This window comes from Squalius cephalus (assembly GCF_949319135.1).
Source record: "Squalius cephalus genome assembly, chromosome: 7".
Classification (NCBI taxonomy): domain Eukaryota; kingdom Metazoa; phylum Chordata; class Actinopteri; order Cypriniformes; family Leuciscidae; genus Squalius; species Squalius cephalus.
Window position 1 is genome coordinate 42,003,112 of NC_137128.1, and position 144,179 is coordinate 42,147,290.

The window sequence follows — 144,179 nt, forward strand, 5'->3', positions numbered from 1 at the left end:
CTCCAGTCTGCTGGTCATCTACATCAAACGGCTGTCTTCTTCTGTCCTCACTCTCTCCATCCATCGCATTGAAGTTCAGTCTTATTTGAAACATTCTGAGATGAGTGAGACACTGAATGCCTAAACAGACCAGAACAGAGATAAAGAACTGAGTTTGTTCAGAGCGTGTTTGAAATCACTGTTTGATGCTGCATGCTGGAGTTTGACAGAAGCCATATAGCCATATAGTTTATCCAACCATGAGCAGTGAGTTATTTTCTCTTTGTTTTGTCAATATTGCTGAAATATACTTATTTAGTGTATATACGGTATCCAACTTTTTAAGTTTTTTAGTTTGAAAATACAAGGTCCAATCCAGCCCTTGACCTAAAAATGAGTTTGACACCCTTGGACTAAGACAATTATAATATACTATAAATTCAAAGAAGAGAAAGGTATTAGAGAAAATGGTCTATGGTCAGGAGATGTCTGTCTCTCTCTTTGAAATGATTGCTACACTCCTGAGAACACACACATTACAAGCAATCTTGTAGAAGTATTTTAGTCTTTAAGAATGTTCAAAGGAATGAATGTTCAAGGAAACAAGATATTGAGAAAAGGGTTCAATTGTTGATGTGATGTGTGCAACAGACTCCTGCTGTTACAATGAACAAATGCGATGAGAGCTGAGATTCCCAGCTGAGAACATTCATAATGGCAGAAAACATAAAGGTAATGGGAGAGAGAGAGTACAAGAAGAGATCAGAAAATTGGGGTTTGTGTATGTATGCATGTGTGTTTATATGCCTTTGTGTAAGTGTCAGTATGCATGTGGGTGAATAGACATAGAAGAAATGTGCTCTGTCAAAGAGTGTATGTTGTGTATACTGTTGTGTTTTTGTGGTAATGCCATGTTTTGGTGGCGGTACCATAGTATTCATAGAAGGGTTGCACACAATATTTGTTAATAAACTGAACGAGTGAGCCACCAAACAATGAAAGGTTACAGTACCTCCCCTTCATGTCATTCCAAACATGTCCATCTTCTTTTGTGGCTTACAATAGAAAGGAAATATTTTGGACTGATATGAGGGTGTGTAAATGATTACAGGATTTTCCCATTTGGGTGAACTTTTCTTTTAAAATTCCTATTACTGTCAAGCCATTTACCAGTTTGGATACTGAGGTATAGACGCAGATTCTGACAGCTTTTCATTTCTGAGACAGCTAACAGCCCACACATAAACGGCACTGCTAGAAGAGAGATAGTCAGCGAGAAGAAAGCCAAGAAAGGAGATAATAGAGGAAGAGAGGTAGACTGAGAAAATAGAGGTTAAAACCAAGGACATCTTACAGGGAACAGCAGAATAAAGAGTACAAGAAATGCTGTTAAAAGAGAGGAGAAAGGCCAGTGCTATGCAAACGCCAATTCAAAGAGGAGCGATTAGATAGTAGGGTATTTAAAGCATGAGTCATCAACTCCAAAAATCGCTGTGTTCTTTGAATTTGCTGAACAATCTCTCTAGACCTATCTTGTTATAATATTTCTTACATCTACTCACGCTTTCAGAATAAAGCTGAAGTGCACAGGTTACTAATAGCCGGTGTTTGACATGCAGTGTTTACATGTTCACTACTCTGACTTTTAAGTGTAAGGTTCATAAGGTCGTATTCCATCTCTTGTACAGAGCGACCCTGTCTGTGTCTACCTAAAACACACACTATATCTAATCTACCGAAATAGGAGAGACTGTAGGCAACAGTCTCTTGTTTTCTGATCGATTGTTGGGGCTGTAATGTACAGAAACTCAATAGATCAATAGCACACAGCTTCATAAGTCAAGAGGAGCTACTTTGATGTTTTGTAAGCCATTCAAGTGACAATTTTTAAATGGTTGGCCCTCCTGAGCTTAATCATATCAATAGTTGTAGATGTTACAGTGGTTTTTTGAAGTCCTAAAGCTGATTTTTGCCTTTCAAGTTGCTAAAACGCATAAAACTTGTGCAAATAAATTGCAAGTTACTATTTTTGAATTGCAATGTATTTTTCTGTTTTTCATGCAGGTCTGTTACGTGAGAGTTTTATGGATGAGCCTGAAAGTCTTGTTACTTTGAACCTGCTGGTTGTTGCTGCAGTCTCTGCATTCTCCACCGGGGCGGCACTCTCGGGTCTGGCAGTGTGCTGGATTATGGGTCAGAAACACCGTCACCGTTCGCATAGCAACACTCCGTCGTCCAGTAGTCAGCGGAAGAGCGAGAAAGAGCGTTGCATGATGGGACAAAGCAGGAGCGGCTCCGTGATGAGTGTATCCCGGCACAGCGGCGCAGACCGGCCGCGCTCACAAGGTGAGACTCTCTTCGTCATGCCCAATGGTTGGGTCAAAGCGGGCGACTTGGACCCAGGTCTACTTCCCACACCCGAGCAAACTCCCCTGCAGCAAAAACGTGGGCTACGCCTGTCTGATTCTGGATCCAGCTGGGACCAAAGTCAGACCTTCTTGAGCTCGGTTGGTACCCAGTGCCCACCTCCACCATCCACCTTGTTTCTCAGCTCTAAACTCCTGCAAGGAAATGGCCGACGCCATGAGGAAGCCATCGAAACCGGTATCGACCGCCAACGCTACGTCTCCCTCTCCAAGTATCGGGATCAGGGAATACGCCCAGGCACTCTTCTTCGCAAGTCAGCAGGTGAATACAACTACCCCATGACTCCCCAAGACTCCCCCGACCGGCGGAGAGTGGTGTCAGCCCCCAGCACCCAGATAGAGTACAGCGGAGAGCCTCTTCGCTGGACCCACGAAGGCTACATCTTCAGCAGTCACGGCATACCTCCAGCGGGCCACCACCACTACACCACGTCCTCGCAGCATCCCGCGGGACTGACGCGCTCCGTGCTTCATGGGTCCCGGGGGCTTATCGACCTGGCGGACTTCAGCCACCTGCTCGGGAAGGGAGGGAGCGATCGGACGCCGACAGGCCAGTGAATGAAGAGAAGCAAGGATGCGAGTAGCAGGAAATTGTTGAAACGTAAGCGGCTGAAACCTCACGTGGACTGCAGAGTGCAACCTGGCCAACCACAGTAGCTCACTGTAACTCTCTCTCTCTCTCTCTCTCTCTGTCTTTCTTTCTTTTCTCACCTGCTTGTCATCCTTTTCCTCATTTGTCTGGAACGGCTTGCATGAGGACGAGCCAAAACGGACCTCACTGACTACAAGAAGAGTGGCCATTTCAACTGGAAAGACCTCTTTCTCTTCTTCTCTCTCTTTATCACTCACAATTACACAAATATGTAGGCAGAGACATGCTTTTCCCAGTAGCTCTCATTCTTGCTGACTGACTGTGAGTGTGACTTACCAAACCTTATTGCCCCTTTATCAGATGGAGGAAAGAACCATAGCCATCTTGAAGACTATCTATCTCTGAATATGTTCACACCTAGACTCTCTTTAACAGGTTACCCTTTCAGCAAATTTGTAAGTTTGATATAACAGCAGCATTTCATTTGGGAATTGGGATAATTGTTCAATACAAATACAAGAACCCAATAGTTCTTTGGAGTAATGACTCGGTAAACGGTGGTCAGTCTCGTCTGATTCTGGTCGATACCAAACTGAGGACATCTTATTTACATTAGTGTAAATTCTGTAGGAGCAGGTTTGGACAGATCAACTGGTCAGAAGGAAATATTTGGAACAGAACTTTCGCTTCGGAATCGCTTCTCTCCCTTTTACGTTACTGATTTATAAAAAAATATAACTTCTTGTAGCCCATCAAATTTACACTTTATAAATAACATAAATAGCAGTGTTGTAGTACTCGAGTCTGGACAAGAGCAGACTCAGACTCAAGTCTGAGCCCAAGACCATATATTTATGACTAGTCAAGACCAGTTCATTTGAGGCAGAGTCCAAATGCTCCTGAAAATATGGGCTTGGACTTGGATATGGTGATGGTCTTGGAAATATTTTTTGCATATTAAATGGGAAAGTAAGGAGAAGCAGATTATATAGAGGGCCACATTGCCCAAAATAACATCAACTGTCTGTCTCCATCTGCAATACTTTTTCCATTACAAACGCTTGTGTGTGACATCACTTCTTGTGGGCGGGGCCCCGTTCGCTTTGCAAGATTTGCGTTACGCCATTTGCTCTGATGCATCACTTTGACCAAAATGTATGGATGTATGGATAGAAAAGATTTTTCTTTTTGTATGCTTGGAAATTGTGTTCCTTTGTTGAGTGAGGCATTTACCTCAGTATTACCTCAGCCCTGAATTCAGACTTTACAAGAGAGAGAGACGGAAAGAGAGAAAGCTTTGGTCGGATGAGTTTCATGGCCTCAACCACATGAATTTCTGTGTAGCTCTGTGAGTTTCATCAGAGGACTCTCTGAGAATTTATGAACACGCTGGATTCCAAGTTTTTTGTCTTTTTGTTTGGTTTCTTCCTTTTTGTACAGTGAATTTTTTACACAATATGTAACACGTAACATGGAACACAGAACTGAGGTAAATACACCCGCTGTTTTCTAGAAAGACACGATTAGAGACAGAGAAAGAAAGACTCTGTCCTGAGGACTCTTGGACTTCTTCTTGAAGATGCTGTTTCACCTTTTATTTCTCCTGAAGTCTGAAGGAGAGCAAACGAAAATGCCAGAGAAGAGGAATCGCATTACGTGAACTAAACGGTCTACAAAGTCAAGAAATGTCATGTGATTTGAAGCCAGTTATGTTATTGGGTGTGTGCCTGTGAAATAACCAATCATTTTGTTTATCATATCCATCATAATATATTTCCCTTCCTTTTTGTATTTATTTGTTTTGTTTTTTAGTCATGGAAGTCCTTTCAAAAGTTCTAGATCATCAACATGGATAATGGATTGCGTGTTTTCAGTCATGTACCTGGGAACTGTCAGAGTGAAATCCCTGTGTCCCTAAGTCGTTGTGTCCCTATGTGAGAATACTAAAAGGGTAGCATAATCAAATCTACACCGAAAGACTCCCTGGCTCTGTTCCAAACCCTAGAGCTGCCTACCTAGACAGCAGTGAAGGTTGTTAAAACAGTAGGCTGAAAAACTATTCTGCCTTGCCAAATTCGGACAAAAAACAGTTTCATCCAAGATGACAGACAGAGTACATTGATGCATCTTGAAGACATTTTTACCTGAAGCGACTTAAGCCCTATTCAGACGGGATTAGTTTTACATGTAGAGTTGTGGTAAAGTAATTATTACCAGAGCTTCTCAGTGATTTTAGTCCCGTTCAAATGTGCCATCTCAGTTATAATTTCGGACAATGTTAGTAAAGATTGTTGCAACTTTTACCTTCTGTAAAATGGTAATCCCGTGCGAATAGACCAGCTATAAATATGAGCATAAATATTCTGTCATTTCTAGTTTAAATGTAGTTTTCCGCGTTTTTTCAAGTATGGAGGCGCTTAAAAAAGCATCCAGTTTCGTTTTAGGCGGTGGGGCAAGTCTGTGGCAAACTTCGTGTTTTCCGCATACCACTCAGATCAAACAGAAGGACTAAAGCACTTGTTAGAGAAACTTATTTTAGCTTTGGATAAGTGCCTATTACCAACAGAATCCAATCAGTTAATTAATGAATCGTTTGACTGGACCAAACGGTTATATCAGGAAGCAACGTTATACGCACATCACTACAGAGAGTTGACGTCAATGCGTAAATTACATTACTCCATCTACCCTTGTAAAACTAATCCTGTCCGAATAGGGCTTTATATTGCATATATACATTTATCAGTTCATGCATTCTGTGGGAATCAAACCCATGACCTTGGTATTGCTGGCTCCATGTTCTGCTGTTTGAGCCAGAAGAATGCTTTACATCAGTCCTAAATTCAGACTTTATAAGACAGATGTATGCATCTGGCAGATGCTTTTATCCGAAGCAACTTACATTGCATGTAAGGAATACATTTTATCAGTTCATGCATTCCCTGGGAATCTCTTAATGGCCCAATTAATGGAGTTTCTGTCCAAGAAGATTGTTTCAAAACAGTCATTTTGGTTAAGATTCTGCCTTTAAAAGACAGTAGGAGGCTCACTAGGGTTTGGAAAAGAGCCTCTTCCTCACCAACTTTCTGCATGACCCACGCACCCAAGTGTCCATCTCCACATAGGCTAGCTTTGTAATTAAATGTCTAATAGCATCAGTCTGCGAGATATTGAAAGCAGATGTCTGATTAGATGAGTTGCCACACACACTTGAGTTCACTGGAATGCATTTAATAATGGTGCTCATGCACCTGCAAGATGTCTCTTATTAAAAGCACGTGCTACACGCATCACTTAAGCATACTCCCCATCCTTGAAACCATACGCCTTTGCTGATGCTCTCAGAAAACACACTCCTGCAGTTGTGTGTTACGGTCGGTTGAACATTGATTAGCTCATAAATCCAGCTGAAAGGAGAGTCATGGTTGATTGCACTGTCTCTCTGTGTGTGTGTATGTGTGTTTATGTGTTTAAATTACCGTGTGTATGTATTTCTGTCTCCTCTCTTCAGCACTAAAGATACACCCGGCAGGAAATAGGATCCAGAACACAGGAAATATATCCCGGTAGGCAGGAAATGCAAGGATATAGCCGCTTACCTGTAGGTCAAGGACACAAAAGCAAGTAATCAAATGCAGGAAGTAGCAAATGCCGCTAATATTCTAATGTGAAAACCACATGTGGAGAAAGAAAGAAGATATCATATACTTTCAGCTAACATTTTCAACTAAGTTTCAACTAACTTCTCAATCTTCAAAGAAATTGTGCCATATCCATCTTCAAAAGTGTTTGCCAACAGAAAATGAAATCGCTAAGTTTGCTAATAAGCTACAAAGATGCCAAAACAAGTGTTTCTTCAGAGTGTGACTTGTCACACACCGTTCGTGCTACTAAATGAATTGATACCTCAAAATTTGCAGCTTATTGAGGTGTGCTTTTCCTTTTCGAAGTGCTCAAAGTTTAGTTTCTCGCCGTGTGGATACATAGCAACATGAAACCACATAGCTATCACATATTTTCTTTAAAAAAAAAAAAAAAAAAAAAGTATCATTCCTAATTATTCTTTTTTCACACACAAACTGCCTTCAATTAAAATATACAAGTGTCCACACATTAACTTGAAAGTTCAGTGCCTAAAGCTTATTTCCTTTGTAGCAGGAAGTCCCTCGGTGTAAATTAAAATGGTTTTCAATTTCCATGACTTTGTCCCTCATAATATTTTTCTTTTTGTTCGGATGTTTTCTGGTGTTTTTATGCCTTTATTGCTCTGAATGATATTGAGTGACATTGACTTTTTCACACAGTGCCATTTGTGTTAATTCTGGTCTATTATTCTCAAGGAAAGTGTTGAATGTGCTGTGAATGTATTCAAACGATTTTCCCCCGTACGCCTTCCTTTCATAATCTTTGATCATGCTGCAACAAGCACAATATTGTACAATAACCAAGGCCAATAATGTATGTTTGACTTTTTCCACAATGTTTAATTCACGTTTGTGTTCCACAAATGATCACATTTATTGGTTCTCACAGACTTTGCAAAGGATGAGGAAGGATCTGAAGGAACAGCATTTTGTATGGCGACGCAGATTTGCCTTCGCCGTGAAGGGCTGTGTGTAAGACTGAATCAGTGTTACGTTGAGTTGTTTATTTGACTCAGCTGCTCTGTACATAGCTCAAATCCTGAGTTTCACCCCTCCGCTGGCGATGATGTAATGTCCCTGTGTATAGAAGTCGAGGGGCGGTATACAGTGATAATTGTTTTGTTCGTTGGTTGGTTTTTAAATAACCTCACCTGTATAGAAGTACACACTTATACATCCAGTTTCACACATGAACACACACGACTCAGTACTGGAGCACACACTTATTTTCAAACGTCAATCAACACGGAGATTTTATCATTCTAATAAACACATTTGATTGTTTGACCTTTGTCTCTGTGAAATGTGTCATGATTCCTGTGTCTCATTTTGCAGTGAGGCTTAAAGGAATAGTTCACTTAAAAATGAAAATGACAGAATTTTCATTTTTAAGTGAACTATTCCTTTAAGTGGTTGCCGGTTGCCTAAGATACTATGTTGTCAATTATGACGGACTTTTACAAGCTACTGTATATCAGTATGAAACACCCATAGAGGCCAACTAGAGACTATTTATTCCAGCAGAAGGTTGGCATGCAATGAATTTTCTTTAAATAAAAAAAAATATATATTTTTGAAAATATTTAATGTTTTATAAAAGTAATAGGCTCACATCACTTTGCAAAATGAATTTTTTTCATTGACCTCATCATGTATGTCTTAATAAAAAAAAATATATATATATATATATATATATATATTAAATTCATCAAATTTTAAAAGATAGAAATCATATTCGTTTTAATCCACAATAATTCATTGAACATTGAATAATTTCACTGTTTGGTTTGAGCGGATGTTGCCATTTTTGTCATGTCTCAAGGTTCTAAATAAACACAGGCAATTTATTAAGCAATATTCAATTGTTTTCCAACAAAACATTTTTTAATTGGTAATATATTAATTATTCTATAGGATATTCCATATTATCACTTTCCATCCTGTTAGTCTTTAGTACAATCCCTTCAACAAAAGCAAGTTCCTCAGTGACATCATCCTTCAGGAAGTGGCATCATTTTGGAGGGAAAACAGCACAAACACTAGTAAGCATTAGCCATGGATTTGATTGCATTCAGTGATGCTTTGTGGTTTTAGTTGGATTGTCTTATTCCATTCAGTTGATAAAATTATAGAAATTGGTATCAACATTCAAAAAGATGATATCAAAATGAATGTACCGTAAGCTCACTCTCAGTCCCTCACTGGTAACGGCTACATTTAGCTGTTTAGTATGCGTCCTGTTAGTTTTAGTGTTTGTGCATAGTTCTGACTAATATATTCTGAGTAATGTTTACACGATCATCAAGTGGAAAGGTTGTTGTTGCCTTCACTTGCACGGTACCGCCCAGAAGATGGCGTTTCACAGAATTGAAATTTCACAGAGCATCTCTCTGTTGCTATGGAGAACCATGTTACCATAGCAACATCTGTGCATCTGAAAGACTAGAGTGATGTTGTTTTGAAGGATCATTACTTGGAAGTTAATTAGACGCATCAACATATCAATTACATCAGGCATTTAGCATCAATGCAGTTTAATTTGACTTATTCATGTTCTTTGCCTCATAATGGATAGGCCAATTAATAATAAAAATAAGTCAAATGTGTAATATATGCCTACTATTTGATGTGCAGTAGCCTTTTTTAATTTTAATAAATCAAATGATCATCATCCCCTAAAATCCCCTTGCAATTTAAAAAATAAAAAATAAAAGGGGGCAAAACAACAAATTGACAGGACTGGTCTAAAAAGATGTCTCAAAACCTACTGAGCTGCCTAAAATACTGTGATGGTACCATGGTACAGTGATGCTATCAGGTGGTAAAACCCAAATACTTTGATAGGCCTACTTTAATAAAGGTATACTATGGTTTTACTATGTTAGCCTACATGTTCAAAAATATTGTATTATCATGATAAGTCGTCCAAAAATCATGGTCATACGAATGATATGATTTTTTTTAGTAAGGCCTACTCTCTAGGGATGATGTGGAATTTAACACTGGGGCTCTTTTCAGTTCAGATGATAATATAGAGTCGCTCGCTGTACACATACTGCATGTGTACGAGACTGCAGAGGCAACGCATGTGAAATACACTAGATGACCACTAGAGTGCAGTTTAACCTCACATAACATCTCGTGCAAACCGTATCAGAGCTGAAGGCCTGTTGAATGAAGGACCAACCCTGCGAAAATTACAGAAGGGATGTTTTATATTTTTTTATTTTTTTTATTATTATTTATTTACAAACAACTAACATTAACAATGAGCAATACATGTTACAATATTTATTAAGCTTTGGTAACATTAGATTCTAGTAACGATACAATACCCTCATGTCATATTTCGAACATATCACAATACTGAGCTCATGATATGATATTATTAATATGATACTCCAAGACATGTGGTAAAAGTTAAACAAAATATGTACTGTTTTAAAATGCTAAATTTGGTACATTGTGGGTGTAAATGAATAGGCTTGGACTTTGTGAAATCCAAAGTAGGTCTACAGGACAATGGTGACACCAGAATAAAAATATTCATGATTCTGAAGCTGAAAATACAGAATTATTTTAGACGAATATGCTTGCACTCTGTCTCTGACTAGATATTTAAAATAATGTAGGCCACTTTTTACTGGTGACATATAAGACATGTGGCATTATCAGGACCCACAAATATTCACCCATTGCATTATTATACATTGTATTCAACATTATAAATAGTAGTTTAATGTAGGCTACTAATTACACTAAAACTCTGTAAACTTAGGTTTATTCTCACACAGTAAACTTTATTTTGGGTGAACTATACACAATACAGATTACTATGATTACTGTTACTATCCACGACACACATTTTTGCATTGCGATATATTGTGACATGATATGTTGTTACACTGCATCTGCAATACTGAGTCAGACTGTTATGATTGATAATGTCATAATTGCATAGAAAACAGTGGCTGCATCTGAAAAAAGTTGAAATGCATCTGTGAAAAAGCTGACTTATTGCCTGGCAGGCTGCCTTGATGCAATGATGCAGGCAGCGTTTTTGCACTCTTGAAGGGCAATTCGGGACGGGGACGCTATTTGTTGGGGCCTTCCAAACGAAAATGAACAAGTGAACAACTTACACAAGTCCGTTAGCGAAGTGAACACGCGATTGTCACTTAAAGGAAGTAATTTATTCGTTTATGGTCATGTGACCCAAGGTGGCGAATCCTAACATATAAATATGGCGGGAGAGATGGAGTTACCATATAAACAAAATAGATAGACACATTTTCGTCATGCATTTCATATTAAGTTTAAGAAAGTTTCATAGGTAAGAAATGTGTTTAACTTACGAAATTAGAACAGACCGGGAACACACACACATACACACACACAAAAAATGTTTTAAAAGCTCATAATAAATGTTGCCTACATTTATTTATCATATTAATAGCGTTGTTTAGCATTGTTTATGCTGCCTTCAAAAATCGCTCAGATAAAGGTATCCCAGGAGACAGGAAGTGAAGCTAACATTCGGATTTCAGACTGATGCCTTCCTACCTTGGAATGCATCCTCCGAAGGCAGCATTTATTGCACAAGAGTAAGTGCTTTGAAAACATTATCCATATATTAGGCCTAGCATCCTTTACAAAGTATTATTAAATCATTTACTTGTGGTTTGTGATGCAGCTGCTGTCTAATCCAATACAATTGGCTGATTCATCTTTCATTCCAAAAATCTCCATTACACTGTGTCTCGTTTAGAGGGGACCTATTATGCAAAATTCACTTTTACATGATGTTTGGACATAAATGTGTTTTTAAGCAGTGTCTCAGAACAAGGCCCCGCCCACGACTGCTGACGGACTCTGCCCTATTAGCATAGACCCACCCTGAATGAGCTGTACACAGTCTGCCATGTTTATCTCCTCGCCAGAGCATTTAACAGCAGCATTCAAGTAAGAAATGTATTCTTATTAAAGCTACTAAGCTATTCAGTCAAGAGCAGTGAGTGATTTTCTATTTTTCTTTTCTTGTTTGATTCATAATAACAGCATATTTAAGCTGCTTTGTTACACACAGATTTAATATACACATGTGATTTCTTTACTTGCTGTTTACATTCACAGACATAACCGACTGTTTATGTGAACTTTGTGTGTTTTTGACATAACCTTGTGTGTATCACGCAATAAGACGTGAAATACTGTATAACTTAGTTTAATACTCATGAGACGCACTGTCTGACAGAGTATCCGAGAAATTCTTGTTTCATTGTGATTAATCACTCCACACAACTTTCCATATTCTACCAAAAACTTAATTCTGCCTTTTCTGTGGCAGAAATTGCTTTTTAAGTAGCGCATTTGCTTAAATTCAGCAAATTTCCTGACCAATAATTTGTGGTTAAGACTGTTAAAAGCTTAGCCTAGTGTTTAGCCATTTTGGGCTTGGCCCATTTTTATTTAAATAACTCGATAGCTCATGTTAACTAATGTTAGCAAATGGAACACATATCCTTTATTACTTTTACACTTCATCATGTTAGAACAAATAAAGCTAGAACAAATGCAGAGGATAATCATTTAGACATTTTATTTAGCATTCATTTCATATTTTCACAAGAATGTAGGCTACTGTGGCTGTGCGACTATCTTCTAATTGCACCATATTGGTAGTTCCACTAATATAGTGGTAAATCAGTAACACTTTACAATAAGGTCAATTAGTTAACATTAGTTCACTACTATTGTTCACTACTATGAACAATACTTCTTCAGCATTTATTAATCTTAGTTAATATTAATTTCAAAATGTACTAATACAATATTAAAATCAAAGGTTGTATTTGTTAACATTAGTTAATGCACTGTGAACTAACATGAACAAACAATAATAATATAATAATAATTCATTACATTTAAATAGCGCTTTTCTCAGCACTCAAAGCGCTTTATGGAAGGGGGGAAAATCCTCAACCACCAACAATGTGCAGCATCGCCCTGGATGATGTGACGGCAGCCATATTGTGCCAGAACGCCCACCACACACCAGCTTATTGGTGGAGAGGAGACAATCAGTATATATATGGGGATTATTAGGAGGCCATGATGGACAGAGGCCAGTGTGTAAATTTAGCCAGGATGCCGGGGTTACACCCCTACTCTTTCGAAGAACACCCTGGGATTTAACATCTCATCCGAAGGACGGTGTTTAGACAGTATAGAGTCCCCATCGCTATACTGGGGCGTTGGGTCTCACACAAGACCACAGGGTGAGCGCCCCCTACTGGCCTCACTAACACCTCTTCCAGCAGAATCCTATAAGCTGCATTTACACTGCAAGTCTAATGCACAGATCCGATCTTTTGGCCAGATCCGATTTTTGGGATTTTTTAATTACAGTGAAGTTATCACCTCATTGCTGAGAAATATAATATAAATATAAACCAGCTCTTGAACGTTTCGGTGTTCGCGCAATTTCTTTTCTTTACAAAGATAAATATAAAGTTCCCACCTCAATGAAAAGCCGTGAACGAGCGCACACAGGCACGTCTGCCTCATAATACAACAAAGCTATCTTTGTAAATAAACGTGTCGTCCTCGCCTTGTGGTGGCTTGGAATTCAAAGGGGAATCGGATATGCGTGTTTAGACGTGGGTCGGATGTCCAGATATCGGATATGTATTGTATCTGATTTAAAACAACATTTGCAAGTGGCTCAGATGAGATCTGATGTGAAAAAAATCTGATTTTATGCTTTATGTTCACACGTGGGCAACCAATTCCAATCTGTGTCAGATGTGAGTAAAAGATCGGATTTGTTGTGCCAGTGTCAGGAGGTCTCCCATCCAGGTACTGACCAGGCTCAACCCTGCTTAGCTTCAGTGGGCAAGGGTGATATGGGTGCTGGCAAACAATGAACAGCTGTATTTTTATTAACTAAAATACTGGAACAAATGCATTGCTTATTGTTAGTTCATGTTAGTTAATACAATAACTCATTTTAACTGATGTACCTATTTGTAAAGTGTTACCGGTAAATCTTTTATCCGTTGTAGATAAACCTTTATTTTATTGGGTTTCTCACATAGGCATGTGACGGACCTGCTTCAATCTATCCATAGATTAAGCAGACTTTGCTTTGCTGACTTTTAACAATCAGTATGAACTGTGCTCTCTTTTATGAACTCTTTTTAGAAGAAAGTAAAAGCCAATAGAATCCAGACCACAATTGGTAGTAGCAATCCACTCTGCCACATCAAGAAACACATGCACAAACTTTTTGTTGGATTCATTAGATATATATACATATTGCAGCAAAAGACCAATGTGGACAGGTGTGAAGCAAACTATGAATGTGAACATGTTTGCGGTGATAATAGCAGCTATTTTTTTCCTTTCCACTCTATCTCTTCCCTCAACATGCCGAAGCGATCTGACCAGGATGTAGATGGTTTGTGTGGAGCAAAATATGACGATGACTACTGGTATAAGATACCCTAAAATCTCCAAAAGCAAGAAAAAACTTGTTTTGAGCTTTTCATCCAGCTTTCGGTCATAACAGCCCTCTAATTTTTCTGGGAGAAGGTCTTCATAGTTACAAGCGCAGATCACCGCTATGATCACCCAGATGATAATGCACTCTGTGGTGGCGATAATCCTACTTTTGGGGGCCAGTGCCTTGGTCAGAAACGGAAACCTGACGGCTATGAACCGGTGGATGCTGATGGCTGTAATGATGAAGATACTGCAGTACATGTTGGAGAATTGAGTGCACAGCAGGAACGTACACAATACACTCGGCTCTATTGGACAGAAGGCCTCCAGTATCCTGAAGGGAAGAAAAATAATGGCCAGGCAATCGGCAGCCAGCAGGTTGATCATGTAGATGTGCGTGTCCGTCCAGCACTTGATGTGACAGAACATGTATAGAGCCGTGATGTTGAAGGAAGAGGCCACTATGAAGATAGATATGTAGGCCACACGATCAAAGAGATGGAACGATGCATCTGGGTGGTACATCGGTGAACTGCAGTTGAAGTCAATCTAGAAGACAACCAGTAATATTGTATGAAGGGTTAGTTATTTCAGTGGGGAAGCAGCTTGCAGAGGTTACACACGTTAGATGTCACCTTACTGTCACAATGTTTGAGTAATCAAACCCCACATAAAATGATGAGAATGCCATTGCATTACACACCAAATATTTAAATACATAGAGCTCAAAGGCTGCTGATACTTCACTTTTCTTCATAATTCCTGCTCGTTCTTCCTTTGGAGAACATGTCAAACCTTCTCTGAGAAAACCTTCTCTGTTTCTGTGGTTTTCATTGAAAGTGTGAAATAAGTTCTTCTCAAGTTCACATTGCTGTAGTGGAATAGTTTATCACATTAAAGGGATAGTTCACCTAAAAAATGTAAATTCTTTCATCATTTACACAATGGAAGTCAATGTGGCCCATCAACCCATCAATTAAGTTTGATTACACATATTCTTTCAAATATCTTCTTTTCTGTTCAGCAGAAGAAAGAAATTCAGGTTTAAAAACTTGAGGGTGAGTAAATGATGACAGAATTTTCCTTTTGGGTGAACTATCCCTTTAACTATGAACATGTTCCACTAACATTTCACGTGTCCAAATACATTTTGATGAACACTTAATCTTGTTATATCATTTAAAGTCTAATAAACTTGTTTTTTTATGTAATATCTAACCTGAGAATGTGCTTTCTGCTAAATAAATACCACATGGTTTGATATTGATCTAATGCAATGATTTTCACAAATGTGGCTTAAGCATCTAAACATTTTTAGGGTCCCTGTACTTCAGAGTATAGAGAGCAAAGAGCAGATAAGCATGGTAAAACATTGAGCTTGCTGTAACAAACACTGTGGTTTGAAATCATCACGTATGCCTATCTTTTTACGTAGACGAGGACAGGAAGTGAAGAACAGTGTGGTTAGACAAAACTTATAGCTCTAGGTTTGTAATGAATAATAAGTTTATTTACAAAAAAAGTGCTTCAGTTGTTTATGATATGATGTTCAAAATCATAGCATGTACAAAGTTTTTAATGATCCCACATTTATAATAATATGTTTTGCTAGTATATTTCTGTTACAGTGTGTATGATTACATTCATAGATAATTGTTTTAAAATTTGATATATGATTTTAGTGTTTAATGTTATTTTTTATAGCTCTTTATTTTTATTGTTGTTGCTAAATATTAAAGGAATAAATAAGTATATAAATAAATTTGACATTGACATTGAAGATATCATAATCAAAATAATTCTGTAAACTACTCTTGATCACTAAAAAACTCTTCCAGGTAAAAATCGTCAGTTGTCATGTTAATGAAACAATTATAATTTTTTTTTTTTACTTCCAATTATTCCTTCATTTCCATGATTAACAACAAGATCAACTCACCATGGTTTACTGCTTGTTCTTCTCTCAGCACCGCTGCTCTCAATGGTGTGATAAGTGCTGTGTTTTAAAGAACTGAAATGCGAAAGTCGGCTGTGTGCTGCGTGACCTGTTGCGTATCCTCTGCTGATGCTGAATGATGTGGTGAGTTCTGATTGAACTTCAATGAACTGTAAAATGTCAGACTCTCACTGCTTGTTACATTTTTCCATCGGAAGTTTTGGTTACATGCAATTCTTATATGGTTTGCCACACTGTGAAATGCATGCATGCATGGAAAAAATTTGTGGTGTTTGCTCATTCAACCATGACGCTTAAAGGCAGGGTAGGCGATTTGTTTCAGAATTTTTTTTTGTTATTCTGGTTGAAAGTCTCTACAAACACTAAGTTAAGTGGTCTAAATGTATTTATATGTATATATCTCGTCTGTGGAAGGCATAGGACCATAAAACGTTCGTTCAATCATTGCATTCGGTCCTGTCTCCTACTTGCCTGTCAACATACTATATGTATTTCCATACCTCCGTGCACCTGCTCATGCAGACGTCACACATCATCACTGTTTCATGCTCTGCAGAGTTAGACAGACGTCAGTCACTGAGCACCACAACAGAAACAGCAGCACCAACTTTAGTTCCACCTTTAACCGTTCCGGAAAAAAGAGTCCACCCTCAAGTTTTGATTATATTCTGGTCTCTAGATAGTCCTAGATGTAAGTTTTTTAGCTTTTAATATGAATATGTGTCACAAATCAAGCCTCTGTGATTCCTCCCACTCGCCACCAGAGGGCATCATCTCCCGAATATTAACATTACACATTTTCACTCCATTTCCCATAACCCCGTGCCTGGTACTGATTATCTGCACACCTGCCTCTCATCACCCGGGCTATTTATACAGCCCTTCTCCACTGCTTCAGTGCTTGTTTCACTCTGGTTGACATTTCTGAGCGGTTTCCCTGTTTATACTGATTCCTCGTTTACTGATCCTGGACTGTTCTACTTGTTTCGACCCTCTGCTTCATGCCATTGTGACCCTGCTTTGTTTGACTGGATTTATGCTTTACTGTTTGCTGCCTGCCCTAATTATCTGCCTGCCCATCGACTACGATTGTGGATTGCCTAAGATAAATCCTTTGCTGGTGATTGACCCCTGCCTGATTGTGTTACGTTTACTATTACCAATAAAGATACTGCAAATGGATCTCAACGACACTGCCTCATCATTACAATATGTTAGCCTTAAAGCTACACTGTGTAGGATTTACTCCCATCTAGCGGTGAAATTGTATATGACTACCAACTGAATATTACTTTCTAACTCCTCCCATTCCGAAGGCGTTTTAACTCCTACAGTGGCCGTATTATTTCAAATCTGCCGCAAACGCAAGCAAATCTCCCTCTCGCATTTGTCACGGTGCTACTGCGTGTAAAAACGCGAAAGGCGAAGCTTGTATGTCCCTCTTTGTCTAATGTATTTTCAAGATGGATGCGCAACATGGCTGCCGCCATTCAAGCGACTCGTTCGTATGTATTCTAAATGGCAGATTATACACTTACGAGAATACTTAATTAGTTGGTTGAAGTGATTACACATTAATGAGAACGTATAATTTTGAAATAACAACGTGTTTTTTTGCTAAAAATCAACTTAAAATATTACACAGTGTAGCTTTAAGGGAATGAATAGTGTTCCAAAACAATGACAAAATTCACATTTAGGAGATATAAGCGTTCAAAACTTACAGTCTCTCACTTCCGCTAAAATGGATCACGGATTTTTATGACATCACCATGGACTTCAGCTTCTCACCACATATTCTGTCCAATCAAAAGCTCTCTAGAATCTAAAGCATCTCGCACCCTGTGCTATAAATACCACCTGGCCAAAGCGATCATTGACTCGTCATGGAGCAATATGGGTTGGAGATGTGTGTTCGGTTGCTCAAACGTTCAAGTTTTATTCTGTTTTCCAACTGTACGTTGGTTAAGAGTGAAATGGCTAAAATTAATTCACACCTCTACTATTGAATCTAACGTAAGTGCTCGGATTCGCTTAAATGGAGCTGTCAAGTACGACTTGCAGTCTGTGAGGTAAACTAAACGCTATTGGCTATTTGAAAAGGGGGAGGAGCCATTCAATATGTCCCGCCTTCTGTTTCAGTGAAAATTACGTCATATAAAGCTGTGCGTTCCAAGGCACTGCAGTGGGCCTTTAATATAAGTCTATTTTTTTGTTGTTGCTGTTTTATTTGCAAACCGCCCTAAAACCTTGTAGATTGTTAATAAAATGAGTTTATTTAGTGTCTAGTGAGTAAGTAATAGAGCCAGGAATACAATTATTTCTCAAAGTCGGCATGAAACTGAAGTTGCGATAGTCTTTACTTCCTTATTATGACGTATATCTGAGTGAAACGGCTTCTCGAACAAGAAAAAACATGTAGGGTGGGACTTGACTTTGTTCATGGGGAATTGATTGATTATTTTTGGTTTGCTATTGGTTGATCTCATGTGAGTGACAGGTTGCCCCGCCCTCATGCCAGTAAACACATCATCAGAGAAGAGATGTTGCTGCACAGATAAATCATTTATAATAAATACTGCAATATTGAATATTCCATAAATTTAATAAAAAAATAAAATAAAAAGCAGAAACAAAAACAATTGTCCAATTTGATTTCATGGTGACTTTAAAGATATTGTGAGAATCAGGACACTGGCGCCTGCCGGCATGACAGTCTGGTTTATTCATGTCAACCTCGTACACATGATTCAACATAATTTCTTTCTTTTCTCAGTCTCTCTCTTTCTCTCTCTCTCTCTGTTTTCTTTCTTTATTTGTTCGTGTACCATATTGTAGTTTGAATGTAGTGAATCAGAACAGTTTTTTTCCAGACCACTCTTTTTATTCTTTCTCAAAATTGCTTTTCTTCGCATCTTTAGAATCTCCAGGGGACGAAAAAAAGATAGATTGATGTGTATCTAAATACACATTCCAGGGTCATAGTCTGGGGTCTCTGTGATTGAAACAGCGGTTTCTCTCTTGCTGGAACGGTCTGGACGGCATCTTTTTTCCTTGATGGAACATCCAAAGTTGGTCAGCTGAACACTTCTGTTGGAGACCCAGGTACATAAACCTGCTTGTATCAAATCAATCAAAACTTTCAATGAAGCTTTACCAATTTTTGCAGACAAATTTATTATATTAACTTGAATTAATGTATGAATTAGAAATGTGAACAAATTTGATCAGCTGAAGCTGTTATAAAATAGGCGATATCCCCAAGAAATCCCCAACTTTGACCGTATATGTCAGAAAGGGTTGAATGAAAGACAGAAATAAAAGGCTGAATCTATTTGCAAGCATAGCAACATCTCATACTTCCTGCACTGTTCTGTTTACAACATCCTCTTGTCTCACTATTTTATTATTTATAATAGCATTTGTTTCTCTCTGTTGCTGTTGTTCTTGTGTTGACAACTGAATCAAATTCTTCTGTATCTCTACAGTGGTTCTTGGTTCCTTAGGGAAAGATCTATCTTGTATTCTTTTACTTTAATAAACACCGGAGCTCCATAGCGAAGGATTTTAGACATATAAAAAGGGTTGGTTAAAAGCATGCCTATTCTGTGAGATAAGCATTTATAGTAAGTTCTGTTCAGCAAACTTTTTTCAGACCCTCTCTTGCTCTAGAAAGTTTCCTTTTTACATGTGTGTGTGTGTGTGTGTGTGTCATTTAGTCTGTTTTTGGGTTTCCTTCTTTGCATCTGATCTGCTGGTAAGTCCCTGGTAAGATGTTATCTTTGAGCAACTTGCACATGTATTTTTAGTTTCTTTAGCTAGCATTTTGAAAAACATATTTTATCATGATTTCTCATAGCACTCTCACATAACATCCTAATGTAGCTGTGAATTTTAACTACTGTTTCATCAATGTTTACTCATCACCAAAAACAGACAAATTACTAGTTTTTGAAAATGAACCACATTTTTAACTGCCTGTTGATTCCCCTATTCTATCTATCTATCTATCTATCTATCTATCTATCTATCTATCTATCTATCTATCTATCTATCTATCTATCTATCTATCTATCTATCTATCTATCTATCTATCTATCTATCTATCTGTCTGTCTGTCTGTCTGTCTGTCTGTCTGTCTGTCTATCCATTCTTCTCACCCTCATATGTATGTGGTTTAATTTCCCGCTAATATGCTATAAATGTTTCTCTCTCTCTCTCTCTCTCTCTCTCTCTCTCTCTCTCTCTCTCTCTCTCTCTCTCTCTCTCTCTCTCTCTCTCTCTCTCTCTCTCTCTCTCTCCAGTGTGAAGTGCAGTGTGCTCACTGTCAGAAAGTGTTAGGAGATTACCATATATATGCTGTGGCTGCTGGTGTGTCCCTGCTGCATGTGCTGCTCGCTGTGAATACTGATTCTGAGTCTTACATCAGCTCAAGTGCTGTGTGAATATGCTAAGCAAGCACTAACGCTGCAGAGTTGTAATAGCCCTGACCATCGAGACTCATTAAAACTCTCTGTTTCTCACCAATGATTCTCTCTCTCTCTCTCTCTCTCTCTCTCTCTCTCTCTCTCTCTCTCTCTCTCTCTCTCTCTCTCTCTCTCTCTCTCTCTCTCTCTCTCTCTCTCTCTTATAGAATAGTGGGAGGAGAAAGAAATAAAACTGCGTAACCTCTGAACGACCTCCTGAAGTTTGAGAAACTTCAGGACGAGAGCGAACGAGAGAGAGAGGTAACGCTGAAAGTGAGAGTGTCTTGTTTAACTGAAAGTGAGAATGATGGTATTAAAATGAAGTAGAATAGCTGTAACCATGGACACCAGCTAAATGGAAAGATGATGTTTTTCTTTTTTTGAATGATGGGTTGGTATTGTGTGAACGAAGGACAGGAGTGAACAAACGTTGAGAGATAGAGAAAGAGAGAGAGAGAGAGCAGCAAAATTATAGAAAATAGTGTTTTCAGTAACTAGATGTTTAATTGAGTTAAACAGGAAGAGAATGTGAGGTGAATTAGAACCCATGGTGGTCTTTATGGGGTGAGACTGGGCCTGTGGGGGATTACAGTAAAATTAGGTCACCAAACAGAGAGTTCTGTCATCTTTCTATAGTTCATCTGTACATTGGTGTTGTTTTGCTTTGATTTCTAAGTATGTGGATGATATTAGATCCATCTGCTTTCCTGCTTTCTTTCTTTCCTTCTTTACAGAGACTCCAAGGGGACATGGTAATAAAAAAATAGGGTAATTGTAATTTTATGTTTCAGAAGGGTGCTCATGAGCGCCCCCTTTGCGGTTCATACCTCAATGCACACTTCAGCAGACTTCTTCTCGACAGTCAAAGTGGCGTTATGACTTGTAGGAAGACCGCGAGTGTTTAGGGTACCAAATTGGACACCCTACGGTCTTGTGGACTTAACTGACAACCATTGTAAGTCCACATGTAGTGTGCCATTTGGGACAGGGCCATGCTGGGTTTTGAGTAGGTCAGAGAAACATAAACACTATACGTAAGGAATAATTGATGATGGGCTGTTGAATTATTAGAAAAATAATGCACACACAGGTGGTAATGTGGCCACGATGCAAATATAATAAAAGCGAAACTGTAGGTTTATCTGCTTCAAGAACAGTGCCGTTATTACCTCGCTAGTGAGAAATGTCCTGTAGTTTTTAGGTTGCTAAACTATTTTACTGACAAAACCATCAGAGCAGCGCTGACAACACGTTTCTGTGCGAGTGTGTGTCCGTACTGTATGTGTGTGCGTTTGAGTGGGAGAAAGAGAGTATGTGCTTTTCCATAATAAATAATACATGCATAATACATAATAAAACTTAATTTTGTGGCAAAAAAACATGGAAATAATTTGTCGTTTTTATCCTATTGCTTACTATATTTATTTGCTTGGTCAGTGACATTACTGAAATCATTTGGCAAAGTGATATGGAACTGTAATGCGGTCAAGGCCTGCCTGGAATTACTTAGCTGTGCATTTAATAATTGCACACCTAGGAACGTTCGTCAACCAATCAGATTCAAGCATTCAACAGCTCCTAGAATAAAGAGAAAAACAAACAAAAAGAAAGTAAATCATAACAAAATATGAGGATTAACATACAGCTGTGGTTTTTCTTCAGTGGGGTTTATTTGTTAGTCAAATCTATCTGTCTCTTTGAGCTCTTTAGTGTGCACTAACATGAAGGTGACATGTTGTTGCTAATCAGCCAATCCCTGCCGTTATATGGGTCAGACTCACATGGCAAGGCATGCTGGCTGACTCAACGGCAGTAAACAGGCTCACTCGCTCACCCGTTTCCACAGCAACACCGTCCCTGCCCTTTCTACGTGTTCTCAATGGCTCCGCAAGCATCTGCTTCCTCTCACCAGCCGGAACATTTGCAGGGAAATTTGCCTCACAAATCAGAGACACATCACTCATGCGTGCTTTTGTCCATCTTGTTGGTGACGTGTGATTATGTTCTTTGCCAAATGGGTAAAAATTATATGATTCTACTTGTTTTTCTCTTTCAGATTCTCTAGATGGGTGTGACACATGTCCTTCTGTCATTTAGTATTTATACATCTGTCATTTAGTATTTATAAAGCAGGCGTATTGTTCACTTGGAAAGGTACAGGTAGAAGTAATGTTTTTGTTGACCAATGCCACACATGCCAGTCATACCACAGATATCCTACAACAGTACAATCTCATTTAAATACTCCTGGTTTCTATTTGCATTATAACAATTTCTGTTGAAGGTTGCAATAGCCAGGTGGTGATAGAAATGTGTTTTCCCCTCTTATATCACTTTAAAAGGTCTTGGTGTTTTCTCACTTTTATGTTCATGTGGTGAAGGACAGATCATTCTAGGACAGTCAAACTAGCTGTTGTGAGATGGGTTTGGCTATAGCTGGCAAATTGGTGCATGCCCGCAAATAACAATTACATAATGTTTCTGATATTGAACAAGAGTGAAGTAGGTGTAGTATTGTTTAAAGAGCTTTTGCCCAAAGGTGTGTCAAAGCTACTGTAAGAATTTAGAAATGCCGGGCAGTCTGGTTGAGGAACGACCACTCCCGAGAAGACAAAGGACCTTCCTGGAAATTAACATTTGACTCTCTCTTGAGAAACTAGCATCCCCGAGTCAATCACCTCCCCATGTTGTCTCTCTCTCATGCTGAGATCACCAGATATACACCCAAAAATTTATATGGTTTAGTGTGAATAATTATCATGCATGTTTGGTATCATTTGAAATGTCTCAGTGCGACTGGTACAGATGTCTCATTCCCAAAGAAGTAAAAATGAAAAATGAAAAAAAAAATGCAAATTCCCATTGTTAGCAAATGTTTCCATGTGAAAGAAGTTTCTGTCTATATAAGGAATGCAACAAGAGGCTCAGGGCGATTTGTAACTCAAATTAGCCCATGATGCAGAGTGTATGCAAAACACTTCGCATCATGTATTTTAAAATTGTCAGGTTCACATCTTCTCTCTTTATTCCAGAGCATTTGATGTTTTGTATTTATTATGTTTGAACTGATTATGAAATTGGCATGATACATTTACCTGACACAATAAATTGATACATTTGATTTTATTCCGACTGACTCTGAAATTGTTTTCCCAAGTAGATTAAACGGATTCGTATGTTACCGCAAGTTTTGCATCAGATTATTGACGACTAATATTTGGCACTAATTCAAGTGCATGTGTTTTGCAAAGATAAGAAGTGAATTTCCGTTTAGGGCAGCAAAAATTCTGCTTGACCAACCTAAATCTGGGTGTGTCTTACCTCTGTTTTAATTTAATGTTACTTTAGATAAGTGTACGTGGAAACCAAAGCTATTATAAGACAAGTAAAGTTGGTCAACTTATATCTGTAGTAGTGGCCATACCTCTAACATTACTTAGACCAAGTAAAGGTTACTTTAATTTCAAGTGCAATCACGGGGGCTATACCAAAGTATCTTTGATTGTGTAAGTGTGACTGTGTGAATGTGACCAATCTCAGGTATATAACAATTACCTCTGTTTAGTTAGGCTACCCGAGATTGTGATCGTGAGACCTATGTTAAACAAGGTGTGAGGACCTCTGAGCGACATAGCTTCCTAATATGAATGGGTAAAATATAAGTAAAGAGTTAAATAGAACAATCAAATGTATTGCTAAACTATTATATAATTGACCAATAACCAATTGGCAATCTAACTTAAATTCGAGGTTGTGATAAAATGGAGTCAGATATAAAATGGAGTCAGATAAAAGCTTAAATGGAATTAAATTACTTTGCCATGCAGAAAGACAGTAACACGCAGAGACCTTCACCCGTTCTGGCGGAAACCCCCGTTTGGACTGATAAACGGCCTTACACTACATTGCTATGGCTTTCTGTATGGACCAGTCTTGTTATTGTTGACTAAAACTAAAACTATTAAAATGGTTTTCATTAATTGAATAAATATAAATATTAGATAGCCCTTAAATATTAAAAGCCCTTAAACTTATAAAAACTTAAATGAAAATTAGAAATGTTGCTTTAGCAACAAAATGTAATAAAATAAGTTTAAGTTTAATATAAATATTTAAAGGGATGGTTGCTTATGATTTCACTTTTCTAACTTTAGTTAGTGTGTAATGTTGCTGCAACATCTGCAAAGTTACAACGCCCAAAGTTAAACTAAAACACTAAAATAACACTGGTATTGTTACAATCCTCAGTCACCAGACCAGCCACCTCAGCACACTATGTTTCCCATAATCCTCTCTGGCTACCATTGCACACTCACCAACCACCACACCTGTCTGCCATCAGCCTCATCAGTTCTTCCATAAAGGCCAGCACCAAACACACATGCTTGTCTGGTCTCGTCATTCAACCCTCAACGATACCTTCCAGTTACTCACCTGTTTACATCCCATGTGTGTCTCAAATAAACTCTGTTTGGATTTTACCTTTGTCTGCATTCTTCTGTTCCATGACAGAAGACCAGACCTAAGATGGATAATGCAACTCGATTTGCTGTTGTGGCTTGTGAGAGCCTGGACTTTTTTGTTTTTACAGAGAAAAAAAAGCTTTTTTGTTTTGCCTTTTTGTCGTTACCAGCCGCTTTGACGACGAGACCCTGAACTCATTGTTCTGGATCGGGGTGAATTACCATCACCCCGTAGACCTCCCAGACATCTATGGGCTGGACTGGAGGGACGCTATCATCTGGTGTCTGGAGAGTGTTTACCCCCAATCCAGAACACATCCATACGTAGAGTCTGTTCCACCACCATCGACCACAGAGGAAACATGTGAGCACAGACAGAGAGCTACCACCCACTGCGACACGGCAGCCAGTGCCCGAAGATAAGAGGTCAGCGCGGACCCTCGTCCCGTAAGAGGAGCCCCCCAGTGAGTCTAACCAGGGGTGTAAGCCCACGACATCAGTGGCTGAGGATATTTTGATGGATTCTGGGACTGAAGACTGGCTGATTGACTTCAGCGTGGGAGTATTTCTGATTTATCATCGCTGTTCCTAGACAGCACCATGGACTGTATGAACTTTTTTCTTGTTTCCTCTGAACCTTCCTCACTGTTTCTAGACTGCACAGACACCTGCATGGACAGTGTGTTGTTACCTTCAACCCTGTCTAGCCTTCATCTGCCTCCGTCACTGCCCTGCTCAGCCAGTCCTCCTGCCTCTGCTGGAGGTTGTCAGCCCTTTGCCATCTCCTGCAATGCCAAGCACTCACGTCAAGCCTCAGGTCCTGCAACCACCATCAGTGCCTGAGCGGATAGATCCAGTGGCTACGCCTCTGGCCTGAGATCGCTCCATCTCGGTCCGTCGACCTGTCGGCTCCACCAGACACCCTCGGCCTTTCGACTCTCCCGCGTTCCCTCATCCCACCGGCTCCCCCTTGCTCAGTTGTCACACCACCTCTGCCACGGACTTGCGGATCCACGCTCCAACCCTACGGCTGTAGAGGGCTCCTCCTTCCCTTCGGATACACCTCAGTCCTCCGTCACACTGGCATCGCCTCAGTCCTCGGACAGTCTGGCTCCTCCTCAGACGATCACCGCTGCGGCATTGTCTAGACCTCCTGTGCCAGCAATGTCTCTCTGCTCTATCGACTCTCTGTCTGCGACCTGGGATCCATCGGCTCCGCCTCGGTCGGTCGTACCCAAGTGGACGTCAGCCTCTACTCCACCTTGACAATCACCACACCTGTCACCTGTTTACATCATGTGTGTCTCATACTCTCTTTATCTGCGCTCTTCTGTTCCATAACAGGTATGGACAGAAATAGCCATTTTTGCTAGCAAAATAAAATTTCTTATGCCATTTTTCCTTTACATCTATAATAATTATAAGTAGTATTGTGGTTATTATAATTAATGTATTATTTTTTATTGGCCGGGATAGCTAAGATTTGATCATGTTGCTATGCATTTTGGTTGGTTTTAACATTGCTCAGGTGCTGAAACATTATAACGTTTTTAAAGAGCAAATTAGAAGAATTAAATGGGGAAATATACAGGGTCAATAGACGCCATTTGTAGGCAGCCAATGAAGATCATAGGCTAGCATATGCGAATGTGTTATATTGTTATATGTAACAGGAAGTGAAACTTGAATTGCTGCTGACTCTTTTCAGTGGTTCAGAATCGATTCTTTCTTTAAGGAGACAATAAATTTACTGGTCAATCACTTTGATCTTTAAAACTTTGCAGACGTTTCACATTCACAAACAAGCTATATTACAATGCATGAAAGGTAATATTTGAAAAAGCATAATAGGGTCACTTTAAAGGGGTGGTTGAATATGATTTCACTTTTCTAACTTTAGTTAGTGTGTAATGTTGCTGTTTGAGCATAAACATACACACTCTGGGGACTTCAGAGATTTATTTTACATCTTGTGAAAAGGGCAATATACCACCCCTTTAAATTAAAGAATAGATTCTGATAGTGATATCTAAAGGTGGCCCAAGAGACAAAGAGGGGGAGGGAAACAGGAATAAGGATGAGAGAGAGAATGGAAGGAGAGAACATAAGGTGAGAGAGTGTGTTTTCACTGACACACTGACCTGATAGTGTGTTGCCTGGATTCACATCAGATAACCAGGCTCAAGCCAGTGGAGATTAGAAAGCTTTTGAAATGGTGGAAAAGCAAGGGATTAGAGGGAGCGATGGAGGTAGCGGGATTAGAGCACCATGCAAACACAGGATCAAACATAATCCCTGTGAATGCTGAAACCTCCATCTTGGTTAGGGGATTTTTGACCCATGGACACCTCATCAGTCCACCATGATGAGTTTATGATCCACCCGTTTACTCTATTCATCAACGCCTCTGTTGCAATGTGTGTGTGTTTTTTTTAATGCATTAATATTATTTGTTTTAGGATTACATTATTAAACTATAGATTTAAATGTGAGTGGTTGTAAAACTCGATAGCAGCATGTTGCTCTATGGTTTTATGGGTCATTGTTAGTTCATTGCTATGGTTTTCTGGATGGTTACTAGGTGATTGTTTACAGGCCTAAGTCAAAAAAGCCCACCTCCATGGTATTCTGGTTCCTAAATGTTGGGTCCCTCCTTCAAAGTCCAGATTTATCTTCCATCAGGCAGAAATTGTAAGTATGAATGCCTCGAAAAGTAATGACACACATAAGCTACATGATGTAATGTATCATTCATGTCCACAGCACAAATGGTTCTTCTGTACTAGAACAAACAGATCATTCCCTTTACATTTCTCCTTCCATCAAGCACAACTGAAAGAGGTAGCATTGTCTTAAGAAAGAAAACAGCACGACTTTAATCAAAGAAGACAAATTGTTTTAGTGACTTTACAAGTCAATTACGTATCAAACTTGTTTTAACAGATTATTTTGGGGATAATTTTGCCGATGATGTTGTGGTTGGTAGATGTATTTTTAAAGTGATTTTTAAAATATTTTTATATTTATTTATCAATTTTGCATTGAAATTCTGTCTGATGTATTTACCTTGCCCTTGGATTGCAAGGCATACAAAAAAAATACTTAGAGTAAGGGGTTTGTTTAAATCAAAGCGTTAGCAAATAACTATTTATTATTCACACAGTACATTATATCTGTAAGGTGCCTAACTGTTCAAGAACAACCTGCTTTATTGACCTTTTGTAACCAAAATAGATTTTAATACATTGTTTGTTTGCAGCGTGACAGCCTGATTCATGTTTTAGCCTACTAAATGTTTTTTTTTAAATGTGTCATCCCCTAAACATTTTATTATTCTTAATATCCATCTGTCATGAATCATAACTACATTCTCTCTCACTGTTTCTACAGATAAAACCTGATTCGCTCAGCCCTGCCCCCAACGCTTTCGATAACTCTGCGTTTACGTAGGTTTAGGGTCAGAATGTCACGGCTGTTGCTATTAGTAACCGAACACGCATGAGGGAACACAGGAAAGGTTTCTATGTAGAGAATCGAACGAGCTCAACAACCAAACAAAAGATGTAACAGTGGCGTACACCTTTTAATCAGGAACAAAACTCTTGGATTTGTTCTGAAAGTATTCTGTTATGGCTGGATTATCTTCTACAACCATGATGTTTATTGAATGAAAGAGACAGACAGATGAGCAGATGAGTGGAGAGATGAAAGACAGAGAGTAGCAGGCGGCGCACCAGGCCAGTCTGGTGAACGAAGAGAAATAAACAGATCAGAAAAAAGGCATCAAAAAGAAAAGGAGAAGAGCAGGTCCTCCAGGGCAGCAAGCCTCGAGATGGACGGGAGAAGCAGACATGGATGAAACGGTCATAGAGCGACAACAGCGACGGATGGGGGAGGAGGAGGACAAACAGAGAGCCGCTTTGAGTGGTTGTTCCACTAACCTACTTACTGTAATCTTTGTGTGTTTCATAAGAGCCCCTGCCAGAGAATTGCATCATCAAGCTTTAACACTTGCACTCGCTGCTCGTTATTGTCATTTACGATTTTGAAAGGTGCATAAATCATATGCACATGGCACATGTATTTTTTTGTCTACATATTGGCTCATAATTTGGTGCCCAGATGCTTTAATTGTGTAGATGGAGCAAGGAACACAAAAACACGTTTGTTTGTTTTCCTGTCAGGAATGAGTCTGTGGTTGTCTGAAATATTCAAATGTGTTTAATATATTTTCTTTTGCAACTATAAGTGATTGATTTTATTTCTTAAGCTATAGGGTTAATGCCCCCTCCCCTCCTCTAAATAAATAAATTAATAATAAATAATTAGCCTGTTCAAGCCTCCGGCAGGCCTTCAAGGATTACATAACCATCTGTCATAACTATGGGACCAGCTTGTATTTTTATTCCTTATGACTGAGGGATTTATTTTGCCTGGTTTGATTAATATAAGAGCCATTTTGCAGAATAATCCTTCAAATGTCTCTTTAATGGGTGTTTGGGGGTGTGCACATAGGAAGGAACTGGCATTGATCATAGTTTTAAACACATCCAACATTTAAATGTGACATTTAGAATGTTTCCAGTTAGTTGTACACTGTAAAATGACTCTGTATAAAATACTTACTTCATTCACTGTAATTCACTGAAATATAAAGAAAACACATGCTGTCACATTTGTGTTCTGTTTAGTTTGTCTTTCTTATCCACCTGTCATTACGTCACGTATCGTCTTCACTGTCTTAAACAGTTCATCCGTATCACCTGTGTTTAGTTTATCATCATCCTCATCTGTATCACCGATGTTCTATTAATCAGTGTCATCTGTGTCTGTAAAGTTCCTTCTGTTCAGTCTGCCATTGTCCGTTCTCAGTCCTATTTAGTATGTGTACATTCCGCCTGTCTGTACCTGTTGGAATTATATTGTAAGTAAAAGTTTGTATTGGAGCTTTTGACTCTTCGTCTTCTTCTGCCTACACCACACCGTGACAGAAGAACGGACTGCCCAAAATGGACGATAGGGCCAGAATAATCATCCTGGCTCAGGACAGCCCTAAACTTTTTTCTTTTATAAAGAACTTAATGTGTCTTGCCGCCACCAGCGCCCTGGACGTCGAGACCCTAAGGACCTTGTTCTGGATTGGGGCAACTTTCCACCACCATAGCGACCTCCCAGACACTGCAGGATTGGACTGGAAAGAGACCGTTAATAGGTGTCTGGAGAGCGCCGCACCCCGATCCAGAACACTGCCTGACCAGCCTGATCTTCACGTCGCGCCTGACGAACTTGTTCTTCATGTCATGCCCGCCATGCCTGAGCCCTCGTCTTCAGTCAAGATGGCCGCCACCTCACCGCTTGAGCCCTCAGCCAAGAAGGCCGCCTCTCACCGCTTGAGCCCTCAGCCAAGAAGGCCGCCTCTCACCGCCTGAGCCCTCAGCCAGGATGGCTGCCGCCAGTCCAAGACCTGTTCCTGTTCCCCGTTGTGTGAATTGACCTCTTCCTGCCCCAAGGACTATCCAAATTCCACCAAAGACCGGCCGTCCAGAGTCTCGTCCCGCCGAGACCGCCCGTCCAGAGTCTCGTCCCGAGACCGCCCGTCCAGAGTCTCGTCCCGCCGAGACCGCCCGTCCAGAGTCTCGTCCTGCCGAGACCGCCCGTCCAGAGTCTCGTCCCACCGAGACCGCCCGTCCAGAGTCTCGTCCAGAGACCGCCCGTCCAGAGTCTCGTCCCGCCGAGACCGCCCGTCCAGAGTCTCGTCCCGCCGAGACCGCCCGTCCAGAGTCTCATCCCGCCGAGACCGCCCGTCCAGAGTCTCATCCCGCCGAGACCGCCCGTCCAGAGTCTCGTCCCGCTGAGACCGCCCATCAAGAGTCTCATCCCGCCGAGACCGCCCGTCCAGAGTCTCGTCCCGCCGAGACCGCCCTGCCTAAGTCTTCTGTCCCCAAGCCTGAGTCTTCTGTCCCCGAGCCTGAGTCTTCTGTCCCCGAGCCTGAGTCTTCTGTCCCCGAGCCTGAGTCTTCTGTCCCCGAGCCTGAGTCTTCTGTCCCCGAGCCTAAGTCTTCTGTCCCCGAGCCTGAGTTCCCACAGCTCACCCACATGCCACCTTAAGTGAGGTGAGCTCGCGGGTCTACCAGTGTTCAGCTCCAGCATGGTCGGTGGATCCCTGGTCTCCACCTCCATCCTCCGCGACCAGGACCCCACCTCAACCCGTCAGTCCATCAGCTCAACCGTGGCTCCTACCTCCCTCAGCTCCACCATGGCCCATCAGTCCACCAGCTTCACCGGGCTCCCTCGTCCCCCTGGTTTCGCCTTGGTCATTCCTCGCCCTGCCCTCGCCTCGGGACTACACTCCTCTAGCTTCACCTCGTCCCTTCGTCCCTCTGGCTCCGTTGGGCTCCTCACTCCCTCCAGCTCCACCTTGGTCCACCATGGACACATGCTGTTGGATAGAATTTAAATATTTTATGTTACCAACTTAATTATTTGTTGATCAGCCAACATATTTTTAAATCTCTTTATTTCCTGTTTAAAATTGACTTTGTCATAAGTTATTTGGCTAAAGTTTGACTAACATGCAACATGCAGAGCTTTGCATTAAGCACAGACCCTAAACCTTTATATTCAGTAATGTTTTTGAATAAAACTAGTTCATTTAGATGTAACCACATAATGCATATTTTTAGACAAGTGTAACCAGATCACACTGCATAACAATGGAGAAATACCCATAAGCCCTTAAGCCCAGCTTGTACTTTAATTAATGAGTTATATGCTTGGACAATGTATTGAGGATTTGTGTGGAGACGTGTATGAAAGTGATTAATCTGTAAAGATATTTTTTAAAGCTCTATTTACTACTGGATACCATGATTTTTCAGAGTTTTAAAGGGATGGTTCACCCAAAACTGAAAATTATGTCATTAAGTTCCAAACCTGTCAGACTTTTGTTCAACCAAAGAGGTTTGGAGGTCAAGTAGGTTCGGCAGAGCTTCTGTTTATGTTTGCTGATCAATGTTTAAATGTGAATACAAGCCTAAATTAAATCTGTTCATCATATAAAGCGGTCGAGTATCTTTTTGGACTAAACCTTTCTTTGGACTAAGAAAATTTGGACTAAACCACTCGATTCATATGGATCGGTTTTATAATTTCTTTATAAACTTTTTGAAGCATCAAAATGGAATTTGCGTAACTGTCAATGGTGAGAACAGAAAACTCTCAGATTTCATTCTTCTCAATGACACACTCAAAAGATCTTCATTTGTGTTTCGAAGATGAACGAAAGTCTTACAGGTTTGGAATGCCATGAGGGTGAGTAGCTAATTGATGACAGATTTTTTTGGGTGAACTATCCCTATAACTGGATTAAATAAATAAAAAAATTACAGTCCAGATGTCATTTGTCCTCAGGGACCTTCTTTACTTTAAATTAATGCAATTAATTAGTATGTAGATCCGAATTCAATGTGAATTCTAGTCCTACCTTAAGAGCGGACTTGATGCGCGTCCCCGTGAGTAGTACGCGCCGCTAGTGAGATCATGTGAGAGTCCACGCTTCTGAACGTCTCAGTTACGTACTGTATGTAACCCTAGTTCCCTGAAGAGGGAACGAGACGCTGCGTCGATACGCTGCGGGAATGCCCCTGCGTGATTGTGTCATGAAGCCATATGAAATCAGTCCAATAGCGAGACAGAACATCATAGGCGGGTGACTTCATCGACCAGGAAACTATAAAGCACCCCTGAATCACAACAGCGCTAGCTTCTGATAGGCTGAAGCAAGTTGATCACGGGCATACCGGGAGTGTGGCAGGGTGATACAGTATGTTACATATGTAACCCATTCCATTTCAAGGGAACTCGAGCTGTGTCGAAACGCTGCGGGAACGCTAATACCCACGTCGCCATAAGAGCAAATGTCCGTCCATGTGAAGTCAAAGCGCACATTTGGACGAAAGCGCCTGCGCCCCTGGAGTGAAGCTGAAGTCAGGATCATAGATCCTAAAGAATGTGTGCGGTGAGAACCACCCTGCCGCATCACAAACATCATGTAGGGAAACTCCTGACAATAAAGCTTTAGAAGCAGCCATACCCCTAGTCGAGTGAGCTCGTACAGCCAAAGGTGAAGGTTAACCAGCCGACTCGTAAGCAAGTGAGATAGTCTCAACCACCCACTTGCACATCCTCTGCTTAGATGCAGGACACCCCTTTCTGGGTGACCCAAAACAAACAAACAGCTGTTCAGATTTTCTCCACAGGGCAGCTCTGTGGACATAAGAATCTAGGGCCCTCACAATAACGAAACAATAACGGTCCTCAGATCCATCTTGCCCTTAGAAGACTTCGCCTGAGAGCGCCGCATCCCATTCTTTTTGTGGGGGAGCGCAAGAAGTGACACTCTGCTTTTGTTGTGCCCACTGTGAGGAGCTAGTCGACGGCTGGGGCTGCTCCCGCCCAGCAGACCCTGAAACATGAGTGCGGAGTGGCAGGAATTTCTGGAACGCCGCTGCCTGCTTTTTTTCTTCTTGGAACCTCTCGATGACAGTGTTTACGGAGTCACCAAAGAGGCCCGCAGGGGAAAGCGGGGCATCCAGAAGGAACGTTTTTTCTCTCTCCTTCATTCCTGAGAGGTTCAGCCATAGGTGTCTCTCCATGGCCACCAGGGCTGCCATAGAACGGCCCACTGACTTGGCCGTCTCCTTGGTGGCACGGAGAGACAAACCTCCTTACTCTCACTCATATCTTTTAGTAGGTCAGCCTGGTATGCCTGCAGAATGGAAATTGTGTACAGGCATGCCACGGCCTGACCTGCCACTGAATAAGCCTTACCCACCAAAACCGATGTATTTTTAGTGGCTTGGAGGGTAATGCCGGTGCTTTAAAGGACAATGCAGACTCAGGGGAGAGATGGCTCACAAGCATCTCTTCAGCCCTGGGCATCGCCCCATAACCGTGTTGTTTGGACCCATGTACATTTGAATAAGTAGATAGCTGGGGACTATATACACGGTACAAAACCAGTCTTTTCCACGACTTCGGCACCTCAGTGTGGAGGTCGGGAAAAAACAGCAAGCACCGGCGTGGAGGCTGCATGCGGGAAGGCAGAAAACGTTCAACGAGCTTACTTTTCTGCCTAGATTCTTGTTTGTACATTCAATGCTTAATTTTTTCTACTGCACGAGTGAGCACCTCCACAAGCTCCTCACATGCAGGAGACTGAAGTGACGAGTCTTCAGTATCTCCTGTTCTGATACGAACAACATCCAATTCCTCAGAACTAGATAGTTGCAGTACCGGGGCCTCAGCCTGGGCGGAAGTAAGCGCAGAGCGTGCTTCCGAACCCTGAACTGAGGCTCTGGATCTGACAGGTGAAGGCTGAGATAAGGCTGGGCCCGTCTCAAACCCCTCTGTCAGATCCATTTGCGAACCCCACGTCTGAAGTCGACACTCTGCCACGGCAGAAGCGGGACCCAAGCCGCAAAGGTGGTCGAACCGAACCACCTTCCTCGAAGAGCGATCGGCGGGAGTGCAGCGTTCTTAATGGAACGCTGGTCGAGTGGTCGAGATGGTCAAGAGCTGCCTGGGTGTGCTGCACTCCCAAACAAACAACACATAGTTGGTGTGTATCCCCACCTGTGATATATTGAGTGCAGGGATGTATACACTTCCTATAATGTTGTTCGCTCGCCATGTTATAGTTTATATATATATATATATATATATATATATATATATATATATATATGTGTGTGTGTGTGTGTGTGTGTGTGTGTGTGTGTGTGTGATAAAACTCCTGCCTAGTTTCAACTAAGACAGACAAAAACAATGATTCAAACATAGCGCTTGCTGAAGGCACAGAATCTAGCGCTGTTGTGATTCAGGGGTGCTTTATAGTTTCCTGGTCGATGACGTCACCCGCCCATGCCGTTCCGTCTTGCCATTGGACTGATTCCATGCGTGCTTCATGTCGCAATCACGCAGCTCGAGCTCCCTTGAAAGGGAAAGTAGGTTAGCAGGGTAGAGTGAGAGGAGAGGGAGGACAACGTTTCATACCGCGCCATAACACACGTCGAATGCGACTTGAATTTGTTGCTGAAAGTGAAGACCTTTAGACACGCGCATTTACTTCTATTTTCTTTTCTTAATAATGCTCACAGTAGGAGTTGAAAAGTTTAATTCGGGTAGCTGTCTCAAGTTAGCTAAGTTACTTAGTTCGAATATATTTCTTCGCCAGTGAACTTTGGAGAATCAAGAAACTGCAATCAAAATGAGAGGTAAGATGTTTGTAGCACTGTATGGCATATAACTATTACATTGACATTGCATATTACTTTTAAATGGTCTCTAAACATTTAGCCATATAGTAATGCAGGAATGTTTTCATGCAGAGATTTGTGTGCTGCTTCCCTGTGACATTTGCCACGCGGACACTTGTTACTTTGTAACGCGTTTAAATGTTCGTTGGCATTCCATTCTATGTCAAATGTTACAATGAATCATAGGCAGATGTCAAACATTTGTTTGAAATTCTGACGCAGATGGATGAAGCTTTCAGCGGCAGGTCGTGATGCTGGCTTGTGTGACAGGTTTTATTACGTAATGAGTGTAAAATTATTAAAAAAAAATTCCTGTATGAAGATAAGCTGTAATATATCCTCTAAAAAATATTGATACAACTTGCATTCGGTGAATAAAATGTCTCACACTATCGTGACGCATACAGTCTCTTAAAACAAAATATTTCTGCTGAACACGCTTTGTTTTTGTAATGTCAGTTAAATCCTCGCCTTATTTGGTTCTCGTGATACTGTTGAGTGTAAATGTTGAGTTGCGTGTTGTTGTTTTCGCAGGGCAGCATGGCCGGCTGCCGGCTGTGTGAGCAGCGCTCAAACCTGCTGTTCCACTGACCTAGTTATGTCACTGAACATTACACAGCATTCACAGGAGGGAAAGAGGGAATGAGGGAGAGATAGAGAGAGGGGAGGGGCTTTGCTGGAGTCGTGTAGACCCATGTGGTCTGTTAAGTGATATATGGCCACCACAGCGCCTTCATGAACTTGAGTTTGAACTTGAACTCCGTTTCAGACAATAACCATTTATTAGAGCAATCTCACCAATTTATGTAACATGCATACTATGAGGATGAAATGCTGTTATTACTTATCGATCAACATCAGTTTATATACGGTAATAAAATTGTATATGGAAATATGGGCACACTTTATTTAAGGTGTCTGTGGTACAGTGTAATTATACATTTACGTACCTAGTAATAAGGTTTGGGTTAGGGTGAGGGTTTGGTTTAGTATACTATAATTTTTAGTTTTACTATAATTCATAGTTATTACTAGAGTACTACATGTAACACATGTAACAAGGACACTGTAAAATAAAGTGTTACTGGAAATATTTACATTATTATATATATTGTTTTGTAATACAAAAATTATGGTTAGTGAGAGTGCCAAAACTGGTCAAATATCTCTATTTTATTTATTTATTTAGTTATAATTAAGTGAAATATATTATAATATTAAATTATTATAAGCACTATTTTTTACAATGACAAAGTTTCCAGCTTAATATCATTAAATTAATTAACGTTACCACTCTCATCTAAATTAGATGAGTAAATAGTCAAAATTCTCTTCTCTATTTGTGCTTATAGGTGAAAGTGCAAAAATTCTGATGAAATGTAAAAATAAATTTCTCAAATGACAACAATCATGAGCGGTAATCAAGATTACAGCAATTTGTTATTTCCTTCAAACAGTGTTTTTTTTTTTTACAATATGTCTGTTTGAAAAGTCTGAACAAAAAGAGTGGGTAACACTTTATTTTTACTGTGTCCTTGACATATGTAAATATGTTACATGTACTTACCATAGTAATAACAGTAAAGTATGCATAATTACATGCATCTAACCGTCAACCAAATCCTAATCCTACCCTAACCCTATACAGTAGTTAGTACATGTAGTTAATTTTTATTACTCAGTAAATAATTACACTGTAACACAGACACCTTAAAATAAAGTGTAACCAAAGAGTGTTCTTTAGCTTGGCTTCTTAAAAAGAACGGTTTACCTTTTACCTGGAGTTGAGTAAATATTAAATCATTTCATTTACCTAGTGCCCCAACCTCCTTGTCTGTAAGTACAAAGTGAGGATTTTGTCTCAACCATTTTGTTTGCTCTCTGGACAAATGTTAAAGCCAGTTGCAGGCGTACATGTCCGGACATACTGTCGTGAGGTGGGGCTGTGTTTAAATATACACACCGTGGCTCATGTTCACAGGGTAGCGGAGGATAGATACTGAAAAAGAGCAGATCTGCACTCTGTCAGGAATATCTTTTTAATGTAAATCCTGGAAGTTTTGTGTGGTCTGTCTTGTGTCATCGGTCTTAACGTACCTCTAATCCCCTCTGTTCTGATTCAAGTCTTTCACTAAAATTATGATAATCGATTCACATCAAAGAAAACGCACACAAACAAATGCATGCATAAATGAAGCTGTTTTCCCATTGAGAGCCATTTGAAAACCCATTGAGTGGGTTTAAATTTTAAGAGCGTGGCCATTTGCCAATTGCCTCTCCTACTGTTTGGTTTGGCATAAGTGCAGTCTTTAAATACAGACCTTTGCATGTATGACCTTTATTTTTATGATGACCAGACAGCAGGAACATTTGGCAGGAGTCTCAAGAAAAGTGACTCACTGACACACTGACCGTTTCACACACTCATCAGTCTTATCAGAAACTACTGTGTAATTCTGTTCTGTCTGCGTGAAGCCGTCTGGATTTCACATCGCTTGGGTGAAACTCAGAAGTTATTATGTAAAATAGGTGGGGTGTTAAATCATTGTTCTTTACTCTGGCCTACATATGCCAACCATTGCGGAAACATTGTGATTAAAAACATGTCTACACCTCATTACATGAGTTTGTAAAAATAAAAATGACACGTTTGACTAAATTTTAAATTTTATCTTTTACTTTTTCCAAGGGTCAGTGGCTTGTATTATCCTTAACGCTTACGGTAAAAATCAGTTACGTACTCCTGCTTTATCTAATCTGCCGTCTTGTGTTATGTCACCACAATAGACTTTACTGCTTAACACAATGTTCTGTACTCAAAGATAATTGCATTATAGCACCTGTCCGCAAACAGAGATAACAGAGGCTGCTGCTCAAAGTAGATTTGAACCATTTTCCTTAATTGCTCTGCACGTAAATAATCTTCATCTGTCTTTATTTTTTTATTTTTTTGTCTATGCTATCACACACTTTTAGAGTATAAGGGACTGTGGAAAATTAAAGCATTATGATCCCTCAGTGATGCTAATATGAAACAGATGAGTAGGCCTATATTAGGTATTTTGGGGTCATATTATACATCTGCAAATCTTCGGTACACAGGACTTGTTCTTGCTTTTGAAAACTGCTAAAAGAAGTGCAGAAGATCAGAATGGAACAAAATGCAGGTCTCTTGAGAAATTATGCTATTTTAAAGGTTCCTCATTTTGTTTAAGAGTCTCCTACAACAGATTTACATGCATCTAAGGTAAAAAAACTAAATATACTTTGCACATCACCTAATTTTTCCAAAGAGTCTGAAAACAGTTTGTCAGACGATTCAGTTTCTCTAAAACCCTCTATTCCGAGAGCCTGCTCTGCTCTAATTGGTCAATGGCCTAGTTTTCGGAAATGAAACGACCATTACCATATCTGAATTTCAGCTTCGGAGGCTTCCTTGGCACTTGAAACACAGTGATACGAACAGTAACGATGGCGTCGGTTTTACCGTATCAATTCTAGCGCGAGTCCTCGTCCTTTTGAAGAGCTGCAAAGTGGATTCACAGCGACAACATGAACCAAACTCTTCCAGGCCTCAGCTACAACCACAGTGTAGTCCTCCCTCCATTGACAGGCTATGCAACTAACACTTTGTCACTTCAAAAAGTTAATAAAGAGCGTAAATCTTCAAATCCATATGAATAGAGCGATTTAGTCCAAATTTTCTGAAGAGACACGATCGCTTTATATGATGAACAGATTTAGGTTAGGCATTTATTCACATATAAACATTGTCAGCAAACATACACAGAAGCTCATTTACCTTATGGAAATGAAAACAGCTTCTGTTGGACTGATCTCAGTCTTCTTCCCTGAAGCACTTCTTCACCACTAGAGCATCTTGGACAATCTGAGTAAACATGACAACAATACAAGTGACAACTTAAGACTAGTAAAATGATGGAAGGGAATTATTATTACATTGACAAGAAGTTAATCATGAAGAAAAACACATGCATGCAAACATACCTGTTTTGCCTTATCAGCATCTATGCTGAATCTGGCACTCACCCTTTCTGATTGGTTTTGCACTGCTCTCTCTGTCTCTTTATGGTCAGTTTCAGTGTGTGTGTGCTTGGGGTTGAAATCTTGTGGGAGACTCTAAGAGAGAAAAGCAAAACATTATTTTCACGTTGTCTTGTCTGTAAAGGCATTAAGGGCTACATATAAACATTTACACTACCATATTAAAAGTATGGAGGCCTTGAAAGAATGACTGAAGTGTTATATGTTTTTCCCGTAGGCATGCCAGCAGAAATAATTTCTCCCGGACATCTTACAGTTAAGCATAAATGTGTTCTGGAAAATGTTCTCTTCCACATTGGTGTCTGTGTCAAAGGCTTGAAGAGCTGCAGTTCTTGCAAACCTGAATTTGCTTTTAACAGAAAAGTCTTTTAACAATAGCATGAATATAGACATTTCAGGTTTTTTCATATTCAAGTAGAACCTATATGACTATTTGCAAACAGCAAAGCTTTTAAAACTTAATGTCAGCATATGGCTTAAAGGGTTCACCCAAAAATGAAAATTCTGTCATTAATTACTCACCCTCAAGTTCATCTTCAGAACACAAATACAAATATTTTCGATGAAATCCAAGAGCTTTCTGACCCCACATAGGCTGCAACGTAACCACCACTTTCAAGCCCCAGAAAGGCATTGTAAAAAATAGTCCATGTGACTACAGTGCTTCAACCTTAATGTTATGAAGCAACGAAAATACTTTTTGTGAGGAATGAATCTTAAAAGCAAGGAAAGTGAAGCAAAAGAATAGCAGTACTAGTGGGTTAATTTGTATTTACTTTAAAGTAAACAAACAAGTGCAGATGAAGCGCACGTCAGACACGTCTCATGAGTGAACATCAACTGTTCTTTTCATACGTGACTAGAAAATATCCATCCATCCAATGTATAGCATATTATATATACTTTGTCTCTATGTAAAAAAAAATCATTAATATCAAGATTTTAATTTAAACATGTATTATTAAATATATAAATAAAATAATTTAAAAATAATAGTAATGATAATGTAAATATTGATATAAAATTGTATTTATTACAGAGTATTATCTGCCAAAAAAAAAAATCAATTTAGTTTGTCCCTAAGTGTCAATTCTTATGTGTTCCTGTTGAGACCACCTTAACAGAGAGAAGGGAAAGGGCTATTCAAATTACATGCACTGGGGATCCGCCCACAGCCGCCCTCCCCTTTTCACTGAGAAAGTATGTCAGTAGGACAGCGAGTCCACATGGGCTTACAGCCAAGCCGAATTGAGCGACATTTAGAGCCGGCCAATCGCAGACACATCTGCCCGAGCATCAACCAATAGGCAGTCAGAAGTGCCAGGGAGGCGGAGCATCTGCATTATTAGACTGAGCAGCTCTGAATGGCGTGTTTGTGGAATGTTTGCAGACGAAGGTTATATAACACCACACAGAGAGCGGTGCGGGAGGGGCACCCGAGGGCTTACAGATTTTTCCATTGCATGCCACAGTGTATCTTGGTCATTGCTTTCAGCTGACAGAGCTAGAAAGACAAAATGGAGGATGTTTTTTTTCCTGCTTGTAGTTGCAAGCTTAGTTTTTTTCCATGCCACCACTACATGCAACATATGCTAGAAAATATAATTTTTTATTGCATAATTATTGTGTAACTGTACCACAAAGCATATTCATTCATTCATTCATTCATTCATTTATTCAATATGCCCTTCATTCGTTAATTATTTATTTATTTATTTATTTAATGTAATTAAATGGATATATATGGGTAGTTGTCTATAATAAGATTTTAAGTTAAACCGCTATTATTAAAAATGTACATGAATATAATACATTTTATTGCATAATAATTGTGTAACTGTTATCACACATTTATTTATTTATTTGGTTTATTCTTTCTATTAATGAATTCAGTTTTTGTCAATAATTAAATATTTGTTTACATACTGTTCACCTTTAATTAGGAGGGATCTAGTTTCTAAAAGTCCCTACACTGTGTTGATCATATGAGTTGCATCAGAACCTCTTGTAAAAGCCGAGACATAATACACCCTTCAGTCGGAAAATCAATCCTCTGGCTATTTCTGTCCTTCATGCCATGCAGAGTGAGAGATATCTCTCTAACTGTATTGGTTGATATTATTTGTGGTGTATTTCAAAAATGTATTTGAGCATATGTACTTTTCTATGTGTTCAGGTCACGTTTTTGCTTTTAATTCTTAAAATGATGTTGTTTTTATTCCAGCTCAAATTGAGGTTATACCGTGCAAGATCTGTGGCGACAAATCCTCCGGGATTCACTATGGTGTTATTACGTGTGAAGGGTGCAAGGTGAGAATTCAGCTTTAATTCCCTAATGATAGTAAGACAATACAATAAGTCATATTGTCTTCTTTTCTAACCGTAGATGTGCAATTTGCTGTTATTAAACTCACAGTAACAAAATGATCCTTTTGTGCTCTGTCCCTTTTGTGCTCTATCCCTCCTTTATGTTTGTCATTCGATGCCAGGTCACACCCATGCAAAGCCACACCACACCTGACCTGATATTATCTGTCCTGTACACCGAGGTAACGATGTTTCTTTTTTGCAGGGTTTTTTCCGACGCAGCCAGCAGAACAATGCCATGTACTCATGTTCACGGCAGAGGAACTGCCTGATCGACCGAACCAATCGGAACCGCTGCCAACACTGTCGTCTGCAGAAGTGCCTGGCGCTTGGCATGAGCCGTGATGGTGAGCGCGAGTCTTAACGTCAAACTACCCCACCAGCTGAATTTTAGGGATAGGGACACAAATATAAGTACTGGACAAGGAGGGCAGGGTCAAAGGGCAGATGTTATTATTTTTGTGACTACGACTATTTTTTGTACCCTTTGTTCGGTTTTAATGGATCCTTGCTACGGAAGCTTGTTTCTGCCACAGAATACATTTTAAAAAAGCTAAATGCGACTTTTTATCTCACAACTCGGACTATTTTTCTCGCAATTGCGAGTTTACATCTCGCAATTTTGTCTTTTTATCTCAGAATTGTGTGTTAAAGTTATAAACTTTTTTTGCAACGCAATTGTGTGTTATAAAGGCAGAATTGCCAGATATAAACTCGCAATTGAGAAAAATAAAGTCAGAATGGCGAGATATAAACTCAATTCTGACTTTATAACTCTAAACTGCTAATTTATATCTCTCCATTCTGACTTTATTTTTCTCAATTGCGAGTTTATATCGGGCAATTCTGACTTTATAACACGCAATTGCAAGTTTATATCACTCAATTCTGAGAAGAAATGTCCGAATTGCAAGATGTAAACTGTAAAAAGTCACAATTATATTTTAAAATGTTTTATTCTGTGGCGGAAACAACCTTCCATGCCTTGCTGAATGAGTAAAAAAAAAAAATTTGGACCCCAAAATTTTGTATATAAATATAAATTAATCATATAAATGCTATTTAAATAATTAGTAATGATAAGTGAAGTAAAAGTAACCGTCTCACTTTCGCTTTCTGTAGCGGTGAAGTTTGGCCGAATGTCAAAGAAACAGCGGGACAGCCTGTATGCAGAGGTGCAGCGGCACCAGCAGCTGTCTCGAGACTGCCTGGCGGGTTTAGGTGGCGGTCTGGCATCACGTGACTGTGAGGATACGGGCGAAGACAGCGCACACAGCCGACCGTACAGCAGTGGAGGATCCAGCTCCAACCTCAGCGACCTGGACGACATCGCCACGCTGCCCGACGGCTTGCTATTCGACCTGCCGCTCACCCCAGAGGAGGCGGGCGAGTACTGTGCTTTGGAGATGCTCGGCGGGTCTGGGAGCGCAGGAAGTGGAAGTTCATCCAATCAGAGCTCTCCGGGACCCAGCTCTGTAGATTTTGCAGAATCTGTGAGAGTCAAGCATGAGTACATCCTGCCTGAAAACAGCCTATTTACACACTCTCTCCTGAGCTCTTTACCAGACAACTGCTCTCTACACGACATAGGTGAGCTGCCATTATAGATTCACATTTTATGATCATAATGTTAATCATTATACTAATGTAAGTTTAGATTGAGATTCTGACATTATTTTAATAACAATTTTCCCTTAAATTCTCATTACTGAAAATCCTCCTGTTCGGACACAATAAAAATTTGTATTGCAATAAAATTTATTTAGTTTAGGGTCCAATTCTCACTATTAACTATGACTTTTGCCTTAAAAAACTCATAATTACTGTTTATTAATAGTTAGTAAGGTAGTTGTTACGTTTATGTATTGGGTTGGAATTGGATTAAGGGATGTAGAATATGGTCATGTAGAATAAGGCATTAATATGTGCTTTATAAGTGCTAATAAACAGTAAAAATCCTAGTAATATGCATGCAAATAGGCAATTTTATTGCTTTGGACCCTAAACTAGTGTTACCATTAGATTTAGTAAAAAAAAAAAAAAAGTATACTGACAATTTTACTTTACAGCTCATGATATCTATTATTTTTGCATGAATTTATGGCACATCATATATCAGTGCATATACCTATTTATTTATAACATTATGTATTTTATAATCTATATCAATAAATAGGTAACACTTTATACTAAGGTCTTATTTGTTAACCTTAATTAATGCATTAACTAACAATGAGCAATACAGTTGTTACAATATTTATTCATCTTTGCTAATGTTCGTTAATACACACTTTTGATTTTAAGTATTAGTAAATGTTGAAATGAACTAACTAAGAACAAAAATTCTTTAGAAGTAATGTTATGTTTAACAAATTAAACATTATTGTAAAGTGTTACTGATATATCTATATAATATATGGTTTGGTTCTACAAATATGCTTAAATTTGATATACATTTGTATTTATGTAGGCTATTTTTATAGATTATATAATCTGTCTGTATTATATATGTCTATAGATGTTTAATTATAATATCTATTTTATAATCTATATTTGCATCTATAGATGGATATATCTATATAATATATTCCTTATTTAGATATGTACATTATTTCTGATTCTGCTTATGTCTGTTTATATCTAGATAGACAGATACTAAAGGAAAATGTGCTAATGTGTTGAAATTATGTTCAGAGCGGATCACTCAAAACGTGGTGAAGTCTCACCTGGAGACGTGTCAGTACAGCCCAGAAGAGCTGAAGAAACTCACCTGGAACCTCTACACACCTGAAGAAACCTGCAGCTTTCAGCTCAAGGTAGAGCATCATCATACTACATCTCTTGATTGTGCTTGCTGATTTGTCTCTTTGTTAACGGCTGTATTATCAATCTCTGTGCTTTCAGTCTGCAGAATGGATGTGGCAGCAGTGCGCCCTGCACATTACAAACGCCATCCAGTACGTTGTGGAGTTCGCCAAGCGCATCTCTGGATTCATGGACCTCTGCCAGAATGACCAGATCATCCTGCTCAAAGCAGGTCAGTGCTGCCTTAGTCCCACACGGATTACAGATTACTAATCCCTGATTATACAACAGATTTCTCATCCGCATCACCTTATCCATTTACTGCCATGATGTGGCATTTCTGATGTGGCCCTAAGCGGCCGTTAAATCTCATTATTAGTTTCATCACTATTACTATTGTTACGATAACACCATTAGATCGTTCCAGTTTCTTGAGCATTGTCTTTCATACTACATTTAGAATACTCTGAGGCCAGGTATTGACATGCGATTCAGGTAATGCCAAACGCTCAGTAAATTAGTCTCATTTGCACAGCACAGTTTTCAGTCTAGCAGAGTGCTTGGATGTGGATGATGCATTGTGATCCAAACACCTGAAAGGACTCTTTAAAATGCGCAATTTGTGCTTGACTGCATTGTGTTTGGATATATGCCTGGATAAAATGCCATTCTCCATTATTATACCGTCAATTGGTAATTTTCTGCTGCTGATAAAAAAAAATACAGACACAGTACAAGAAGAACTATTTCAGTGTATTTAGTGGCTGGTGAAACTGGATTGTGGGTGGTTAGAGAATAAAACACTATTTTTTTCTTGGAATAACGACGTGGGGCAACTGTTTTGTGAATTCGCCCCACGGGATTCTGTTCTGTCCACGTTCTGCTTAAACTTGAAACTTGCATTAACGTTTGTCTCCTCTTGTGTTTGTTTCTCCAACATTCTACCTACTTTTACACTTTGTGCTTACCGTATGAAAAAAACCCTTCAATAAACAAAACTCAAACTTTCTAAATGTCATTTTAAACAACCACAAACACAATGACATTTCATTTTGATGGTGTTTATTGTTCCCATATTTGGTTAAAAAAAAAAAATCTGTGTGTATTTTTGCACGGTGGAGCATATTCCCGCTTTTCCTTCCCTCTCTCTTGCATTTTTTTTATCTGTTTTTTTTCTATCTTTCTATTTCTGTCTGTCTATCTTTTTGTCTCTGTCTCTGTCTCCGTCTCTCTCTCTCTCTCTCTCTCTCTCTCTCTCTCTCTCTCTCTCTCTCTCTCTCTCTCTCTCTCTTTCTGCTTTTTCCCCATCCCATTTTTTTTTGCCGCTCTCTTTCTCTCTATTACTATTCCAGGATGTCTGGAAGTCTTGCTGATCCGAATGTGTCGTGCTTACAACTCTTCCAACAACACAATGTTTTTTGATGGCAAGTTTGCCAGCCCTCAGCTCTTCAAAGCTCTCGGTGAGTGTCTGGAAATGTTCAGAATAGCATGCTACCATCTTAAGCATACTATTTCAGCAGTATACTCTGAAGAGAGTACCTACGGTTGACCTGCTATATATGAGAAAATGTGGAATAAACAACACATTCATACTAGGTTCTGCATCCTACATTTTAATGGACTCAATTTGAATTTCCATTTCCTATTTGATGAATAAACTAGATGCAATCACTGAATTCAGAATAGCATGTTAGGATACTATTTAATCTATATAGTAGTATGTTTTTCCATGTTCAGCCAATGTGAGCAACAGTTATTAACATATGTTTCTTCACCCTTTATTTAATCAGACTGTCAAGACGATTTTAGACTAATTGGATTGCAAATGCAAAATAAAATTTTCAGTAGAATAACTGGATACCCTTGCGGAATTAAACATACATATAAGATTGCGTTGAGATTGTGACAAATGTAATCAGGTCATGTGATTACAATGTAGCAGAAAACTGCTGTTTGAAATGTGTATCTTTTCATAAGGTGAAACTATATAAACAATATTCAGTGTATACTATGCAGTAAGCAGAACCCAATTATTCAATTTCAATTCAAACGCATCCTCTTTTACTTTATAACACACAACACCAGCAGCCTTTTAAGAGCAAGAATGGAGGCGTCATGAATCAATAAGGCACAAGAGCTAATGGGTTTTTAACCCAGTTAGTAAATACAAGTGATGCTTGGGTGAGTAATAGCTCATCAACGTTAAATGGAAGCATTGCAGAAAGCACTCAGTGCAAAACATATTACATAAAGACTTGTATTCTTGGAATAAGTTATTAGAATGATTTGTAGATAATACCATTTCTTTTTTTTATTAGCTTTTTTTCAAATTGGGTATGTTTAAAGTCAGCATGAATTGAAAATTCACCCTATTTATTTTTTAAATGCATGTTATAGATTTTATCTTGATTAACTGGTGCATAGAGCCAAGTCAATAAGGAAGAACATTTCTGTCGCTACTCTACTTCCGTTTTTTTTTTTTACACGACTTTAAATGCACAATACAGACACTACAAACTATTATATTCACGATAAAGACTGTTCTAAGTTATTGCTTAAGTCTGCATTATTCTCACAAATTACCTGAAGCTTTGTGCCCAGAACATCTAATAATTTCCTCTTTCTAACATTAATGGAACCCAACAGATCCATTAAATCATTTCATGTTAAACAAAAAGAGATTGGTTCTGGGCAAATTATGGACCTCAATGGAAATGTAATTTATTTCTTCATCTTCAACATGGTAACTAGCATGTGTATGTGTTTGTAGGGTGTGATGACCTGGTGAACACTGTCTTTGAATTGGCTAGAAGTCTGAGTCGTCTTCAGCTGAGCGAGGAGGAAATGGCTTTATTCAGCGCCGCGGTTCTGCTGGCTCCAGGTGAGACACTCACACCCATGTCTGCTACCAATTTAGCGACTTATTCCCTGAAGAAAAGGATTTTAAAGCTGGGTTTATGTGCTCTCAAGAAAAAGTAACATGTGCCATGGTCAGACTTGCATACTTGCATAAAATGAGACACATTCTCACAGTTTGAAACCCCTGCTCTGTGTTTGTGTGCTGCTCAGATCGGCCATGGTTGACGGAGTCTCAGCAGGTTCAGAAGCTCCAAGAGAAGGTTTACGTGGCCCTTCAACACAGCATGCACATGAACGGAGCCACTACTGAGAAACTGGACAAGGTGAGGAACAAGACACACACACACACGGCACTTTACAGAGAACTTTGAGAATATTTAAGAAAACAAATTAAATTATAAAAATACTAATATTATGAATCATCCAAAGAGAGTAATGCCAGGTACACATTGCACTGTCAAGTTTGACATCAGCTATGGTTCAGTGAGTGATTTATCAGACCCAATGAATTCACAACTTTGTGAATCTGCTTGACTGATTCTTTAAAAAGAAGTTCTGCACCCATTCTGACCCAGAAAACACACAAATTAAAGTATGTATATATATATATATATGAACAATATTACACAAGTATGAGTGCGATATGGCTCTATATCAGTAGCATGGCTGTGAGTAGGCCATAGGCACGAGGCTGTAGGTAATCACAGCCGTGCTGCTGATATAGAGTCATATCGCACGACAAGTGGGATATTGCTTTTACACAACAGTTTGACGGCACAAGTGTGTAAATAAATGGAGTGGAGACGATGGAGTATCTTCCTCTTTTGTGCAGAACTACTTCCTTCCGCCACATATTAAAAAAAAAATTATGAGAGAGACATATCGACAAAGCGAGTGTAATTTCTGCATCTGATATAGCATTTAAAGTTAGTAAGTTGGTATGAAAATTAACAAAATGACAGAAACAACAGTTAACATGCTAAATGCACAATACTAACATGAACTGTTAAAGAAACATATGGAAGCTGCTCCTGATGAATAGAATAAACATCATATGCTTGCATGCAAATCCTTCCCAACTAACAGACGTACCAGTTACGGAATTTATTGGTACTTTTTGGTAATTTCCTGACTTACTAATTGACAACGTATTGTCTAGGTTACTAATGTAACACCCGTTCACTGAAGGAGGGCACGGAGACGTCAGGTCCCCATGACGTCAGTTGAACGTGACTGACTGAATGAGGACTATGACGTTGCATGCACGTAATTTCTTTTGCTCTTTATATATAGTGAAGTGGTACACAGCACGTGCTGACAGGAAATGAAAGTTCTTTTTTCTGAGGTGAGATTTTTATTTCGTATCAAGTTACAAAAATAACGTTAAAATAATGACACTGACATATATAGCCTGACAACATCTCATCTGACAGCAGATACTGAATCAGGAGAACACAAACTCTTTACTTAAACTGCATCTAACAGAAGAGTAAACAGCTTTCCCACACATCTTTCCAAATAAAAGCCTCGCATTAGAGAAACATTTCGAATCATGTTTTTTTTATTGTTGTTTCTTTGACTACATACTCCGCGACCCACTCAGAATGGTCTTGCAACCCACATTTGGGTCACGACCCACCAGTTGAGAAAGACTTATCTAATCCGCGCCTAAAAACTCTTAAAACTACATTCCGTGACACGATAACAGAAGTATTTGTAAAATTGCTCCTCCACCATTGACGCTCGCTGTGAGAAATGCTGCCAGTATAGATACGGCAGAAACAAGCAGAGTGATACAAATTGTGAAACGGTTTCAATGTGATATTAGTAGAATATTGCATGGCTGGAAAAGGCTCTCAGCCAATTAGATTTGAAAACCAGAACTAAATGTTGTATATATATATATATATATATATATATATATATATATATATATATATATATATATATATATATATATATATATATATATATATATATATATAAAAAAAACAATATAAAACCAAACAATCATGTTTGGATCAAAGGGGTTTAGCAAAATTCTTTTTGAGCCATATGTTTTTTGACAAAAAAAAACAAACATGCCATGTCAGCTCTTACATGAGAGTTATATTTGTAAATTTTTTTATATAAAATTATACACATTTTGTCCATTCAGTTTGCAACTGCAAACTGTCACAATTTATCAAATATACACCTGCTTTCAAAAGATTGGGGTCAGTATATATATATATATATATATATATATATATATATATATATATATATATATATATGTATATATTAGGGCTGTCAAACGATTAATCGCGATTAATCGCATCCAAAATAGAAGTTTGTGTTTACATAATATATGTGTGTGTACGCTGTATAATTATTTTCTATATATAAATACACACACATTCATATATATTTAAGAAAAATGTGTTATTTATATATAAAATATTTATATATAATATAAATTATATATAATATAAATATATATACACAGTATATACATGCCAATATTTCTTAAATATATACATGCATGTGTGTGTATTTATATATAGAAAATAATTATACACCGTACACACACATATATTATGTAAACACAAACTTTTATTTTGGATGCGATTAATTGCGATTAATCGTTTGACAGCCCTAGTATATATATATATATATATATATATATATATATATATATATATATATATATATATATATATATATATATATATATATATATTTATATTTATTTATTTATTTATTCATTCATTCACTCATTCTGTTCCGCAAGGGTGGATTAAATTGCCAAGGGTGGATTAAATCTATTAAAGTGACAGTAAAGACTTTTTATCATCACAAGATTATAATCATCATTATCAGATTATTGCTTACATTGATGATAATTATAAGAAATGTTTCTTGAGCAGCAAATCAGCATATTAGAATGATTTCTGAAGGAGAGTGTGACTGATAACTAGGAATAAATTATTTCATAATATAATATTTCACAATATTGCTGTTTTTACTGTATTCTTGATAGAATAAATGCAACCTTGGTGAGCATAAGAGACTTCTTTCAAAAAAATCTTACCAACGCCAAACTTTTGAATGGTAGTGTAGTTTCTGTTCCATGGGTTGGTTGATTTATGTACTGCTAAATATCCATGCAAAAAAAACATGTTTGTGCACTAATCCAAAGGTCAGACTTAAATCATCCAGTAGGTTTAGTTCTTGATTTTGGAATATCTGATCTAGACACTCTCGTTGTCTTGTGTTCGCAGATGGTGTCCAAACTACCGCAGATGAAGTCGATCAGTAACCTGCATATTGACAAGCTGGATTTCTTCCGCCTGGTTCACCCGGAAACAGCCTACAGCTTCCCGCCTCTGTACAGGGAAGTGTTCGGCAGCGAGATCAACTTCCCTGACTCCACCAACAGTTAGAGAGAGGGAGATAGTGAGGGAGAGAATGAGAGAGAGTGTGAAGGGGAAATTATAGGCTTGTGTTGAAGAGAGGCCATTACCTGTTAAATGTAATTTTGTTTTAAAAACCTCCAGGGAGAATCCTCAGTCTATTGCAGCACTGTTAGCATACACACACAATACACTACAAACCATGCAAAGTATTTCAGATTCGACAACACATATATGTATTATTCCTGGAATTGTGCTCTCACGTCTGTTATTATTTTACGGAAACACTCCTAAATGATCTTTAATGTACAGATGTATGCTTGCAAGGGCCCTTTGTCCCAACATGTTGATGTCTAAGCATGCTACTATTCCTTCTGCATCTGCACACAAAGAGATTTAAATGGAGGTTTTATAAATATGATTTTAAGAATTTTACAGGATCAAACTCTCTTCCACATGAACATTCAGGAGAGCACAACAACTTTTTTAACGAAGTGCATCCTACGTACTAGGCGACGGTCACACGTCCTTCCCCACCGTAACACTCTTTAAGCACTAACATCGCTTTTTTCCTCCCTCTCCCCCCTCGTTTTTCATCCTCAGACGAATCATGAATGTATCCCACGAAGCGAAGGCACTTATTCTGATTTGAGACCGAATGTACACAATGCACTTTTGGTCTTGCGTTACGCTTTATAAGACTTTGACAATCCACTTAAAGAAAAAAAAAGCCCTAATGTGCCCAGATTGTTCATTTAAAATGAAGGGACCAATATTACCAGTGCAACTTTAAATGACCATTCCATGTTAAATACAAATTTTTAATAATAATAATAATAATAATAATAAATAAAAGTTTAAAATAATACATTTAGAAAAATAATTTCAAAAGCTTTAGAATACAAACACATGCATTGACAGAAATGCACTTATAGTGGAAGTCTATGGGGCAACTGTACAAAACAACTTGCCCTTCTAGTGCTTAACTTTATCTGTTAGCATCTGAGTTTAACTTGTATTTAACCTGGAATATTCCTTTAATGAACCAGAAAACATAAGTGTGCTAAACTCTTTTCTAATGTGCAATAAAACACCCTGATAATCACTACAAACGTTCAGTCATGACCAAACGTTTGTGAATGCCTTGTTTTGTTACAATAAAGTAAAGAAAACCACACAATCCTCACTTTAACAGTTATTTACATAATCTCATACCTCATATTCAGCTGAACTTGACACATTCAGCACAGTATTAGACTCTAGCAAACAACTTCTGACTGCAACAGGACACATTATGAAATGCAGAACTGTTACTCAATAGAATAGAGATAGATAAGGAGTTTGCAAACTTGGGCATGACTGTAAAGGATTGGCGAACACAACTTTCGAAGCAGTGATTCCATCCACACATGCTCTTATTTGCTCAGGCACATTTTGACAGTGTTTGGTGCTGCACCTTATTTTTTTGTTGTCATTTTAAAGCAATGAGAAACCTCAGTCCAATGTCCCCTTCCCTTGTAAATGCCACTTTAGAATGAGAAACCATTAAATGTTCATTTCATTTATATGGACATTTCAAAAAGATTCTTTTGAATAGGAATGTAAATAAATTAGTCTTTTTAGTCAAGAGAGTGAATGAGAGAGAGAGAGAGAAAGGTGGAGTAGGTTAAGGAAGAGAGATGGTGGGAATGTTAACGAAAAGCATGAGCCAGGACTTTCATCAGCCGGCTGTTGAATTCTTCCAGCGTGTGCATGGAAGTACCGGACCAGAGAAATTGAACTGGGTTTGAACTGACTTTTGCCCATTTTGTTCTGGAGCCGCTCCGGACAGGAGAGCCGAGCTGGATGGGATGCCGACATTGACATTGTTCTGTTGATACGTACAGATCTGGGAAAATCCTGATGTTGGGAGACCCTTCCTCCTGTCTAGTGGGTTTCAGATGCTTTCACAAACCAAAAGAAAAGGAGATTCCATCAATGCTTTCGGGTACAGATTCACCACATGCATCGCATTTGCTTGTGGCCAGTGAGCATGGCTGTGGTTTCTGTTGTATTATTTTGTAAATTGTTGATCACCTCTCCTTTTGTCCATTTCTGTGGCCCGGATCGCGTCCTTCCATCCTGTTTTTACTACTCCTGCACCACAGTACGACAAAAACAGTTTCAAAAGAGGTCTCAGCTACTCCTTTGATTTAAGGTTCACGGTATTGTTTATAGCCCTGCTATATAAACTACACAACTGGTGTTCAGTGATTCAGATGAATGAATGATATTGTATTCTGTATGAAAGAGAAATGATATGGTTTTGTATCTCAGTTTTTAATGAACAAAAGGAAATCTGTATTCTTTTTGTGTGCCCGACATTACAAACCTCTCACGTCAAGGACCTGTAGCCTGCCCTTGGATTAAGAAAGAGAAGTATGGGAATTCTGTCAGTGTAATGTATTTTTAAATGTGTTGTTTTGACAATCCCCACCTCTAGGCCTTCGATGCATGCCTTCCTGTCAAGACAAGATTGTGTTTGTCTCATTCAGTCACCCTGTAAAGCAAATTCAATGTTTATTTTGTTTTTGTAGAAGAAATGTTTCTGCTCTGTGTGTTTCACACACAAAAAAGATTTATTCTCAGGGAGATAGCTGGTGTCTGTCTCACCAGTATCCTCTGCCGACTACACACACACACACTTTGCACCGAATAGGAGACCCGTATTCTTGATCACTGTGTCCTGTAGCTATATTTAAATATATATATATATTTTTGTGAATGTCAATCACAAAGTGTCAAAAACCTTTCCTCTTTCTGCTGATGTACTATTACAGGTTCTTTCAGTCTGAATTATTAGACACAGAATATGACTAAATGAAAAAAAGCAAATAAAAACTAAAGATGGATCTTATTCTTTAAAAAGAATTGTTGTCCCTTGTAATTTGTCTACTTCACTGAGTTATCAATTCATATATATATATATATATATATATATGCAATAGTTAAGATATTAAATACAGGGTGATATATAAATAGGGTGAATTCAGGTTGATTGGGACAATTTTCCCAAGTCTTCAAAAAGTGTATAAATATATAAACATTTTGTTTCAGGTTGTTACAGGTTTTTTTTTTTAAAAATGTGTAAATGTATGGATTTTTGTGAATTCATGCTGACTGCTGCTTTTAGTAAACACATGTAGGCCTATAACAAACTTATGGCCGGTTTCACAGACGAGGCTTAATTAAGTTCCAGATTAAAATGGATGTTTGAGCTGTTTTAAATGAAAGCAACTTGTCAATGTTTTGTCTCAAAAGATGTAGCCTACACCAGTATGTTTTTTTTTCTCTTCTAAGAAACGTTCATAAAAGCTACTTAAATGTCCTAATTGAATGAAGGCCTACTCATGGCTTAATCTGAGCCTTGTCTGTGAAACCGGTCCATAATGTATTAAGTGTGGTAAACATAAACATAAACTTTTCACAGACGAAAGTTAAACCCGGAAGTTGGAGAGTTTCTATTTCTGGCTCTGAGGTAGTTGTGCTTCCATAATAATTAATTTCTATTGCCAGAGATACAACAAAGTACATGTGCAGTAATATAAAACACGTAATAGTAATACATCACAAAATGAACTTAGAAGAAAGTCACATGTTTTTGTTTTGTTATTGTTTTTATGTTTCAGAAACGGTGCAATGCGAGCGATGGGAATCCTGACGTCGGCAACCAGTTGACAAATCAGAACTCTCTTATTATACGCGACGCGTGTATGGGATCGTTCTAGTTGCGTGCGTCGCGTCGCAGTGTGACGTGCACTCACTATAGGTTCAAACTCTGGCCGAGCAGGAAGAAGAAGTTGTGATTCGGTGAAAGTTTTTTTCACAGCTCCATACGCCTACAGTTTCATTTTTAAATATTGGGGGAATTAAATAACATCTATATTTGTCAAAGCGAAAGGATCCGACGCAAAGATGTCTGTTGCCGGACTGAAGAAACAGTTTTATAAAGCGAGTCAGGTGAGTGTTTCCACGTCAACTGGTGCACGAGCATACACTTACAGATACAACAGTAAACAAACAATAACGTTATACCGTAAGTTATAAAGAAACATTTGTGGTGTCTGTTCAACTTGTTTGAATTATTTCATTCGGGGTCTTCTCTGCTGTGGTGAAGTAAAAGTTAAAGCCTGGCTATAGTGAGCCCCCTACATAGACAGCATATTTGGCGATCACAAGTGCGTTTTGAACGCGTCTGGGTAGGCAGTAGCCTACATTTTGAGAGACACTTCGTGGGAATTTAGTTGTATGCGTGTGTGTGTGTGTGTGTGTGTGTGTGTGTGTGTGTGTGTATTCAGGTTGATTGGGACACTTTTCTCAAGTCATCAACAAGTGTATAATATATAAACATTTTGTTTCAGGTTGTTAATATATATAAAAATTATATATATATATATATATATATATATATATATATATATATATATATATATATATATATATATGAAGAGTTCAGATGCAAAAGCCTCTAAGTGCCATCTGAAATTTTCTTCTAGAATGGTAATTTCTATCAAGCTTGTATATTTAAGTTCAGTAATTTCACTTAAATGGCAATGAAAATTAATTATTAATTGTCATTTAAGTGAAATTACTGAACTTATATATACGAGCTTGATAAAAATGATCATTCTAGAAGAAAATTTCAGATGGCACTTAGAGGCTTTTGCATCTGAACTCTTCATATATATATATATATTTTTTTTTTTTTTATACGTTTTTTTTTATAAGTTTGTATTAGATTTCTGTATAAAATTTGAAACTTTTTGAAGTAGCCTAAATAGATTTGTCACCCAGTAGAAATGTTATAGCCATAGAAGCACTTTATGAATAAACCAAGCTCATATAATTCCAAATCAAGTTTATAAAGTTAGACCTTTAAATATTTTACTATATCTAGATTTTATAGTTAAGTATTCATATGACACAATCAAAGAGTTAACAGGTTGCTGACTGTTAATGCACAGGAAGGATCATAAAACATTGCAACACATGTTTTTTTGCATGGCCATGATAACATGTGGTTAACAGTTCAGATGAAACGAATATGCTGTGTATTTTGAGTTGGAAGCACGTGTAGGCTACTTTATTTAGCTGATGTGCACTAAGGAGCTGTCTGCAGGTGATGCATACAATGTTTATCAGTAATGTGTGGAGAAAACATATTTATCCTTTATACTGTATGAAAAAATGTCCAGGTCACAGTCAAGAGGAAAAGTATAAGAAGTTCTATTTTGCATAAACAAAATTAAGGGTTTTTACGACTATTGCAATGTTTTCAATGTGATTCGCATGATGATTATGCATATTTTACCCTCTAATTCTCTTTACTGTATAATGCAAAAAAAAAAAAAAAAAAAAAAACCTAATCATCATTACCATGATGCACCTTTTACTTTTTTTGTGTTTTACTGTATTACACTAAAAAAATACTGCAATATGATGATTTATACGGTATTCAAGAATAAATAATAGGCAGTAACAAATACTGCTATAATGTTTAAATGATTTTCAATATATCATTATATAATATCATAGATCCTTGTTTCTTTGCATTCCTGTTTCATTCCATTATTTCTTTGCCCACCATTTTCCCAAACATTTGCAATGTAAGTACCTCGTAGAAAGTTATGACTAAAGATGCAGTTGAATCAAATCACCTCAGTTATTTTCTATTCTGTGTTAATAATGCTGCTTTATTTCATTGTGTGATTGATAAAAAACCTTTTTCAGATACTTGTGAATCTAGTGGTTTAAGTCCACGCCAGGCAGATAAAGAAAGTGATTTTGAATGAGATTCTCAGATGATATCTCTTTTTTTTTGGCTGGATTAGTTTTTAATCCATGTACTCCAACACAGTCATGCATTTAATCAGAATGAAGCCTGTTTATAAAACACTTGCAATTTCAGACATTCGCTTGAAGTTTTTGGCCTCAGCCAGTCTAACATTCCTTCACCCTTTTTGTTCTAGCAAAACAAGTCTAGCGTGCACCTACATGTTGCAAATCAGGTGAAAGCATCTTAATGTCAGATGGGATGTCTTACAGTCACTGAGCCTTATTATTACAATAAACACTGAAAATGCTGAATTTCTTGATGTTCATACTTACTAAAGACTAAGTCATTAGTTAACTTTTTCCTTACTGGCTTGTGTCTGTCTTTACAGAAAGCACATTCCATCTTGATGTTATGTCACCGTTTGAAATTGATAAGAATGTAGTCTCAAAAGTTGAACAGATTTAACTTGACATGTTGTCTTAAAAGTAAAACTGCAAGATATGATGCACTGTAAACCCGAATAAGTAATGCAATTGAGGTAATCAATTACATAAAAAATTTGAGTTAAGAAATTCAAGGTTTAGGCAGAACTGGCAGATTTCTATTTTGTACTTAAACATTTTAATTGCTCTTAACTTGAAATATTTTAATTTAAATAATTAGCTTAAACTATAAGATAATTCATACATTTAACAAATTTATCATGTAATCTCAATTTAAATATTTTTAGAAGTGGAAACATATCTAGACATAACTAGCTAATTCAGTAAATGCTGATATATCTTGCTAATTGTTAAACACAGTGCTTTGATAGCGTTAACATAGCATGACAATATCTGAATGAGAATGGCAATATAGAACATTTAATACTTATCTGTTCCCAAACTAAGCTCATGCTCCACTCATTTTACCCCCCCCCCCCCCCCCCCCAACAGAAACTCTTCTAAATTAGCATAGCTAAACAAACATTAAACGCTATAAATCTTCCACTTAACATAATCTTGCACAAAACAACATTATATAACAATAACACTTAATTTTAGCATTTACTCTCCCTTTCGAGTGTCATGGCAAAGCATGCTGCGAATAGAAATCCCAGCCCATTTTCAGATAAATTTAAGTTTGTCTAAATTAAATGAAACAAGTTCATGAAACTCATAACGATGAATCAATTCTGATTACTTAAAACGTGTCAGTTTTGTGAACTCAAATGAAAAAGAAATTTCTAAATACTCATAAAATTTAATTTGATTGAACTAATTTGTTTAAGTTTACCTTACTCAAACCAATTAATTTTTAACCATTAGGGTTTACAGCTAGATGTCCATCAGTAGACAATTAAAAATATTGCAGACTGAATGCTAGTATGCTGTCCTTTGTTTGCAGATACCAATATTGCCAGTTGTCCCACTGTTAACGATTTATTCTAGCGGCAAAGACGTTATCACATCCTCCGCAGACAGCGATTTTAAACTGGTGGATTGAATAATCAATCTCAGATGTAAAAAATGAGCATTTTGGTGTGCAATAGAGATCACTGCACACAAACTATATTTGTGTGAAAGATTTATAAGAGGTGTGTGAACTGATGAATTCAGTGTTTAGTTTAGTTGTCAGACTGGATTCTTGTTCACAGTAAGTACAGAACCTGCCCACCAAGAGCAGGTGTTTTCTTTCAGTCTTTTCCCTCCCTCTCTCTTTACTTTCTTTATCACCTGCTCTTTTTTGTTCTAGGTGGCATTTACAGGGTTACAAGAGAAGTGTTTATTGCACCGACATCTCTTGTATTGTTATACTGGAGAGTTTTTAACTAAATTGTGTTTCCATGTGGGCTAAGTTGTGTAGGCCATTTCCTATTGTATTGTCTTGTGTAAAGCTGATGCCTGATGTTCCACGCTAGAAACCAAGTTGTCAGATTTGCTTTAGGGAAGAGATAATTATGCAAACCATATGACTTCCCTTTCATATCTAAGCATGCAGCATTATGAAAATGTTTTTAAACCTAAACCTTACAGTGGATTGAATATTGGCGTGTAAATTTAGGGTGTTTATTTTAAATTGTCAGTATCAATCTGATAAAGATGATGTGAGGAGAAGTACATTTTCCTGTTTAGATTTCGATCTAAACCTCTTTCGAAACCTTAAATGCTTGAAGTTAGTTTTACTGACAAATATAAATTGTGCTTGTATGTATGATTTTCTTCACAGAAGTATTTAATCTTTTTAAATGGATTAGTTGCACCAGATAAAGTGAAGGATAATCAATCAGCAATATTATCAGCAGTCATATATGTGTAACAGTATATGTTGATAACGTTGATTTATCATATCAGTTTATCAAGATTTGTCAAAAATGTTAGTATTGGTGCATAACTATGAAACCATATTGATGTGTATCACAAGTGTATCACCTCAGATTTGATTTCTTGACATGAATACAAGCACTTTAAGATGAGATTCATATGAAATGGATAGCTTTGTGCAACTGTATTTCACTCGTCATATTCTAGAAAAGTGATCTGTGTGATCAGTGTCTGTGTCCACACCTACATCTGAATTATATTAGGCCACTAGCGGATCAGAGCCAAACAATAGAGCCACTGTATGAAGGGCTGTCAATAAAACACGCATGCACACGTGTTCCTTCTCTCTGAAGACTGGGTGTGTGTTTTACAAACTGATATGCGCAATATTTGATCAGTATGAGAATGAGATTCAAAGAGCTGTGAACATTTGTACAGCAGAAGGGAGAGAAGTTTTGAATGTTTTACTGTAATGTTTCTAAACTAATTAACTCCCAGGGATGTGCGCAACAATTTAATTTAATATACGTTTGAATGGAAATGAACGGATAATCAAGCACTAAACAGTGACAATAATTCACAAATTAATGGTGATGACTAAAAGCTGGAATACACTACAAAACTTCTGGTGCTGTTCGGTCATTTTTAACAGAATGATTTTACGTGTTTTTAAATTTTTTTTTTTTATGTTCCATCGGAATGTCATGAAATTTGGTAAAAGTTTTGGCACTTGGTATGTGAAAAAAAAATGGAAATGAATGGGAGATGATTTTCCTGATTTTGATTTTGTGGAAACGTTTGGTACTGCGCCCAAACAAAATCTTACTGAAAGCTCATGTTTTGAGATCTCAACCTCAAATTTGGAGCACAACTTGTTTTGATTCCCGGCCGCTCCTCCCCGGACATGCACGTGCCCCACACTTTGGAAACCCCTGATCTAGACATATCTAGACTGACAGTCAGGCAAAAAATATGCACAGAAGGAATGTAATGTATTCCAGCCTTAAGACTTTTTTTTTAGGGTAGGCCTAACTCTTAGCTTGGATTGCCACCCAGGCTGTGCTGTTTGGTTTTGTTTGAATTTTTTTTTCCTTTGGGATGATGTCAGTTCACAAAACGCTTCCTGTTTACTGGAATACAATACACCACACATACTTTCTGTGTTTGTGTTTGGAGAGTTCAGCTCATTGAGGAGGAGTGCTTTTGTGTGAAACAAGCGTTTGTGCCGCCCATGCAGGAAGTATCATCGACGAACAACAGGAATGGCTCAGATGGGGAACTCCACAGGGGCCCTTAGAGTCCATTCCTGAAGTTCTTTCCTTCCCTTTTCTTTTCTCTCTTCCACACACAAGTGTTATTAGAAGTGTTTGCTAAGGCTGAGGAGGGTGTGCTATTACTATGTCTTTAAATGATTGGACTTTCACCTTGTGGTCACTAAAACTGAGCCACTTTATTTGAGCTTTTACTTAGATGGATATTATTAGATGGATATACTATACATTAGATGATTATAATAATTCGATGGATATACAATATAGTGCAGAGGGATGAGAAATTAATTGGAAAAGAGCAGGAATGGAATTGGGAAACATTGCACAGACTCAAACCTGTAATGCCCGCATGAGCACCAAAGCACATGAGCATGTGCTTTAAAGACATTTTATAGAGTTTGTGACAAAGTTCACAAACAAGGTTCTTATGTGAACACGCAAAGGCAACCATTTAAGTTCCTTACATGCCAAACATCATTGCTCTTTCTTGCTCGTTCTGTAACGTGAACTGAATGTGCAGCAGGTATTTAGATGTAAGATCTAAGAGCTGATCTCTTTGTCTTTATATTTGCACACCAATGAATGCTTCTTGTATTAGAATACTTTATCATACAATCTCATAAATGTGTTTTGTTGCTCATGCATGTTTTCTGAAGGATCATATTCTCTATTAGCCCAATACCAAAATAAAGTTTTTATCAAAAATGCTAAATGTTTTCTGTAATTGTTAGGGCTAGGGGATATAAAATATCATTAGTTTGGTAAAAAAAAATGTAAAGTCCTTGTACCGATGTGTTTTAGATGGTGAGTGAGAAGGTGGGAGGTGCAGAAGGAACCAAACTGGATGAGGACTTCAAAGACCTTGAGAAGGTAACACATTTTTAACATTCACATTGTGATAGCAATGTTCAAGTTCTCTTAAATATGATCAAGACTTCCTTCTTCCTACTTACTGAACACTATTGTAATAAATTCAACAATAAAATTGGCCAGAAACACCCTCTACACAAATAATCAGGTGCAATTCGCTGGCACACAAAACTTCTGGGGCCTCATGTATAAAACTTTCTGTAGATTTCATCCTAAAAGTATGCATACACACAAAAATTGTACATGCATCTCCACTCCATATCCTTGAAATAAGCATATATGGAGCTTACAATGCCTAGATTTACTATGCATAACGTCATCTGCATATCATTTCCATATGCATATTCCCATCCACGTGATACCATTTTTAACAGTACAAGACATTAGGAAAATATGAGATATGGACTCTAAATGCCATTTGTGTAGACATAATATCAGAGTCAAGTCTGATCATTGTTCTCGCAAGAAATATTTTATCAGAACATGAGTTCTGCGATTTAGTTTAAAGAGGAATTATGATGCGCCTAGACATTAAACGTTTAGGGGCAGAATTACTAAACAGCAAATTAGCATGAGAGGTCAATTTAAATAAAAAAAGCAACAAGGGGAGTGGAAAGTTAAAGCAGTGCAAATTAGCATCTGGTTTAAAATGGGCTTTTTTGGCTGGAAAATAAGGGCGCAAACACCTGTAAATTGACGAGTGCAGACCTTAGTAAATTACCTTGCATGATTCATTTAAATATTCTCCTCCCATAAATGTTGCGTCTGAAAGGGAAACTCCTACAAATGCATATGCAATAAAGTCAGCCCTGTCCACACATTTTCTGTGCTAATTTTTCACTGTGTTTCTTTATTAAATCCTGACCCTAACCCTAACCCTACACAACATTTATACATCAGGACCTGGAACTAAATTTTTTTTTACATTTGTAACTATCTATGTTATCTTCCTATCTATGATAAATAAAACACAGAGGTTTTATCATTTTATGTTTTATGATGGTGGCTTTCAAATATAATGTTAAATTCACATTATTATTGCCCATTTTATCCTCAGAAATTGTGAGTTTTTTGTTAAATGTTGACAGTACTGGCTTTAATAGTACTTGGCATTAGACTGAAACGAAAAAAGTGGTTAATGCCATTTCCGCCCACAGGAATGTGTAACGTCTTCATCATTTCCGTCAGTAATGAATAACCAAAAGATCCTTCACCTAGAGACGTGGCCCCATCTCAAAATGCCAAATTTACAGCTCATAACTCAAATTTTTACTGAGGAATTCCTGTAAGAGCTTTAACAAAAACACAAGCTTCACATTTCTGCTTTGAAGTGCGTCATTTGCATGATTTTTTGTGGTAAACCACAGCAGACCACAAATGCAGTCTGTCAAGCTCACACTGTAAAGTACACGGAATGCCTCGGTATCAGTCAGCTTTCTGAATGTTTCAGTAGGTGTGACCGCTGCTGATTGTTTCAAGTCCGTCTCACTTCTTTGTCCGTGAGTGCTGTCGGTGTGTGGTCTCTGTTGACAGTGTGACGTAAAGACACACACCTGTACTCTGACTTTTGTGCTTCACAGAGGGCTGACATCACCAGTAAAGCCATATCAGAAGTGCTCTGCAAAACTACTGAATACCTGCAGCCCAACCCAGGTGAGAAATGGACAAAATATTCCCCATGTGCTGAATTCAAAGTCAAATACAATATACAGTTTTCACATGTTAAGTGTTTTTGTCATGTTTTTGACATGTTTTTGCACATTCTGTATCTAAACATTCTTAAAGTGCCCCTATTATGCTATTTTAAAGGTTCTTCATTTTGTTTTGGAGGTCTCCTACAATAGGTTTACATGCATTCAAGGCCAAAATACTATGCGGAAGTCTTTCTTGTCGAGAAACCTGACGCACATACAAATTCTCCTCCCCCCCTTCACATCGGTCACAATCATTTTAATTTATGCTTTTCCTTTGCAGTTTAAATGAATCATAAATCATGCATATTTCAATGGGGCATCTTGCTTTATTATTATTATTTATGAATTTCGTAAATAATCAAACTTCACCAGCATAAGGGGCGCAGCTGATGAGGCTGTGAAGTGGCTCTCGAGTGATCAAGAATATTCCGATGTACAAATAAGATTTCCTTCGATTCCTCTGCCCTCATTTTCTTTCCTTGGAGCTGAGACGCGAGGAAAGGAAGTGAGGGAAGGAAACAAGGATGCACAAATAAGAAATGAGAAGCACCCAATGACACGAAAAGTAACGATGGCATCGGTTTTAGCGTATCAATTCCAGCGTGAATCCTCATCCTGTTGAAGTGCAACAAAGTGGATTTGCAGTGCTATAAACAGTGTCTTTTTGACATGTCGACAACAAACTCTTCAAACTCCAAACTCTTCCAGTCTCAACTACAGTGTTTTAGGCCAGGTCAAAGTAGACTTTGTTCACTGGCAGCCAATGAAGACCATAGGCTGGCATTATGCAAATGTGTTACATTGTTACAATGGAATTGCTGATGACTCGTTTTTTTGAGTCGATTCTTTCTTTTAGGAGACAATAACTTTATCGTACACTTTGCAGACCTTTTACATTCACAAATAGCTATATTATATGCTGCATGAAAGGTAATGTTCAAAAAAAGCATAATAGTGGCACTCTCATTTTACATTTACTTGAGAAGCAAAACGACAAAATATATAAAGACTTAAGTGACTTAAAAATTAAACTTGTTTTCCCTTTGAATTAAGTATATATTTTTTTACCCCACTGACAGATGTTTTTTCTTGTTTTAAGTATAAATTAAGTATATTTTTTTGAAAAAACAAGACATATAGTATCTTGTGTCATTTGGTCAAGTACACTTCATCAACCCTTTTCAAACTATAATTGTCAACGACCTGAAAGACATACAGGAGGAAAACTGCAATCAATTGCTCTTTAAAATCAAATCAAAGTTTATTGATTTAATTAAGGTACATTTACTTGAGAAACAAAATGTCTGAAAAAACAGGTATTTCTGATATTCGGAAAAAGTTTATTCTTAAAACAAGAAAAAAAAATCTGCCATTAGTAGGGTAAGGAAAATATATTTCACAAGCTTTTTTTTTATCACTCAAGTTTTTTTTTTTTTTTTTTTAATAAGACTTTATATCTGGTCATTTTACTTCTCATGTAAATTTAAGAATATTTAAATATTATTTGTGGAAAAAGACAAAAAGACAAAGTTAAATTTTTTATTTATTTTTTGCAGTGTATGCTTCTTTGTATTCATAAGCCTGCTTGTCTCTCTGTCTTGTACCTCAGCATCGAGAGCGAGACTGACCATGGTGAACACCGTGTCTAAGATGCGTGGACAGGTGAAGAGCCCAGGTTATCCACAGGCAGAGGGCCTTCTGGGAGAGTGTATGCTCAAATACGGCCGAGACTTGGGAGAGGACACCAACTTTGGTAAGAGGAATGTTCTTTCTCAAAAGCATTTACAAAAAAAACTGTAATGGGAAACTGTACAGCATGTTTCATTCGTATTATTTGCCCCAGGTATGAATTATTATTTTTACAGTAAAATGTACCATCAGACAAAAAAATAATAATCACACAGCGAAACATGAAACAAAAATCTATTTAGATTCTCAGCATCTCATTATTAGAGACCTCGTGAGTGTCTGTGTTTAAGCATATTGTATTGCTCTTTGTTTATTCAGTTGTTTTTGTTCATGTTCTACACCCGATCTATAGGTGGTGCTTTAGTGGAGATGGGAGAGGCCATGAAGAGACTGGCAGAAGTGAAAGACTCTCTAGACATTGACGTCAAACAGAACTTCATCGACCCTTTCCAAACTATAGTCGACAAGGACCTTAAAGACATACAGGTGGAAAACTGCAATCAATTTGCTCTCTGAAATCAAATCAGAGTTTATTGATTAAATCTATAATTCATAAGTCATTGGCTAAAGGGCTTGTGTCGGATTGTAATTAATCTTTTTATTAAAAATGCATATTATTATGAAAAATAACTGACAATTTTATAAAAAGTTCATAACAATAATAATAATTGAATGTATTATTTATTCATATGTAGAATTTTGGGATAAGAAAGACAATAATATGATTCAAAGGGCACTTTTTATCATTTATAATTTTTTCCCTATATGTTAAGTCTTAGTTAGTTAAGGATAAGGTTTCTTCAGTTCAAAAAGCCTTACTTTAGTTTTCATGGTCATTTTCCACCCTTGTTGACCCATTGTTTTTACTCTACATTTAAGACATGTAAATTACCTCTGTTATGATTGGCTAACCTCTGCATACTTTTGTATCACTAGCATTTTTCAGAAATGATCAGTGTAAATTTAGCTTTTAAAACCTGTAGTTCTGTTAATAATAATAATATGCTCTGGTTTTACTTCAGCATCACCTGAAGAAACTGGAGGGCCGTCGACTGGATTATGACTACAAGAAGAAGCGTCAGGGGAAGATTCCGGATGAGGAGCTTAGGGCGGCGGTGGAGAAGTTCGAAGAGTCCAAAGATATAGCTGGAACCAGCATGCAGAACCTTCTGGATACTGACGTAAGCTCACTTCACCCTATTAGAGTCTCTGAACTCTTCGTTTTAAGGTGCAGAATGGTATATATGGACCTTGCACTGTGATGACAATCTTGACACTTAGTAATGTATGTGGTTTATTTTTAGCTGTCTTTAAAGGTGCTGTATGTAATTTTGCCTGTACTAAAGCATAAAAATACCATCATATGTTTGCTGAGATTTAGGAAACATGCTAAGTTCAAATACTCGTTTCTCTAAAAAACAATACTACAGCCAGCCCAGTTATTCTACTTTGACATGTGCGTTCTGTGTCAAAATGTCTGTTTTTGTTTTGATCTGTTTGATCCCGTCTACTGCCAATTTACCCAATAGTATTTCAACACCCTGGGTTGCCAGTTGGTGGAAAAAGCACAGCATTGCCATGGAAAGCAATAAAAACATAGCAAACGTATACATTAGCTGATTAACTTATAGTGTACGGCTTGTTGCTTTCCATTGTCAATTGTCCTCAATCTGGCAACCCACAACGTCCTCAGATATTTTGAATTTGGACTGCAGTAGCCATTTCAGCTGCTAGCTGTCAATATTACATACTGTGTATTTTATGGTGATCAGTCACAAATCAGTTTAGTAAAATGTGCCTGCCATAACAAAACAGCAATGTAAATATTGAGGTACTAATGTGTTGGAATTTGAAATGTTATCTTTCCGTTTTGGAAAACCTTAAAAATGTTCAAAAATAAAATAAAAAAAAAGGAAGACAGTAGTTTCAGTTTTACCATCCAAAAACATAAGGGTAGCACTTTATTTTACAGTCCTGTTCCCTATGTACATACTATGTACATATAATAGTAATTGCAATAACTGTGTAATAACTAGGTATTAACCCTGAACCTACCCTTAACCCATGTAGTTACCTTATATTACCCAGTACTTTCTTAGGTAAGTACACTGTAAGTACATGTAAGTGCACGTACTGTAAAATAAAGTGCAACCAACATAAGTTTTAAAGTAATGGCACATCTCTCCTAATAAGCCGCACGATTTGAGGAATCATTCATAGCAGTGCAGGACGGGTTTCATGCTGAAATAAAATTTCACTAATCCCGAGTGATGCTTGCCTTAGAAAATACTACTAAAAATCAAATGATCCCCTATTGGAAAGCTTTTATAGTCCAGTACCATCCAGTGTCATATCGTTGTAATGTTGCTACAGTGATCCACATCAATGAGTGCTGGATATTTTCCACACAGTCTGCTGAGCCAACACATTTATCAGTCTGTTTTTATCGACACTGGACTGCAGCCCAGAGAAAACTTCGGGATATTTCTGATTCTTTGCCACATCGATCTTAAGCACGGGCCTGTAATTAAACAGTTATTGATGTCAGCTAACAAAAAGTTTCTCAGTGTGCCATGCGAGTGCCATCCAAATACAATAGTACATGAATATACAGTCATGCAGTCCAATGATATTTGACATTTTAATATGATATTTTTTTCTTTAAGACTGGTCATAAATTTAAGTCAGTTACAAAAAAAGTTGATCAGACAAGTCCTCAAGACACAGTCTTAACTTAACGGCTATGATTATTCAACTGGCCCAGATGTATGACATTAAACTGATGTATGAGTCAATTAGGTCATCATAGGATTGTTCACCGTCACATCTTCATTTCATAACACTCAATTCTATGATTTGATTTGCATATAAAGCTCTTTCCAGGTGTTTCCATGTGCATATTATGATTTTATTTCTTGTATCACAATACTTAATTGAGTGACGCAAGTTTAGTTTTAACATTAATTTTAATTGAGTGAAGCACGCTGTGAAATGCCACAGGAATGTAGTGTCCCGATTGTTTTTTCATAAAAAATCCATGCTAAAAACAAGAAAAAAAAATTTGTTTACCAATGCTGTAAAGAAAAATAAACTTGGTAATTGAGATACATTACCTGAAAACCTCTTTATCACATGTAATTTTGCTTCTGAAGAAATTTAATTTAGTTTCAAGGATGTTTAGATATTTATAGAAGACAAAAATACTGATTGTTTTTTTATTTAGCTTACAGATTGCAGCTCTTTTTTCTAAAGCAATAACATCTTTTCATGCTTTGAATGTGTGTCTGTGTGTTTGTAGGTGGAGCAGGTGAGTCAGCTCGCAGCTCTGGTCGAGTCTCAGCTGCAGTTTCACAAACAGTCTATGGAGGTCCTGGAGGAGCTGGCAGGGAGGATGAGAGAAAGGTTAGAGATGAACATCCATCATTCCACCGGAGTATCTTTCTTCATGACATAAATTAAAATTCCTTCCAAACCCATTTGATATGTACCATGTACCCATTTGACCCAAGTGTTTCAGTCCCTGGCCCTGATACATGGTCTACCTGGTTGCAACCTGTGTGTGTTTGTGTTTGCATGAATTTATGTTCATGTTTGCTTGTGTTCTGTAGAGTAAACAAGGCCCAGTCTCAGCCGCGCCAGAAACGGATGCCTGTGTCCAGACCCAGTTTTGATTATCCAGAAGACTCTAACGGAGGCTGGAATTCGTCCGCTGCGTCGTCCTCGTACCCATCCTCAGGTGAGCTTGTCCTGTTCATTTACATAAGGCTTCATAAAAACATGATTCAACACACAGCCAATGTGCTTTCACACATGCAGCCTTTACTGTAAATTTAACTGCATTTTTGAGGTGGACTAGATTTGATTTAAACTTGATTTCTTCAGGGAGTCACAATCTGAATGATAATAATGGTTGAAATGAAACACGGAAAGCCATTATGTGAGAAAAAGAAAGACCTACCTTCAGGAAAAGTTAATCATGCAATTTCCTATATCAAAGTGGCTTTTGCTCACACATAGAGCTTTTGAAAAATCTTCCGAAAATCATTTTAACCAAGACCGATGGCTCATTGAAATCAGTCTAATTGATTAAATTCATCCATTCATGTAACCAAAAGCTCCACATACTGCACAAGATGGAACACTACATGCTGTACAGAGGCCGCGTAATACTTCGTATTTAAAAATGTTGGCTGTCCAAAACCTACACCAGCCTGGCTGCCCAGACAGTCAATAACTAGCTTTTGTGTATAATGGAACCTTCTAAGGAAACAGACTGTCTGAGGTTTCAAGCTGCCTACCAAGGCACTATAAAGTCATGTCTCAAGAAAACATTTAAATGAGATTTAGTCATAGCCAAGCAAATATTTATTGACTACAATGCTTATTTCTCATAGAAATTGAGTCATATGCTGAAAAAAATAATGAAAACTACTTTAAATTGCTCAATCAGACACCTCATTATAGTATTTATTAATATTTTGAATGATATTTTCTGCTTTAATTTTAATTTGAGTTTTAGTAATTTTGTTATGTGCTTTTGTAATTTTTTTGTTTTGTTTTAATATTTCTATTTAGATTTAATTTATTTGTATTTCAGTTTTAGTAATTGTAGTACTTCAACTTATTTATTTCAGTTAGTTGCCAAATCGACATTTCTATTGTTTGAGTATTTTAAGTTTAGGATTTTATTTTGTATTTATTTTTATTTCAGTTTTAGTAATTGTAGTACTTCAACTTATTCATTTCTAATAATTATAATATAATTTTTAGATTTTCATCATATATTTTTTATTTTAATTCGGCTTTATTTCAATAACTAAAAACGATTTTTGTTTTGGCTAACAACAACACTGGAATTGTGGGATACAGTATTTCTCTCAGTGCTCTGTTGTATACAGCATATTTTAGCAAATGTCACAATGTGCAGAAGGTCATCTAGGAATAAAATCACAGTCATCATGCTTTGTGTTCGTGTGGATGGATGTGAGCATTTGATGCCTGTGCCAGTTGGTTTTCTGTGTGTGTGTGTGTGTGTGTAGCCACGCAGAGACTGACTATTGTTTTTCTTTTACGTCAGCGGCCCCCTCCTTTAACAGGACATCTTCACGCCAAAAACGTAATTGTGAGTCACACGCAAGCACACACTTGACATGGTGAAGGGCTTTTATTCTATGCCAGACTTTTCCCAGCCTCAATTCCTATTGAAAACGAGCGGTGTGTCACCCTCCTGCTAAATACACTCCCACATATAACAAACCCGTGATGAGCACAGACAGTTCACTCATGTAAATGAGATTTGTGACACATTTTTTTTCCCTTCATCAAAAGCGTGATCAATCTGCCACATGTTGAATTATCCAACGGGGAGCTTTTTAGCTCAAGAATGAGTTATTTCTTAAAACTTGCATCAACAGTTTTTGAACATCTCACACATACACAAACAAGCTGTTTAAACATAGTGATCTGCCTCACTGTCTGCTGTCTACATAGGGTTTCTTCTAAAGCAGCATCCAAACCTAAATGGAACTTATAAGTGATTGATTTGTAATGCACTACATAGGCAGCACACGCGCCTCAATTCGCTGTGATTCCAACAGAGTTTGGCATAATGTGTAATGAGTGTATTCTTGCGTGCGGTGGGTTTGGATTGCTTGAGAACTACTATTGATCCTTTTGTGGCCTGGAGGTGGCAGAACTGTCCTTTTTCTTTGATAAATCTATCTATTTATTTCACTTTCTTGAGGCACACCTTCACATGAAAGTTGTTGTGCATGTGCCTAAAATGCTAAATATGTTGGTGTATGTCAGTTTTCATTAAAAAGTTTTTATTTCTTTTTTATTAGCACTTTCCACAAGTTGTGTACAAATTGCTGTCTCTCTCTATTTTCTTCTTTGATAAAGATCCAATCCCTGGTTTGTTGAAGAGAGAACTATTATTTATGTTAGATAACCTTTTAACTAACATAACATTACCAGTTTGGAAAGAAGCTAGTTTAAAACAAGCCATTTTTACAGACATTTTAGTGTTGACTGCATTAGTCAAGCATTCAACTCTAATGCCTAGATTAGTGTAAGAAAAATCAAGCAAAAACATTCTATAATTAATAGGAAATATAGGTTTATTAATAATTACAAACCAAGAATTCAACCTTGATACCATTTTAGTTTTTTTATTATATTTATTAGCATTTATAATTTATATATAATTATTATATATTTATAAATATTATTAATGTTGTGTATGTATATATACACTGTGTGTGCAGATAGATGGATAGATAGATAGATAGATAGATAGATAGATAGATAGATAGATAGATAGATAGATAGATAGATAGATAGATAGATAGACAGACTTTTTTATTAATTGTATTATTTTTATAAATGATTCATATTTTATTACAATCTTTTATTATTATTATTATTATTATTATTAACCTAGAATTTCATTATTATGGATATTCTGTTGTTAAGATTACATGATGTTTACTGCTTGAATTAAGAAAATGATTAATTTATTGTTTATTATTTATTTATATTTATCTATTATTTAACCTTTTATTTAACGTAGAATTAAGATTACTTAATGTTTATTGCTAGAATTGTTAGATTTAACAATGCACAAAGCTGTGTTTTAAAAATATTATGTAACGGGTGCAAAACTTAATAAAATAAAGAGTTTTGCTAATAATTTATTTTAAAAAATAGCATTCATTTTATTTATTTTAATTTTTTTTAAATCCCTAATTTGTACCGTACACTCTCATAAATAGCAGTTCTTACCACTACATCTGTTCTTACAAAAATCAGTCCACTGTTTGTTTTTTCTCTGTAAATGTTTTAATCTTTCCATTGACTTTTCCTCTTTTTTTTTTTTTTTCCCTCTCTGTGTATCTCCACCTTTTATCCTCTCTGTGGTCTCCATAGCGACAGATCAGCCGTGCTGCAAGGCTCTGTACGACTTTGATCCTGAGAACGAAGGAGAGCTTGGCTTCAACGAGGGCGACGTCATCACGCTGACCAATCAGATCGACGAGAACTGGTACGAGGGAAGCCTGCGCGGACAGGCGGGACTGTTCCCCTGTAACTACGTGGAGGTGATGGTGCCCCTGCGGCACTGATCACACACACTCACACACACACACATACAACAGCACGAGAAAGTGCAATATCAGGTACAGACAGACAGGGAAAAAAAGGGGAAATTTTGTGACTTGTATTTCACTGTGAGCACTTTGACCTCCTGAAAGAGTTACTGTATGTGTCTGGGTATTTGTTACTTAGGGTTGAGGTCCAGCTTTGTAATTCATCTTAGTATAACACTACCATTCCCTAAAGTACAATAAACATCATTGAGAAGTATGTTAAAGATAAATCCGTTTTGGGAGTGTTCATTCTAGAGTCAAATGGATATTATTTTCATATCAGTTTCCTATAATGATGTTACTTGCTTACAAATGCACTCAGCTGCATCTTTACTGTATAAGAAATGTCTCTTGTTGGTAATCACTGACCTCTAGTGGCCACGAATGAGCTGCCGGTCAATCAGGGAACAGCTCTTTCTGACCGGTGAAAAGCTCAGCTATAAGAATAGAACTTATTTTATACTTCATAATGCAATTGTTATGGTCATGGTAATTTGTTTGATTCACATGAAAGATGAACTAACCCTTTCCCATTGGCTTTAGTTGTACTGGGTTTATTTTATTTATCTTAAAGGGATAGTACACCCAAAAAATTAAAAGTTGTTCCAAACCTGTGAATTTCTTTCATCTGCTATGATACAAAATACTATGGAATCAATGAGGCCCATCAAATTATGGGTTTCCGACATTCTTCAAAATATCTTATTTTGTGTTCAGCAGGAGAAAGAAACTCATACAGGTTTGAAACAACATGAGGGTGAGCAAATGATGATAGAATTTTCAATTTTGGGTGAACTATCCCTTTAAATACGGAGTTCATTTGAGATGTGCATTAATGAGTTTAATGTTATGTTATGTTCATGCTAAACAAAAAGAGGTCATTAGTAAATTCAGAAAAACCAAACTGTCTATGCATGAGCATTAACAGAGGTAGATTCAGCTAAAAATAGAAATGAAGTTTCACCCTCACCCTCCAAACACATTCAGTTTCATTATATTGAAAAGTCATGAGGTTTTGGAAGGACATGAGGGTGAGTAATTAATTATAGAAAACTTTTCCTATAAATCCTCACTTCCTGCTTCCAAATTCTATTTTTAAACGAGTATGTAAATGAGGTAAATCCAGCTGTTTGATGAACCAGAAGTACTGGTTTGTGCTTATGTAGACAACAATCACTTTTTGCTTTTTATTGCTTTTCTTTTCTTCTTTTTACACATGATTCCACCTCCTAATCTTTTCTATGGAAAAAGGAACCTTTACAAATCATCTTCCGCACTGTACTGGTGTTACCGCACAACTAAACCTCGTAGCGTTAGTGCTGTGGTTTATGAAATCCCTCTGATTACAGATATTACAGCTCCACGGGGATGACGGGTTCTTGAAAAAGGAAATGAATTGTGTGAAGCACTTTTTGTGATTCTGTTTTTAAGCCCAGATTGTTTGTCTTCTGGGTTTATACAGCTTTAATTTCATTTCCCTTTCTCGAAGAGGGAATTCAGAAGTTCCCTCTAGCTAACCCTGGTTCAGTTTCTGTCTCTCAGGGAAAGGTATGTTTGCTTTAGGCCTACCGTACAGCTGAACTCATAAGGGACTTGTTCATATTATTCTACATGCACAGAGCAAATTTCTCGGTAAAAACATTCTTGCACAAAGTGTTGACTTAAGAATGGATTTATAAACAGTTTTGCTCGCGAGTGTTAATGTCGGCGTGGATAAACTGTACCAAGCAAATGTTTACATAACGTATCTTTGTATTTAAAGTCTTTGTGGATTTTATGTTAGTCTTTTCATTACAATAATGATATTATTAAACCGTTTGTAGAATACTTTATGATTTTGAAGATATAGTCTATAATCACTGCAAATGTCAAGTCGTAGTTAGACGGCTACGGAGGCCTTAAAGGGACATGGTGGTGGAAAAAATAGATTTCCCTCGCAAAACTTGTGCATTCCCCCAAGACACAGCGATCACAGTCTCTCTGAGGAATGCAAAACCTTCGCGAGAGAGCGCAAAAGCATTGACGTATGATCTTTCCTCCCATCTCGTATCATTTTCCATCACCATGTCCCTTCAGGGCCTCTGTAGAACAAATGCAATTAAATACCTCCACTTTATGTAAAGGACATTCTTAGGATGACAATGATGCTCAGTAGAGTTTTAGATTGTATCTTTCAACAACATGCCAAATGGAGAGACTGGACCGGTTTAGATTATCCAGCATTTTCAGGGCATATTCTTATTGATCATATTTTAGATTTCTTTTTAACCCCAAACGGTCGCTGGAATCACGACGAGAGGGCCTGTAAACTGGAGTCTGTGTCCATTGAAAACTGATTCCAGATCTGTCCAGAGTTACTGTAGTAAATCAGAACTGATTCAGAGCATTGTTTTGCATCATAATGCAGTAATATGTCAATGCGTGAACGTACCACCGTGTGTTCAGAAAGAAATAGAAGGCAAAAAAAATGATTTGAGCTGCTAAAGATCCCGTCAGCACCTCTTTCTCTTTTACATGTGTGATTACATTTGAATTAGTCAGCGAATCTGATTTCATGCAAGTCAGGTAACCCCGAAACAATTATTGTGACCATCTTTTGTAAAGTCCTGAATAAACACATTACTTTGCGTCTTTGTGTCTGGGGTGAGAGATTCTAGATTTGTATCAGGTTCAGTCTTGCTCTTAGTTAACCCTATATTAGCTTGCACGTTTCTCAACGCTGCTTCCTACTCAGCATATTACATGCTTTCTGATGTTGCTCACACTACATTTAAAAGTAATATTGTATTATGGGTAGCATGTATTATATGTAATGGAAAACCTTGCTTGTGCCTCTTATTGTCCCTGGTAAACATCGTTAGGCCTCAAGTTTTGCGAGAGTCATGTGTTTGAGAAAGTGTTTCAGAAAGAATGCTTCTTTGAATCAGTATTTCCTGCGTAATCCATTTGTGATTTTATGTTTTGTTGTAAAAATGTGCAGGGAACATTGTATATTTTTCATTTTAAATAAAGGTGGAAACTATAGCTGTCTGTGTTTTCTTTAGGTCAGTAAAAACAGTAATATTGTCTAATGTTATTACATTTTAAAATAACCATTTTCTATTTGAATATATTTATAAATGTAATTTATTCCTGTGATTAAAGCTGAATATTCAGCATCATTACTCCAGTCTTCAGTGTGACATGATCCTTCAGAAATCATTCTAATATGATGATTTGCTGCTTAAGAAACATGTCTTATCGTTATCAATGTTGAAAACAGCTGTGTGGTTTTTTTTTTCAGGATTCTTTGATGAATAGAAAGTTAAAAAAGAACAGCATTTATCTGAAATATAGAAAGCTTTTGTAACATTATACACTACCATTCAAAAGTTTGGGGTCAGCAAGAATTTATCTGGGAAAAACAAATATTTTTTACTATTAAAAGCAAGGATGTATTAAATTGATCAAAAGTGACAGTTAAGACATTTATAATTTTACAAAAAAAGAAATTATATTTCAAATAGATGCTGTTCCTTTGAACTTTCTATTTATCAAAGAATTCTGAAAATTAGAATGATTTCTGAAGGATCATGTCACACTGAAGACTGGAGTAATGATGCTGAAAATCAGCTTTGATTACAGGAATAAATCACATTTTAAAATATATCCAAATAGAAAAGTTATTTTTTAATTGTAATAATATTTCACAATATTCCTGTTTTTACTGTATTTTTGATCAAATAAATGCAGCCTTGGTGAGCAGAAGAGATTTCTGTTCTAAAAACATACAAATTTTACATATCCCAAACTTTTGAACTCGTATTCGTATTAAAAATGCAGTTAAAATATAATGAATTAAATTAAATATGAAATAATTTAGGCTTTAAAATGAAAATGGTAATAATAATAATAATAAATATGGTTTATTAAATAATTTGGTATTCATTTGTTAACTGGGTAGAGCAAAGAACTTATTTGCTAGAAGCCACTACTTTATTTCATACTGTTTTAATAGTAATGTATAGCCTATATTTTTGAATTTTGTGTATCATAAAATATAACACCTGAAAAAAATATTGAAAAATGTTTTCATTAATACAATGTTATTCATAATATAGGTTGTTTATTCAATGTTTATATTATAAATATTTTTAGAATTATATTTGTAATATGTATATTGATCATATTTATTCTTTTCATAATATAATATAGGCTACTAGCCTACTACAGGCTACAGCACCAACTGAATCACAGTAGAAGATAACTCTTCTCTTCGACATAAACATCAATAAATGAACAGTAGGCTATTATATCCTCACATACTTTCCATAAAATAGGATAGTCCAGCCTACGGGTGCCTGCGGGTCATAATGTAATCCCAGATGCCATATTGACTCTCTCGGGTCTGTGTGCGTGTGTGTGTGTGTTGAGCCCCTGAATGCGTGTCAGTGACGAGATTAATCACGCATATCCAGTGTGCCATCCATCTCTCACCCAAAGAAGGCGTGTCGTTTCCCAGGCAGTAACATCATCCAGCGGCTCTTTGTCCCTCTTCAGTGTGTGTGTGGCGTGCGTGTGTGTGTGTGTGTGTGTGTGTCAGTACCGGGCTGAGCTGCTCGAGTCATGGCGGCTGCGCCCGCGAACCCGCGCACCGGGAGCCCGAAAGCGCAGCTGCCGCCCTGCTATTACGAGGGATTCCTGGAGAAAAGAGGAGCGAAAGAGAAGGTGAGCGGTCATCATGACATGTCAAATACTTTATTTGATCATATCATCACGCGCAGCGGCATATGAGACGCATGGCACAGGCGTTATTACGCGCGTATTGTGTGGATATGGGCGAGGTTTGCCTGGATCAGCTGTCTAAATATTATCAGTTTGCCATGTCACCACTCAAATATTGATTCTGCATTTTAATTTAACATAAATAGATGAATGAGCTGACGTTGCTGCTGTGTGCCATGCGTTATGCCGCTGTCTGACAGCTCTATAAATCTCATAACTCATATTTGAGCTCTTATTTTTCCTGTTGGGTGCTTTAAATTCTCGGCAGCTGCTCTGGTAGTGGTAGTGGACACACCTTAATGCGGACCACATGCAGTCTAAAGTGTGGGATTAATATGATACAGCGTCATTTTCATATGAATCATCTAGCCTTCGTTCCCAGACACTAGCATCTCTTCGAATCACGTTATTATAATGGAGTTCAGTGTTTAACGATGTCAGTTGTCATTCAATACCACAGATTATTGAACATTCCAGTCTTTTGAGAGTCTTCATCAGTGGTGCATGACTCTTGCAGTGCACAGTTGTGGATTCTGTTTTCATGCAACTTTGACACACTAAAGTTACTAATCTGGTTAATAACTAGGCCTACTGCAGATTAGAAATGATTTACAAGCCAACCTTATTGTCAGTGCATAATGCACGTTTTAGTAAAGCAAGTAAATACTTTACAGAACAAGTGTTTGTTTAATTTCAGTGATTTACAAAATATGCTTTCTAGATGTAATTATTTTCCATTGGTCGATATTTTAATATAAGTATGTTTCATTTATTATATTTTGATGTCTCTAAAAAAAGTTTTTCAGAATATAAAAATGAAGGGATAACACTTTATTATAAGGTTCATTAGTTAACATTAGTTATATTTATATGTGTGTGTGTATATATATATATATATATATATATATATATACACATGTGCGTGCATATGTGTATATGTGTACACACAAATAAAATATTTGTTAAACTAAAATATAATATATTAGCGCTAAACTAAAATATTAAAAGTAAAAAAAAAAAATTAAAAAAGGTGACAAAGAGGGCCACATACACCATGCGTATATTCAGGAGGGAATATTCAGTGGGGTTCAGGTGCACAGTGTATGACGGGGGTGTGGAGGGGGGTGGGTCTCAGATTTAGGACAGCTGTGCTCCGGGTCGGCGTGTGTGCGTGTGTGTGTGTGTGTGTGAAACCCGTGCCCTGGGGAGCCATGAGCTGCCACTGAGATCAGGATTGAGCCAGACAGAGCAGAGAATTACAGACAGAAGAGTGGTAATCTATGCAGACATGACTGCCATTTGCTCCCCTGCCAGAGCATTACCACGTCAAAATTGTGTGTCAGAGCTCTGAATTGACATTTAACCATCCTGAGTCCAGAGAGAGATGATTTACTGTCACTTTTGTGTCTTTATATATATTGCAATAAAGTCAAATTGCTTTTGTTTTCTCTCTGTGCAGGTGGCTCGTCGTTTATGGACCTGTTTATGTGGAAACACGTTATACTTCTTCAACAACTCTAAGGACACACATGTGAGTGACACATTCAGGGGTTTGCTACCCATACAGATGTATACAATCCTCTATCAATCTGTGGCGCATTAGGAGAGATCTAGCAGGACATTTTCTGTAAATCCCCTTCGAGTCTAAAGTCCACGGTAACCTTATCATCTCCATAAGCGCTCTCAGCCGTGAGAGAGCAGATGGCAAGGAGGCAGACGAGTTTGATCAGACTCGACTTAATTGTGGTTTCAGTATTGATTTTCGCTCTGAACCCATCAGGATAGCAGTTTCAACCTCTATAACCTCAGTCAGGGATGGGAAGGTTAATCTAGAGGGAAAAAAGAGAAAGTGACATCCAAAGTATGCTGAAGAATCACCCTGTGTGGGAACTTAGGCTCATTGAATGTGATCATGAACTCGTGTGTTTATTCTTTGTGTGAAGAACAGACCCAAATTTAAGCCTTCATCTGCTGATCATACTTTAGGCAGACTCTTTTATCCAAAGTGTTGCATTGAAGGTTCACATTTGATCAGTTCTTGCTTTCCTTGGGATTCTGTTGTGTTATTCTGAGTTGTGTTTTTAATTTTAAAGGGATAGTTCACCTCAAAACGAAATGTTATTATTATTTCCTTGTTACCCTGAATGTTACTACCTTCATGCCATTCCAGACATGTATATCATTCTTCTTTGAAACACAAAATGAGATGTTAGGCAGAATTTCCGAGCTGGTGTTTTCCAGTAAACAATGACTAAAATTTGGGTCTGTTCTTCTCAGATGGATTCATACACCACTCTCTTATGGCTTCAGAAGCAGGGATGTGATTTTTACGTATTTTTATCATTTTTTTTATTTTTTTTATTTATAGTTCCATTTTTTCAACCTGAAAAGTGTTTGGGGAAACCCATATGGGGAAAGAAATTGCAGCATTTTTTAAAAATATTTCTTTAAAATAATTGACTCTATAATTAAAGCGCTATAGTTTAACATTTAAAAGCAAATAAATAAAGACAGCAATAAATATTAGTATTACAATTTACTGTTGTTCTGTATATATATATATGTATATTGATATATTTCTTTTTTAATTTTATAATTTAAATGATGTTGGAATATTCAACATAAAAATATTTTATTATTGTTTAAAAAGACAATTAAATCATTGACGTTAGGCATTCTGCCAAAAATCATCTTTTTGTGTTTCACAGAAGTCAAGTCTGGTTTGAAAAGGCATTTCTGGTTGAATTGTTCCTTTTAAATGTCGCTCTGTATGTGTGTGTTTTCTAAATAGTATGTAGAGAAGTTGGATCTGAGTGGGTTTGTGTCTCTGATCGATGACCCAAGTCGTGATAGGAATCTCGAAGCAGCCAGATTGAACCTCCGCATGAAGGATGGAGAAATCAAGCTCACTGTGAGTATCAAATGTCTGTCAGTACACACACATCTCGCTCCCCTCATGCTCTTAATCTCGGCTCACACCCACAGATCGCTCACAGATCTCTCACAGACCGCCTGATGTATTGGGGTGTAACGCATTATAAGAAATGCAAGTTATGTAATCAGATTACTTTTTTAAGTAACTAGAAAAGTAACGGATTACTTTTTTTTTAAATTTACAACAAAATATCTGAGTTACTTTTTCAAATAAGTAATGCATGACTTTGTTTTCACATTTATTGACTGACAGCTCTTCTGTCCCCATGTTGAGAGAAATCTGGAGTAAGTGCAGAGGCGTTGTGTGCGCTGTGTAAACATGATGGATATTGTAGTTCTAGACTAAATGTGAGCAGGCTTTCACTCATCTCACTTGCACAAATACAGATTCAGTATTCCTCAAAATGAATAAAAACAATGAAATGCAAAGAATATAATGCAAGCCTGCAATAATTTAATGTTAAATTACACATATACTTTGTATTTAATATCACTTTATTAACCAATGTCTTTGAAGCTGACCTCCAAGGATCCAATTCAACCATACTAAGCAAAAATGACTTCAGATAAACATTTTTAATTGCGGAAGTAAGAGTGTTGAACTTTTTCTCTTGTTTTTTCTCTTTTTTTTCTCTTTTCTTCTGCAATTCAGAATGGCAGCAGGCATGAATTTGCATTTCCTTCAGCCTGAGGCTTATTCATTTTTACTTTTGGTACTTTACATTTTCCAAAAATAGAACCTTTATTGTTGTTGTTGTTTTTTATTAAAAAACAAATATGCAAACCAAGGCCAGATGAGAAAATGTAACGCAAAAGTAACATAAAACATTACTTTCCATAAAAGGTAACTAATTAGTTGCTTTTTAGTTAACTACTGTTAACTAATTAGTTACTTTTTAGGGAGTAACCCAATATTGTAATGCATTACTTTTAAAAGTATCTTTCCCCAACACTGATTATACGCTAAGGGTGTGTTCACACTTGTAGTTTGGTTCTCTTGATTGTGGCCTATTGGTCCGGACCAAAAAATGAAATGATATATTTATTCCTGATTAGCTTAGCGAAATCTACATGAATCTTAACGAACCTAAAGATACAAAACAAAAAACACCCGGCTTTTATAACATATTTTGCGTCTGAACTTACCGAACATCCAAAACAATGCTGTGTGATGCGTATGATGGTATTTTTACCAGTTGAGAACTCATGAAGAGCTTATAAAATGTGTGGAGTCAAAACAGTGCCAGGAATTTTTTAGTTACACACACACACACACACACTGAGACGTGTTTCCGACACCTTTACTGAACTGTAATAGGCACCGTATCCTGATGATGAGATGAACCAGGTATGTTGTTTGAGCATTCTTTCCATTTTAAGGTCTTGTGACACCACGTCCTGTTTTTGGTTTGTTTAGGTGCTTTTGGTCCGTGTTGCTATCATATTTCAGTCGGGTCTCTGTCCACTTGTTCGGTGTGCACCAGGGATCGGATGGACACACTTATTCACATGAACCACACTAACAGAGCAATCGTTCCAGGGTTCGTTTTAATCCAACCAAAACCTGTCAAGTGTGAACACACTCTAAAATGACAAGCGCTTTCTTGAAACAATAAGCTTGGACTCTCTATGAGACAGTCATGCACGTCTCAATCCCATCACACTCTCCTAAATGAGCAAATGTGGGGTTTTCACTCTTTACAAACTTCTCCATACAGAATTTACATTTCGACAAGCTATAGAGAGTTTTGGTTTCATGGACCATTATTGTATTCTTGTTTATGCTCAGCACATCTGATGCCAGTAATAACACTTCCAGGCAGATCCGGGTCATATTATGGTCAGGTCAAGACTGAACAGCACTTACTGTACAGCGTAGGATCACTATCAGACGTTGAATGTACTGTAGTCTTTGCTCAGGAAACTGTTGGTTTACTTTGCGTTGGGAATGAGGGTTGATCAGAGGTCTGCTAGAGAGATTGTTAAGAGATTACCAACAGAAAGAGGCTGAAAAACACTTTCCCCGACATTGACTATCACTGTACTTTGATACTTCCTCTTACAAAGCCAATACGCAGCCCTTCCACACCTCAAAGAAATGCATAAATAAAAGTTCTGTGAAAATGTAATTCACAAATACTAATGTGTTGTAGTTTTCCTCATTTGTAAGTCATCTTGGATAATCAATATAATGGAGATCTAATTGGTTGTGAGATACTATATGACTGTAATGCAATGCGATAGTGTAAGGAAATATTTGCATTGATTTATAGTTAATAATATAATTAATGCCAGTATGTCTCTCTCTTTCCTCTTAGGCACCAAATCTCGAGGCGCGTGAGCTGTGGAAAGGATTTCTCTACTCTGTCGTAGATGTGAGTTCAATCAAATTTTTTTTATAACAGATGTTAACATGTATTCTTTAGTGGGAATGCTGGCTTAACGCTAGTGGATTTTGTAGTGCTATTGTGTGCATGTCAATAAACACTTACAGCTCCTCCTGCAGAACAATGAATTTTGATCAGACTTTTTTTTTGCACGCAGTCTTGAATAATATTGCTGTTCTGAGCTGGTTAAGATCTGAGACCTTTGAACTGCAGGAGGCTTTGAGATTTATGACCAGTTTCCAAGAATACAGCTGATACTGTTGCTTCTTTCAGTTTGGGAAGAATTTGGTCGACCATTATGTATTTTTTAATGGCTGAATATCTGATATCTAGATCGTTTATTACGTGTTTGGGGTGGTGAGATTATTTTATTTTTTCAGAAAGAAAGAAAGAAATTAATACTTTTATTCAGAATCAGCAGGGATGCATTCAGTTGGACAAAAGTGACAATAAAGACATTTTTAATGTTACAAAATTTAAGAAAATGTATCAAGGTTTTCACCAAAATATTAAGCAGCACAAATGCACGTGTCAACATTGATAATAATAATAATAATAATAATAATACATGTTTCTTGAGCATTAAATCAGCATTTTAGAATGATTTCTGAAAGATAATGTAACAATTGACACTTGACAAAATGTTCTGTTAATCAGATAGTTGGACACTGTTATCAGCTAATAGCGATAATCTCCAAATGACCAAATATGAATTGTCTTGATGTAGTGTTCTTTCATCATTGTGATGTGTGTTTAATAATTAAACCACTTTATTTGGACTTCAGACAATCAATAGAGTTGATGTAACAAAAGCCTTTCAGGAAAATAAAAAGTAGGATTATGGGCTATTCTAGATATTAGATTATTTTAGACTATCGAGACTTCAAATTAATATTGTTGAAAGATTGTCTTAATAACTTAAATGTTTATCAGAATTTCATTTAATATAATCTGCTTTATAATTAAGGGTGTGTTCACACTTGGCCGGTTTGGTTCGATAGAAATAAACTCTGGTGTGATAACTCTGTTAGTGGTTCATTTGAATTGAACAAGCAGACTGAGACCTCTGAAAAGGCACACAGCATTCTTTTGGATGTTCGGTAAGAATTGTGGCAAAATATACATCATACACACTGTTTTTTTTGGGGGGGTGGGGGGTGGGTGGGTTTGTATCTTTAGGTTCGGTGTTAAAAATGACCGAGTGACTGAGTGAACCAGAATGTATCACTTTCTTTTTTGGACCAAAATAACCAAGAGAATCGAATTACTAGTGTGAACACACCCTCGAACAGTTTTAGTTGGATGTTAGTCATGCAATAAAGTAAATGTGCCATGATCAGGTCTTATAAAAAGTATGTATCACCGTCAAATCCACTGGCTTTACATCAGTCCCGTCTAATACAACACCCTGAAACACCTCCCACTTGTTTCTTGAGTGATTCTGTTCACATGTTTTCATAGATAAAGGGATCAGAGTCCCCGTGCACTATGGCCGGTGTATTTAACCGTGCAAATTAGAGTGACACATGCTGTGCGTTTGATTCCAGCTGGCCGTGCCCACGACTCTCACCCTCCTGCCCGGGCAGCTGCACATGCTGAAGGAAGTCGTGGAGAAAGAAAAAATGCGCCGAAAGGCACGTGCGTCTTCCAGAGCCCCCTCATCCCCCCTCTCGCTCCCGCTGGTGGGGGAAATACCTGCGTGAGTCTCTGTTTATCTGAGCGAGTGTGTTTGTGGAGAGGGTCTGAGATGACATTCTTGAACGTCTCTGTGTTTATCCATTGCTAAAACATCAGTTACTATTGCCCTTATAGTGTTACTTTTCTTAACGATTTTTGCCTACGTGATAAAAACCGGCAAAAATATTTCATAGATTTAACACTGTGACCTAGCCAGCGATAAAAATAAACAATAAAAACGATCTCTTCCGTGTGATTCTTATTTTACATGGCATTTCTCAGAACTACAAAATGCAGCCAAACTAGACGTTTTAGTGTTTATACAGTGTTTTATATCAGTATGTTTTATGAGGTATATATGCGGTGTGGTTGATGTGTTATTCATAACTTCTCATCAATTGCCATTCTGTATTTGCTATTGCCGTTAACATGTTCTTGTTAGAAGTGACACTAAGGTTACTAAGGTTTCAGTTCTTATTACGCATTACAAAAATCTTTCTTATTTTTGTACTTTATTTTTAGCCTTTCTAGGCATTTTTAGACTTGATATTGTTGACAGGAATTGGATTAAAAGCACAAACCTTTAGCAAAATCTACTTATTTAACCGATGTGAATAATGTCATTCTTAGTGGATACTTGAGACAAATATGTTCTTGTGTGTGTTATTTGTCAGGTGTTTCAGGCCTGTGTCTCGAACTGAAGCTGAGGTGCTGTTAGAAAGACATCCGGACTGTGGGAACATGCTTCTCAGACCGGGCCGGGATGGATCTTCGCTCGCTGTCACCACACGACAAGACCTGAACGGGTAAAAACACTGAAACTCTCTCTCTTATTATTTATTACTGACCTTAACCTACAAAAATGCACTTGTTCTAAGCGCTGTTCTAAACTTAGTAAGCCTCCTTGCTGTCTACTGTTTACATTGGCCTGTGACTTATAAAGCAGCATCCTAAACCAGATGGAACATCATAAGTGAATTATTAGAGATATTTATAAACAGCAGTTCTGCACACTACACAAATAGTGCTCGTGAAGTGTAGCGCACAGGAGACGGGACGCTTAATTCCAATGGAGCATAAAATATACAAAGCATTTCCACATATCAGTGGAAAAACATTCACTACTGAATGAATTATAGTTGACATTATTTGACCTAATATGGCATCTTGAATTTGTTCTCGAAAATCCTGTAGTGCAATGTTTTCTTGAGACCGTTTCATTATAAGTGGCCATTGTGACATAATCACTGGATTTCATGACGTCCTAAATAGACATTTTCCCTGTTTGTTCATTATGACATCATTAATTTCACTGGATTCATTTATGTCATCATAAAGGGCCATCATGGCGACCACTGAATTTCATTATGAACTCATAAATGGACATTATTACTGAATTTTCCCTTGGTTTGTTTATTTTGATGTCATCACTGGATTTTATGATGTCCTCATACTCATAGGACTGCACGTACTTTATACGTCAATGTGTGCTTGTCATTTAGTGAATGCATTTATCCAGATCAATATACAGTACAACCGGTCTATTTTCACTCCAGTTTCACTAGACTAAGTAAGTGTGTGTGTGTGTATGTGTGTGTGACAATCACTGGAATTGCACTTAAATTCAATGGATTCATTCACTATGACAATGGATCAGTGTTACTTTAGTATCATTTATTTAATAATATTGTGTTTAATAATATTTAGATTTAGCTTTTATTTTTTTATTTTCAGTTTTCATTTTAAATTTAGTTTGTTTTAGTAATTTTGTTATGGGCTTTTTGAATTATGTTACAGTTTTAGTCATTTTAGTACTACAACTTATTTTAGATTTTGCCAAGACAACATTTCTAAGTTTTTCATTTAATTATCTATATTTTATTTTATTTCAGCTTTTTTTTTTCAATTAACAAAAATGTTATTTATTTGCAGTGTCAGACTCAGTTAACAAACACACTGTCATTATAAACGGCCTAATAGGATTGAAGTCGGCTCACTAGCGTTTCCAACAGAGCCGTTGTGTTGTTTTCTTTTTCAGATCAGTGTTCAGGCATTACAGAGTGACACAGAAGCAGCAGGGGGGTTACATCATCGACGTGGAAAACCCAGTATGTGCAAATGACTTTCTTAATTAAGGGAAAACATCCACCTTGGGGAAATCTCACTCCTCTTATTTTTTGGCCTCTTCCTCCAGATCCCCTGTCCCACACTGCATGATGTCATCAATGCACTCGTGGAAAAAACGGCCGGGACTCTTCAGCCCTTCATATTAGAGGAGCCCTATGAGGAGAACATCAGTATGTCACAAACACGATGTTAAACTGGGCCATAAAATGACACTTAGTTTGCTTGGCACTGAACTCATCATGTGAATTTCCTTTCCCTGTAGCGTTTGTGTCATCCAACGATGAGAATGGAGAGCGAACCCTGCACTGTGCTCCCGCTGGACCTCTCTCTCGAGCTCCGTCACTGCCCCGTAAACAAGGTACCACACATCTCGTGCTTCACACAACGACATCTGCTGCTGTTTAGGTCATAAGCCACGGGTTCAAACCCAACGTGTTATTATCCAGATATTTTTGGGCACTTTTATGATAAATAATTTGTTATATCAGCTTCAATGCTCCTGCCAAACAACATGCAGGAACAGTTGCACTTGGATGCTGTGGTGACTCTTGCTGTGCAAGTATGAAACAAGTCTCAATCTGTGTGTCTGAGCAATTTGTGGCTTGTAGGAATTGCATTACACTGTGAAAAGATTAAGAAAATGCTGGCTATGTTTGAACACTAGATCTAGGACTGCACATACTTTATATGTCAATGTGTGCTTGTCATTTAGTGAATGCTTTTATCCAGATCAATATACAGTACAACCGGTCTATTTTCACTCCATATTCTCTTGACTAAGTGAGAGTACATTTACGCATTTGGCAGATGCTTTTATCCAAAGCAACTTACATTGCATTTCAAGGTACACATTTACATTCTTATCAGTTCTTGCTTTCCCTGGGAATCAAACCCATGACCTTGGCGTTGCAAGCACCAACACTCTACTGTTTGAGCTACAGGAAAGCTGATGTGAGAATGTGTGTTCGTTCAGTAGGTACAGACAGATGGACGCTGCGGTCACAGACGAGATCTCCCAGTCCCTCACAACGATCCTTTTCCCCTTCTGGCTCTCCGTCCAACTCCATGAGAAGGCTGGTTCTGTCTCCCTCACCTCTCTCTCAGAGTAAGAGCCCAAGGCACTTTTAACCCCTCCAATGAACTTGTTTTGGGTTCTGAATTGTATTGTATTTTTTTTATAAATTGACTTAGTAAGAAACAATATCAATAATATGAAATAATCTCAATAATATAATTATTATAACAATTAGTATTAGTATTATTATTTAGTTTTTTTTTTTATTATATTTGTATGTGTGTATATATATATATATATATATATATATATATATATATATATATATATATATATATATATATATAATTTATTTAATTACACGCTACAGTTCAAAGGTTTGAGGATATGATTTATTTTATTTTATTCAACAAGGATACATTAAATTGATCAGAAATGACAGTAAAGAGATTTATTAACACAACATTTCTATTTCAAATAAATGTCGTCTTTTGAACTTTCTGTTCATCAAAGAATTGTAATATATTTGATGGCTTCCAAAAGACGGTTTTCAACATAATAACAAGAAATGTTTCTTTAGAAAGAAATTGACACTGAAGACTGGAGTAATGATGCTGAACATTCAGCTTTGATCACTAAATTATATTTGAAAACATATTGAAACAGAAAACAGTTCTTTTAAATTGTAATATTTTTTCACAATATTACTGTTTTACTGTATTTTGATCAATAAAAATGCAGCCTCTGTGAGCTTAAGAGACTTCCTACCTAAAGCATTTAAAAAAAAAATCTTCATCAGCATTTAAAAAAAAAAAAAAACAGACATCAAACTTTTGAACAGTAGTGTATATTTTTTCCCCTATGTGCGTTAGATTCTCTGGGACCCCAAACATACAGAAAGTAAAATCAGTCTTAACAGAACATGATGGTTAAAATATGACTGGATATTTAATATATGACTAGGAAATTCTCTTCCCTTCAGGCCTCACAGACGAGCTTAAACAGAAGCTGGAGAAGAGACGGACTAGTCAAGATTGATTTCCTCCCCGTTTCTGCCCACCCTTCGCCGTCTCAATCTTCCAGTGCCTTCCAATAAAGACTGATGTCCTGTTGAAGGAACAAGGACTCCCTGTAATCAACATTCTTCCCTCAGCGTGACTTAAACAATGCCACTTTATTTGACTTTATTAATAACACGAGAGCCGAAGTCCACCAGCTTGTCCTGCCTCATGATAAGGCCGTCACACAATGTCGCGTGTTCCTTTGAGATTACAGAAAATTAAAAAGGGAAAATCTGAGCCAATATTCTTTATATCTTTCTCTCTCTCTCTCTCTCTCTCTGTTTAATTAATAAGACCTTTACACTCAGGTTTGTAATGACAAAACCATGAGTCAAGAGGACATTGCCACACATTTAGGAAAGAAGCACATCAAACTGGTCTTACTAAAGGACTTAATATATCTGGTTTCAATCAAGCACTAACTGTGAACTGGATCTATATGCTCAGATGAATGTGAAAATGGTGTTGTTCGGGGCAGGGTCCAAAATTAACACGTCCCATTACCAAATGCACATATAAAATGGGCAAATATACATTTATGCTTTTGGCTGAGGCTTTTATCCAAAGCGACTTGCATTAAAGATATAGGCCTAAATTGAATCAGTTCATGCATTCCCTGGGAATCAAACTCATGACATTGGCATTGCTAGCACTGTTTGATCTTCAGTAATGGAAATAAAAACAGAAATATGAACATAATACATTTTTTAAATCGAATTGTAAAACTGACCCACACTGACTTGACATGCAGTGCTGAAAATAATACAAAAAAAAAAAGATATGGACAGTAAGAAATATGGCCTTAAATTTTGAGAGGAGTGGCAAAAGTTAATGTTTGACCCTGCTTCCCGGTGTCTCTGTAGTGTCTCTGTATAGTGTCATGTTTTGAAATTTGAATGACGCTTTTTTTGGACACATTTGCAGGAGAAGCACCCCGTAGGCCTATGAGGCAGGGTTTTGCTAAAAAAAAATGGTATTTGAATATAAAGGACAATTCAGCCTTCTAGAAGTGAGTATGGTTTGTAAGCGTTTAGGGATAGGTTGTGAAATGGTTGCATTTGTGTTCCTGATTAACTTACTGTCATTATCGGTTTTATGAACATGCATGGTGCTACTGTGACTTTGTAGATATCTGTTTTCATGTGATGTTAAAATCATTTCTTGTTATTTATAACTGTGATATTTATGGGAATTAAAGGGACGGTTTTATAGAATTCATCCGCTGTTATAGTTTTACATTCGACTAACATTACATTGACTGGGTGTTCTTTGTGCGCGGCATTATTTAATTTCAACGCCGGTTAGAAGCAGCTCATTGCCGCCATCTTGCCACTGAAAACGGTACTAACAGTTCTGACAAAAAGGAGGACTTCAGCGTTCATTGGTGAGGATAAACCTTTCGATGCATTACTAGAATTTCAAGAGCGTCTAGTTAAGCATGAGTAAAGACATTTGCAAAAGAACTTGATCAAACGAAAGCGTTGTTCCTGGGATAAATGTTTCTAATGGATTACTTTTAGAGGACACTTAACTAACTTACTAACGTTATACAAGTAACAGTTAAATGATAAAACACCTCAAACCCAGATTAATATCTCATGTCCGTGTATTTATTTGATATAGCCGGTTATTTACGAAATCGCCCAGTTAGGGTTTATGACTGACCACCAGGAGGCGTCATTAACTAACTTCTATCTCATCAATTTCGTTCCCTTCAAAGTTTCTAACTCATAGTCACAAATGTTATTGTATTGATTCAACTGTTAGTTGTAGTTGGAAAAATAAAGTTATTCTGATTCAAGATTACCATGGAACATGATTGAAAATAATAATAATAATGATGATGTGCACAGCCACAGATAAATCATTTAGAATAAACACCTACGGTTATATTTAACACTGAACAAGGGATTCAGATAATGTCAGTTGTTAAAAGGTTAACAAAATACTTATAAAAACGATATTGCAATATCAGTGTTGATTCGATTTGCAAAATGGACACAACATATGATTCAGCTTTGATGTTGATTCACCCGCGAGTAAACGCTGAAATGACTGCTGGATAAGATTTCGTGTAGCCACAGGTTTTACTTGTGAGGGCCAGATTTTAACATTTCCTCATAAGTAAAACTGCTTTTAGTTTTAGTTGTTTGAAATGCTTAATAAGTTTGCATTAAGTTTTATGAAATTATGCATGACACCCCTAAAACTGACATCACCAGGTTGCAGTATGGTTTAGTAGGTATAATGACCTCTATATTAAAATAATTTTGTCTGTGAGATGTTAGTGAGATAATGAATATATGCAAGCTAAAAAACCTGATCCAACATACAGTGCCAACAGAACAAGTTCATCCGGATTATGTCAAGTTATTGTGAACATTCAAATTGAAACAAGTTGTCATTACGAACATTAAAAACAGTTTGGATTAAAGCACAAGTTCCGATGACTCTTACAAAGATGCTGAGGTGAGATCATACGTCTTGTTTTTTCTTCAGTATATGAATGAAAAAATGTGTTTTGAAACTGTTGTATATCTGAGAAAATCAAAACATTGGTTTCCCTTTTATTTTCTACAGCAGCAAACTTGGTTTTCTTGAAAATCATATCTTTGAAAGCACAATACAGGCTCTCCTACAATCCTCTTTTTTTTAACACACTCACACACACACACTCACGCTGACACTTGTAGTGACTTGTTGAGATTGAAGAGCTTCTAAAAGCATGTTTTTCTCGCTCTTTTCTCTCCAGCAGAAGAATGCCTTTGACTCCACACTGCAGGATCTGAGCAGTTTAATGCTCTTTCACACAGAGCAGCAGACACCATGAGCTCCATTCACTGCAGAACTACGACTCGCAACACACTTTCTGCTGTCTCTGACACTTAGACCACATTGATTTGTGTTCTATGGGAGGACTGGAGCAGTGTTTGTGTGTGTGTGAAGAGGAGCCACTCATGAGAGCACAGGAGGAGAACTGAGAGACTAACTGAGAATTTGGTTGCATGGTGAGTTGATGCTTATACACATTTCTCAGTAATTGCCACAAAACTTATTTTGAGAGGAACTGAGACCAAAACTGTTATGTACGGGAAATTGCTGATTTGTTTACACTTGTGTAAGAGGGAACTATATAGGCTATAGCTTTATTTAAAGTTTTATTTAAGTTTTAGTTCTAGTTAACAACAATAATATGAATAGCTCTGTACAGTACTTAAAAGAATACCATGATATTACCATCATGGTATTGTCCAAAAATGGTATTTGAATGGAAATACTATGATGCAATTTGATAGGTTTGTCTACATTCTGTTCATAAAGAAGCTTTATATAATTGTAAAGTATACAAATTTTTTAATATGCAGATTCAAATCAACTGCATTTATAGGCCAATTCCCAAAAGGTGTAAACACTGTGGGTCTGTCATGCTATCAAAGCATTGCAGTGTTGTCTCAACCATTGGTGTGAGTTTTGGGGCGGGGCGACCTTTGTTTGTCTGAACAATGGCAGAGACGGGGAAATACTTGGGGAAACCTGTTTGAAACGGGTTAAGGTTAAAAGTCCATAGATATCGCCGTCATGTTGTTAACACTAGCGGATACGATGAGGCCTTTTTCTCTGTTTGTTCATGTGACATTCGACAAAGCCTATAGGATTTTTCCATTGGCATATTTGGAACAGAATGAAAATCTTTTTGATGAAATCTGAGAGATTTCTGTCCCTCCCTATACAGCTACACAACTACCACTTTGACGCTTCAAAAAGTTAAAAAAGAGATCATAAAACGTATCCATAAGAATTGAGCGGTTTAGTCCAAATTTTCTCAAGGGACAATCACTTTATATGATGATCAGATTTAATTTAGGCTTTTATTCACATATGAACAATCATCAACACACACATCAGTTGTGGTAAACAGAAGCTCAAGCATGTTCGCTTGATGTGCAAGAACCATTGAGGTTCATTCTCGTGTTACGCGCATCGGTTGAGCTTCTGTTTATGTTCACTGATCAATGTTTAAATGTGAATAAAAGTCTAAGTTAAATCTGATCATCATATAAAGTGACCGAGTCTCTTCAGAAAATTTGGACTAAACCGTTCGATTAATCTGGATTAGTTTTTCAATCTCTTTTTGAAGCGTCGAAATGGTAGTCTCGTAGCTGTCAATGGAGGAACAGAAAGCCCTCGAATTTCATTAAAAAGATCTTCATTTGTGTTCCGAAGACGAACGGAAATCTGTTACACTTTACAATAAGGTTCATTAGTTAACATTAGTTAATGTATAAACTAACATGAACTAACAAGGAGCAATCCATTTGTTACAGTATTTATTAATGTTAGTTAATAAAAATACAGCTGTTCATTCTTAGTTCATGTTAACTAATGAACCTTATTGTAAAGTGTTATCCGAAAATCTTACGGGTTTGGAACGACATGAGGGTGAGTAATTAATGACAGAATTAACATTTTTGGGTGAACTATCCCTCTAATGTCACCAACAACCTCTTTTTAGACTTTTAAGTCAATTATGGTTCAGACTGATTTTGCTGCTCAAGAAACATTTCTTATTACTAATGTTTTAAACAGTTGTGCTGATCAATTTAATGCATCCTTGATGAATAAAAGTTGTTTCTTAAAAAAAAAAAAAAAACTATACATACCCATAATGCCTCTCCTGTTCCTCTTCATGATGTTTTGATTTAAGAAGCAACACTGTTTGGGGTCAGGTTGAGCTAACCTGCACACTTTCTGAGAATGTTAAGTAGCTCTTCCTTATGTGGGTGTTCTTAGACAAAAAAAAGAGATTAATTTAAGGGATTAAATAATGTTTGACTCATACTTTATCTAAAATTCCCCAAAAGGTGTAATTTCGGGCTTGTAGTCTGTTAGGCGGTGGTAACTATGATTAGCCTTTTTTAGAAGCTAGTAGGGTAGGAAGTCCCCACAATGGTTTAGAAGTAAGCATGTGTTTACATGTACATGTCGTGGTGAAATAGGAGTGCTATCTGATCAGATCTGCATCAGATAGTACATGCTACAGCTCATCACCTCTGAAATGCCATAATCATGCTCACAGTCAGTGATGTAGTAAACATATGCTGTTGTAACCATATAGTAAAATGCACCAATGAGCTCTTGTGTTTCCAGATGTTGGAGGCTTCCAAAGGCTGTGTTTTGAGGGTGCATTCATACATGTGCAGTCATTTCCCCATGGTTTCACAGACAAGCCTTGTCTCAGACTAAAATAGATGTTTGATCTGTCTTAACTGAAAGCAACTTGCACTGAGATATCTTAAAATATACCGGGACCATTAGTTTGTCTCAAGATGTACAACTGTAATGTTTTTTTTTTTTTTTCAAAGGCATGTTTATAAAAGCTACTTAAATGCCCTAATTGATCTAAGGACTAATCCTGTCTTAATCTAAGCCTTGTCTGTGAAACTGGGCCTTTGTGGTTGGTTTCACTGGGACAGGATATGGTTTTGTTGACAGGCCTGGTTGAAACCCAAAACTTGTCACGCATTTACATTTTCTCTAGCACATAACTTTCTCTAGCACAACCTAGAAAATGAGATTTCTAGTAAATTTTACAAATATTTATAAAGAAACGTCACGTAACATGTAATGTGAAATTCTAAAGTAGAAAGACGCAGTTGTAAAATGTACCCCAATATACTTTGAAATATATATATATATTTACAGTGTAGTTAGTAGTTAACAACTAACTAACATGGGTTACAAAATGGTTTCTGTTTTTTTTATTCTTCCTGTTTCTTCATATGTCTTTTAGGTAATGTCTTGTTATGTCTTGAGGCTTTTTATCAGCGTATTGCCTTGAACAAGACTTTTTAACTTTTCAGATCGTGCATTCGTGAGCGTGTCACTTATGAATCTAGATCTTGGGGTTTTTATTGGGGGGGGGTTTGTAAGACATATATCAGGATGTGGGTGTCTTTTGGTGAGCTGTTCTGGCTTTGTGTCATTCGGTTGCACGAAAAGCAGAACCGTGTGTCTCTGTCAAGGTCTTAAAGAAAAAGCTTTCATCCTCCTCATTAGCATCACTATAGCAGTGACAGAAATACTGCTGCCAGCACCCCTGCCTGTTCACACTTTCCCTCTCTCTCTCTCTCTCTCTCTCTCTCTCTCTCTCTCTCTCTCTCTCTCTCTCTCTCTCTCTCTCTCTCTCTGTCTCTCTCTCTGTCTCTTTCAGATGGCCTCACAGCGTTCTTTGCTGCTTCTCTGAAGATCCTTCTTTGCAGCTAAAGTCATATATCTCAGTATGGAAGAGCTCTGGACTGAAGCAGGGGAGAAGCAAGGATGAGAAGACTCTGACAGACAGAAGACAGAGGAATCTAGCATTCGCACAGTCTTTTAGACTAAAATCACAGACTATTTTTTCATTTTTACTGGAATGCTGAAAGATGTTTCTGCTGGCTGTTCTGTGCGTGTTGTACATCTGGAGTCCAGCAACGCTGATCGGTGGACAGGGACCGACATCGAATATCATACCTCGGAAAACAGTGCCAATTAATAGTAAGTGTAATTTATGACAATTATGTTTGGACATCAAAATACCATGTACTTTGATGTAAGGTAGTCTCAGAAAATATTTGTGCATGTAAAATGTTTGAATTATGTGCATTAGATACAAAATATCAAATCAAAATCTGCAAGCAAATTATGTTAAAGCCATTGTATGCCATGCATGGTGCTTGATGTCCACATTCATATATCAAGACTCTTAAAGGTAGTTTTTCCAATATATATTTTCATGGTAAAAGATGGGTATATAAATTGAAAGTCAGCGTTTCTCTAAACATTTTTTATTGATTTATTTATTAAAAACTGTTGTAATTATAAGTCGTCACATTTATTTATATAGCGCTTTATACAAAACATACTTTTCAAAGCTGCTTCACATTAATAAACAAAAAAATAACAGTGTTAAATTAATCAATTATGAAATTAACTCAATTGCAGCTGTAAAGAAGCTCTACAGAAGAGAATAGTGTAATTATTCAGCTCAAATCAATTCAATTCGATAACACATAACAGTGTCGATGTTGCAGAGTTAGTGGCATTATCCAGCTTAATTCAGTTTAAAAAAATTCTAAAAATTCTCATTGGATAGTGTCAGTGCAGTAAAATGTAGGTACAATAATACAGTCAATATTCTAAGCACTTTTTTTTTCTTTTCTTTTTTTGCCCAAGCACATTTTACCAATTTTAAACCACATCAATCTTAATAATTAGTGATTTTGTATTTAATCATTTACAAGTGATATATGATTGTTAACGAGGGCAAGAAGTTCAGATGTGGATAATCATTAAGCAGATTTTCTTTTACATGTAAAATGGGCCAAAAAAGAGATTTAACTCACAATGAAGATTCAATATTAAATGCCAATGAGATGGATGCAATACTATGGAAACTGTAAAATTAAGGTGTGACCTTTGGTCAAGCATTGCTCATTAGTGCAGCAGGGTCACCAAAAACAGGTTTAGAAGAAAAGACGCATGTTAACTGTAAAAGAGTTTCTGTTGGTTTCACGCTTAATTCTTCACCTTAATTCTCAGTCTCCAGAGCCACCATTTTCCAGAACTGCAAACTACCTGGAGTCTCCAGAAGTACAAGGTGTCAGGTTCTCATGACTTTGCCAAGGCAAGGAATCCTGAAACATGACCCACACTTGATAAAAATTACAAGGGTTGTGAAATAGTTTTATGGACAGATTGGTTAACTCATGAGGTACCAGCACAAGTCTTTCAGGGAAGGAGATCAACTCCCAAATCATAGTGCCAGATTCTGGAAGATAAATTCTTCAAACTGTGGTGCAAGAGGAAGAGGTTCTGCTCCATCAAGAGTCACTCTCAAACTATCTGTCTATAAAGCCATTCAGTCTTCATGTATTTCACAACTCTTCAGCTAGTGATTCTTATTAAGTGTGGGTCATGTTTCAGGATTCTTTACCTTAGCAAAGTCTCTAAGAACCTGGTACCGGTACCTTGTGCTTCTGGAGACTCTTAAGTAAGTTGCAGTTCTGGAAAATGGTGGCACTGGAGACTAAAGGGTTTCTGATGGTTTCGCACCTAATTATTAGTCTTTTGCAGTTAATATATTTTCTTCACAACCTGTTTTTTTTTTTTTGTGACCCTGCTGTCCAAAGGAGCGTTTCTTGTCCAATGGTCACATCTTAATTTTGCATTTCTGTAGTATCACATCAGTTCTCATTGGCTTTTAATAATTTCTCTTTAGTGTGAGTTAAAGGGATACACCACTTTTTTTTGGAAATATGCTCATTTTACAACTCCCACAGGGTTAAAAAGTTGAGTTTTACCGTTTTCGAATCCATTCAGCCGATCTCCGGGTCTGGCACTTTTAGCATAGCTTAGCATAGATCATTGAATCGGACAGGACCATTAGCATCTCTCTCAAAAAAATGACCAAAGAGTTTCGATATTTTTCCTATTTAAAACTTGACTCTTCTGTAGTTACATCGTGTACTAAGACCGACTAAATGTAAAGTTGCGATTTTCTAGGCTGATATGACTAGGAACTATACTCTCATTCCTGCGTAATAATCAAGAAACTTTGCTGCCGTACCATGAGTCCAGCAGGCGTAATGATATGACACAGCGCCTGAAAATAGTCCCCAGCTTTGTAACTTCCAACGTGACCGGGACTAAGTTTGTGTAGTTTCAGCCAGCAAATTAGGTAAAGTTAGTGGATTTTCCTGTGCGATTAGCCATGGTTCTGTGCGTAGTAAAGGGCTGTGATAGTAAGTCGAGGGGATACTCTACCGGCGTCATGTTTCACAGAATAGCCTATTTTCAGGCGCTGCGTCATATCATTACGCCTGCTGGACTCATGGTACGGCAGCAAAGTTTCTTGATTATTACGCAGGAATGAGAGTATAGTTCCTAGCCATATCAGCCTAGAAAATCGCAACTTTACATTTTCCGTCGGTCTTAGTACACAATGTAACTACAGAAGAGTCAAGTTTTAAATAGGAAAACAAGAGGTTAAACATTTCTTTGAGAGAGATGCTAATGGTCTTGTCCGGTTCAATTCATTATGCTAAGCTATGCTAAAAGTGGTACCGCCAGACCCGGAGTTCGGCTGAATGGATTCGAAAACGGTAAAACTCAACTGATTAACTCTGGGGGAGTTGTAAAATGAGCCTATTTCCAAAAAAAAGTGGAGTATCCCTTTAAATCTCTCTTTTTTTTGTTTTTTTTGGTCCATTCTACCTGTGAAAGAAAACCTGCTTAATAATTATACACATCTGAATATAAGGTGTTGTTCACTTCTATTATACTGAATAACTTCTATATATTATATAAAAGTAACAACATGATCAGGAATATCGACTTGCATAATAATTATGCACGCACCGTATTTCTGTATATTTAAATTCCAACTGAGCAAGCCAAAGGTGACAGATGAGATACAGGACTACGTTTCTTTGTTTTCAAACAACATTTAGTTGTTCTGTGTGACATTTCCATTTTTGGCAAACGTTTGCAACTCCTACCCTTGACTGTGGCTTTCATTTGTTGCTAGGTAATGGAGTACGTTTGTTTCGCGAGGAGGGTTTTTGGAACTACACCACTATGCTTCTGCGGGAAGACCTCCACATGCTCATCCTGGGTGCCAGGGATGCCATTTTTGCCCTCGATCTAGATGACATTACAGTCAAGAAGGCCATGGTGAGGTCTTAAATGCATAGTTACAAAAGCTTCTTATGCTGTGATAAAGTTGTTCACCAAGTCATTAAATATCATTCTGCAGTGAATTTTTATTTTTTTTGCAGTATACAGGGATGATGATAAGTTGTGTTGTTTTTCCTCAGGTGAATTGGTCAGTCACAGAACAGCAGCATAAAGAATGTGTCAGTAAAGGAAAAGATGCTACGGTGAGTTTTCACATTTGAAATTCAATAAAACGGGTGCATTTTGGGCTCACATTTAATGATATATACGTGTGTAAAAAAAATTTTTGGACAAGTAATACCTTGCACCAGCTTTTATTGTGTCTTATTATCTGTCTTGCTATATATTAGCAGATACAGTATGTATGCTTTCATCTCCTGAAGTGTATTCATTTATTGTGAATGCAGAGTATTCAGTTTATTAAAGTTTTAAGACATTCTTTGTCTGATAAAATGTTTAAAATGTACTTAAATTATATTTTCAAAATGTATTTTATGGAATGACCTTTATTTTTTATAAATACAAAATGTGTCATTGCATAGATGCTGCATGAATTTGATATTTTATGCAAATATCAAGGTGACAAGATGTTTAAGGAAGTTTTAAGACTAACCAAAGCAACATGCAAGAAAGTACAACCTGCATGTATTGATAAAGCAGACATCGACAGATATAAATCAAGTACTAAGTAAAAGCCAAAAACACCCGCATGAACGTATATATTCTAAGAACACACAGGAAAGGGAAGCGTTTGGTTCTGCTTGGTTAGACATCGTGGTTAGAATTGAGAATAGGTCTTTACTTACACAAAGATCACATCATTTATTTGTTTCCCATGGCCACATTGTTGTTTTTTTCTTTAGAATGAGTGCAAAAACTATATCAGAATTCTTCATAAAAATAAAGATGGCAGTATGTATGTTTGTGGAACCAAAGCATTCAACCCATCCTGTGACAATATGGTGAGTCTCATCTGTTGTACTCAGTGTTAGAGATAGACACTACAAACATAGAATGTGCAGTATACAGTGTTTAAGGTTTTTTGATTTTTTTTGCATGTTATTCTTAGTCCTATGCAAGTGGTCAGCTGAATTTACAGAACAAGCCAGAAGAAGGGAAGGGGAAATGTCCGTTTGATCCTTTTAAACGATACACGTCTGAGATGGTTGGTACGTACTGACTCTGTTTATTCATAATTTTGCCAGTTAAAAACAGATTAAGCACAATTGACAGTTCTTCTGACAAGATCATATGGACTCATATGCAACTATCAACAAGAGTTGATTTAGTGCCAATAGTTTCCACATCATCTTTTTCTTGTTTTTTGTCTCTTGCAGATGGAGCGTTATACACCGCGACTGCAACAAACTTCCGGGGCTTAGAGCCAGTTATGATGCGCAGCACAGATGAAATCATACGGACTGAGTCTACAAGCACCTGGCTTAATGGTGAGATAATGGGGATGTCTAAACAAACCTTCAACCGCAGTGTGCTAATGACAGTTAGAACACATTAGGAGTCTCGTTGCAATACCTTGCAACACCCTGGCAAACACCACTCGCATTCATATTTTTTCATGTGGCTTTTTCAGCCAAAACTTTTCAATCACGAAGAATTGGAGTGCAAAACATCCATAAAACTGCAGCATAGGCCTGTCAGTTTTTCCGTCTGTTTCAAGCCATTAATATTTAATCACCTCTTAAGAGAAGAAAAACAACGATATATGAACAAACTGCAAGTTTCGGGAACTTGCAATCAATTTACAGAACCTGTTGCAGTATTTCAATCAGTATAAACAGCGGAACCTTCAAAAACACTTCATGTGAAAATGAAAAACACTTAGCCCTAAGACACTAAGGCATGTTTATAAAAGGTACTTAAATGTCCTCTAATTGAACTAAGGCCTACTCCTGGCTTAATCTAAACCCTGTCTGTGAAACCAGGCCTTAAAGTGGCTAATGTAGTAAAACTGTGATATTAATACATCAAATTAACTATACACCTTATTGATTATGCATACTATATAAAAGCAAGCAAGTACGTAAGCCGAGTATATGAGTGTAGTGTAAAAGCTTGACATGAAACTTCAAATTCTGGGTTTAGCGGTTTGTGAATAGTATGTTTTATTAATAATGTGCACTGAACAGCAACCCAATGTATAAAAGTATGCAGACATGGTTAGTGGTTCAGTTGTCATTAAAAATAAGCATAATCTAAGGTGGCTTTCACCATGATTGTTGTAATTATTGGTGCCAGAGAGGTAGTCATAGAGGTAGAGAGGAGTGTGCTGATCAGTCATTTACAGAGAATGATTCGAAAACACAAAAAACAGCAGTTCTGCGGGTAAAAACACATTAAAGGTGACAGGAAGTTCATAGTGACTGAAATATGCTATTTATTTGTCATTTAAGAACCAAATTTTGTCTACATGGCCCACATCCCGGAGGGAGAATCGAACCCAGAGGGGGACGATGACAAGATCTATCTGTTCTTCAGTGAGACCGCAGTGGAATATGATTCATACACCAAGGTGGACGTCTCTCGGGTGGCTCGTGTCTGCAAGGTAAACTCCCTTGGAGTCATTTCTATATGAAAACCCATGTCAAGAAACATTACAGCATTTCCTGTCTATACCACATATGACATCTATGCAAAATGATATCATTTTTTCTATGCAGGGAGACTTGGGTGGGCAGAGGACGTTGCAAAAGAAATGGACATCATTTCTAAAAGCGAGGCTTGACTGTCCCGTTCAAAACATTAACCTGCCTCTTCTGGTCCAGGACATGTTCCACTTGTGCCAAGGTGACTGGACCACCTGCGTCTTTTATGGTGTTTTTACTCTACAATTGTAAGTTTGAGCTCTTTGATTTTGTTTAAAGCATATCTCAATTACTTGCACTCTCAAACCAAACTTTGAAAGATTCGATGCTACAAACCATTGAAACTGATGTGTCGTGTCTGATCGACAGAGACTCCTCTGAATACTCTGCCGTATGTGCATACAAAATTGAAGACATCAAGACGGTGTTCTCAGAGAGCAAGTTTAAGGCTCCTTTTACCGTCGAGACGTCGTTTGTGAAGTGGGCGATGTACTCGACCGAACTACCTGACCCTCGACCTGGAGCAGTGAGTCTTCTGTCCAATAATTCTGTTCGGCACTCGTTCAATAATACTGGATGCCAAAGTTCAGTAACTTTCTCTTTGCTTCTCACTAAAGTGCATTGATAATCATGCCAGAGAAAAGGGCTTCACCAAAACCCTGGATCTGCCGGACAAAACGCTGCAGTTCATTAAAGAAAAGCCTCTGCTGGACCAGGCCGTCTCGGCCATTGGAAAGCGAGCCCTGCTGGTGAAGAGCGGCACTGCTTTCACTCGAATCGTGGTGGCCACAGCGACTGCCTTGAACGGGATCAGCCATCACGTCATGCTCATTGGCACAAGTAAAGATGCCCTTGTGTTAATCTATAGAAGTTGTTTTTTTAATTAGTAAACCCTCAAAAATAAATGTAACAAAATGTATACAAAATGTGTTTAATTGTCCGAAAAATGAATTCACAAATGTTTTCTTTATGCAAAATTATTCTTAATTAATCATTTATTTTTTTGTGATGTTCACCCAATGATTTTTCTATCTACACCATTACTAATACAGATAATATAATTAATATGATATGATTAATAATATATTCAAGCCATTTAAAGGCATCTTCAGCTGTGTGTTTAACTGAGATTGTTGTCTTGTCTTCCACGTTGTGTTCTGTTCTGTTATGTATCAGAGAGCGGTTCAGTGCTGAAAGCTGTGAATTATGAGGGAGAGATGGTTATTATGGAAGAGATTCAGGTCTTTGAGCCCTCAGAGCCCATCAAGATACTGCGACTTTACAACACCACGGTAAAAAGCAGATCGATGTGTTTATTTCTCACTTAGCAACGTCATGAGCTGTGTTTATTACTCACTTAGCAACGTCTTGAGCTGTGTTTGTTGTGCAATTTTCTACTCTCTCTGTTTCTGTCAGCAAAGCTCATTTTAATCCTGTAACTCATTTGGTAAAACAACAATGCCAAAGTCATGGTTTGAATGGCATTCTAAGTCAAATCTTAAATACCAGTTAACAATTATTTTCTGTATACACATGTTCAAAAGTTTAAGGACTGTAAAATATTTTATTTTAAAAGAGGTCACTAATGTTCACCAAGGCTGCATTTTTTTTGATTAGAAATACAGTAAAATTATAATACAGGTATATAATAATATTATATAACAGTAATATTATGAAATATTATTACAAACAAAAATAACTGTTTTCTATTTGAATATATTGTAAAAGAATTCCTGTGATCAAAGCTGAATTTTCAGCATTATTACTCCAGTCTTCAGTGTCACATGATCCTTCAGAAATCATACTAATATGCTGATTTGCTGCTCAAATGACATTTATTATTATTATCAATGTTGAAAACAGTGGTGCTTCAAAATAAAACAAAATAACAATATCAATTTAATGCATCCTTTTTGAATAAAAGTTAATTTCTTTAAAAATATATATTACTGACCTTAAACTTTTAAATGGTGCTGTGTCGGCTATGTGTTGTTCTAAAGGATTATTTTGGGTTATGTACAGTGCTATGCATAAGTTTAGACAACCAAACTAAAGTTGACTAAAAAGAGGAATAAAAAATCATCTTTTGGAAACTGAACTTAATGCCTTAATTTAAAAAATTAGGAAAAATCCAACCTTTAAGGACACCAATTTTCTTTGTGAATGAATAATGTATCGTAAATAAATAAATGTTCTTCCTTAAAATACAGGGTGCATAAGTTTTGACACCCCTATGTTAAATTCCCATAGAGCCAGGCAGATTTTTATTTTTAAAGGTCAGTTACTTCATGGATCCAGGATACTATGCATCCTGATAAAGTTCCCTTGGCCTTTGGAATTAAAATAGCCCCATCATCACATAGCCTTCACCATACCTAGAGATTGGCATGGTTTTATTTCAGTTAGCCTAATAGCTAGTTTGATTTGCATTGAGAGATGATCTTATGGGAAGTACCCCATGCCAATCTCTAGGTATGGTGAAGGCTATGTGATGATGTGGTGCTATTTTAATTCCAAAGGCCAAGGGAACTTTATCAGGATGCATAGTATCCTGGATCCATGAAGTAACTGGCCTTTAAAAATAAAAATCTGCCTGCCTCTATGGGAATTTAACATAGGGGTGTCCAAACTTATGCACCCTGTATTTTAAGGAAGAACATTTATTTATTTACGATACATTATTCATTCACAAAGAAAATTGGTGTCCTTAAAGGTTGGATTTTTCCTAATTTTTTAAATTAAGGCATTAAGTTCAATTTCCAAAAGATGATTTTTTATTCCTCTTTTTAGTCAACTTTAGCATGGGTGTCTAAACTTATGCATAGCACTGTATGTTCATCTGGGACAAATCTAAATAATTGTAATCTCTATTATTGTTTATAGAGATGTTAAGTTATGTGTGATGTCATCCCAACAACAGCTGTACGTGGGTTCGGAGGTGGGCGTGGCGCAGCTGTCCATTAGTGAATGCGGGCGGTACCACGCGTGTCTGGACTGCGTTCTGGCTAGAGATCCGTACTGTGGCTGGGACCTCAACACCAGCCGCTGCTCTACCATAGACAGCACACACAGAAACAGGTCAAAAGACAAATATAATAAATATAATATATGCAATATGGTGATGGAAATTTCACAGGAAAATGTTTAAATGTCAGAAAAATGTATGTAAAAATTTGTTCCTTATGCAAAATGTATGTATATATTTTTAAGTGATATTTTCGCACACCATTGTCTACACCATTACAAATATTGATATTGGAATATTACTGATTGCTGTAATATTTTTTCATCCACAGCACCATGATTCAGAGTTTGAGTGACGGTGACGCCAGTCAATGTCCACCAATAGGTAATTGTAATACAGTTTATCCCAAAATCTTTATACTGTATGTTTTGGTAGAATCTACATCTAGACCTTGTATTACAGGTGGCAGTAAGCCAGAAAACATCTCGTTTTTCCACGGCAATACCGTGAAGCTGTCGTGCCAGCCTTATTCCAACCTGGCAAAGGTTCACTGGCAGCTGAACGGACAACCGATCAGACCGTCAGACACCTTCCATATCCTCTCGGACAGCCTAATGATCATCAACGCCTCCGCAGAAGCCAGCGGCCACTACACCTGCAGTTCTGTCGAGGGGAAATACAAGCCCCAGCACAAAGCATATGATCTAAAAATGTGGTCAGGACCCGGGACTACAGCATCCCTCAGTGACGTTAAGGAAAAAGAGAACACCCTAGTGGCTATGGTGGTGATACTGTCTTTAATTCTAGCTATGCTAGTAATCTGGAACCTGTACAAAGGGCATTTACCTTTGCCGTGTTGCCACAGTAAGGTAAAGGACACGACGAACAGGTGCGGAGACGAGAGGTTCTCTGCAAACCAGGCTCAACAACATCATAATCAAGTAGCATCATCAACAGTGAACATGAACAGCAACAACAACTATGCAAACATCCAGAGGTGTCCCACAGAAACAGACAGACTCTCAACCACGGTTGGTTCCTCAGGTCAGCTCTCATTGAGATATATAGATGATGAATCAGAGATCTGAGATTGTTTTTATGCACGGACTTGCTAATGCGGCTAATGTGACGGTTCATCATTTAAATGCAGAACAAGCCCACGGATGCTGGTTCCTCTTTTGCACCTGCTAACTCTTGACTAAACTGCTGTTTTGACCCACTTTGTGTCCTTGATGAATTGCCTTTCATTCTAAATGCCAAATGTCCAATGGACAAAAAAGACACTGAACCAGACTTTTTAGCATAAACCTGTCCACATTGCAGCTTATACTGGCAAAGAACTGCCAAAGTCCCTTCAAAGTCAAATCACTTGGTGGCCATTTTTGTAACGCCACTAGGCAGCTATTTCAGTCATGCACAACGAGCTTTAGTGTATGTCAATCTGCTGGGCTATATTTCAAATCATATTTGTCAAGCTGCCTCATGAATGTTGTTGCTTGCGTTTAAAATAGCATTTAAAAAGCTAACTGTTTTTGGTTTAATAGCTTAAAAGTATTCCGTTTTTGAGAAATCGTGCCAATCATTGATGCTTATATGGTCATGGCTTGCATCATGTAAGAGGAATTACAAGCTGAGCCAAGTATCTTACAAGCACCTCCCGAGCTGTGGAGTCGGTGTATAGGCTCTCCCCTATTCCCAAATCATACACAACTACATCACATAGGCTACTAGCAGCCATACAGCATGCACATATACTCATACACACAAATACACTCTCTAGTGGTTTTTGTTGAACCGAATGGCCCTGCTGTTTCCTCACTATACACCAAATTATTTGCACAGCCGACTTTTTTTTTATCTGAAACTATAGCAGTAAATACCCTGTACCCACACTTGTGATCTTAATCACTTGAGAGCGCATATACGTGATGGGAAATAAGTGTGCAAGACTGACCTCAAAGCACACTAAATCCATCTCTAATACTGCTTCAGAACGGTATTTAAAGCTAAGTGTATCCCATCATTTTCAAGAACTCATGTGCCCTAAAAATTGTGAAGAAAACTATCCAGTGCAAGTTAAATTAATTAGATACAACATTTCATTCTTGCAGTCTTCATGCCGCTTGAACACTTACAGGAAATATGTCATCGTAGTAGACAAGTCATCAAGTGCAAAGACCACAAGTGTGGGTATTTGGACAGGCCCATTATAATACTTTTGGTACGACCCACTTAGACAGGAAATGATCATCTTATCATGTACCTACACAAGCGACCAACCACATGTGTGTTTTATAAAATAGATTATACCACAATATGAGAAATTATACCACAAACTGTTTCTCAGAAATCAGTAAAGCCATGTAAAGAGTTAGGGGTTGTTCACACAGAACGCGTTATGCATTACACTGCACTTTTTTATTGTTTTTTTTGTTTTTCTCTGTTGCACTATGCACTAGAAGGATGTCTTTGAACGTAGCACTAACATCTTTTGCTGTGTCTTGCGCATGACAAATGCAGTACTCGAGATAAAAGAAGACATTCTGTGTGAATGGCCTCTCAGTGATAAGAATTGCATCCTGTCCAAAATGAATACTGATTATTTCACTGGCCTAAAGGGCCATTCACACAGAACGCATTTTTGCAAGGGCAGTGCATGGAATAAAAAAAAGCAAGCACAATGGTCAAACACATCAGTCTAGCATAAGTTTAAATAGAAAAACAATGGAAAAGGAGTGCAGTGGAATAAAAAGTATTTTGTGTGAACGGCCCCTATCAAGGCCAAAAATACTGTTCTGCTAATAAATATGTACTTTACTTGCTAGTAAGAGCCGCAAACAAACTGAATCAAATCCAGTGATTAGTTCTCCCTCAGAAGTGATCATTTATTAACTAAGAATCTTGTGAACATGATTTTTTTCCCAGGTCGGCTGATAAAAAACATGAGCCCTGAAGTCTGAGGCAAGAGACTATTTTGATTCTATTTCTGGACAATTGTATTGGTTGTTTTCCTGTTTTAGGGGAACCCTTCAGGGTTAAAATTAATGATGTCTTGTTAAAACCTGCGGTGGGTGTTGCAACAAACCCATGTATGTTGCCTTTAAAGGAAATTTCACATGGACAAGAATGAACTTCCTGTCTGTTCAGGATGCCAAGACAAGTGTCAAATGACTGCATCTTAGTCAAAGTTTAATGTAGCTCATGTTACATGTTTTTAATGAATGTATAATGAATGTACAGCAGAAACTTGTTTTTATATATGATAAATAAAATTAAAATTTATATATTATAAAAAAAGATTAATATATATATGAGTTTCTGCTGTACATTCATTAATATATATATAAATAATGAATGTACAGCAGAAACTTGTTTTAGATGCTAACAATATTTTTAACTTTAATACAATTTTTGTACCTTAAATGCTGTAAAAAGCCTTTTGTCAATGAAAAACGAATAAAAAATGAGCACAAAAAAAAGTTAGCATTCAACCTTTAATGTATCATCTCAAAGACAAATAGAAAAAAAAAAAACAATTTTAAAGTACAAACAATTAACATGTTTTAAAAAGGAATCAAATTCAAGCAAAGTGCCTGCAAAACAGAAAATGTCAAGGTCAAGTACACGTATTTAGGTCCTATCCCATTGAAAACCAGTTTTTCCACTAACGGGGGATGTGTATGGCAGAGTTTGTACTTGTATTTTAAGATTTACACCAATTTTACAGCATTTGAAAATAAACGTTCAGTGTTCTCTATAATCAACACTCGGCTTATATAAATCAAACGCTAGCAGATCCTCCTCTTCACCGCCTGTAGCGGTACCGCTTAAAGTGGAACCACAGCTGAAAGATCCCATTGGCGAACTGGCACCGGAAGCCATGCCGATGGGAATACTCCCATTCACGGTTCACGATCTTGAAGGCGATGTCCTCGTACGGCGGTCCGGCGTGGAAGCGCAGAATTCCAAAGTCTTTGTTGTCGCTTGAGGGCTCGAGGAAGTACTGTGGAGTTGAGCGTTTGTCGATGAGATCGGGGTAGAAGATGTTGAACTTGTAGCCCTGGACGATCTTGGGCGGCGGGTTGTCGAAGTCGTAATGCGTCTGGTTGTATTTGTTCCACTCGAAGCCGGTGTGAACGCGGTTGAAGAAGCGGGGCTTGCGCGGCCGGTATTTGTCGGCCCACAGGTACATTTTTCCAGTCAAAGGCATTTCCACACTGAACTGGGCCTCGTCGCCGCTCATTCCCTCTTTAGCGCGACGCACAAATGCATCCTCCGCACTTTCATTTGCATCACCTGTTCAAGAAAAAGACAAACGTTTTAGCATGAGTAAATCTTAACAGAAGGGAAATGTGAACTCTTAATGAGCTAGTTTAATGCTCCTATCAGGTAAAGATCTTTATGGTCCCTTATACTACAAGAATTCTTAATTTCAATTGGCTGACACATGGTGATTCATTTTCTGTAATTACAGGTCTACAAAATAACTCAAGGGTTCATTTTTCAGATTGAATTTATGCTTTTGTTCACATTTAAACACTGATCAGCGAACATAAACAGAAGCTCAACCGAACCTGCTTGACGAGTGAGAGCCATGCATGATACTTCAGGATGACAACCTGAAGATATCAAGTAAAACATGTTCTGTTCAGCTCATTAATGAAGCTCATTAAGTGCCTCCCTGAGTCTATTTCCTGCTTTTCTGCGGTTTGTAACACCCAAATAAAATGTAAACAATTTTTAAAAAAAAATCTTTATACATATTTTTTACCACCCTCACAAATTCAAAGTGGCCTGTACAGGGGCGGGGGTGGGATGGGACATAATGCGCCTCCCAGTGGCAGAAGTTGAAATTACGTGCAGGAAACCAAAAAAAAAAACTTTTTTGTTGGAAAAAGCAACAACAAAAAAAAAACAGTGGGGAGAAAGAATAGGAAGCCAATTAAAAAAAAAAAAATGTTCTATACACTGCCCATAAATTCTTTCAAACACTGTAAGTGCATGCCTATTTTCAACTTTAAACGTTCACATTTGACTTTTTTTTCCTGATACAATTCTGGTAGTGAACCGTTAAAGCATGTGGTGTGTGTAATGTCACTACGGTCTATGATGCGATACGCACCTGTCACCTGCAGCTGTCTCCGGGCCAGCAGGAGTCTCTGCAGGTCCTCCTCCACCTTCATGATGTGTGTGTCCAGCGGTAACTCGGAGGGCTGAAGGAGCGTGGGACTGTAGCGGCCGGAGTCGTACTCAGCCTGACTCTGCTGGATCAGATCCTCCTCTGTTAACACAGACTCCGCTGCTTCATCTTTCTCTCCCTCCTCTCCATCTCCTTTCTTCTCCTCAGGACTGCTTCTTCCAGACCGCTCACCCTCTTCTCCATCCTTCCTCTTGGTCTGTCTCCCCTCCTCTTTCTCCAAGTTGGCACCTTGCTGAGAGCTGCCCGCTTCTTCATCTGCAGACTCCGCCTCTCTGGGGCTACTGGGTAACAGAATGGACAAATCAAACGTTGGGGGTATGTATAGAATGCAAATATATATTAAAACATTTTATAGTGCAATTTCAGGTTTTGACATATTTTAGAGCTATTTTAGAACTATAATTTTCAGTTATTTAGAGCTGAGTAACTCGATAATTTTATCCATGATATTTTCAGGCCCAAATTTGATCATTATAATACAAATTCCCTGATATTTCCAGGTTTTCTATCATCATGGAAACCCAGGAATATTAGCATACTGCTAGTAAGAAGTACATAATGTATAATGCATACTATTTAAAAAATAATAATAAATGAAATAGAATTCAGAATGCAATAATAATCATTTAAAACTGTGGTAAACTACTTAGTTGTGACCTCACAAAGTTGCATGTTTAATTCAGAAGATTGAGTCCAGTTTATTTCCATCTTAAAAAATACAGTTATATAATATAGTATTTTTCTCCAGTTCAAATCAGTCAAAAAATAACATTCAGATTCAGAAGTCTAAGCATTCAGGTCATTTTATTGAATTTTCCAGTCGGTTGTGATTAGATTGAAACTATCATTATTATTTTAAGTCACTTGTCGCCACCTACTGGTGTAACGGTTATTTTAAATGCTAGATTCACTATCATAGACATAATTGTTTATATGTGAAATATAAACTTTAATCCCAGCACTTCTGTTATAATACGAATATTTGTAACACAGAAACAATGATACTGTGTGGTTGAAAAGACTGAGTGAAGCTGTTTCATATCTGTACATGACAACTGCTCTCTCTGGATCAGAACCCAGATCTGAATGTTCGCTGTGATCGTACTTGTCAAAGGTTTATCATTGTCATTTAGGAATAAGAGATTGTGACCTTTTCACAATTAATCATGCAGCTCTAGTATATACTGTATAATGCATATTATGTTTTCTAATTATATGTGAAACAGTGTGCAGAATGACAACATAGCGTACTACACAGTCACATGGCCTTTGTTGCATTTTTAATTCAGCAGGTTCCAATTTATTTAATTTTTCCATCTTGGAAACATAGCTATTTTGAATTTTCAACCCAAATGTCTCTTTAAAAAAATAGCACTTGTAAGTCTGAACGTTCAGGTAGAAATGAAACCACTCACATGGGCCGCTCATTCTCCGGCTCCTCTTTGATGATGGGGAAAAGCGGTTCACTCTCCACACCCTGTTCCTGCTTGAGTTTATACAGCTTCTGCCGCAGGACGTCCTGATGGCGCTCTCTCAGCCTTCACAAACACACACAGGCCCTTATTATAAGACATTGCTGAATGCTAAAAACTGCCAAAATCCCCAGGACAGTTCTGCTGGGATACGCACCTGGCCCGTGCCATGTAGACCCGCACCTGCTGCAGGAGACTCTCCCAGTAGCCGATGTCCAGGTTGGAGCCTCCGGCCTGGATCTTACTCTCGATGTTCATATAAAGAGCCTGAAGCTGACTGTAAGTCTTCCCTTTAAACACGCTCTGCACATCTGTGCTGACAGATGTGTTTATGCCCTCACGCCGGTCACCTGAATCAAAAACCAAAATCAGAGATGGATGACTTTCATTACTAAATGTACTAAATGATGAGAAGTGTTGTAGAAATCTGTATAACCTCACAGGTTTCATTTAACATATTTCATTTGCACTGTTACGTGAATTTGTAGATTTGAAATGAGTTCACTGCAGTTATTTAGAGAGAACTGTAGCTAGAGGCCAAAAGTGACGTCTGGACTAGGAAAACTGACATCTTCACACTTTATTCAAATATTATTCAAAAAGTGTTCAAGATTTTGTAAGCATATTTCTTAGTTGTGCTTGGAGTCAATAATTTTATTTGTAATATGAAACGTGACCATTTTTGACCAGGCTGACATTCAAAGTAATTATGAACACATGCAAAAGCAAGCAAGAACCAATGAATATTAATAACTGATTGTTATAGTCAACATATGCTTTTTCCTGTGAGCTTTTTGTTTTTGCATAGTAAAATAAAACCTGTAGTTGAAGTACCCCTTTTTTGCCAAATAATTTAGTCAGTTTAGTGTTATTAAAATAATAAAAAATGTTAAATATTTTCCATGTATTTTGATGGTTTAATCAAACTTGGTTTAATCAAACTTGCAGGGTCATTAAAAATATTTGCCCACTACTGTATGAAAAACTTTAATAATGACAAATAAATAATGAATAATCTATAATACAATAAAAAAATGTATACACTACAATTCAAAAGTTTGGGATTGGTATATATATATATTTTTTAAATAAGTCTCTTTTGCTTTCCAAGGCTGCATTTATTTGATCAAAAATACTGTAATGTTGCTAAATATTATTATAATTTAAAATACCTTTTCTATTTGAATAGAAAATGTAATCCTGTAATCAAGGCTGAATTTTCAGCATCGTTACTCACGTCTTCAGAGTCACATGATCCTTCAGAAATCATTCTAATATGATGATTTGATGCCCAAAAAATATTTCCGATTATTATCAATGTTTAAAGGGGTCATGAACTGGATTGTTTTATTATTTTATAATGTTCCCTGGGGTGCCCTTATAATGTTAGTATGATTTTTACATCAAAAATTGTCATAATTTATAAATAAAAGCCATTTTTCCAAGCCTGATTTCAGCTTCAGATTTGAACGCTCTGTTTAAAGGGGCGTGTCTGCTGTGAGACTGCAGTGCAAACGCCCACTGCTGTGATTGGCTGACACGCTTGCATATGAAATATCTAGTATTACATGAACTCTCTCGAAAACTTTTACTACGTTTTTACTATTACAGCTATAGAGATTAACAAATCGTGAAAAGTATCGTTTAAAGCATTATATTTAAATCTATTCCATCACATGAAAGGTTGCAGCATGATGAGCACTGACTGAGCAGATGACAGACAGTCTGTTGATCGCGTGAATAAAGATCTTATCATTGCAACGCAATTTTTGCACTCTTACAAATGCTTACACCAAATCACAATGCAAACACGATGTGAGTACACAGTAAGAGCTTCGTTGTGTAGTGTAACAGTGTCATTATGTCATCACGAGTTTGGTAAGTGTCGAGATAAGCTCTCGCGGCTCGCGCTGTGCTGTTTGATTGACAGCTTGGGCGAAAGGGATCGTTCTTTGATCGCTTTCTGTATATAATTTAATAACAGTTTAAAAAAGATTATTTTCATAATACTACGAGAAATTATGTGAAGTTGATCGTTTAGTCACTGATGCATAAACAGTATTGAACGATTTTAAGAGAAAGATATCTGAACTTGAATAATTACACATCAGAAATCACTGATCGCAGATCAGGCATTAGAGTACACATGGTTACTTACATGTTGCTGGCAGATCCGTGTCGGGAAATTGTGATTGACTGATTTAATAAAGTTTAACCATGCTGGAATCCGAAGGAAGCTTATGCAGACTGTCTTCTTCCACAAACAGGCGCTGCACAATATTTAGTCAACAGCATGTTTATTGCTTGGAAGTAGCTCGATCCGGTTTAGCAATCATCATGTCGTCCTATGTTATTTAGCATGTTTGGGCGAATCGGTGGGCGGGGCTAAACAGGCCGTGTTGAAGTAGGCGTTGATCTTCTTTTGTGGAGGCGGTGTTTTATCCTCTTTGACGTCATAGTTCCCCACTTTGAAAAACGAGTCGTTTGCTGAGCCTGATGTCTATAAAAGCTTTTATTGGACTAACAAGGTAGTTTTCAGTTCTGAAACTTACAGGATATTATTATAGTATGATGATCTCTTATATGTCAAAAGCTCAAGGAAATTTTGATTTCTCAGTTCATCACCCCTTTAAAACAATTGTGCTGCTTAATATTTTTGTGGAAAGTTAACCTTGATACTTTTTCCTTCAGGATTCTTTGAAAGGTCAAAAGAACAGCATTTATTTAAAATAGAAATCTTTTGTAACATTATAAATGTTTTATTTATTGCTTTATTGCTTTATTTGGACAATAGTTGGCCGAGATACAACTATTTGAAAATCTGGAATCTGAAGGTGCAAAAAAATCGAAACATTGAGAAAATCACCTTTAAAGTTCTCCATTTATGTTGGCGTTTGTGCTGCATTCACTCATCTTTACAGTAGGAAATTTACAAAATACCTTCATGGAACATGATCTTTACTTAATATCCTAATGATTTTTGGCGTAAAAGAAAAATCTATAATTTTGACCCATACAATGTATTGTTGGCTATTGCCACAAATATACCAGTGCGACATGTGACTGGTTTTGTGATCCAGGGTCACATATTTACTCAACTATGAATCAACTGTAAAGTAAACAGAATGTAAATATGATAGCGAAGGTCATCACATCACCTGGCCCTTTCCCTGACGTCTCCATTTTGCGCAGTTTGCTGATTTCGTCTTCAGTAATGGTGGTCATGTCCCTCCAGAAATCCACGTTCTTGCCCTGTTCCAGCTCCATGTACACCTGCAGCCAGTAACACAGCAGTTAAAACCACGACTATGACCAAAATCACCCTGGAAGTTATGCAAGTACGGTTACTTTACATTTTAATGTAATGTCTGAACCAATCAAGTGTTAAATGATTGTTTCTCTCTCTCTCACACACACCTTGATGTCCTCCAGCAGGTCCTCCATGTCTGTGGCGGTGAGTCCGTTGAGGAAGGTGTACGGCTCATGCATCTCCACCGACAGATCATCATCTTCAGCGCTGATGTATTTGGCCAACAGGTCGATGGGTTTCGCTCGGCCATCACGGATACGAATCTTAGACCTGCATCACATCACAGAAACACGTTACAAATGATTCAATCACATGTATCAAAAGATCAGCCATCTGAAGAGCGTGACCTCAGTTTGGCCTGGTGCAGATGAAAGTTGTCCTCCTGTTCCGCCCATGTTTTGAAATGTTCCGCCTCTTTCTCCCTCTGCAGCATCTCCAGCTCCTGCTCCCGCATGGACTTCTCCCGCTCTCGCTCCAGGCGCAGCTGCTTCACCTGAACACACAAGTCTCAAACATTTACTTCACTTTTTATTTCATTTTAGCAATCTGGATGCACATTTAACAAAAAAGTTGTAAAAAATACAGTACAATTTATTATGAGAACATTTAATTAGGGAAATGAATCAATAGTTATGAATGTCATGAAAGTTTGATTCAAATGTTGCAGGGTTATTACAGTTGACTAAAACTAAAACAGTAAAACAAAAAAACTTCAGTTACTTAAAATAAAATAAACTAACTAAAATTAAATAAATATAAATTTTTTTTAACTTATTTTATTTTAGCTAGTTGCCAAAACAACATTTCTAATTTCCATTCAGTTTAACCTGATCGACTAAAATAACTAAAACTGAAATAAAAATAAATACAAAACTATTTAGACATTTACAAAGAACTAAAACTAATAAAAATGGCAAACTAAAACACACAACAAATTACTAAAATACTTTAAGAAAATATAAAAATAAAAACTAATTCAAAAATATTAAAAAAAATAACACTGATATGTTGTCACATTATATATGAAAATTAATGAACTACTGACCTTTTGAACATTATTTTATATTTGATTTTGACTAATTAAACTATTGTAAAATATGATCACATATTTGTTTATGGTGCCTCCAGTCATGTTAACTAAAAATACTTTTTCAAGTGTATATACATTTTTCTAAATTCTGTAGTTTTTCTTAATTCAACAAAGTCCCCTATAAAATTCCCAATTCTATAACATGATGTCAGTGTTCAGAAGCGTTTGGCACCTTCTGTAGTTCCCTGCGGTTTTCCTCCTGGATGTGTTTATTTCTCTCCTTCAGATTTTTTTCTGACAAGTGCCCGATGCCTTTCTTCTCCAGAGCCTGAAAACACACACACACACACACACAGCAGAAAAATGAACTTGATTTCTTTAGTCCTAACCAGACTTTCTCAAGCAACATCACTGCAATATCGAGATGCATTTAGGGGTGTAATGGTCCATCGATATCAATCTATGCACCAATCAAATGACTAACAATATTATGTATCAATCAATATACATTTGAGACTGTCTTAATTGTTTTCTTTACACAAGTCAATGATGAGCTGTCATCAACAGATGACTGATAAACTCATTAGTAATTTGATTTTTTCTACATAATTCTTTTTTAAAGTGTATTTTTTGTTGTAGATGTCCCAATTGAGATTTGCAGGATTTTCAGAGAGGAGTTCAATTAAATGTTTAATGTTACATTTTGGTTGCATTTGTGAGTAAAAAATGCTGGCTGTGTAAAATAGGCACATAATATGGCTGGGTAAAAAAAATATTGATTCTCATTTTTATGAACTGGTTTGAATTGATCGATATTTTAGTCGATCTCTGTTTTTAGTTGATGAATGAACAGAACATTGTAGCTCGCCTCCCATCCAATAACTCGCAATAAGCTTTTTTAATTTGATATGAAACGAAGTCTCAGATTTCAAATTCTGTCAATTTTATGTAAAATTTCGAACACTACCGTTTTGGTGCTCTTTAATGTGGCGTAACAGATCGCTGTTGCCTCCTCAGATCAAGCAAAGAGTTTTTATGACAATCACTTAAAAGTTTATATTTAAAAAAAACAAATTGGAGTCAAAACGTAATTGTGTAATTATAAAGTTAGTATTATAACTTTGTTATACTAAAAATGTCCTTCTTTTAAGTGTTTGTACACAAATCAGAAATCAGTCAATTTTAACCTTCATTATTATATTAATGTAGTACCAACTAGTTCACTAATCGGTATCAAATCACAAGCTTGTGAATCGAAATAGAATCAAATTGTGAAATATGTTTCAATACCCAGTCCTGTCACATAATATCATAACTGATATATCGATCACAGGCCCCTGAATTGTATCATGGCATGTTTTAAGGTAAATATTGTTTTGTTTCGCCGTAACGTGATCAAAAGGTCACATTTCCACCCTCAGCATTTGACCTCTGCTCTCATGCATCTCCCTCACCTTCTGCCACTTGAACGTGCCGAGCAGGTTGTTGTCTCCAAACGGATTGTCGGCGTTGGTGTAGCCCATGTACTCTTCACTCCAGCCCATCTTCTCTCTCTTCTTCCTCTCTTTGGCCTCTTTCTTGGCCAGACGCCTGGCTCTCTTCTCCTCTGGGGTCTCCAGCGCTTTCATCATCTCCTTCTTCTTCTTGGTCTCTTCTTTGGCATTGGATGGACCCTGTGCCGTCTTTCCCCCCTGATCGGAGTCGACGGAGGAGCAAGAGGAACTCGAGGATCTGGATTCCGAGCGTCTACGTCTGTCTCGTTCCCTCTCTTTACTCTTTCTCCTCCCTCTCTCCCGGCTGGGACTCCTGCTCTGTCGTCTCCTCCTCTCTCGCTCGCGCTCCACGCTGGAGTCTGTGCTGGAGCGTGACGAGCTTCTCCTCCTCCTCTTTTCATCCTTGTGTTTCATCTTCATCTTATGTTTCTTATGGTCATTGTGATTATCACCTGAAGAGCTAAAACAATAAATAATAATAAAAAAACAGTTAGAACACTTGCAATCACAATCAGGAGTTTTCAGTTTTTTGGATATGATCATCCTTGTATGAAGGACCCCAATTATAAAGTCGCCATGAAATCAAAATTCCCTATTTATTATAAATAATTTCTCAGTGCACACTGAACATCATTATTTGTTTTATAATTCATGTGGCCTCATAATATTTCATCAAAGTAACGTCCCCTCTCTCTTGCATCGGCATCTCTGATGATGTTTATCCACTAATAGCAAACCACAACCATCAAATCAACCGATAGACTAAATTAAGTCCATATTCAATAAGCCATTTCACTCAGATATACATCACAATGATAAAGAAAAGTATATTACAACTTCCGTTGCATGCCGACTTTGAAATTTAAAAGGATAATACCTGCTTTATTGTATAAAGACTCAATTTACACTGTTAAAAAAAAAAACAGTATTATAAATGTCTAAAATATTATTTGGAAAATAAATTTTGTATTTGTACTTTGTATTATTACTTTTTCCTTTTAAAAACACTTGAATTACTACGGTGGATAAATAAACTCGCATTGGCTTGCCTTTTACGTTACATTACTTATAGTACTTATAGTACGTTATACTGTTTGATATCATTTAAACTTTTTACACTGTTTTTTTTTTACACCCCTCCTAACAGACAACCTGAAATTCCTACAGAATAGTTTGATTATTTGTGTCTATGTTTTTAAGTACCTGTCTCTGTCTTTTGATCTTCCGTGTGATCGAGCTCTTCTGTCTCTATGATCGCGGTCGGAGTCGCTGGAGTGGCCGGACTCCCTGCCTCTGTGTCGGCTCGGGCCTGCGGAACCTCCGCTGCTCCTGGAGCCGCCGCTTTCAGACCGCCCTCGTCTGCGAGAACCCTTCACAGGAGAGCGGTTCCGACTTTGTCTGTCCTCTGGCGAACGGACATGTCCGCGGGATCTTTCTTGAGAGCAAGACCGCGATCGGCTCCTACGATGCTTCTTCGATCCCATGTTTTCAGGTCCTGACCGCGCCGCGTCGCGTAAATAGGTAACGTTACTGTTAGATAGATAATGTTGGTAATACTTATATATACGATGTGATAATCGTTCAGATGAAATAATAAATCTTATTTATATAAATATATTGGAAAATATGCATGTTTATTATTGTTCAAGCTTTATACAAATAACGTTATTCGTACAATTTCAAGCAGGCGATATATAGAGCTCCTCATCTGAGGTCCTGTTTGAGGCGGAATGTTGACGGCTCGCTGTTTCTTCGTCATTTTAATTTGAACTTTCGTTAAAAAATGTAAAATACACTATTCATTTAAATGAATACATTATTAATTTAAATGCCACACGGTACTACACTACACTATAATAACTTGACAAACACAACACTAAAATATCACAAAGAACGAAAACCCGCTAAACGTAATTTACCTTTAAAAGTGTTTTCTATGGTTTTCACTTAAATGATTATGGTTGTCCTGTATATTAGTGTTTGATTTCAGAAAATTATAAGTTTTACTAAATAATAATCTAATTCGATTGCTTTAATTCTAGTCTTGCTTCACAGGGTCAGATTTTAAAATTGGTTTGGTAAGAGTGTATTTCCTTCCATTTATTCATTCAACTGGATGTGATGCTGTTTCTTATGTCTGTCTAGTCTTATAGTACAATCTAGATCCCAGCTAACAGTGAAAAAGAAGCAGTGGAAGAAGAAATGGCAGAAATTGAAATTCCATATGACAGAGATTAAAAAAATGCTATTAAAATGGCAACAGATTGGAGTAATGAAATCAAATGGAGACATTTAAATTATTTAATAATTAAAATTATTAAAATTATTTTCAATACAAGGAAAAGTTGGGAGAGGTATAAGTAGTAGAATCTTAAGATTAGAGCATATGGTCTAAATAAAACGCTTCATTTAATATCTAAACATCCAAGGGTTGTGTGAATGGTGTGGACAGAGTGAAACTGAACATGTGATTATTATTTGTAGGAATTATGACAAAGAGAGAGAAATATTATGAGAGGACATAAAAATTATGAACAAACACTCTTCTAGTAGCCTAATATTAATAACTGTTTGCTTAGAGTTATCTGGTCTTTAATAATGTTCTCAAAACGTTAGCACAAAAACACTATCTAGCTCTATAGCTTTTTCTGAATTATTTTAGTTGGAGGTTCGTATTTTTAAACGATTTTTTAATGCTTCTTCTTTCAGAATGTTCTGAGAACATTAAAAACTAACATTCCCACAATGTTTGCAAAAAAATAAAATTGAATGTTCCCTTAACATTCGCATAACCAAGAAAAAACTATTTTTAAACATTTGAAAAACTGGACATTTTTAACGTTCAGAGAACATTCAAAAATAGTGTTTTCATAACTTAATGGGAATGTTAGCAAAGCGTTCTTAGAACATATTTGTGCTAGCTGGGATAGTACAGTGACAAGCATACTTGGAAATATCGCATCTACTATGAGAAGGTGGTAACCCATACTTGGAATTTGTCCTCTGCATGTTAGAGCACACACATTGGGAGTGTTGATGTAATGTAACATTACCTCTTAAAGGGATACTCCACTTTAAAATGAAAATTCTGTCATCATATACTCACCCTCATGTTGTTTCAAACCTGTATGAATTTATTTCTTCTGCTGAACAGAAAGGAAGATATTTAGAAGAATATCAGTAACCAGACAGTTTCTGATCATAGTATATTTTTTTCCTACTATGGAAGTCAATGGGACCAGAAACTGTCTGGTTACTGATATACTTCTAAATATCTTCCTTTCTGTTCAGCAGAAAGAAATTCATACAGGTTTGAAACAACATGAGGGTGAGTATATGATGACAGAATTTTCATTTTAAAGTGGAGTATCCCTTTAATGTTAATGTAAGGTGTGCATTAACCATGATTGCTCATGTAGTAGTAGTAAAACCAATGCTTTTCACAACATGCCTGTATGTGTATTTTTCCATATAGTCTGTTTTCTGTGGCTGGTTCAAGTTTCATCATTTCTAGTCTCATCAATATGGAGGGAAAAGCTGTTTCTCAGAGATCAGTGTGAAACAGTGATTTTCCTCATCTGACATAGAGAGTTGTAAGGAGCCGGAGGCTACATGAGTGTCATTTCAACATATTCAACTTCCTGTTTTAAATACAACTTCAGCCATCTTGATGTTTGTTACAATGGCAGTAGATCATCTGCTTACATCCTTCATCCTTCTCCTCATCTGTAACACAGGTAATACACTCTATTATTGCATGTGTATAACTAACTGAAATATCTTGTTTTCAAGTGCTTTATCTATAATGTGGCTTGTATAAAGCATCATGTTCAGTCTGCTATAGTTCTGCTTCTCATGAACAGGATCTGCTCCTGATGAGAAACTAAAGCACTAGAGAACTAGAGTGACTCCTCTCTAACATTACTAACTCTAGAGTGATAAAGAATCATTTCCATTCAGCTACATTAGGGATTAAAAAACAGACATCAGATTTGTATTTATTGAAGATATTTTGGTTATATTTCATGAAGCATGTTGTAACACAGTTCGTTGTTGTGGGCAGAAGGAGGCGGAAACCGGCGAGCGATCAAAGACTTTTAATAATAAAATAAACGAACACAAAACGAGAGTAAAGGCGGCAGCCCCTCACGGACGACTGCTGTCACTAATAAAACAGAAACAAACACATCTAACCTGTAATTTAACATTTAACATTGCACAGAGAGCGATGCATAATGTAAGGACTAAAATATCTGCAAGACTGCAACTCCAGATACAGTAGAAACAGTAGTTTTGATCAACTCTTGAACACGGAGCATGAGATGCTTAACAAAACAGTGTTTCTCTCTCCTCAGGGTTCAGTGCTGAGATCTCTGTGTTTGTGAAGACGGGAGATTCTGTTCAACTGGATATACAGATTCAAGAACTACCAGAGTTTGATGATTTATCCTGGATAAATGATAAATCAGAGATTATAGTTAAATATATACATGAATCTAAAAAAGTAAGACTTCACCCTTCCTACAAGGACAGAGTGGATTTCAATGAAACCTTCTCTCTCACACTGAAGAACATGCAGAAGACAGACACTGGACTCTATACAGCAAGAACAAGTGGATTATTGAACAAATATATTGCTGCATACAGAGTATCTGTTATAGGTGAGTCTCAATTCATTGTGTTCCTGCATAAAAGACAATTCATAAGAATCATTTATGTTTAATTTCTCACTTTTATATAGTATGCACATTTAAGCTTGTGGCACTTTTTTATTCATCAGTTTATTAATTTTATTGATTTTTAATCTGACGTTTTAAATAAAGAATACAGATAAATGTGGTTTAAGAAATATTGTTGGGTCGTGTTTATTCTTTATGTTGTCTTTAGATTTGAATGTATACTGCATCTCTACTGTGATATTTATACGGCATGAATTCATGTTTAAACTTTTTTTTAAATCAATGGGCTGTTAAATTGTGAGTGTGATTCTGATCTTGGAGTAAATGTGTGTTTCAGACGCTGTGGGAGCACCTGTTCTGACTGTAAACTCAATCTGGTCCAGTGATTCCTGTGTTAATTTTAGTTTTACATGTAGAGGTCATGACCTCACACTCAGCTCCATTTTTGAATATGGCAGATGCTCTCCAGAGGAAGTGACATCACTAATCAACACTCTCATCCTGGACTGCAGTGAGGAATCCATCATCTGTAACCATAGCAACACTGTCAGCTGGAAGGAAGACAGAATACATATAAAACAACTCTGTAAAGGTAAATATCTGCTTTTGATTTTATCTCACAAATCAAGGCTACTTACTATAGACTAATTATGTTGTTCATCTTTTACTTTCCAGATAATGAAAGACTACAAACCGAAAATATTAAACCATTACCTTTTAATTCGTTAAATCTTATGTCTCTGTTTGGTGTTGTGGGAGTGATCGTGATAGTATTTTCTGGTTTGCTCCTTTACTGTTGCTGCAAGAATAATAAAGGTATATCCATCTCACAAATATTAAAAAACTGATATTTATACCTAAATAAAATGATTCTTTAGTAGCTAAAGAATGTTGGAATATGGAAATTATTAAGGCAAGGCAAGGCAAGTTTATTTATATAGCACATTTCATACACAATGGCAATTCAAAGTGCTTTACATAGAAGAAATTAAAATAATAAAAGAAATAAGAATAATTAAAACAGTTTAGAAAAATAAAATAAAATACAGTACAAACAGTCGGACGAATATTGGCACAGTACTCATTCAGTAAATGCACAGCTAAACAGAAGTGTTTTGAGTCTGGATTTGAATGTGACTACTGTATTAAAGGGGAACATAAGCAATAAGGTTTATATAGAGAAACAACACATGATTACTGCACAGTCTAAACATTTATAAGATATTAAGATAAGATAAATCATTGTCTATTTTTGTCTGGCTATATTGTATGTTTATAGTTTATTTTCCTTCTGTTTCACAGCATAACATATTCCTTGCAAATCCTTTAAATGAACAAAATGATCCTGTTTCTAAATATTTCTTCTCAAATCTTGACTACAATTCTGATTTCACTAAATATTTGCTGCTGGCAATAAATACTCAACTAATTTTTTTTTGAGATACTACAAAAATGTTATATAACTAAGAGCTATTTAGTGAATGCAGAACTCTGGTCAATATTAAACTTGTAGGCTGTCAGTCTGATAGATGAGAGAAATCAAACATCTGACAGTAATCAAATGCAGAGAAACATGTTTCCACACAAACCTGTAATCTGTGCAGTAAACTTTCATTCTTCTCTCAGGTGTCAAACAGAGCGATGATACAGACTATGATGATGTTGAGGTGAGATTCAAACTGTTCATATTCCTGCAGACGTCACAGATAATAAATGTCATGTGACCCAATACTGAATATTAACTGTTTCTCATTTTGTGATGGTTTGATTTATTTATTTTTAGACTCTGACGCAGAAGATGACAGGAGATACCTGGACCACCGTCACCTACTGTACAGTAGGACACCAATCATCTGCTCATGAATGTTAAAGCATAAAAATATTTTTTGTATTGAATGGACTCACAAATGGAGCTTAAAGTTTTCATTTACTCCCAGACTTCATGACTCTTGTGGAAGTGTACAGAATGTCTTATACTATTATAAGTCCAATGAACTTCAGTCCGTTGCCTCAGATATTATAAACGAGTGCTTCTCTGCTTCCCTCATGTCATTTGAATATATAGTTTCATGTACTGTAATCATACTATTTATTGTTTTTTATGCTGTTTGAATTTGCTGACTTTCATGACTAGGTTTCTGTTGAACATGAGATTTTAAAATGTTAGTGACACTAATCTGGTTAAGTATAGGTAAATTTGATAATACTTTAGAAAAAAAAAAATTCAGCTGAAACAATTCGTGTTCTCTTATGAGCGTTATAATTCCCAGAGAAAGCTATCCTGACTGGACTCACAAACCTTCATCTCAAAGACTCAGGTGCTGCAGGATCCCTGAAGTACATAATTTGATATTTGCCATATTCTGCTATTTTTTACACTGATATTTTGAATGGCTGTCATTGGTGGGGAAAAAGCTGTTTGCAGTCAGATGGTGTAGTTATAACTTCTACCAGCAGAGGCTAACAGGGCCATTCTAAACTGGGCCAATGTTCTAGTTGGGCTTTACAAACGTCAATGTCTCTCTCACTTCTATGTAAACCTGTGTGTGGCTTGAATTATGAATGGGGTTTAACATTTATATACTGTTACTCATTTAGATTAGTTTATTGTTGGATGCTGGTATGTTTTCTGTGACCGGTCCAAATCAATGTTTGTTTTCAGTTTTCAAACTTTCTCTAGTCTCATTCATATGCAGGTTATTACCTGTTCTGTATGTTCTAATGTAAAGATTTAATAATATTGCCATATTGTTTGTACATGAATAATTGTTCAATAAAAAATGAGAAAAAAAATCATATGCAGGTTATTAAAATGGTGTAACTTTCTTAAATTGTCCTGTATCTTTCTTAAACATCTCCTGCTTTATGTTTTAGATTTAGAAGCATTAACATTAAATCTAACTAATATAACTAAACTACTAATTGTCCAGCTGAGGATCATGACAAAACTGAACTGGTGAGAGAGTTATATTGAGGCTACATGAGTGTCATTTCAGCCTATTCAACTTCCTGTTTTAAATACAACTTCAGCCATCTTGATGTTTGTTACAATGGCAGTAGATCATCTGCATACATCCTTCATCCTTCTCCTCATCTGTAACACAGGTAATACACTCAATTATTACATGTGTATAACTAACTGAAATGTCTTGTTTTTAAGTGCTTTATAATGCCGCTTGTGTAAAGCATCATGTTCAGTCTGCTATAGTTCTGCTTCTCATGAACAGGATCTGCTCCTGATGAGAAACTAAAGCACTAGAACTAGAGTGACTCGTTTCTAACATTACTAACAACAGTGGACGGGGAATCATGTCTGGACTGAAAAACAAATGCAAATCTTTTTAAAGACATCAGTTGTTCAGGGGTTGAAACACAGTGATGCTGATGATGCTTTACAGACCCTAAAGTTAAAGTTACTATTAGAAAAAAATTAGTTATATTTCATGATACATCCCATACACAAAAGAAATGAATTTAGAATATATTTTCAGGATATATTTAGGAATATATGCAAATATTTGAAATTGGCCCAATAAATATATTTCATACTTATATTTCATATATTTTTGTTATATTTCAGAATATATTTCAATGTATTTTTTTCTGTATGGGTCCCCAAAAGTGTCAAAAATATATGTGGCATATATTCCAAATATATTGAAATATATTCTGAAATATATGAAATATAAGTATGAAATATATTTATTGGGCCAATTTCAAATATTTGCATATATTCCAAAATATATCCTGAAAATATTTTTCAAATACATTTATTTTGTGTATGGGATGTATCATAGAAACAAGTATTTTATATTCTTGGATTGAGCCTCTCTCTGATGTGCTTAACGAAATTCAGTCAGATATAAAAATAATAAAATATACAGTTGGTGCGGTTGACTTGATGTGATGTATGTCTAATGTCTTGACCAAGGTCTTAATGCTGAATTACAGTTGTAATCAGACTTCTGTCTGGTGTCTTTAAACCACATTTATATTACTGTGAACACAGCCTCAACAAATTACTGAACCACTGAACCTTATGATTTATTTATTTATCCAAAAAAATACAGGAGTGAGAGTTGATGATGGAGTAAGATGGAGGTGTAAAATGGGTCCAAATCCAAAAGCTGAACTGTGTTTCTCTCTCCTCAGGGTTCAGTGCTGAGATCTCTGTGTTTGTGAAGACGGGAGATTCTGTTCAACTGGATATACAGACACAAGAACTACCAGAGTTTGATCTTTTATCCTGGAGAAATGATAAATCAGAGATTATAGTTAAATATATACATGAATATAAAAAAGTAAGACTTCACCCTTCCTACAAGGACAGAGTGGATTTCAATGATGAAACCTTCTCTCTCACACTGAAGAACATGCAGAAGACAGACACTGGACTCTATACAGCAAGAACAAGTGGAGAAGCAGAGTACAATATTGCTACATACAGAGTATCTGTTATAGGTGAGTTTCATTGTGTGATTTCATGTGTTCCTGCAAATTCATAAGAGTAATTTATGTTTAATTTTCACTTTTATATAATGTGTACATTGAAACCAGCTTGTGGCACATTTATTTAAATTCATTGTTTTTCTGCAACTTTAATTAAAGCAAAAAACAACAACATTGGAGTCCTTTACTTAAACGTTTAAATAGAGAATACAGATAAATAATGTGGTTAAAGAAATATTTTTGGGTAGAGATGAAAACTCATTTTATGTTGTCTTTAGATTTTAATGTGTACTTCATCACTTCACTACTGTGGTCTTTATTCAACAAAACAAGCATTTAAACCAGTTTACATCACTGGGCTGTGAGTGTGATTCTGATCTTGGAGTAAATGTGTGTTTCAGACGCTGTTGATGCTCCTGTTCTGACTGTAAACTCACACTGGTTTAGCAGTGACTCCTGTACTGTGAACTTCACATGCAGAGCTCATGACCTCATGATAAACTCTAGCTATCAGAACAACAGATGCTCTCCAGAGGAAGTGACATCACAAATCAACACTCTCATCCTGCACTGCAGTGAGGAATCCATCATCTGTAACCATAGCAACACTGTCAGCTGGAAAGAAGACAGAATTAACATTACACACTGTGGAGGTAAAGACGTGTGTGTGTGTGTGTGTGTGTGTGTGTGTGTGTGTGTGTGTGTGTGTGTGTGTGTGTGTACATTCAGTAAGCATTATTGTCTTTATTTTCACAAATCAAACTGATTTTAGTTTTCAAACTAGAGGCATGTTATTAAATACTATTCAATGTTAAATATGAAATATTATTAGATAATTAAGTGACTGTGAATATGCTTTAATAGGCTGATTAATGCTGTTCTTCATCTCTTGCTTTCCAGAGAATGAAAGAAGACCAATCCATAGTTTGACATTTGATTACATTTTGATCTCAACTGTGATTGTTGTGGGAGTGATAGTGTTTTCTGGTTTGGTCCTTTACTGTTGCTGCAAGAATAATAAAGGTAAGTCCATCACAGAAATACTGTAAAACTGATCTCACATTTATACCTGAACATTTTGATTCTTTGGTACTGAAAACAAAGTTTAAGAGCAAATAAAATAAAGGTACAGTCACAGTTATTTATTGCAAAACCATGCCCATTGTGTCTGTGTATTGACACCAAAAGTACCCTGAACGTCGAGAAATGTCACTAAAGGGGATCCTGTGAGTTAAAAAGTGACTCCAAGGGGTCCTGAATAAGTGTCCAAATGTGATGAGGGGGAATGAGAACGTGTTGAAGAAACTATTCAAATAAATGTGCCCTTTTATCATTAGTAATAGTAAGAGCTGTTTAGTGAATGCAGAACTCTGGTCAATATTAAACTTGTAGGCTGTCAGTCTGAGACATGAGAGAAATCAAATGCAGAGAAACATGTTTCCACACAAACCTGTAATCTGTGCAGTAAACTTCCATTCTGACCTCTCAGGTGTCAAACAGAGCGATGATACAGACTATGATGATGTTGAGGTGAGATTCAAATGACTGTTCATATTCCTGCAGACGTCACAGATAATAAATGTCATGTGACCCAATACTGAATATTAGCTATTTCTCATTTTGTGATGGCTTGATTTATTTCATTTTAGACACTGACGCAGAAGATGACAGGAGATACCTGGACCACCGTCACCTACTGTACAGTAGGACACCAATCATCTGCTCATAAATGTTAAAGCATAAAAAGACTTTTATTATTGCTTGGACTCAAAAATGGAGCTTAAAGTCTTTGATGTTATGAATGAGTGCTTTAATATAGTTTCATGCTATCACACTATTAATCGGGTGTGTTTATGTAGTTTGAATTTGTTTGCGTCTTATCTTGACTGCTTTTTTTTTTTAAGAAGGAAAAAAAGAGAGATTTTAAGTATAGGGTCTACTGACACACACACACACACACACACACATTATATATATGTGTATATAAATCTTTTTATTTTTTTATTTACCATGCTGTTAATTTCCTATAAGGTATTTGATTGGCTTAGAATTCAAATAAAATTTCACTCTTTCCAATTACACTGATTGCTGGCATGTCTATTTAAGTGGTGGTTTGAATGTTGGTTTTAATGTAACAAACATGGAACCAAAAACAAGAAGGACGAGAAAGCCCAACTGGAGGAACAGTGTTTACTGTTAGCCCAGTTAGTGGATGAACACAAGGCATCCTTAAAGGAAAATTCGGGCCGGGTGTCACAGCACGGGGCAAGATACAGACGTGGGAGCTTATATCGGTTAATAATAAATTCTTAATGGTTCATTCCCCCTGATTGTGCGCACCAGGAAAGCCTGCTATATTCATAAATGCAGTTTTTTGAGCCGGCAAGGTGGGAATGTCCAGTGGAAATGAAATGAACTGTGACACAATTAGAGATTCTGAAAGTGCTGTAATTGTTTGTGTGATCACTCTGCTTACAGAGGGTGCAGATGTGTCGTGTGTCTTTAATGTGTCGTGACAGATCGCTCTGACGCCTCAGTTAAAGCTTCTCGTGAACCGATCATCTCTTCCTTCTATTTAATTTATAGCATCAAATAAACATGAATGAACATAAGAAGGAATGTTGTTTTAACCGCAGAAAGACGTGAGTGCACTCCGTTTTTCAAGTTCAAATGCTCCAAGGTTAATCTCCTAACTCACCTGACTGATTTGTCGGACAAAAATGGCAGATGGCGGATTATGATTGGTCAGATCGCCTGTCAATCAAACTCCTGCGAAGGGTCAATTAACCCCTTTCTAAAATTCCAAGAGCCATTTAGCCACCTGAGAAGAAAAAGACAACTATGTTTAACCACTACAGACATCAGAGCCAGCGGCAAACATCAGAAGGACTAGCCGAGGCAATTGTTCTTGTTGGGTACATGAGCACCCTGGGCCCATTTTTTTAAAAAAATTTAATCGGATCAAATTGATTTGGAAATTTCCGGATTTGGAAATCCCATGTTTTGCTATCCAGGATCACCTAATCCATCTTAATTTTATGCCAGTTTTTTTTTAAAGGAACATTGGATTGGATCACTGATGGCTTAGCAAAGCACAACAGGTAGGCAAAATACCGGTGGACACAAATAGCCATTGTTTGATTTAATTTCAATAAACAAAAACACTGTAATAAACAGAAACATTTTACATACCTTGTTTTGTTAAAATGTTAAATAACAAAACAAAACAATACTATCCAATGGTCAAAAATCATTTACAGGACAGATACCAGCTCTTTCCATCTCTGCCTTTAGGAGATGTATCTCCATCTGCACTTTTTTCTGCTGCAGTCGGGTAAGCAAGATTTGTTCTTTACCAGTTCAATTTATACTTCTGCTCTTTCAGTTTCCCGTTTCAGAAACAACTCATAGCTGTCACCATCCTGGTTTGTAGCTGAGGAACGTTTGCGTTTTCTTGTAGGAACGTCTTGGACTGTCTTCATTACATCCACTGGGGATCTATCTTCCTCCTCAATCACTGTGGTCAAGTCCAGGACAAACATTTCCTCTGCAGGAGAATTTTGCTCGCATTCTTCTGAAGTCCTAGTCTCTGTAATTGTGGCCTCTCCATCTGCTTCTATGCCTTCAATGACATGCAGAGCCTCTGATTTTTCTCCTCCTCTGATGTCAAGGACCATATCAGTGAAATCACCCCTCTTATATGGCTTGTTACCTGTTTGGGGGTTCTTGGCTTCAGTAAAGTCTTTTGTTGCCTTGTCCCTAAGGTTCTTCCATCGCAACATAACTTGTTTTATGGTCCTCTTTTGGCCAGACCCCATAGCATTGACATGATTGGTTATGTCCTCCCAAATGTTGTGTTTTCCTTTTTTGGTAATTTCTCCACCCTTTGCAGAGCTGAAACCAAAATTGGCCTGAACACCCTCCAGCAGTGCACAGGTTTCTGCCACAGTGAAATTAGGCCCTTTTGAGTCCATGGTTCGAACTCTTTGGTGTAGCCAACACTGACCTTAAAAGCCTTCAGCATGATTGCTTTGGTTTGTGCTCAATTATGCTTACACCAATCAGCTCATTGCTGGTTAATGGATGACACCATTTAAACACATCATGTCTTTGCACCCATTTCTCTTAGCCTACAGAGGCATCCACATGGCAGGTATTGTTCATCGTTACCGTAGGAGAAGGTACTGTCAAAGGGTGCATGCTGAGCATGCTAAACCACTCGAGAAATACACATCAGAAGAACTGTAAGCACGTTTTCGCTTTGGGAGAGATGACATTAAGTACATTGCAGATCTTGTCAGGCCAACACTCCAACACCAAACCCAAAGGAGTCATGCTTGATCCGTGGAGGAACGGTGCTTAATCGCTCTGCGCTTTTACGCATGTGGGACTTTCTACCAAGTAATTGGTGACAATGGAGTGAGAAAAGTAACCGTGAGTAATGTGGTGAAGGCTATGTCAGTAGCACTGGGCGGTCTGATCAATCGATTTGTTTCCTTTCCCGAGGATGATCAGACAGCTCAGACTAAGCACAAGTTTTTCAAATGGTGAGCACCTTGTGAAAGGGAGTGGGAGTATGTCAATCGAAAGGGGAGGCACAGCATCAACATCCAACTTGTGGGCAACCCCGACCTTATAATAACCAACTGTGTTGTGAAATGGCCAGGGTCTGTTCATGATGCACGTATTCTAAGAGAAAGTGCACTATACAGAGAGCTTCAATCCCACCGACCAAATGGCATAGTATTGGGAGACACCGCGTATCCACTCCTACCATGGCTAATGACCCCTTTTCCAGTTGCAAACTCACCTGAGCAGGCACGCTCACATTGCAAAACAAGATGTGCCATTGAACGCTTAAATGAAGTCCTGAAGAGAGTGTCTTAACTACTTGCGAGTACAACCCAAGGTGGCATGCAACATAATCCTTGCTTGTATTGTTTTACAATCATAACATGTAAAGAGGGACATCATGTCCCTCTTGATGACAATTTTGATGGACCTGAGCCTGATGTAGAACCAGAGCAGCCGCCAATGTTCTTACCTAATGAAGGACACACTGGACATGCAATTAGAGATGCAATTGTGAGAAATTACTTTTAACTAGGCTACTGAATGACTGAGTATATTTGTTGTAGTCATTGCCATTAATATACCGTAGAATTATAGAGCTGTGAGCAATAGTAATATTTATTTGACAGCTGATAGCTTTGAGATTTTTGTTTTTTTGTTTTTCATTTACCATATCTCATTAGATGTGACATGCTTCATATATGCTTCAAATATGAAGAATATCATCAGTAAACATTGATTTTGTGATCATTCACTCAAAAAAAAACCTCTCTGATTTTATTTGGTTCAAAAAATCACAACTGAATCCACCCTTCTGATGGGATCAGGATAATTTTTTTGTTTTGTTTTTTGGATCAAATAGATCCCAAACCAAGTTCAAAGTTTTGAAAAACCCAAAGGGCAGGTTATTTTGGATATCTCTGTTTGCCTCAGCCCTGAACTTTGATCAGTTATTGATTGGACTGTTTGTTTGTGTATACATATATAGTGCCACGTTCAACCACTCCATGCACGTAGGCGCGCCCGCCATCTTGCAACGGTCAGCGTGTCGTCACTCACAGTAAGAATCAATGATGCCGCAACATTGCGAAGCTTCTGGTTGTGAAACCGTCAAGATTTAAATTTCCAAAGAAATTGGATAACCTTTTACTGGTGAGGATGTGTTGGTTTGTGTTATTACATGTATTAACTCAATATTACATGGTTTTACTATGGTATTTTTAAAGTTTATACTTTTACTATTGTATTGTGTTAATTTAGCATAATCATCTGCTGAAGTCTGTAGATATTCATGCATGCATTTAACTACGGTTGTCGACGCTCAGTCAACTTGCTCTCAAAATGTTCACAGGCAGCTCCAATATGGAAGACGGCTTACGTATCGCTGCCGATTGAAACGGCCGCTAATGAGGCATCTATGTATATAAGTCTGTGTTTGTTAATGACCTTTGCCTGGATTTGGGTTACGATTGTGGACTACCCTGTTAATAAATACTGCGTTTGGATCCTCAACCCCTGTGTTTCGGAGCAGTACATGACACGGGGTAAGTTTTTGACAACTGAACTACAACTACAATTTTCAGATGAAACTGACTAAACAATTGCTAATTTCTTGTGAGCTCTACAATACCCGGAGAAAGCTCTCCATATATTTTAAAGGGTCATGGATGTAAAATACTTAATCATCTATTCTCTTTTATTTAAAATTGTTTTGACAATTTAGTTAATTAATAATTCAATAAACAATGACAGACAATGCAGAATCGCAATAAAAGATTAATCTGAAAGATATATTTATTCTATGACTTAAATAAGGTAACATTCAGTTGCCAGTATTTAGTTGAAGATATGGCAACACTGTGAATTCAAATGGAATGATTTCACTCAATTAGCCTATATATGTAGACTACATGTGCATGAAATGCCCTTGTGATATACTATGCTGCTGATATGCCAGCAACATAGTATCTTTTTAGTTTTATCTAACCTTGGCTGAAAATTGAAATGAAGACATTCTGAACCTGATCTGCAAATATTAACCCTGAGATATTTTACACGACGTTTAACTTTAATACTATCAACAGAAACTTTATCTGAATCATGCATATACAAAATGTCACTTTTCTTTTGATTTACTGTATATCGTGTGGTAGATTTTCCCCTACGCACCTGACTTAGGTTGAACCTGGTGTCCTTGACACCTCAAAATGTTATTACAAAGAACAGAATGTTTTAGTACATTGTGTTTCAAAGTTAGCATGTTAGACCGAAAAAGAGAAACAATGTTAGATGTTAGAAACATGGTTAGTTTAATATACAGTTTACTATTTTATCTATTAAAAATCCATCACAATTGCATATACAATGAGAAGCTTATTGCCACTTCTTCAGCAGGTGTTTTCTTGCCAGAGTTGGGTTGATTATTCCCTCTGTTCACTTTTTGTATGTGACCAACTGAGGAATGATATCATATTGCCTACATAGTTTTATTTGTTAGTTTTTTTTTCTCCAGAGTTAACACAAAGAATTGTAATCTGATTATGCATTTTAAAATGTAATTTAGTCTAATCACAAGTGATTGCATAGTTCACATTCCATATACTTCATTACATGTGTTAGTGTGAGGAGAATGAAAATAATGAGAATATCCTCATTTGGAAAAACTATTTAAATATATAGTTAGTATTGAGTAATTAATTCACTTCAAAGGGTTAGTTCACCCAAAAATGAAAATTCTGTCAGTAATTACCCTCATGTTGTTCCAACCTCGTAAGACTTTTTTTCATCTTCGGAACACAAATTAAGATATTTTTTATGAAATCTGAGAGCTGGCTCACTTCTTCATAGGCTACTAGGTAATTGATATCTGACAGCCCAGAAAAGTTAGTAAACATCGTCACATATAGTCCAAGTGACTACAGTGGCTCGACCTTAAGTTCATCAAGCGACGAGAATACTTTTTGTGCGCAAAAAAACAAACAAAAATAACGACTTAATTCAACTATTCATTTTCTTCTTTGTGGGCCTCTGACGTGAGTTCACCAGACTTCTGTTGGGCCTGGCTCATGTGACGTGACATCTTCATTTAACCCATCCAAGTTAGAGCACAGCACACACATTGGGAGTCTTAATGTAATGTAACATTACCTCTTAATTTTAATGTAAGGCATGCATGCAGTGATTGCTCAGGTATAACCAATGCTATTCACAACATGCTTGTATATGTGTATTTTTCCATATCTAGTCTGTTTTCTGTGGCTGGTTTCATAATTTCATGTCTCATCAATATGGAGGAAAAAAAAGTTTCTCAGAGATCAGTGTGAAACTGTGATTTTCCTCGTCTGACTGTTATTAACCCTCTGAGGTCGGCAATCACGCCGGCGTGATCTGCTCGCTTTTTTCCTTATCAGTTGAATTGAGACCCGAAATACTCTTTTGACTTTGATTTTACAAACAAGTTTCATACATCAATCGATTCTGTTAAATGTGTATTATTTTTGTGTATACTCACAATAAAAACAAAGTGTTGTGCTTTTTGCCAAATAAAGAAAAATAAACACGAAGCGAGTTCTGCCTTCTCTGTCAGTTAAGTCCATTCTGAAACGCGTCCGAAAAAGAACAATAACTCAGCGAATACTCAGTCAAACAGACATACAGACACACAGGCATGAAGCTTGAATTATCTTCTTTTAAATGAAGTAATTTATATAAAAAACAAATATTCTCATCTTTTGAAATCTGTATTAAAAGAGAGCGATTCCAGTCGAGCTCATTAGAGCTCATTCAAATGTAATGTGACCCGCCCACGGAGAGCACGCGCTATTCAAACGCAAATGTCTGAGGCAATCCATGCAAACCTGTGAACGCCCCCATATCAGCTCGAGAAAACACAAGTTTATTCAGATCATTACTTATTTACACCGTCTCGCAGCGCTGTGAGGAATAATAATAATGGAAAATGTCCCTCAGAAGTGCGGGTATTTCGAGGAGCAAGGATCCTCGAAATGTGTGAATGAATGATGATGTTTTAGCAAACTGTATTGCTATACTGAGATGAGTAAAAATCGACTGAAATATGTTGAAATAAAATGTAGGCTATTTGTATAAGCAACGTATTAAACTGCAAATTAACATTTATGCCCTAATATTTCATAAAAACAACGTTACAGGCGAAATATGAAAGACAACATTTTGTTGACTAGATTTGGGTACAGTTTTTACTGTAGAATATACTGCCACATCAAATAAGCTTTTGTTTAGCAATTTCTGCTCATATGTTATATATATACATGTACATATGTATGTATGTATGTGTGTATATATATATATATATATATATATATATATATATATATATATATATATATATAAAAAATACTATTTTTGTCAAAAATAAAGTAATCAACTAAGATGTTAGCTGTTCCAATGTTGGTTATATTCAAACTAATGAATACATAATAAAATGTAGGCCTATAATTATTTTTTACAAAGAAAGAGTACACTTGAAATATTGCTGAAATTGTAATTATTGTTGTAATTGTAACCTTTTTAATAAAATAGCAAAAGATATTTACAAGATAGATGTAAGCAAAATCTTAAATGATCAATTTAAGTCTTCTTCTAAATATATCTTTTGTCCTTGCATTGTGGCTCAGTCAGTGTCACACCTGAATGAATGGCTCATTATGCAGAGTGGGTGGGACATTGTATTCTATGGTGTAAACCACTCCTCGTTCACGCCCCCCTCGCATATTGGCTTTCCAAGCAAAACCTGTCTTACCCAATTTAAATCAATGTATTGTTTTATGTGAACGATAAAGTAAGACTATTTTCACATAATTTTGAAGCCAGAACTAGTAGCAACAACATCCATTAGTCAAAAGTCTTATTGACACATATTTATTATGAGTTTTGTGGTCTTATTTCAGCAACTTTCATTTTTATTTTTTTCAATAACCACGCATAAACATTATTCTCTTAAAAATACAAACATCTACATACACAATGCTTACATATTATGGTAGCCCTGTTTGTGCTATATAGAGTGAATTTACACCTTTGCCATTATCATGTTTATAAATAACTGAAAAAAGCACAAATGTCAGGGCATGTCAAAACATCCCAAGGGCCCCAAAAACACCCCAGACCCCAGAGGGTTAAACGCATGCTGAACTGAGCTGTTTGTGGTGAGAGAGTTATAATGAGGCTACATGAGTGTCATTTCAACATATTCAACTTCCTGTTTTAAGAATACAACTTCAGCCATCTTGATGTTTGTTACAATGGCAGTAGATCATCTGCTTACATCCTTCATCCTTCTCCTCATCTGTAACACAGGTAATACACTCTATTATTGCATGTGTATAACTAACTGAAATATCTTGTTTTAAGTGCTTTATCTATAATGTCACTTGTATAAAGCATCATGTTCAGTCTGCTATAGTTCTGCTTCTCATGAACAGGATCTGCTCCTGATGAGAAACTAAAGCACTAGAGAACTAGAGACTCGTCTCTAACATTACTAACGAGTGGACGGGAATCATGTCTGGACTGAAAAACAAATGCAAATCTATTTACAGACATCATGAGAGATTTATTTATTGGAGATAGTATTTTATATCCATGGATTGATTCCCTGTCTCTTGCTCTACAGATCCCACATGTATTTCTGCCTGATAATTTTTTGAAGTCATAGTTTGTTTTCGTCATCTGTGCCAAATTGTGCATGCAATTTGCTACTTGAACACAGAGCATGAGATGCTTACACTCTGAGATGCTTAACAAAACAGTGTGTTTCTCTCTCCTCAGGGTTCAGTGCTGAGATCTCTGTGTTTGTGAAGACGGGAGATTCTGTTCAACTGGATATACAGACACAAGAACTACCAGAGTTTGATCTTTTATCCTGGACAAATGATAAATCAGAGACTATAGTTAGATATATGCATAAATATAAAAAAGTAAGACTCCACCCTTCCTACAAGGACAGAGTGGATTTCAATGATGAAACCTTCTCTCTCACACTGAAGAACATGCAGAAGACAGACACTGGACTCTATACAGCAAGAACAAGTGGGTTACTCAACAAAGAAATTGTTACATACAGAGTATCTGTTATAGGTGAGTCTCATTTCATTGTGTGATTTAATGAGTTCCTGCTTAAAAGACAATTCATATATAATATGCAGATAACTAATGTGGTTAAAGAGGTATTTAAGAGATACATTCATTTAAAATATCTTTGTGTTGTCTTTAGATTTTAATGTGTACTTTATCACTACTGTGCAGTAACGGTCTTTATTCAAGCATTTAAACCATTTTACATCACTGGGCTGTGAGTGTGATTCTGATCTTGGAGTAAATGTGTGTTTCAGATGCTGTTGATGCTCCTGTTCTGACTGTAAACTCACACTGGTCCAGTGCTGAGATCTCTGTGTTTGTGAAGACGGGAGATTCTGTTCAACTGGATATACAGACACAAGAAATACCAGAGTTTGATCTTTTATCCTGGAGAAATGATAAATCAGAGATTATAGTTAGATATATAAGTGCAACTAAAGAAGTAAAATCTCATAATTCCTACAAGGACAGAGTGGATTTCAATGATAAAACCTTCTCTCTCACACTGAAGAACATGCAGAAGACAGACACTGGACTCTATACAGCAACAGCAAGTGGAGAATCAGAGAAAAATATTGTTACATACAGAGTATCTGTTATAGGTGTGATTTAATGAGTTCCTGCTTAAAAGACAATTCGTAACATAAGAGTTGTTTAATTTTCACTTTTATATAATATGCACAGATAAATAATGTGGTTAAAGAAGTATTTTTGGGAAGAGATCAATTAATTTAAAATATCTTTGTGTTGTCTTTAGATTTAATGTGTACTTCATCACTTCACTACTGTGGTCTTTATTCAACAAAACAAGCATTTAAACCATTTTACATCACTGGGCTGTGAGTGTGATTCTGATCTTGGAGTAAATGTGTGTTTCAGACGCTGTTGATGCTCCTGTTCTGACTGTAAACTCACACTGGTCCAGCAGTGACTCCTGTACTGTGAACTTCACATGCAGAGCTCATGACCTCATGATAAACTCTAGCTATCAGAACAACAGATGCTCTCCAGAGGAAGTGACATCACAAATCAACACTCTCATCCTGCACTGCAGTGAGGAATCCATCATCTGTAACCATAGCAACACTGTCAGCTGGAAAAAAGACAGGATAAACATTACACAGCTCTGTGGAGGTAAATATCTGCTTCTATTAAAGACGTGTACAGTGAGCATTATTGTCTTTATTCTCACATATCAAACTGCTTTTGGTTTACTGATAGCATATATTAAATATATTAAACAAAGATTAAATATTATAAGATAATTGAGGGACTGTAAAGTTTACCATGAATAATAGGCTGATTAATGCTGTTCTTCATCTCTTGCTCTCCAGAGAATGAAAGATGATCAATCCCACATATAGTTCACCATTTGCCAACATTTTGATCACTATTGTGATTATTTTAGGTGTGAAGAATAATTTGCTGTTCTATATAATGTATTTGAAAGAATAAAAAGAGCAGTGTTATATCTATCCTTGTATTGTTCGACTGGTTGAGGTTGATATGGGATCTAGAAAGTACTTGGATGAATGCGTTACTTTTTTAGAGCGAGTAATTAGTACGGTAATCTAATTACACTGTTGAAGATGTAATTTGTAGCTAGTAATTAATTACTGTTTTAGAGTATCCTACATGTTACGAAGCATAGGAGTCATTCAGATCCAAGTGCAGCTTGTCTTTATTAAACAGAGTAGTCACCAGGCAAGGGTCATACACCAGCAAAGACAGCAGAGAAGATCAGCCAAAATCGTGGTCAATAAACAGGCAGGATATCAGGGCAGGCAGCAAACAAACAGGATACAGGAACCAGGCAGAAGATCAGGAACAGACAAGGTCACAACAGGCAGGTAAACACATGGAAAAATGCTTGGAAATGTTCGCAGCAGCAAAACAAGACTTCGCCCAGAGTGTTGTGTGAGTGTGGCTTAAATGAGTGTTTGAACATGAGGTGCAGGTGTGTGTAATCAGTGCAGTGCAGGTGTATGGTGTAATCAGTCCAGGGAGATGCATGATGGGAAATGGGGTCCGTAATCACCCAGGGAGTGTGTGGCTAATCGTGACACTACACAACAATGGTGTTCATACAACTACAACAACAATTAACTATTCAGTTTATTAAGATGTCTGATGATGACAGATGACAGGAAATAATACTTTGAATGGAAACAATACTTTTATTTCCTTATGAACCTTATTTATTTAAAGGTGCTCTAAGTAATGTTGGGTGACGTCACTTCTTGTTGACGTTTAAAGTATTGTCAAACAAAACAGAGGCTAGCTAGACCCTCCCTCCTCCTCATCCGCACACTAACCCCCACCCTAAATCCTTCTTGGTTATTGGCTGGAACAGTTTGTTATGTTTCGTGGTGCGGGTTAGCCCAGTTTGTTTTTGTTGCCGTTTGTGGAGCCTGGGGTGTCTACAGAGATCGTGTTTTTTTACAGTGTGTTCAGGGGACAAGGAGCTAGCGGATAGTGAGGAGATGTTTGCTGTATGTGACAAAAAATGTTTTGGCCTAAAAAACGCTTAGAGCACCTTTAATCAAATGTGATTGTGAGTTGATGATGGAGTAAGATGGAGGTGTAAAATGGGTCCAAATCCAAAAGCTGCTGAACTGTGTTTCTCTCTCCTCAGGGTTCAGTGCTGAGATCTCTGTGTTTGTGAAGACGGGAGATTCTGTTCAACTGGATATACAGACACAGAAACTACCAGAGTTTGATCTTTTATCCTGGACAAATGATAAATCAGAGATTATAGTTAGATATATACATGAATCTAGAACTGTAAAACTTCACTCTTCCTACAAGGACAGAGTGGATTTCAATGATAAAACCTTCTCTCTCACACTGAAGAACATGCAGAAGACAGACACTGGACTCTATACAGCAAGAGCATATGGAGAATCAGAGAACAATATTGTTACATACAGAGTATCTGTTATAGGTGAGACTTAATTCATTGTGTGATGGAATGATAACTTGTTCCTCGAACAACAATCCGGCTGGATACGTCATGGCTGATTCAAAACACAGCAGGATTTATTTTTCTCTTCATATCACTAGGCGCATAAGCATGTATTAGTCACACAGGACCTCTTTTTTTAAGTATGAGATAGGGAACATTTACTAGTCCTACTAAATAAACAGTTTGTTGGTTTACAATTCAAAATAATAATTCCTTTGAAACATCACATGACTGCAAATGTGTCCCAGCATAAAAGAAAGTAACTTGTAAAAACAAGAGTAATTTCTTTACTTTTTCAGTTTTATAACATGCACATTTAAAACAGCTTGTGGCACATTTTCCTTAATACATTATGTTCTTAATATAATTACTGCACTGAGGAATCCATCATCTAGCAACCCAGTTAGCAGCAAAAAAGTAAACATCAAACAGCTCTGTGGAGGTAAATATCTGCTTCTATTAAAGATGGGTGTGTACATTCAGTGAACATCTACTTGTCTTTATTTTCACAAATCAAACTACTTTTGGTTTATAAATTGTAAGAGGCATATTATTAAATACTAATGTTAAATATTATTAGATAATTAAAGGAGTCATGACCTGCAATTTTCACTTTTCCACGAGAATCAATGTATGTTATGATTGCCTAACGATTATACACTGGCCGGGAAGCCGATATTTAAAAGTGAAGCGTTCGTTTACCCCAGGGTTCATAAACCAGCGCGCGTGCACGCGCACTCAAATACGAGATTTTGATTTCAGCCCCGACTTGACGTCATGACGGGGCAGGATATACCATATATGGACACCGCAGACCTGCCGCAGGAAGTGCGCCCTGGCGCGGCGGCGCCCCTCCTCCCCTCATATTCAGTCGAGAAAGAAGCAGAAACGTAGTGCACACTGAGTTGCTCTGTTGTTGACTGCCAGAATCAACATGTAAATGTGTTTTCTCTCCCAAGAACGGACCAAGCTGTCAGGGACCAGTGGATTAAATTCATTTTTAATGACGCGGTTCCTACAACCCTTCCCACTGGCTTAACGTTATGTGTCTGTGCTAACTAAACATTTTACGCCGGAATCCTTCACAAATTTGAGGCAATATCAGGCGAAGTTGGCATCGAAGCTCGGGAAAAAGGGGCCATTTTCAACAATCAGACACTTGCCTGCAATTGAAACAGTAAGAATGTGTTTTTATTGCTCTACTCTGTGTAACAAACAGCAGCCAACTGCTAATGCGGCTATTGTATGCTAGCGGGAGTATTAGCTTCGAGGTAAACATGGGGAATGGCTGCTAACGTTACTTTGCAAACAACAAATGACTGAGATCATCATGAATTCGGCTATTGTATATTGATTGCCTAACGCTTATATATGAGGCGCCGTCTAGTTTGTGTGTGTGTGTGTGTGTGTGCTCGCGTCTCATATGAGTATGTGCGCGAGTTTGTGTGTGTGTGCTCGCGTCTCATATGAGTAACGTTATGTGCGTGGAGAGTTCATATACATGTATGTGTGACTACTTAGTATGTATGCAAGCGTGTTTCATATATGTGTGCGTGAATGAAGTTTGATTTAAGCCCTAAACGGCGCCTCATACTTATACACTGGCCGGGAAGCCGGTCGCGGCCAGGTCGGGTTCATTCATAATTTGCGCCATGATGTCATTTTGTAATGATATGCTAAAGCGTCACCTGCGCTGTCAACCCCCTTCTTCCTGCCACCAATCAACGCGCCCCTCATTTGCATTATTAAAATGACTGTCCACGACAGCCAAAATATCGCATCAGATCTCGCGAGACAATAATGCCTTCAGAAATAAGGGTCTGAGGAGCTCTGTGTTTATTTTTTTTCCACTTTTCTTTTTTAGAAGGGCCTGAAAGACTATAATACAGCAGTAGGTATCCAAGGTAATACTAGGTCATGACTCCTTAAAGCTACACTGTGTAACTTTTAGTTGATTCTTAGCAAAAAACACTTAGTTCTTTCAAAAATATAAGTGCTCATTAATGTATATTTACTTCTTTCAAGTAATAAAGTATTCTCTTAAAGGTGCTCTAGGTAACTTTTTAACCTTAACTGAACAGCTTCGGAGTCAGTGGAATTGTTATATTACTTATTTCGGGTTGAATGGTGGTGGTTTCGCACCCCCCTGGTGCCCGAGAGCGGAAAAAACTCACTTGCAACTTTGGGACGCGGGTCGGTGTCAGGAAGTATCGCGTGATATCAGGTCTCGCGATGTAACGAATTGCTTGACGGCACTGCACACGTACACGCCCCTATTCAAGCACCGGCGGGCTAGCTATAAGCAAAGGGCAACGATAGATTGAGTTATGGCTGAGGCTGAGCCTGTAAAAAAGAAGCAGAAAGCTAGGAAATCTTTGTCGGAGGACCAACGAAAGAGGAAACGGGAGACTGACCGAGCAAGAAGTCAGACTCGAGTAAATATATCGGACCGGCTTTTTCAGAATGGTGAGAACTGAGAGAAACAGAAGCCTGCAAAACGGATGCTGATCCTGCTGTTGCACTTGTAAGTTAAGTATCTTTGGAATAAACTGTTTAATATTTAAATTTCAAGTAATTGCGACCTCAGGATGTTTGCTATTGTCTGTAAAGGTTTTTATTATGATCGCTGTCTGTTACGGGCTTACTAGTACGCTAGATACTATAACTTTGATGTTAGCATTGTCATAGCAAACACGTTTGATTTCTGTAGTTGTTTGGCCGTTCCTCTGTCGGTTTTATTTGTGTAACTTACACTTTTATTTTATGTCACTAAGTCAACGCGTCTGATAGTAGGCAATATCAGACGCGCAAAATGTTGCACAGCTAGAAAAAACGTTCTGATGTTTTCTTAGACAAGCAAAGGTAAACCATCATTCTACCAGATGAACTTATAGACCTTGCTAATATAACTTTAGACAAATATTAGCCTCCGATATATATATTTTTTATGCTCATGCCCATTCTCCCAAAAACAAACAAACAAACAAACACGAAAGCAGTAGTTCGCCTCGTTCATATCGTTCGTTCCCGGTAAAAATACTAGTATGCATGACAACACAATAAATAAAAAAATCGCCATCAGTTGGAAAGAAAGTATTGCTTTACTTGCCTCGGTAGACATAACTGGTTTTGAAATAGCCGGTTCCTCTGCTCAGCTAGGTTGACAGCTGATCAGCTGGGTTGCTCGTGGCAAGGGGGGAGGGACAACAGTTCGTTTTTACGACAGAGTGTTTGAAAGCATTATACTACCAGACACTAGGGGGAGCTCGTAGAGAAAAAACACTCAGACTTGCATAGTGTCCCTTTAAGTTTATAATCTGCCATTGAAAGTACATACGGGTGAGGGGTTCGAATGCCGGTCGCCATGTTGCCCCTCCATCTTAAAACTACATTAGCCAAAGAGGGACATACCTGTAAATTCAAGCTTCGCCTTTTGCGTTTTTCACTCAGTGACACCGTAATGAATGCGAGGGGGAGATTACTCGCGAGCTCGCGAGTGCCGGCAGATTTGAAAGATAGTGTGTGTGTGTGCGTGCGTGCTACTCACACTTGAAAGAGAGAATTAAAACGTCAACGCGACAGACAAATCAGCAAGACCATAGACCAGGGGTGGGCAAACTTTTTGGCTCAAGGGCCACACTGGGTTTTAAAAATTTGACAGAGGGCCGGCCCAGTAGCAGATTATGAAGCACGATCTCATGAAAGTGCGTATCTATACCACGAATTTTATTTCTCGTGCCATTTATATGCCCAAAATGTGTTTTTTTTTTTTTTTGTGTGTGTGTTTTTTTGCGTGCATGCTACACACTGTAAACCCCTTGGTTAGGATTAGGGGTGTGGAGTGCGTGCCTATTACACGCCATAAAGTGCATATCATATGCACGCGAAAACATTATGCACTACAAATACAATTTGTGGTATTCGCACATTCATAAGATCGGGCTGAGCAAACAGACAACGTTGTGGCAATGTCTGTGCGAAATTCAACAACTGAGAGATGACATTCTGACAATAATTTTTTTTATGCTAGATATCCCCCATTTAGCATGTTATGTTTTGATGTTAATTTTTAAAGATGTTAGATAATTATAGCCTATACTTTTTAAATATTGTTTATCCTTATCAGGGCTCCAGACTGCGACCAAATGGTCGCATTTTGCGACCAAAATTCAAGAGTGTGCGACTGAATTTTACATCCAGTCGCACATGTGCGACCAGTGTTTTTTTTTTTTTTTTTTTCACGTTAAACGTGGAAGGGGCGCGTCAATGAATCCGGAATGTGTGGCAGGCCAATGAGTGTGAGAAGAATAGGGAATGGCCACTGTGACTGGCTAATGTGTGGAAGGGGAGGGTCCTAGATATAATCGAGCGTGCGTAAACGTCCGTGGGAAGGAGACGGAGACAAATATCAATGTCACAGACAGACACAGTCGGATGATGATTCAGAGTCAGAGGTTTTATTAGGGGATAAAGGCCTGAACCCACCATTTTCGGGAAGACTGGCTTCGAGAATTCAGCTGGTTGAGGTACTGTAAAGTGATGAACTCCATGAGCTGCGAATGTTGCAGTCGCTACCCCAGAACTGCGGGGAAAACGAAGTTTGCAGACAGTGCAGGCACTTCGCAGTTTAAACACAATACGCTAGTTAGACACATCTCAGCCTCAAGTATAGAGTATGCCGTGACATGTTAATAAATCAAAACACAATGAAAGTGGGAAAAAAGTGCTTCACAGACCGTTTAATAGTTCGAACCAATAATAGACAGCGCAGAGCTCCTCTCGCCAGTCGCGGGCCGATCTCGATTACGCGAAACAGTTACATCGTGGAGATCCAGTGAAGAAATCCATTGCGTTCGCGACTGAATCAATAACATTGCTGCGAGATCCAGTGAGAAATATTCAGATTTGACGCAATTCTCTGTTATAAACCATATCAGATCAAACAGCGCTGACGTGGAAACCAGGAGAAACATCGTGCCATGAACGAACAAGTTATAAAAGGCTTTAGGTCCACAGATCAGCAACATTCACCTTGGATTTACTGTAGTAACACTCACTGTAACTATGGTATACTGTGGTTATAACAGTAGCATACACATCTTTTTCCAGCACTTCAAAGCTATAATATCATATTTAAATGTTATTTTTAATGTGTTGACCAAAACATTTTTTGTTTATCCTTTAAAGATTGTCCCTATTTATAAAACTAAAAGTTTCAAGAAGTAGGAAAACTCACACTTATAAAAAATAAAAAAAAAAGATTAAATTACCATTGTAAACATAGCTGCAGAGGACGCTTATTGGCTATTTTCACTCCCTATTATGTATTTTGTCACTCATTTTGCTTTTTAATTAATATTAAGACATTATGAATGATAATAATTAAAGTTAACCTTATCTATACACCTCAAATTAAGCTCAGTGCTTTGTCATCCCACAGTGCTACCAAATACTTTCTGTAGAACTTAGTGCTGCTGCCTTCAAATGTTAGTCTGGAGCCCTGTGAACTTAAAATAAAACTGCACATTGTAATTTCTGTACGTTAAGTCTATTTATTATCAAAGCATTTGTCAGTAATACAGTTATTTTGGGGGAAAATGTGAATAATTGCATTGTAAGGTGATTTAAGGTGTGCCCCGAAATTTTCTGCTTGCGCTCCTAAAATTTTAAGTCAGGGGCTACAGCGCTCCTAATAAAAAAAGTTAGTCTGGAGCCCTGCTTATTATTATTTAATGGCCTAACAGTAAATTAGAAACAAAACATCTGCAAGTGTACACTTAGAAGAGTAAAAATTACAGGTTACGTTAATTCAACTTTATTAAAACTGAATGGCAATTTGCACTTCCAAAAGTCATACATTTGTGGAAATAAACGAATATACAAATTTATTTTAAGAATAATAAAATAAAACATAAAAGGCAAAGGGAGATCAGAACATTTAATGAAAAAAAAAACGGGTTCTGTACATGGCAGACAGGGGAGCGTAGTCGAAAGCCGGACGATAAAGGTCGGTAAACGGAA

The 144,179-nt window shown here is 37.3% G+C and overlaps 11 protein-coding genes, 1 long non-coding RNA gene and 1 pseudogene across 22 annotated transcripts in view; 11 read left to right on the forward strand and 2 right to left on the reverse strand.

Moving 5' to 3' along the window:
• sema6ba (sema domain, transmembrane domain (TM), and cytoplasmic domain, (semaphorin) 6Ba) overlaps positions 1-7,386 on the forward strand; it is a 131,379-nt gene extending 123,993 nt beyond the window's left edge. The window contains exon 17 of the mRNA XM_079877670.1: positions 2,044-7,386. Coding sequence (XP_079733796.1) covers positions 2,044-2,963 — 920 coding nt within the window. The 3' untranslated portion in view covers positions 2,964-7,386. The remainder of the gene's footprint in view (positions 1-2,043) is intronic.
• Positions 7,387-12,221: 4,835 nt separating this feature from the next.
• On the reverse strand, positions 12,222-16,288 carry LOC307162420 (G-protein coupled receptor 55). Its single transcript, XM_079877688.1, has 2 exons — positions 16,084-16,288; positions 12,222-14,693 (listed from the first exon to the last, which is right to left on the reverse strand). The coding sequence occupies exons 1-2, from the start codon at positions 16,084-16,086 to the stop codon at positions 13,806-13,808; spliced, it is 891 nt and encodes a 296-aa protein (XP_079733814.1). The 5' UTR covers positions 16,087-16,288; the 3' UTR covers positions 12,222-13,805.
• An 18,740-nt stretch (positions 16,289-35,028) lies between these two features.
• On the forward strand, positions 35,029-51,660 carry rorcb (RAR-related orphan receptor C b). The gene is made up of 10 exons (XM_079876165.1): positions 35,029-35,304; positions 41,636-41,721; positions 41,984-42,125; positions 42,901-43,368; positions 44,473-44,594; positions 44,683-44,815; positions 45,936-46,043; positions 47,354-47,464; positions 47,653-47,765; positions 50,706-51,660. The coding sequence occupies exons 1-10, from the start codon at positions 35,298-35,300 to the stop codon at positions 50,865-50,867; spliced, it is 1,452 nt and encodes a 483-aa protein (XP_079732291.1). The 5' UTR covers positions 35,029-35,297; the 3' UTR covers positions 50,868-51,660.
• A 2,950-nt stretch (positions 51,661-54,610) lies between these two features.
• sh3gl1a (SH3-domain GRB2-like 1a) lies at positions 54,611-73,998 on the forward strand. Of its 5 annotated transcripts, none has more exons than XR_013821923.1 (11): positions 54,612-54,836; positions 61,028-61,096; positions 62,677-62,749; positions 64,400-64,543; positions 64,832-64,965; positions 65,502-65,660; positions 67,778-67,881; positions 68,088-68,215; positions 69,557-69,601; positions 71,407-71,981; positions 73,701-73,998. XR_013821923.1 is itself a non-coding variant. In XM_079877685.1 (10 exons), exons 1-10 carry the CDS (start codon positions 54,792-54,794, stop codon positions 71,598-71,600), a joined length of 1,095 nt encoding a protein of 364 aa, XP_079733811.1. In that variant the 5' UTR covers positions 54,612-54,791; the 3' UTR covers positions 71,601-73,998. The 5 variants fall into 5 exon arrangements, 2 of the variants coding, with proteins under 2 accessions (XP_079733812.1, XP_079733811.1); XR_013821924.1 differs by having other exon boundaries at positions 71,407-71,816; XR_013821922.1 differs by lacking the exon at positions 69,557-69,601 and having other exon boundaries at positions 54,611-54,836.
• Positions 73,999-75,944: 1,946 nt separating this feature from the next.
• Positions 75,945-88,800, forward strand: stap2a (signal transducing adaptor family member 2a). Its single transcript, XM_079877687.1, has 11 exons — positions 75,945-76,331; positions 77,848-77,919; positions 79,180-79,299; positions 81,641-81,697; positions 83,257-83,408; positions 84,061-84,192; positions 85,425-85,494; positions 85,581-85,683; positions 85,776-85,871; positions 86,487-86,618; positions 87,511-88,800. Exons 1-11 carry the CDS (start codon positions 76,230-76,232, stop codon positions 87,564-87,566), a joined length of 1,092 nt encoding a protein of 363 aa, XP_079733813.1. The 5' UTR covers positions 75,945-76,229; the 3' UTR covers positions 87,567-88,800.
• sema4e (semaphorin 4e) lies at positions 88,470-103,972 on the forward strand. 5 transcript variants are annotated; one of them, XM_079877674.1, is made up of 16 exons: positions 88,470-88,598; positions 90,342-90,597; positions 93,801-94,123; positions 97,155-97,300; positions 97,444-97,506; positions 98,167-98,265; positions 98,373-98,472; positions 98,641-98,751; positions 99,715-99,866; positions 99,982-100,154; positions 100,276-100,432; positions 100,524-100,746; positions 101,083-101,198; positions 102,827-102,984; positions 103,203-103,255; positions 103,334-103,972. In XM_079877674.1, the coding sequence occupies exons 3-16, from the start codon at positions 94,012-94,014 to the stop codon at positions 103,957-103,959; spliced, it is 2,289 nt and encodes a 762-aa protein (XP_079733800.1). In that variant the 5' UTR covers positions 88,470-88,598; positions 90,342-90,597; positions 93,801-94,011; the 3' UTR covers positions 103,960-103,972. The 5 variants fall into 5 exon arrangements, with proteins under 5 accessions (XP_079733800.1, XP_079733801.1, XP_079733799.1 ...); XM_079877675.1 differs by having other exon boundaries at positions 88,532-88,598; positions 90,345-90,597; XM_079877673.1 differs by lacking the exon at positions 88,470-88,598 and adding an exon at positions 88,901-88,973 and having other exon boundaries at positions 90,345-90,597.
• Positions 103,973-106,351: 2,379 nt separating this feature from the next.
• Positions 106,352-116,896, reverse strand: cactin. Its single transcript, XM_079877671.1, has 10 exons — positions 116,580-116,896; positions 115,338-115,836; positions 114,116-114,211; positions 113,201-113,346; positions 112,961-113,123; positions 112,702-112,816; positions 109,701-109,893; positions 109,487-109,609; positions 107,994-108,352; positions 106,352-107,167 (listed from the first exon to the last, which is right to left on the reverse strand). The coding sequence occupies exons 1-10, from the start codon at positions 116,858-116,860 to the stop codon at positions 106,677-106,679; spliced, it is 2,466 nt and encodes an 821-aa protein (XP_079733797.1). The 5' UTR covers positions 116,861-116,896; the 3' UTR covers positions 106,352-106,676.
• A 1,954-nt stretch (positions 116,897-118,850) lies between these two features.
• LOC307162421 (CD48 antigen-like) lies at positions 118,851-122,881 on the forward strand. Its single transcript, XM_079877689.1, has 6 exons — positions 118,851-119,113; positions 119,732-120,037; positions 120,393-120,647; positions 120,731-120,871; positions 121,682-121,722; positions 121,839-122,881. Exons 1-6 carry the CDS (start codon positions 119,047-119,049, stop codon positions 121,923-121,925), a joined length of 897 nt encoding a protein of 298 aa, XP_079733815.1. The 5' UTR covers positions 118,851-119,046; the 3' UTR covers positions 121,926-122,881.
• Positions 122,882-123,078: 197 nt separating this feature from the next.
• On the forward strand, positions 123,079-125,373 carry LOC307161850 (CD48 antigen-like; the record flags this gene model as incomplete). Its single annotated transcript, XM_079876786.1, has 4 exons — positions 123,079-123,160; positions 124,208-124,516; positions 124,906-125,157; positions 125,369-125,373. Exons 1-4 carry the CDS (start codon positions 123,094-123,096, stop codon positions 125,371-125,373), a joined length of 633 nt encoding a protein of 210 aa, XP_079732912.1. The 5' UTR covers positions 123,079-123,093.
• A 43-nt stretch (positions 125,374-125,416) lies between these two features.
• LOC307162426 lies at positions 125,417-126,229 on the forward strand. The gene is made up of 3 exons (XR_013821925.1): positions 125,417-125,527; positions 125,994-126,034; positions 126,154-126,229. It is a non-coding gene; the product is annotated as an uncharacterized lncRNA (long non-coding RNA).
• A 2,301-nt stretch (positions 126,230-128,530) lies between these two features.
• On the forward strand, positions 128,531-129,607 carry LOC307162419 (putative nuclease HARBI1; annotated as a pseudogene). The gene has a single exon. The product of its transcript is annotated as a putative nuclease HARBI1 (transcript).
• A 481-nt stretch (positions 129,608-130,088) lies between these two features.
• LOC307162415 (uncharacterized protein) lies at positions 130,089-138,762 on the forward strand. Of its 2 annotated transcripts, none has more exons than XM_079877683.1 (7): positions 130,089-130,228; positions 130,428-130,620; positions 134,326-134,413; positions 134,885-135,193; positions 135,448-135,795; positions 136,073-136,327; positions 137,829-138,762. In XM_079877683.1, exons 3-7 carry the CDS (start codon positions 134,347-134,349, stop codon positions 138,146-138,148), a joined length of 1,299 nt encoding a protein of 432 aa, XP_079733809.1. In that variant the 5' UTR covers positions 130,089-130,228; positions 130,428-130,620; positions 134,326-134,346; the 3' UTR covers positions 138,149-138,762. The 2 variants fall into 2 exon arrangements, with proteins under 2 accessions (XP_079733809.1, XP_079733808.1); XM_079877682.1 differs by having other exon boundaries at positions 130,090-130,238.
• Positions 138,763-142,435: 3,673 nt separating this feature from the next.
• Positions 142,436-144,179, forward strand: part of LOC307161851 (upregulator of cell proliferation) — a gene marked incomplete at its 5' end in the record, with an annotated part of 21,221 nt that continues 19,477 nt past the window's right edge. The window contains one exon of the mRNA XM_079876787.1: positions 142,436-142,456. Within this exon, the coding sequence (XP_079732913.1) occupies positions 142,436-142,456 (21 nt within the window). The remainder of the gene's footprint in view (positions 142,457-144,179) is intronic.

What these genes read in the sequence shown, in the direction of transcription:
- rorcb (XM_079876165.1), top strand. An exon ending in TTACGTGTGAAGGGTGCAAG is followed by an intron (nt 41,722 to 41,983) that starts GTGAGAATTCAG and finishes TCTTTTTTGCAG; the next exon opens with GGTTTTTTCCGACGCAGCCA. An exon ending in CTGCTCTCTACACGACATAG is followed by an intron (nt 43,369 to 44,472) that starts GTGAGCTGCCAT and finishes AATTATGTTCAG; the next exon opens with AGCGGATCACTCAAAACGTG.
- sh3gl1a (XM_079877685.1), top strand. Translation starts at nt 54,792, where the DNA reads ATGTCTGTTGCCGGACTGAAGAAACAGTTTTATAAAGCGAGTCAG. An exon ending in GGGAGAGGACACCAACTTTG is followed by an intron (nt 64,544 to 64,831) that starts GTAAGAGGAATG and finishes CCCGATCTATAG; the next exon opens with GTGGTGCTTTAGTGGAGATG. An exon ending in TTCACGCCAAAAACGTAATT is followed by an intron (nt 69,602 to 71,406) that starts GTGAGTCACACG and finishes TGGTCTCCATAG; the next exon opens with CGACAGATCAGCCGTGCTGC.
- stap2a (XM_079877687.1), top strand. Translation starts at nt 76,230, where the DNA reads ATGGCGGCTGCGCCCGCGAACCCGCGCACCGGGAGCCCGAAAGCGCAG. An exon ending in AAAGAGGAGCGAAAGAGAAG is followed by an intron (nt 76,332 to 77,847) that starts GTGAGCGGTCAT and finishes CTCTCTGTGCAG; the next exon opens with GTGGCTCGTCGTTTATGGAC. An exon ending in TCCCTCACCTCTCTCTCAGA is followed by an intron (nt 86,619 to 87,510) that starts GTAAGAGCCCAA and finishes TCTTCCCTTCAG; the next exon opens with GCCTCACAGACGAGCTTAAA.
- sema4e (XM_079877674.1), top strand. Translation starts at nt 94,012, where the DNA reads ATGTTTCTGCTGGCTGTTCTGTGCGTGTTGTACATCTGGAGTCCAGCA. An exon ending in TTACAGTCAAGAAGGCCATG is followed by an intron (nt 97,301 to 97,443) that starts GTGAGGTCTTAA and finishes GTTTTTCCTCAG; the next exon opens with GTGAATTGGTCAGTCACAGA. An exon ending in ACCCATCCTGTGACAATATG is followed by an intron (nt 98,266 to 98,372) that starts GTGAGTCTCATC and finishes TGTTATTCTTAG; the next exon opens with TCCTATGCAAGTGGTCAGCT.
- cactin (XM_079877671.1), bottom strand. Translation starts at nt 116,860, where the DNA reads ATGGGATCGAAGAAGCATCGTAGGAGCCGATCGCGGTCTTGCTCTCAA. An exon ending in ACCGCAGGGAACTACAGAAG is followed by an intron (nt 113,347 to 114,115) that starts GTGCCAAACGCT and finishes TTGTGTGTTCAG; the next exon opens with GTGAAGCAGCTGCGCCTGGA. An exon ending in CCGGAGAATGAGCGGCCCAT is followed by an intron (nt 108,353 to 109,486) that starts GTGAGTGGTTTC and finishes TCTGTTACCCAG; the next exon opens with TAGCCCCAGAGAGGCGGAGT.
- LOC307162421 (XM_079877689.1), top strand. Translation starts at nt 119,047, where the DNA reads ATGTTTGTTACAATGGCAGTAGATCATCTGCTTACATCCTTCATCCTT. An exon ending in TATAAAACAACTCTGTAAAG is followed by an intron (nt 120,648 to 120,730) that starts GTAAATATCTGC and finishes TTTACTTTCCAG; the next exon opens with ATAATGAAAGACTACAAACC. An exon ending in CAGACTATGATGATGTTGAG is followed by an intron (nt 121,723 to 121,838) that starts GTGAGATTCAAA and finishes ATTTATTTTTAG; the next exon opens with ACTCTGACGCAGAAGATGAC.
- LOC307162415 (XM_079877683.1), top strand. Translation starts at nt 134,347, where the DNA reads ATGTTTGTTACAATGGCAGTAGATCATCTGCTTACATCCTTCATCCTT. An exon ending in TCTCCTCATCTGTAACACAG is followed by an intron (nt 134,414 to 134,884) that starts GTAATACACTCT and finishes CTCTCTCCTCAG; the next exon opens with GGTTCAGTGCTGAGATCTCT. An exon ending in ATACAGAGTATCTGTTATAG is followed by an intron (nt 135,796 to 136,072) that starts GTGTGATTTAAT and finishes TGTGTGTTTCAG; the next exon opens with ACGCTGTTGATGCTCCTGTT.